The 144,179-nt window shown below is 35.0% G+C and overlaps 1 protein-coding gene across 1 annotated transcript; it reads left to right on the top strand.

Moving 5' to 3' along the window:
• The first annotated feature begins 21,185 nt into the window (after positions 1-21,185).
• On the top strand, positions 21,186-116,484 carry LOC149795971 (uncharacterized). Its single transcript, XM_089963905.1, has 13 exons — positions 21,186-21,263; positions 22,296-22,305; positions 23,607-23,737; positions 28,942-29,149; positions 47,094-47,372; positions 60,022-60,300; positions 76,024-76,341; positions 81,772-81,900; positions 93,474-93,490; positions 104,728-104,848; positions 105,754-105,775; positions 106,093-106,208; positions 107,454-116,484. Exons 1-13 carry the CDS (start codon positions 21,186-21,188, stop codon positions 107,492-107,494), a joined length of 1,749 nt encoding a protein of 582 aa, XP_089820031.1. The 3' UTR covers positions 107,495-116,484.
• Positions 116,485-144,179: the final 27,695 nt, after the last annotated feature.

Below are 144,179 nucleotides of genomic sequence, written 5' to 3' on the forward strand. Positions count from 1 at the left end.
AAAATGATGTGAAGGAGAGATGAAGGATATGGAGTTATGATGAACAATATCTATTACCATCCAAAACCTAGATTGACGTGGTCAGTACTACACTTATAGAGTATACAGTATATTATCTCACAGTTATCTCACCTCTTACGCCACGGGAGGGGGATTTCATATATTTATATTCATTATTCAATATAGCATAACACATACCATCGCATTAGCACAAGGACAGAACGATTGTTTCTTTCTAGTTCTTATTGCTCTTGGGGAGTGGGGTTCTTTGCATTTCTTAAACACAAACATTGTCAATCGCGTACAGACATACACATGCATATATAAAATATAGCATTAGCAAGACCGGAGTAGCATCTGCTTTCTAAGAGATGTGTGTGGTCCTGAAAAGGGGCCGTTAGGTTGGGTAGGGTGGAAGGAGCGAAAACACAGACCTAGGTTGTTGATGTATTTTCAAATGTTTTGACAGGTTTTCCTCTCAAAGTTCTTATCCCCCGTGGTCCGTACTCCAAGCTCATTTTATGCAGCCTGGCCTTTCAACATTGATAATTCTCATCCATATGGCAGTACACGTAATCGTTTTGAATAACCTCTTAGATTACAAGTACACCGGGTACTCTGGACGAATAAGCATTGTAAAGATAATCTGTTATGATTTCCTCACTGACCCAGATTAAATTGTTAGAATTAAAATGGACGACGTGACGGGTGAAAAACCACCCTTTTGTACACGAGTTTGTACACGGAGTTTGGGCTCAGCCGATCATAACATACATACATTTCATTCACCGTGTGTTCTGCATCGGTCAGTGAGAAGATGTGTGACGCGATAAATTATATTTATACCACCCGAACGTGTGTAAAACTCGCAAAGTCAGAGTGCGTTATATTTACATTTCTGTACCCATCTTTGTCTTTTTCATTAAGCTCCACAGCAATTGCTATGAGCATGAAATGACAGACGTGTTTTTAAACTATCACGGCCTTTCATACAGATACGCCATTGTTTTTTGTTTATCCTCGTTGAGCTCTTTTTCAATCCGAAATTAATTAACTTTATGGTGTCAAGATCTTTTTCATGAGATCAGGACGGATTTAGAAAGAATAAAACAGATGCTACTTCTTGTTAACTCAAGACCGGTTGACTTCTATTCTCTAATAATTGCTGGTTCTATTGTTATGCATTTGTGTGTAAAACATCTTGATAATACTTTCATCTTTAATTGTAACCTTAGCGAAATGAGTTAGCAGGTTGTTTTAATGTTAATTAAAAGGCTAAAGTGTTGACCTCTCCAAGGTACATATCTGTTTGTGGTATACTGTGCAATGTTAGTTTAAATTGTTTTAAATTGATAATATAAGAGGCACATTGAACGTTTGCTAATGCAGTCTATAATTCAATAAAATCACCCGTATGTTCAAATAATATAATACAAATCTTGGTGGCAGTCGATGTGAAGGCCCTGATGCGTCGCTATGCGAAAGCAGGCTGGTCATTCTCGCAAGTGGCCTGTTCACTCCTACCAGAGCCATCACTCGGGACGAACTGGCGAAGTAAGGACTTACTCTCCAATTTCCGGGATGATGCCTGTATTACAGGCGGTCGTGTTTATGCTTGCAAACTCAGACATCTTATAGCCTCTGGGTTATTCCTGACATTCTCCTGGATCGCAGCTGACGTAGGCTTTCAGCCACCTTGTTCACTCCCTATGCTGACTGCCATTTCCTTGGCGGAGTCGCATGAGTGGGTGTCCCTGCTTAAATACATGATAAGTTGCCGATGATTCTTTTGGATCTTGTTGTACCAACCGTCTGCTATTATGAACTGGTGCAAGAGCTTGGGGTCCCGTGTTTCACCGTCCCCACACCAATGACTCGTATCTATCGGATTCACATGAAGAAACTCTAGTTAACAGCGATGCTTTCAAGAGGGTATTGTATACATTGCTAGAAGTGTTTTATCTTTAATGGAATAGGATGTTTGAATTGCCAATATTCATTAATTACCTGACCACAATGAGCAAGATGTGAAAGAAAGAGAATAATAAAATAGAATATAAAATCCTTATAAATAAAGCTACCTACTCCATCCTCCATACTAGCTTGTGATATCCTGATAACTAAAATAATAACATTACTGTTCTCATAGACAAAACTACTCTGCCATTAATTTCCTCGTAGCTCATACAACCCCTGCAATAATAACAATCAGTAAGTGAAAGAAAACAAAAGACACTATGTCAATACCACCAAGCATGTACACGTAAGGACATGGTATTGACTTGCATTTCAAAAATCCCAGATGAAAACATATATCTAAAATGGACCTTAATCGTGTATGAAGTTGGGGTTTAATCTTTTGAATATACTAAATTGAATGCACTTGCTAAAAAATTGCTAGCTAAACTATTACAAACTGTAATTTATGTTTCCAGAAAAAGTCAGTATCAAGCGATCAATATTGGATTTTCTGTTTGTGTGACAAGTTTGCCAACCTAACCTTTAGCCATTTATGTAGATTTCAAGCCAATATTGATCATGCACCCAAGCAGTATGAATGAGCCTTTACTTAATCATACACCCTGGCAGCATGAATGGGCCTTTAAATAATCATACACCCTGGCAGCATGAATGGGCCTTTAATTAATCATATACCTTGGCAGCATGAATGGGCCTTTAATTAATCATATACCTTGGCAGCATGAATGGGCCTTTAAATAATCATACACACTGGCAGCATGAATGAGCCTTTACTTAATCATACACCCTGGCAGCATGAATGGGCCTTTAGATTTATACACCCAGGAAGTATGAATGAGCCTTTAGATTTGGTCGTTTAAACATATGAGTTTCTTTTAAACATTTTGTATGTTTTTTAGTTGCCCCTGAATAACATTAGTGGCAATCACACCTACAACATGAAGACCACCTCAAAAATTGAGTTATTGCTATTTTTCCTGAATGGATACTCATTTCAATATATGATTTCACAAAAATATTCCATATGCTATTTTGGTCTTGAATTATAATGGTAGTGATTAGATTTCAAATCTGGTTGACATTACAATGTTTTATTGTTACTTTTCTTAACATAAGTCATGGTGACATGGGTTTTCACTAAAACACTATTAACTGTAGTTTTCCTTAATTAAGATAATGCCAGACTGACCTCCAAAATGGCAGCCATTTAAGACATCTTCAGTGTCTTGTTACAGCTCTTCTCCAGACGAGATAGTGACAGATCTAAGGGTTTTTACTGAAAGAAATAACAAATTTATTATTTTGTCTTAAATTAAACTGACCTTCAACATGAGGTTCATAGTGGTCATTTTGATGATTTTCTAATCACTACACTTGAAAGTATGGACATACTGAGAAGGGCTTTTCATACAAATGCTTCTAATTACATGTAGTTTGTTCTGAGTGAAAATGATGCAGATGTGACCTCCCAAAAATGTAGAAGTGTGTGGAGTTTTTTTTTAAAAAGAATTTTCTTTCATGCAGTATATAGCTGTCCCTGTATTACAGTGATGCTGACCAGTCTACCAACTGGGTGTCATAACTTTTATCCCAAACATCTTATTTGCTGCTTCTCCTGGACAGAGGAAAATATGTGTATGGTATTTTTACCAAATTACTAAAGGTACATGAAAATGGTTTTAAATGAAAATGACCTACAATGTGGCAATATAGCCACCATCATAAAAATGTCAGTGTTCCTCTTGTATGAATGGTAACATTACCATTGTCTTTTACTAAAATACTCACAATATATAAAATATATAATTGCTTCTAAATTATAATAATAATAATAATAATAATAATAATAATAAATTCTTTTTTGAGGAGGGTAACATAGTTAAGTGCTAATGTCCCTTTAGGCTGTCTACTATATAAAACTGTATGAAGTATTATCATTCTGATAAAAGCAATTATCCTCATCTCTCTCTCCCTCTCTCTCTCCCTCTCTCTCTCTCTCTCTGTCATGTAAAATAAGTATTTGCAAGTTAGTAAAGTTTATATCATTGCTGTACTTTACTATAAAATATATACTCTGTACAAAAGCATGCAAGGGTTTGGCCATTTTTACTTCCTTAACATTTTATATATACATGACATACATCTGACTTAAGATTTATATGTACAGGACATGTATATACATTCTGACTTACATTCTATATATGAATGACATATATACATACACATTGACTTAACATTATATACATGACATAGATACAGGGACCCCAGGTGACTGAGTGGTCTAAGGCACTTGTTGTGTCTATGTGGATTTGAGTCCTTGGCTTAGCCAATATGTGGGTATTCGAGAAAGCTTGTTATTAGCTCCCCTTGGCTCGATGGTTCTTTACAGGGTTTTACCAGCTTCTTCCTCCACCAGATAAAATGGACCCCATGTAAAGCCTATCATATGTACTGAAAAATGGCATTAAGACCATAACAAACACAAAATTATATATATAGTGAATTCACATTGCATGTATATATGATTTATATACATACTTATAAATATATATTAAATCAAGAAAATAATACATTTCTAACAGTAGTATTACGGATCTCATTTTATTCAGCTGGATACCAGTCTCAAAGTCAGCAATTAATAACCAGATTTAATGCTTTGAGATTTATCTTTTTAATTTTCTGAAGAAGGTTTTAATCAGCATTTTAAAATCTAAATAGATTCTCTCAGTGCATACATACAATTTTGATTTTTTTCTCTGGTAGGTGAGAATCACCATGTGCTTACGCAATATGAGGCTGTTGATTAAGGTATCTTTTTTGGTACCCTATTTTAGGGACCATTATCATAAAAAATAGCCATAAAGCTTTTTATATTGATTGTTCAAAACATCTACTGACAATCAAGTAGTGGTCTGAGTCTTGCCAAGAATGTACTCATCATATATCATATCCCAGATATAATAAACCCAATATAATACAATGGCTGTTAAACTCATTCAAAATTGCAAAATGAATTCTTCTTAAAAGACCATGTACAGAATTTGATAGAAAGCATACAAGCATGGGGACTTATCAGGTTTGTAATGCTTATTGGATATCAGATATGTTTGCATTTGTCCTTGAAGCTTTCACAGAGGATGTAAATTTGCCATCAAATATGGCTGCAGTTGGTACATATCAATGAACTATGTACAGACAATGTCTAATCAAATTTGACAGAAAGCATTCAGGCCTTTCAGATTTATGCAAAATGATGTTGATTTGTGTTTAAATATATCTACCATTATAAATGCAGTAACATTATGTATTCAGAAGTGAAACAAAAAAAACCCTGGCTCAACAAAATTAAAGGTCTTAAAAATAATACAGATGTCTACCTACCATCAAATATGTAAGAAAACAATTTATGCTCCAAAACCTACTGAACAAAATTCAGTTGAATTTGACTTAAAACATCCTGGAGGCCTTTTACATTTAGCATAAACGATGCCAATATGCCATAAAATATTGCACCTGTTGCAAGCATGAGAAAACTTTAAAATGACTTTTATCAAAACCAATGAGCAAACCAATTTTCCTCAATTTGACAGAGTATTCTGGTATGGAAACATTTCACATTTTCACAATTATGCTGATATGCTGCAAAGACTGGCTACTGGACTACTGTTACATGCATTTGAAAACACTGCAAACATTTTTCTGAACTGCTGAATTGAATTTGACCAATATAAAAAGCCTTCTTCTTGTTTTCTCAGGTATATATAAATTATTATGTTTAGTCATTTAAACAATGATTTATTATGTACACTTTTCTAAGAAAAATTTTTGAAAAGGATTTAAATTAGTGCGTGTTCCAATATATTATTTGAAAAATGACAGTTCTGTAATAGAAAATAGGTTCATATACCTGGATTCAGTTATAACAATGTGCAAAAAGATTAAAATAGATTTGTGCTTAAAGTTGCAGCAATAACATGGTATACAGTTTAAATAAGATTTCTGGATATTCTCCTTATTTCACATTAGGATCTTTCCATCTTTTCCATGGTAATACAGCTGAATCAGTATGTGTTGCTACTTATTAGAGAACAAATTTGAAAAATAATAACAGTCTTCACAATAATCTTTATGTAGAATCCCAGAATGTTGCATGGCTTTACAAATGGAGTGGTGTTTAGCTTCCTGAAATAAAACTGATTCAAGGTCTGAAAGCATGACCTCCTTTTTAGCAGCTCTTTACCCATGTGCATTATAAGACATATCTTACCAAGGTTTTTTTTAACAAGTCGTTAGATTAGGAAAACTCACATTATATGACAGAGAAAAAGCTGAAAGTTACTTGTTAATAACACCAACACAGAACTTCATGCATCATTCTTTGTTTTGTAAGTAATTAATACATGGTTAACAGTGGTTAAAATCTAGTTCTGTTTATTATATCTAGAGATTCATTGTTATTTTTATAACTCCTTGTAGTTATAAGAACTAAACAACATATTTTAAAGGATTCATGAAGTTCTGAACAGATATTTCTGCTTACCCATTTAACCCTATGGGTTTGGGGATATGAGAATCTCATTAGTATAGAAGAAGTCACCAAGTCATGTTTGGTTATTATTGTGTTTAGATGTCTCACCACTTTGCTTAGATTCTCTTATTTTGCCATCTCTCCTCTTTATTTTGTATCACTCTGTACATACCACCTGACATACCAGCACCCACTTCCCTTATATACAGAATATGATTGGCAAACTCTTACTTAATGAAGGAGGGCCAATAAAACCACCCAGTAACTATAATGCTGATCCAGCATTTTAGAAGAATATAACCTCAGTCCCAAGATTGCCATTGATTTCCTCTCTCACACAACCTTATATTTTCAGCTGTCCCTGATAATGTTTTCTAAATTTCTCCTCCCTGCTTGTTGCCAATTCATTCATCCCTATCTAACTTTGTAACAACATCTTTAATGTTTTCTTACACTAAAATCTCTTTGGTCATAAGGTCAAAGGTCATGAAAATCAAGTAGACGTTATGCACTAATATTCATCACTTTGCTTTGGATATTGGTGAAGTGTAATTGATTTTCAGGATTTATGTAAAATATGATGTTCGGTTCATAATTCTTGGTAATCTGGTTGCTTTTCTATTTGGAAACAATCAACAATATATAATAAAGATAAAAACAAATCAAAATGTCACAAATCTTTGGAGCTACCGCACAACCCTTTCAAATCTGGACAAATGATGCAAATTTACCTGCAACTAAGACCATCTACAGAATTTGACAGAAAATATTTAAGCATGGAGACATTTCAGGTTGGTACAAATAATGCTGATCAGCCATCAAGTATGTCTGTGGTTGCAAAATATATAAAAAAATCTTTAGACAACTTCAAGTCCAAAACTGCCAAGCAGAATTTGACCAAATATGACAGAAAGTGTTATGGTTTGGAGGACTTTAAAATTTGGTGAAATGATGACAATCCACTGTCAAAAAATATGGCTGCTTGTTTTAAATTTAGATACACCTTTATATGGCTTACCTGTAAATGAAGAACATAGTTTAATTGGATTTTTAATGGAAATCGTCTTCAGATGGAGACCTGTCAGATTTATGTACTAAAAGTATATTTGATTTCAAATATGGCCAGTGTTATTAAAACAGAAGAACAATTAACTTCAAACACCTTTTTTTAAAAACTTCTGAAGAGAATTGACCAAATATTTGTTTGAAAGCATTCTTTCATGAATGCCTTTCTAGGTTTTACAAATGATGCAAATTTGCAATCAAATATGGCTGCTGTTGCTTAATATATAAAAATTATACAAATTAAATTTCCAAAACCTCGTAACAGAATTGGACCAAATTTGGCAGAAAGAATTTGGGCATCATTCATGCAGAATGGTGCTGGCTCACCTTCAGATATTAATTCCATTATAAAACATAGACAAATTATAAAAATGGCATCTTCTGAAAGAAAAACATTAGCATGAACAGAATTCACTCATATTTGATGGGAGGTCTAACAAATCATGCAAATGATGGCTACCGACCATCATGCATGATTATAGTTTATTAAAGTTGAAAAACAAATTTGCTCTTAAAAACTGTTGAGCAAACTTCAACTAAATTTGACACAAAATATAATGGCATAAAGGCATGAAATATAATGGCATAAAGGGCCAATTTGCCATAAGTTACAGCATATGTTTCTAGCATGAGAAACAACTTTAAAGGACTCCATCTTAAATGTTAATGAATAGAATTATAATAAATGTGTTGGAAATCATTCTGGCATGAAAATCTTTTAAAGTTTTACAATTTATGCTGATTTGTTAAACAATAAAGCTGCTAGGCTGCTGTTACTGACAATATAAAAACTTGTCAAGAACTTCTTGAAAACTGCTAATCAGAATTTGACCAATATGAAAGCTTTCATTCATTGATTCATCAGGTTTATATAAACTATGCTCTCTAGTTATCTAATATGGCTGCTGTTATTCAAAATAGAAACACTTTGAATGTAAGTAATATAATAACCCAGACTTCTTGCCTTTGGATTGGGCTTTGAAATAGATGTAAGCCAGGTGAGCGATCTCAGGTCCACTTGGGCCTCTCACTTAGAATTTAGAATATTTTACTTGTCCAGGAATAAACCTTTATTGCTGGAAAATTGGATCTTATTAGTATTATAAATACTTAGGAGTTCACATGGTTTAAAAGCTAAACAATAATTAATGAAAGATGTTATATTCAGTAACTCATAAGGGTTATGTTTGCATGCACTGTACATATTGCTTTAACTACAGAATTCTTTGTTTTCGTAACTCTTTTCCAGGACAGTTAATGTACCAGATGCATATGAAAAATGCTTTTTGTACTGAAGGAAAGATGACCGGGGTCATTTTTATTTTGACTGTACTTAATGCTGGAATATCTTCTGGTAAGATAATGTTGCCAAATAGAGAGTGTGTTTGTACACTTGACAATTATTTATTATTTTAGTTAAAAAAAAGAAAATAATTTTGTGAGTTTATAATGTCAGCAAATGTAATTGCTTGCAAAAAATAACTAGTTGTAGAACATGTTGTTTGATCACACTTTGTGGATTGCTGACCAAACTATACTGATGGTGTTTTCCAAAAAATATATAGCCAGCTATAGGTTAAAAGTGTCATTAAAACCAGCATAGCAAAACAAATTTCTGTTTGCTTAAGAAAATCATTTAATTTTTAAGTCAGAGGTCAGGGCACAGTATTATAAAGAGATCTTTTCATACAGTCAAGGGTGGACATATTTCCAAGAATATTGGTCGTAAATTATATGTTAGACCAACAGAGTGACCTGGTTACCCCAAATTGCAATAGTTTCAATTAAATGATAATTCAGATTTTCTCATGCTGCTTGTGTTTCTTGAAGATTTAAAACCATTATCAAATGAAGAGAGACAAGGTTCAGACTGTATCAAAGTACCTTCTAATATGAAATAAAATGCATTTGTATTAATCTGGAGTTTGCTTTGTGTAATTGGAACCTTGCAAGAGCAATAGAAGAAGTCAAAATGTACCATATATTAGCAAAGATGTCATCTACACTGTATATAAAATATATAATTTATTAAGCCACATAACATTTTGGCAAGAAAAGAAAAGAAGTCCCATTTGACAGCCTTTACCAGTTACCTTCCATCATCTAACTTACATTAAAAATATAATATGTTGATCAGTCAAGTGCTTGTTTACATTTTAAATTTATCAAATATTTACCTGAAAAGAAATCCCATTGGACAGCCTTTACCAGTTACCCTCAGTCATCTCTCTTACATTAAAAATATATGTTGATCAGTCAAGTGCTTGTTTACATTTTACATTTATCAAATATTTAACTGAATGAAAATTGAAGAGCAAATGTTTTGAATTTTTTTGGAAACTCTGACCAAAGAGAATTTACTTTGTTGATTAAAATAAACAAATGTATATGCTAATACGGTGATGCTTTTGCTGACTGGATCAGTCAGGATTTGGATCAGTCAAGACTTGGATCAGTCAAGACTTGAATCAGTCAAGACTTGAATCAGTCAAGACTTGGATCAGTCAAGACTTGAATCAGTCAAGACTTGGATCAGTCAAGATTTGGATCAGTCAAGTCTGGCTGCAGTTACCTATTTTGTATTACATAATAACTCTTTGAGGATGACCACTTATTATGCACTGGTAACACCTGACATTATGATTCTCAGCATTTGCAAGAAGAAGAAACACTTCATAATCCACTGTTATTCAATGTACATTAAAGTGGGCACACTGTTAATACAATGCTAGTTGCCAGAATCTGGCTATCTGGTCAGGCATGAAAATGATTGCCAAATCTAAACTTTGGTTGTCAAGAGATATCAGGTGCTGTATTTTTCTACTGCTTAACAGTAAATTCAGTTCCATGCCATGTACATTGACCAAATAATTCACTGAAAGCTTGTTAATAGAAGAAAGAAGTCAATTGATTGCAATGGTGTGCATTTTATGAAGGTTGGTGGAATCAGCAGGGACATTGATGCTTGATCTATCTGATTGGGATCACAGTGTTTACCTCTGTAATAAATATATATAGCACATGATGTTGAGACAGCAGCTGATTGGACATAATTTAATTGGGTCATCATGTCATAACTTTCCAAATGTTTTGTCCAATCAGGAAGCTTACCTTTCATAGGCATCTTTGAGAAGTTCACAAGAAATGGAGGTTTGAATGAAATGGATTACTTAGTGAAAACTGTTGATATGCAGGGATTGCTTGTGTTTCATATGTAAATTAGGGAAAATACTTATCTTTAAATAGCATATTTACAGAAATATATACTATCACAGTTTAGAAAATACTGGTGACCTGGGGTAAACATAGTACTGTTTGACCAACTTGTGATATGGCTAACTCATAAAGCTGTGTTACAGCATGCTTAAAACAAAGCTTCTTCAACTGAAATGACACCAAGATCACTGAAAAGTATCACTTTAAATGTAAAAAGCATTAAGAAAGAAAGGGCTGGCTGAAACAGCAATTTCTTGAGTTACAAACCTAGTATCTTATACTGTATATTTATCATGATTGTTACATTATCTGTTGCAACTCACTCAGAGAGGAGTCCTTGGAAAAACGTCTTCCCTGGTTTGGAAACAATGAGTTCAAGGTCTAAATGGCCAGAATAAAGACCATTAGTTCTACATGATAAAAGGTGTTTCTTGCAACATATTTTTTTTCTTCCTTAGGCATAGGAAAGAACCTGTTGCTAATAGTTGTAATTGTAATGTTCTTTTGCAAACTAGGAAACTAGCAGTGTTCAAGCTAGGATCTGAAAAGGACGGTACTAGATGTCAGCAGTGTGGCAGTTTATAGTGATGCATAGCACTGGGGCATCATGCCGCAGACATATAGCATAATATCCTACGAAGTCACACTATCCTGACACCAGGCTGACCAGTCCTAACACTAACCCTTTAATGGTGAGGGTCTAGTGAGGCATCTGTTAGTACCATTTTTATGTCTTTGGTATAGTTTGACAGAGGTTCAAACCTGCAACCTCCTGCATCCAAGGCAGATGCTTTAATCACTAGACCATTGGAGCAGTCTTCATTGTGTGCTAATTAGAACAGATTCTTCCCTGCAATTAATGACAACTAAACAAACAAAACTCATTTACCTTTTATTCAACTTCATACCAAGAGGATGATATCATTTGATTAATCCATGCATCTCAAATTTGTAATTGTTACTGGTTATGGAATTGATTAGCATTTAGTTGTCAACTATAGTAGCATTACTCTTAGAAATAAATATATTATTTCCAAACAAAAGATTGACAGGCACAAAGAAGTAGGAAACTGAAAAAGATCTTATAAAACATTAACGGCTCTGCTACCTTTCAGATCCAAAACAGGCCAAGTGAGCAATATCAAGTGAGTTCATGACCACTGGGTCCACTTGTTAAAGTGTTCTTTTCTCAGTTAGTGTGCTCCTTTGTGTATTGAATGCTGGACTAAAGATGAATATCGAATGCTGGACTAAAGATGAATACTGAATGCTGAACTAAAGATGAATAGTGAATGCTGAACTAAAGATGAATATTGAATTCTAAACTAATGATGAATATTGAATGCTGGACTATTGATGAATATTGAATGCTAGACTACTGATGAATATTGTATGCCTTTGAATATTGAATGCTGGACTAAAGATGAATAGTGAATGCTGAACTAAAGATGAATATTGAATGCTGAACTAAAGATGAATATTGAATGCTGAACTATTGATGAATATTGTATGCCTTTGAATATTGAATGCTGGACTAAAGATGAATATTGAATGCTGAACTAAAGATGAATATTGAATGCTGAACTAAAGATGAATATTGAATGCTGGACTATTGATGAATATTGAATGCTGGACTAAAGATGAATATTGTATGCCTTTGAATATTGAATGCTTGGCTAATGATGAGTACTGAATGGTTGACCATGATGAGTACTGAATTCTTGACTAATCATGAATATTGAATCCTGAACTAATGATGAATATTGAATCCTGAACTAAAGATGAATATAGAATGCTAGACTAAAGATGAATATTGAATGCTGAACTAATCATGAATATTGAATGCTGAACTAATCAAAAATATTGAATGCTGAACTAATCATGAATATTGAATCCTGAACTAATGATGAATATTGAATCCTGAACTAATGATGAATATTGAATCCTGAACTAATGATGAATATTGAATCCTGAACTAATGATGAATATTGAATGCTGGACTAAAGATGAATATGAATGTCTTTAAATATTGAATGCTTGGCTAATGATGAGTACTGAATGCTTGACCATGATGAGTACTGAATGCATGACTAATGATGACTAATGATGAATATTGAATGGTTTTCAGATGCACAGTCCATAACTTTGGTGAAGGACACAGATTTGCCTGTGAAGGGTTCTAGCTTTGGAATGTCATGCATATTGTCAGTGCCATTCACCTCCAATGGAATTGCTTTGCTTAGAAATGGCATTTCTCTGGTCATTTGTACAACAAGGGGTTGTAACTTCATCGAAGGGTACACATTTAAGGTAAACCAGACTGGTGTCTTTATGACCATCAGCAGCCTAGACAGAGACAGTCATGAAGGAAGTTGGACTTGTACCTATGCTACAGGAACCACAAGCATTACTAGCAATAATGTAAATCTTTATGTGTACAGTAAGTAAATCCTTGTATCTTGAAATTATATTTTTATGCTCATCCATATAATTGAAACAAGCATTTTTGTTTCTGGTGACGATGTGGTATGGCACACCTGGCAATTTCAAAATAACTTCAATGATTTCTTGAAGTAATGAAAACTCTTAATTATTTGTCAAGATGTTTTGTATTCCTGAAGAAAGCAAAATATTAATTTTTTTATACAAATAAAGATACATGTATTAAAAGCTTCTATTCATGAATATTTGTTTAAAATGATTGTTGGTTAATGACTACTTTTATCTCAGTTTATTTCGGAGAGATATCAGCTTTTATAAATAGACAGATACTTATCAATATATTGTTGAACCATAAATAGTAAGAACATTAAATTTTCTTTGTGTTTGTTGCCAATGCATACTGTGTAAAATCACCGATTAGCCCTTTGTAAAACAATAGCCACTACTTTGCTCAACCAACCCTGGTACACAGTCTAGCACCAAGCAATGTAGTGGTCAAGAATGATTTCTCACCCAAAATTATTATTAGCAATTGACCTGCATACATAAAGTCATTGATAATCATCAACTTCATAAAAATCATCAACCTTCTTTTAAACTTATCAAATGCTGCTTTATCAAAGACATAAAATCCCACTTTGACTCGCACATGTCACATAGTTGTATAGTCATGCAATCCTCATGCAGTCAGTCAACCAGCACATGTCACATAGCTGTATAGTCATGCAATCTTCATGCAGTCAACCAGCACATGTCACATAGTTGTATAGTCATGCAATCTTCATGCAGTCAACCAGCACTTGTCACATAGCTGTATAGTCATGCAATCCTCATGCAATCAGTCAACCAGCACATGTCGCATAGATGTGTAGTCATGCAATCCTCATGCAATCAATCAACCAGCACATGTCACATAGCTGTATAGTCATGCAGTCTTCATGCAGTCAACCAGCACATGTCACATAGCTGTATAGTCATGCAATCTTCATGCAATCAACCAGCACTTGTCACATAGCTGTATAGTCATGCAATCCTCATGCAATCAGTCAACCAGCACATGTCGCATAGATGTGTAGTCATGCAATCCTCATGCAATCAATCAACCAGCACATGTCACATAGCTGTGTAGTCATGCAATCCTCATGCAATCAGTCAACCAGCACATGTCACATAGCTGTATAGTCATGCAATCCTCATGCAATCAGTCAACCAGCACATGTCACATAGCTGTATAGTCATGCAATCCTCATGCAATCAATCAACCAGCACATGTCACATAGCTGTATAGTCATGCAATCCTCATGCAATCAGTCAACCAGCACATGTCACATAGCTGTATAGTCATGCAATCCTCATGTAATCAGTCAACCAGCACATGTCACATAGCTGTGTAGTCATGCAATCCTCATGCAATCAGTCAACCAGCACATGTCACATAGCTGTATAGTCATGCAATCCTCATGTAATCAGTCAACCAGCACATGTCACAAAGCTGTAGTCATGCAATCGGTCAACCAATGAATCTCATCATCCATTCCCCTGTCCACAGCAAAAAAATATCTTACTGAATTTCTTCATTAACAATTATTTTTGTTGTATTTAAATGAAGTACATGCACAATTCCAAGTCTTTTGAAATCTAGCAGTGAAAATGCAAGCAGGTTTTGAAATTTTCATCACTGGACACTCACTTCTTACTGATGAAATGACTTACACATATACATCCACATGCATTATTGTTGATGGAATCATTATTATGTAATGACAGTTATGGATACAGTGGTTTAGTATGTGAGTACATGTATTATTGCTTTAACTATTGACATTACAAGTTATAAAGCAAAGTTTGAATATCTGGATGCGCATGGCCCCTCTAAATATGGATAAGGCCCATCCCGTATTATAATCTATATGGCTGTCTGGCTTGTCACAATAAAACAGTGTCATCATCTATTTTGTATGACAGTACCTTTATCATGCTAAGGAAATGTGACTGAGAACCATGCATTGGGTATTAATTGCAAGCCTGTTCTTAAAATCAAATACTAAATATGCAATCACTGTATATCATTTAATGTGCATTGATTTATGAATGTGACTGTGCCATGGAAACACAAACCTTACACCCACATCCATACTTTAGGAACCAGAGTTTACACATGCATCATTTTGTTTGGTTGACTGACTTGTCACATGCACCATTACATGATACGCTGCATACACTATGTAGACCCTGGCCATCATGCTATAGTAGAATCCCACTCAAACGTACCTTTAATGCATAATTGACAATACGATGCTTAAAATATACAAAACTGTAACTCCTTGTGGTCTTAGATTCTGTAGTGTTCCAATTCAATTCTTCATTAAAACTGAGTAAATACATCCTCTCTACCAGGCCAGACCAAGGTATCATCGAAAGCAACAGTGACAGAAGTAAACTTTAAGAGGGTACAAAGACAGGAATATCAAGTGAAATTCTTGATGGTGAAATTTTAACCTTGATGTTATGTATATCTATGTTTTGTGGTTGACCTTCATCAGTAATTGAGGGTAGAGGCCTACCTGACTACTTGCATCTTGTTTTGTTGATAATATATTTCATAGCTAGTACTTGTTTATGATTTTAGTTTATATATTAAGATAATTATTACCTTGAGATAAACATGTTTACAGATGTTCTGTTCAAGGTCTATTTTTTATGAATTAGGAATGTTCTAGAACCAGGTTGTTTTGAATTTGATGGGAAAATGATATCCTGGTTTTGTTATTGTGTCTTTGTCTTTTATATCATGTTGTTTACTTAGATACATTCCTTCCATCTCTTAACAGCAGTCTCATGCTGTAGTTGTGTTCAGTTGTAATTTGAGAGGATTTATTTATTTATATTATATTTTGGAATTACACATGTTCTTTTACATCAAGACTAAATTGCTATTTTATTTTGGAATTAATTGAATTATATTATTGTGATACATCAAGGCTATTAATAATATCATCATGTTTAAGTTTGGAATTCATTAGAAACACTGTTGGAATTCATTTGGAATACTCTATACCATTGGACTTGTAACAGAACTTTTATGAGTAGTTTTGGGATTTAAAATTTGAGTCAGTTCCTTTGTAAATTTACACTTTGTTTTCTAGGGAAATAAACTGTATTGTGCACTTTACAAACCATGTTAGTTTTCCTTCTTTTCTATTACTTAGTTTAAGACCATAGGGCTGTAATAAGCCACTTCTCCTAAATAGACATTTGAATTGTTGTCATCACTGTAATAAGCCACATCTCCTAAATAGACATTTGTATTGTCATCATCATTGTAATAAGCCACATCTCCTAAATAGACATTTGTATTGTTGTCATCATTGTAATAAGCCACTTCTTCTAAATAGACATTTGTATTGTCATCATCATTGTAATAAGCCACTTCTTCTAAATAGACATTTGTATTGTCATCATCATTGTAATAAGCCACTTCTCCTAAATAGACATTTGTATTGTCATCATCATTGTAATAAGCCACATCTCCTAAATAGACATTTGTATTGTTGTCATCATTGTAATAAGCCACTTCTTCTAAATAGACATTTGTATTGTCATCATCATTGTAATAAGCCACTTCTTCTAAATAGACATTTGTATTGTCATCATCATTGTAATAAGCCACTTCTCCTAAATAGACATTTGTATTGTCATCATCATTGTAATAAGCCACATCTCCTAAATAGACATTTGTATTGTCATCATCATTGTAATAAGCCACATCTCCTAAATAGACATTTGTATTGTCATCATCATTGTAATAAGCCACTTCTTCTAAATAGACATTTGTATTGTCATCATCATTGTAATAAGCCACTTCTTCTACATAGACATTTGTATTGTCATCATCATTGTAATAAGCCACATCTCCTAAATAGACATTTGTATTGTCATCATCATTGTACTAAGCCACTTCTTCTAAATAGACATTTGTATTGTCATCATCATTGTAATAAGCCACTTCTCCTAAATAGACATTTGTATTGTCATCATCATTGTAATAAGCCACTTCTCCTAAATAGACATTTGTATTGTCATCATCATTGTAATAAGCCACTTCTCCTAAATAGACATTTGTATTGTCATCATCATTGTAATAAGCCACTTCTCCTAAATAGACATGTGTATTGTCATCATCATTGTAATAAGCCACTTCTTCTAAATAGACATTTGTATTGTCATCATCATTGTAATAAACCACTTCTCCTAATAGACATGTGTATTGTTATCATCATTGTAATAAACCACTTCTCCTAAATAGACATTTGTATTGTCATCATCATTGTAATAAGCCACTTCTCCTAAATAGACATTTGTATTGTCATCATCATTGTAATAAGCCACTTCTCCTAAATAGACATTTGTATTGTCATCATCATTGTAATAAACCACTTCTCCTAAATAGACATGTGTATTGTCATCATCATTGTAATAAGCCACTTCTCCTAAATAGACATTTGTATTGTCATCATCATTGTAATAAGCCACATCTCCTAAATAGACATTTGTATTGTCATCATCATTGTAATAAGCCACTTCTCCTAAATAGACATTTGTATTGTCATCATCATTGTAATAAGCCACTTCTCCTAAAAAGACATTTGTATTGTCATCATCATTGTAATAAGCCACTTCTTCTAAATAGACATTTGTATTGTCATCATCATTGTAATAAGCCACATCTCCTAAATAGACATTTGTATTGTCATCATCATTGTACTAAGCCACTTCTCCTAAATAGACATTTGTATTGTCATCATCATTGTAATAAGCCACTTCTCCTAAATAGACATTTGTATTGTCATCATCATTGTAATAAGCCACTTCTCCTAAATAGACATTTGTATTGTCATCATCATTGTAATAAGCCACTTCTCCTAAAAAGACATTTGTATTGTCATCATCATTGTAATAAGCCACTTCTTCTAAATAGACATTTGTATTGTCATCATCATTGTAATAAGCCACATCTCCTAAATAGACATTTGTATTGTCATCATCATTGTACTAAGCCACTTCTCCTAAATAGACATTTGTATTGTCATCATCATTGTAATAAGCCAGATCTCCTAAATAGACATTTGTATTGTCATCATCATTGTAATAAGCCACTTCTCCTAAATAGACATTTGTATTGTCATCATCATTGTAATAAGCCACTTCTCCTAAATAGACATTTGTATTGTCATCATCATTGTAATAAGCCACTTCTCCTAAATAGACATGTGTATTGTCATCATCATTGTAATAAGCCACTTCTTCTAAATAGACATTTGTATTGTCATCATCATTGTAATAAACCACTTCTCCTAATAGACATTTGTATTGTCATCATCATTGTAATAAGCCACTTCTTCTAAATAGACATTTGTATTGTCATCATCATTGTAATAAGCCACTTCTCCTAAATAGACATTTGTATTGTCATCATCATTGTAATAAGCCACTTCTTCTAAATAGACATTTGTATTGTCATCATCATTGTAATAAGCCACTTCTCCTAAATAGACATTTGTATTGTCATCATCATTGTAATAAGCCACTTCTTCTAAATAGACATTTGTATTGTCATCATCATTGTACTAAGCCACTTCTCCTAAATAGACATTTGTATTGTCATCATCATTGTAATAAGCCACTTCTTCTAAATAGACATTTGTATTGTCATCATCATTGTAATAAGCCACTTCTCCTAAATAGACATTTGTATTGTCATCATCATTGTAATAAGCCACTTCTCCTAAATAGACATTTGTATTGTCATCATCATTGTAATAAGCCACTTCTCCTAAATAGACATGTGTATTGTCATCATCATTGTAATAAGCCACTTCTTCTAAATAGACATGTGTATTGTCATCATCATTGTACTAAGCCACATCTCCTAAATAGACATTTGTATTGTCATCATCATTGTAATAAGCCACTTCTCCTAAATAGACATTTGTATTGTCATCATCATTGTACTAAGCCACTTCTCCTAAATAGACATTTGTATTGTCATCATCATTGTACTAAGCCACTTCTCCTAAATAGACATTTGTATTGTCATCATCATTGTAATAAGCCACATCTCCTAAATAGACATTTGTATTGTCATCATCATTGTACTAAGCCACTTCTCCTAAATAGACATTTGTATTGTCATCATCATTGTAATAAGCCACTTCTCCTAAATAGACATTTGTATTGTCATCATCATTGTACTAAGCCACATCTCCTAAATAGACATTTGTATTGTCATCATCATTGTAATAAGCCACTTCTACTAAATAGACCGTTATATGAAGATAGCAATAATTATTGTTTATTTTAACATGTTTAGTATTAAAATACTAAATTCCATTCTGTTAGAAACACATACATGCTCATGATATCTCTTCTTAAATACTCTAATATTTTCAGCAGATTTTACATGTAGTGGAAGCTTGTTCTACAGAACTGTACCAGAGTATTGGAAACTCTTTTTAAATTGCTCTGTTCTTGGTTTTGGTATCTAGAAGGTTTCCATGTGATATTGATCTCAACTGGTATTGTGTTGAAAAAGGCCTGAATAAGTCCTGAAGATACTCTGGTGCAGTTCCATGTAGACATTTATATAAAAGAACTGCCTTGTGAAAATCTATCCTGTCATATATTGTGAACCATTTGAGTTCTGTAAATAATGCTCTTGAGAGATGATCAACAGATGCATCTAAAATTACACGTTCTGCTCATTTCTGAAGTTTATAAATCCTGTCAGGCTCAGATTTAGCACAGTTTCCCCATACATTTTAACAATACTCCATTGTTGGAAGAATGTATGACTTGTGGTATAGATTGCAAGTTTCCATAGGTAAATATTTCTTGATTCTGCTGAGTAGGGCAATTTTGGATGACAGTGTTTTACAAAGCTTATAAATATGGTCATTCCATAATAAATTATTATCTGCAGACACACCTACAAGCCTTTCATGTTTGACATTTTCTAATGGATGATTATTTATTGCAAGAGATAGTTTTGGGTTCCCTGACTTGTGTAGCTTTCTTGATGTCCCCAAAATCATACATTTTGTTTTACCTACCTTCATTAATTACCGTCCTATTTTGTTGTGCCCAGTTTTGGACTCTGATAAGGTCTGAGTTTAATCTTGTTTGAATAACTTCAGTATCAGAACTAGGTGTATACAAGGTTGCATCATCTGCAAACAAATCTGTATTTGTGGATTCATTATCTAGATCATTGATATAGATAAGGAAGAGATAAGGGCCCAAAACTGAACCTTGACCCCTGATTGAATAGTGCGAGTCTGAGAGCTAATATTGCCATTGCTTACTAATTGTTGAGACCTTTGGTTTAGGTATGATCTAAACCAGTTTAAAAAAGGATTGTTGAATCTGTAACAGTTCAACTTTTGCAGCAGAATTTCATGATCAACAAGATCAAAGGCTTTCTTGAAGTCAAGGAAAACAATTCCAGTCATATGTCCATTATCCATTTCCTTCAGTCAAAGATCAATTAATTTGGTAAGTTCTGTTTGGCATGAGTGGTACTTTCTAAATCCTGATTGCACTTTAAGAAATAGAGAGTATGTTTTAAAATATTTATAGACCTGAATGGCTACATGCTTTTCAAATAGTTTTGACAATACAGGTAGACTTGATATTGGTCTGTAATTCCCTGGATTCTCCTTTCTTAAAGATAGGTGTAACCATTGCACATTTCAGTGTTTCTGGAAAATTACCACTCATTATACCCAAGTTTATGATATGTGTTAGTGACTTTATTATTACTCGTGCAGAAGTTTTAAGAATTCATGGACCACAAAGTTTATGCTTCATGTTTACATTTTTTGGCCAAAGTAATTTTATTGCTTAAATTTGCATATCCTTGTTATGTATGCTGATTGGCTTCTAACTGTCTGCATCCATGTACTATGAGCTGTATAGACCTTTTGGGCCAATCCACAAAACTGCTTTAAAACTAATATTTGTGGTCAGAATGAGGGTAATTTGAAAAACTTTGTGCGTAAATATCAGTAAAATGCATGTATCTTCTATGGTCATTATAGCAACTGAAACAGCATGAATAAAAGCAAATATCTAGTTTTCCAACAAAAATAAATATTCAAAATGTATATATGCATAGTTACATTTTTATGCATATCACTTATATCCTTAGTGCATGATTTCTAGGTCTCAGCTGCTTATATCCTTAGTGCACAATTTCTAGGTCTCATCTGCTTATATCCTTAGTGCATGATTTCTAGGTCTCAGCTGCATATATCCTTAGTGCATGATTTCTAAGTCTCAGCTGGCTGATTAACATTTTGCTTTCTTACATGCCCAAGATTAGATGATAGTATGGAAGAGACCTATTTATGGCTTTGGTGTCAAAATGTCAAATGTCAATGTATTATGTATATTTAATTTGCATGGTTTGTTAGTTATTTTCAAAAAATTTATTTCATGATGTGAAGTGGGTTATGTAAAATTGCATAGCTGACCTTGTCCAAAATCAGTGACAGTTTTGTAAAAACATTGTTTACCCTTTTTTGAACTGAAGGATAAATATTACAATTATCATCTTGGTATGATTCAAGACATTCTGTTTTCCATTTTTTTAATTATTTATTTTATTATAATTTTAGTAACAGACCTTCTAATTATTTCTAAATTTTTATCTTGCAAACATTCGGAACCTTCTAGAATGAAATTTTGAATTAGGTAATAGTTTCATTTAGAAAATGCTAATTGTGACCTAGGTCAGTTAAAGAAGTATAAAAACTTGTTTACAGGACACATTTATTCCTGCAAAAACATCTGAAACAGAAATCGGTCTATTTTGTAGTGCCCAGTATTTCATTTGGGCTGGAATTAATTTATTCAAATTATTTATTCACTGGAAGTACCAAGTGCCAATCCAAAATAGTATTGGCAATGGAGATTTGGATTTATAATGAATTTCAAGCAAGGATATATTCTTCATTGATATTATTGTGATTCAGCAAAAGGCTGACAGCATGTCATTACTATTCAGGCCATCACAGGTAAATCAACACTTCCAGCATTGGATTTATTTTTGGAATATCACTTACGTTGTCTTCAGAATTTTAATCATTAGGACCTGTGTTCAAAATTCTAGGATCATTTGGGATTTAAATTGAAATACTGTACTTTACTTTGTCATATTTTCACCTTGCATTTTATGGAAATAAATTGTTGAATTTTACAAAACTTATCAGTTTTCGTTCTCTTCTGTTACTTTGTTTAAGACCATAGAGTCATACTACATGGTTCAGTAGCAACTTCGTTGACCAATTACATTGGAATGGCTTAATTGTACTTAGGATAATAAGGACACCTTCAGATCATCTGGTCTAAAGGACAATCATTACCCCAAGTACTGCAGATATTGTGGCAATGATTTCTAGACTTACGTTTCTTAAAAGACCAATTGCCAAGGTCATTGAGACTGTGAATAATCTTGAGAAAAACCACAACTTACTAGAGGACTAGTAAGTCAACTAGAGGAATATTAAACACGGTCAGGATACATAGTGTGCTGTTTGCAGTACTGTCGTTGCACTGCAGGTAATAAGGCAGCTTTTGGATTCAGAGATCTAAAGGACAGAGAGGTCATTGTAATTTTTCTTGAGTTATGCTAAGTACAAGACCAAAATTAAAGATCACTGAATAATGTTTCAGTTAGTCATACCAAATTAGTACCTACATATTAAACATATGTATGATGTATAATGTGCCAATCACAGTTGTTGTTGTTGTTGTGGGGTTTAATGCCATTTTTCTGCACACAATAGGCTATACATGGCGGCCAGTAATAATGGTGGAGGAAGAACCTGGTAAAACCCCGGAAAGAACCACCGACCCACGAGAAGCTACAGGCAAGCTTTCTCACATACCCACATTGGCTGAATCTGAGACTCGAACCGGTGCGGACAGAGGTGAGATGGCAGTGATCTGTAATGGAGAGCACTTTAGACCACTCGGCCACTCGGGGCCCCCGCCAATTACAGTATTGTTGTGATTACATGGTGACACAGAAAAACACACAAATGTTTTAGCAGCTATGCAATGGTTTACTTGTGTTGTTTGGTACAAAAAACAAACTTTTGTATGAAGCACAAATGACATCTTTTTGTAACCAATACATTCCTAAAGCCTTTAATTAAATGACAGATAACAAAAGTAATACTTTCTGGTTTGTTATTAAAAATGAATAAGTCTTTTCTCATTTTAAAGAAAAAATCTGAAGTTTTGTATGTATGGTATCCTAGGCTTGCTTTACTCGCTTATACCATAGGCTTGAATACACTTTTCTATTATTCAGCTGTGCCCTCGGGAATCCACTTTGCACAGGAGCCAAGTGAAAATGTTGATCTGAGCATTACATCAGCTACATTCCAGTGCAGAACAATGGGTTGTAGTTATCCAGATCCTGTCATACTGTGGATGTATGAGGTACGCTATGACACTAATATCTCTCTGTTAATTGTATTGCTATTGGTTTTGCATTTTCTCTCCATAACTCCCTACTGCTATTAGTTGCATCATGCCATGCAACCTAAATCTTCTAGCAGAGGTTTTCAATCAAATTAGTTAGAATGCTTGCCTACCTATATCATGTATGATCAATAAATTTGTTGCCAAAAGGCAGAGGATAGTTCACATGTCCATTTATTTGGTGATTTCCATCTACACTGCTATCCATCAGTCTGTCCCAATTCTGTGCTCACCTGACCATAGGGTCATGTAAAATTATGGCTTGTCTAGCGTCCTTTGTCTGGCTGTCACTCATCTGTCAGTAATTTATATTACCACACTGGAGACCATACATCTGATCTATTTTAAAATTTTGGAATTTTGATTTTACTTACATCACATTGATATGATGAAATATAACAGTGGGAGTCGTTTGACATAGATACAGCAGTGATACCACTTTTATCACCCAAGGGGCCATATCACTTTTATCACCAAAGGGGCCATATCACTTCTATCACCAAAGGGGCTGTATCAATTTTATCAACAAAGGGAACATACCAATTTTATCACCAAAGGGGCCATATCACTTTTATCACCAAAGGGGCCATATCACTTTTATCACCAAAGGGGCCATATCACTTCTATCACCAAAGGGGCCATACCACTTTTAACACCAAAGGGGCCATACCACTGTTATCACCGAAGGAGCAATATCACTTTAATCACCAAAGGGTCCATTTCACTTTTTTCACCAAAGGGACCATACCACTTTTATCACCAAAGGGCCATACCACTTTTATACCAAAGGGGCCATACCACTTTTATCAAAAACGTGGCTGTACCACTTTTATCACCAAAGGGTTCATACCTCTTTTATCACCAAAGGGGCCATACCACTGTTATGACTGAAGGAGCAATATCACTTTTATCACCAAAGGGGCCATATCACTATTATCACAATGGGACCATACCACTTTTGTACGCATTTGAATATTCACTTGCACATTTAGGCCTATGTAATGTTTGTCTACTTCCCTCATTTTGTCTCTCCATCCCTCCCATTTTACGTCTCTGTTTCTCCATCATGATTAACACGCTAAATTATTCAATACATTGTATGTATTAATCAGTGTAGGTGCCTATTATAAATGTCTATATGAAACTCCAAACAAAAAAAACTAGACTTCAGTAATGAAGTTTTAAAAAAATAGATTTCCACCTGAATCATGCAAAGTGTCAGTGACTGAACTTATGTGTCCTGTTCCAATTCCTTAGTCAGCATCACTGATCAGTACTGTTAGACTAATTAAAAACAATTCATGATTGAATGGAGTACCGTAATGAAATTGGTTACATAGTGATCTTAACTCTCATCACAGTCATAATAATGTCTGAATATGGTGGAGAAAGTGAAGATAGATGAGTGCAAACCAAAATTAACACTGCCAAAGAGCAGCATCATAAATGCTAATTCATGTCACCTGGATCTACACGCTTTAACAATCTGACACTAGTGGGGCATGCTGCCTACAGTGACCTAGTAAGATCGGTGAAAGCCCAAAATACAGCCTGGTAAAAATAATTCACTGGGTAACATTAGTAGACAAAGTATCCTTAAATCTTTGTATGCCTAGACTAAAAGAGAACATGTCACATGCATTCGAACATAATATGACATAATACCAATTCATGCCTTGTAGCACTTTCTTCATAACAACTTTGAAAAAATAAACAAGAGATTTGCCATACATTACCCTGAAGCAACATGTTGATGGGCTTTCAACATCGCTGAAGGTTGAGTACCTTAGAGATGCACCCATTTTTAACACCTCTTTGGTGAGTTTCTTACAGCCACTCAAGAAAGCATTCACTTTTAATAGAACTGATGTGTTTGTCACATAACATTGTGACTTGTCAGCCCAAGCAGTACATTATATGTGAATTATCATGCAAAAGTATATTATATATTTTTTTACCATGAGATTTTCAATGTATTCACTGTGTTTGAGAATAACACTTTACTTGAAAATGTAAATGACATGACACAGCTTGGTAATAATCATGTAGACATTTTTATCACTCAATACAGTCATCCAATAGTGAACAGTGACACAGTTAATGAATTAAAGAATGAGTTAGGAATTCTTAGATACACAACAATTATCTAGCACTATCAACAGCTGAATTAATTTTAGTAAATAGACATTATCCAAATGTTATTCCTTTGATGGAAATTTCATTTACGTTCATTGTCTAGCCTGGACTGGGAGGAAAGTATTGCATGCTTAGATTTGATCAAAACAATACTGCAGTTAAGATAAGTGTTGTCACTTGTTATTAACACATGAAAACAAATCTTGTCTGCATTGGTATAGAAGATTTTGATCCTTGTTGTGGGCAGTATGGAAATGGAAGGTAAATCAAAACAAATTTGTATGAATAATACAAAGAGAATACTTGCAACAGATGGATGTAATTTAATCAAATGGATTTACTATACGCAAATATGGCAACATCATGATCATTGATAGGAAAACTGTGCGAATACATTTGGTTTTTTTTAATAAATTTAACTGGGGAGGACTGATATCAAATGCAGATGTAAAAAATGAGATAATAGGTACAATAATTGAACACTCATGAGGCTAAATTTAAATGGCTAATCTTCCCAATGCATTGTTATCAAAACTGTAGCCAGTCATCAATTTATTAGACATATGATGTGATGTGATGTGATTTGGATTTTTAACGTAGCTTTAACAATTTTTCAGTCATATCGCTACGATGTCTGCAATGTGGCAGTTTATAGTGATGTCTAGCACTGGGGCATCATGCTGCAGACATGTAGCGTGATGTCCCACCCAGTCACATTATCCTGACACCAGTCCAACCAGTCCTAACACTAACCTCTTAATGCTGAACGCCAAGCGAGGCAGCTGTTAGTACCGTTTTTGTAAGTTTTTGGTATGACTCGGCCGGGGATCGAACCCACGACCTCCCACATCCGATTAGACATATGAAGTATCTGCAATAATATTCACCCAAGTAAATAGTCTATTACTCTTTATGTGTATTATTAATAAATATTATTATTATTAGTTGTTTTATTATTATTATTATTATTATTATTATTATTATTATTGTACATTATCCAGCTACTTACTGCTCCAGTGGCCTATGGTTAGAGTGTCCGCCTCGGATGCGGGAGGTCATGGGTTCGATCCCTGGCCGAGTCATACCAGAGACTTAAAAAATGGTACAGACAGCTGCCTTGCTTGGCATTCAGCATCAAGAGGTTAGTGTTAGGACTGGTCGGCCTGGTGTCAGGATAATGTGACTGGGTGGGACATCATGCTACATGTCTGCGTCATGATGCCCCAGTGCTAGACATCACTATAAACTGCCACATTGCAGACATCTTAGCGATATGACTGAAAAATTGTTAAAGCTACGTTAAAAATCAAAATCACATCACATCACATCACATCCAGCAACTTAGGCCGACAAAAAGCAACCTTACATGTGTAATGTTATTGGATGGTTTTATAGTGGCTGAGATCATCAATTCATAAAAACTTTAAAAATCAGCAGGAAATCTTGCATACACACATCGATGTTCATTTGATATACTTACTGGTATTTCTCGCTGTTGTTGAGCTACCATCAGCTGAAGGGTTCTTTTGGCAATATGTATGTAACATTTCCATATAAAATCCGGTGTTTGGTGATATGTACATAATATTTCCAGATCAAATCCAATGTTTGGTGATATGTACATAATATTTCCAGATCAAATCCTATGTTTGGCAATATGTACTTATTATTTCTAGATCAAATTTTATGTTTGGCGATGTGTACCTAATATTTCCAGATCAAATCCTAAGTTTGGCGATGTGTATGTAATATTTCCAGATCAAATCCTATGTTTGGTGATGTGTACGTAATATTTCCAGATCAAATCCTATGTTTGGCGATGTGTACGTAATATTTCCAGATCAAATCCTATGTTTGGCGATGTGTACGTAATATTTCCAGATCAAATCCTATGTTTGGCGATGTGTACGTAATATTTCCAGATCAAATCCTATGTTTGGCGATGTGTACATAATATTTCCAGATCAAATCCTATGTTTGGCGATATGTAAATCCACATTGAATAGCACAGCACTCTGTCCTGTGTCCGTTTTGAATTTTGCACTAGATATGACAGTTACCAAATACCAGTAAGTGTCAAAACTCTACACAGTTGTGTTTCAAACAGATTTCCTTGCAGGAAAATTGCACATTTTAATAAACAGGTGACATCAGACCAACATATCATCCATCCGTATCAACACGGATATTGATTTTTCAGACTACTAGCTACAACATTCCCTTGACATACATCCTTTATCAAGTCCAAGCATAACTATACCAGGATACAATTTATATTGTAAATTGTGTCTATGGCATTGATATTCTCACCAAGCATGCTTTCTATCCTTTGTTGTTGTTCTGGAGTTAGGTGAAATGTTTATTTTTTAATCCTTTTGCTTCTCTTTAACATTTCCATCAAGTTTTGTTCATCTGAAATCATAGAAACAGGTATGTATTGTAGTTTAACTGAATTAAGATCGTTTTTACCATATTTGTTATGTCTTGTTTGTAGATTTTGCTTTGTATATCTATATTGTGCATTTAATTTTGTCCATGATTGTAGATTGTATGGGTCATTTTGTAAACAACATATTACAGAGCCAACTTTTGTCCATGATTGTAGACTGTATGGGTCATTTTGAAAACAACATATTACTGAGCTAACTTTTGTCCATGATTGTAGATTGTATGGGTCATTTTGAAAACAACATATTACAAAGCTAACTTTTGTCCATGATCATAGATTGTATGGGTCATTTTGTAAACAACATATTACTGAGCTAACTTTTGTCCATGATTGTAGTATGTATGGGTCATTTTGAAAACAACATATTATAAAATTAACTTTTGACCATTGATTGTAAGTTTAACTTTAAGATACCAAAATGTTTATTTGGATCTTATTTCAAGACATTGATTAACATGTTACTGATTCATCATGGCAGCCTCTTTTGTTTGAAAACATTGACTTTGTGAATATCAACATAAACAAGCAAAAAAACATTCTCTTTGAACTTAGTTTATTTATGTTTGCAATATTTCAGAATCAAGTCATTGCAACTGGTGTCCAGACATCGACATCAGATGGTTGCACATCACCAGAAAAGATCTATACCAGCACCCTGTTTTTTCAAATAAACAGCACACTGAGTGACAACAGTGATAAGACAGTTATCTTTTCCTGTAGGACTGACTATCCTGATCCCTTTGTAAACATCAGAGCAAATGCAACAAAGTCTGTCAGGTTTGCTGGTAAGGATAGATATTGTCATCATGCCACAAATTATTGATTTACATAACCTGATGGTAGATGCACTTTAGTATAATGTTTTTGCTTTTTACTAAGTTCTTGTTGCACTTCATTGACTGATTGCCATTTATGTGAACTGCATGACATTTAATTCATTGACTGATTGCCATTTATGTGAACTGCATGACATTTATGTGAACTGCATGACATTTAATTCATTGACTGATTGCCATTTATGTGAACTGCATGACATTTATGTGAACTGCATGACATTTAATTCATTGACTGATTGCATTTATGTGAACTGCATGACATTTAATTCATTGACTGATTGCCATTTATGTAAACTGCATGACATTTAATTCATTGACTGATTGCCATTTATGTGAACTGCATGACATAATCTATTGACTGATTGCCATTTATGTGAACTGCATGACATAATTCATTGACTGATTGCCATTTATGTAAACTGCATGACATTTAATTCATTGACTGATTGCCATTTATGTGAACTGCATGACATAATCTATTGACTGATTGCCATTTATGTGAACTGCATGACATAATTCATTTACTGATTGCCATTTATGTAAACTGCATGACATTTAATTCATTGACTGATTGCCATTTATGTGAACTGCATGACATAATCTATTGACTGATTGCCATTTATGTAAACTGCATGACATTTAATTCATTGACTGATTGACATTTATGTGAACTGCATGACATTTAATTGTATGTGAGCAGGCAGAGCAGGGTCTGCTGTAAATCATGTTGAAAAATTTCAGTCTATGCTGTGACTTAATGCACAGGTAAATACTCATAACATTAGGCTTCATAAAAGTCAATTTTATTTTTTGGTGACAATTTACATAAGGAAAAGAAGAATCTATGTAGGATTTTCATGTTTTTGTAGGAAAAACTAAATAAAAATTTAACAATTATATCTAGGCAGTATCTTTAACCTTTAACTTTTTAGCTATCTCTAATGAAAATGCACCTTCTATATATTCTGGGATGATCCAGTACTGCAAAAGAAAATTGTATAAATAAAAAGTTGGAGGGCTTATGTAACTTAGAAAACATTATGTATCAAAATGGGGTTCCAGAAAAAGAAGTCGTCAACATTATTTATGCCTTATACAATGACACTAAGTACACAATTTGTATACATAATGCACTTTCAGAATGGTTTATTGCTGACAATGGGGACAGTGATAGCTTGGATCAAAAAATGCACACATCTGGACTATTATTGATAGACAACTTGGTACTCTAGGACCTAGACTTTGCACACATCTGGACTATTATTGATAGACAACTTGGTACTCTTGGACCTAGACTTTTTGGACTCATCTGGACTATTATTGATAGACAACCTGGTACTCTAGGGCCTAGACTTTGGACACATCTGGACTATTATTGATAGACAACCTGGTACTCTAGGGCCTAGACTTTGCACACATCTGGACTATTATTGATAGACAACCTGGTACTCTAGGGCCTAGACTTTGCACACATCTGGACTATTATTGATAGACAACTTGGTACTCTTGGACCTAGACTTTTTGGACTCATCTGGACTATTATTGATAGACAACTTGGTACTCTAGGACATGGACTTTGCATACATCTGGACTATTATTGATAGACAACTTGGTACTCTACGACCTACACTTTGGACACATCTGGACTATTATTGATAGACAACCTGGTACTCTAGGACCTAGACTTTGGACACATCTGGACTATTATTGATAGACAACTTGGTACTCTAGGACCTAGACTTTGCACACATCTGGACTATTATTGATAGACAACATGGTACTCTAGGACCTAGACTTTGGACACATCCGGACTATTATTGATAGACAACTTGGTACTCTAGGACCTAGACTTTGCACGCATCTGGACTATTATTGATAGACAACATGGTACTCTAGGACCTAGACTTTGGACACATCTGGACTATTATTGATAGACAACCTGGTACTCTAGGACATGGACAATTATTGATAGACAACTTGGTACTCTAGGACCTAGACTTTGGACACATCTGGACTATTATTGATAGACAACTTGGTACTCTAGGACCTAGACTTTGGACACATCTGGAGTATTATTTATAGACAACCTGGTACTCTAGGACCTAGACTTTGGACACATCTGGACTATTATTGATAGACAACTTGGTACTCTAGGACCTAAACTTTGGACACATCCGGACTATTATTTATAGACAACCTGGTACTCTAGGACCTAGACTTTGCACACATCTGGACTATTATTGATAGACAACTTGGTACTCTAGGGCATAGACTTTGCACACATCTGGACTGTTATTGATAGACAACCTGGTACTCTATACATGTGGCTTTTAGGATGGTGCAGAGCTGGGTTTTGATGCAATAGCATTGATTACAGGCATTCTCAAATTGATGGTCAGCTTGCTACTAGTAGTGCATAATTTCTTAACTTTCCTCAATAATACTCTCAATTAAAAGTATTATGTGGGGTATACCTTGAAGCAGCAGGGAAGTTGTACAGACCAGACGTTCCAGACCAAATAAAGCTTCCTACGAGAACTTTCTCCGTAGAAGCCTCAGATTTCAAAAATAAGCCTTCCTACGAAAATTAATTTGCGTAAATTCACTCCCGACTGCAATTTTTTGTGTGCAAATTCAATGATTCTAGACAAGTAAAAAAGGGGGGGGGGGAATTTATTCTGGTGTCGATGAAGTTTGCAAGGTTTGGCTGCGGATCCTAATTTTACCTCGCATTAAAACAATATAGTTGAAAATAATATGAGTCGGAAAGCTAGTAGAGTTGGAGAGCCTCATTCTGCAAGATTAGCGCGAGAACAATTAGCGGCAGTAAAGAAACTTATCCCGGCTAAACAATTATTTAAGAAAAAAGTTCGTGATTACGAAGACTCGCAATATGGAATTACTGAGATATCGTCAAAGTTGTTGAGTCCAGTCACTGGAGCGATCGAACAGGTTGCATACGGCGACAAAAAGGAAGATAAGGAACTTAGGAAGAAGGGGCTTATTCCCATGACGAGAGACATTGAGCAACACACTCGATTATTACCGGAGCGAATAGTACAAACACAAACACGAGCACAAGCACAAGCACAAGCACGAGCACGAGCACAAGCACAAGCACAAGCACAAGCACAACAAGAACAAGCACAAACACGAGCGCAACGAGAACAAGAGCAAGCGCTACGAGAACAATTACAGAAAACACAAGCAGAATTGAGGATGAGTCAACTTATTGAAAAATTAGATGAAGATAAAAAATTACAACAAGAACAAGCGCAACAAGAAGATGAGAAGGAGCGGTATGTGGAGAAATTAAGGGAAGAACAACAAAGGAGACGGGCACAACGAGAACGAATAAAAGAGGAGGAAGAAGAACAAGCGCAAGAAGAAGAAGAACTAGAAGAAGAAGAAGGACAAGAAGAAACACCAAAGGAAGAAAAAAAAGAAAAGAAGGAAAAAAGAACCGATCCTGTTGCAAATATAAAGGATAAATTTAAAGAAGATGGTATTATCAAAATGAATTTGGAATTAGACAAAATTAATCCTAATAATCTTGATGAGCTCGGATATTTTGCGAGGCGCAGCTTTGATGATCGACATCAATATTTAACGGATGTGGGATCAAATTTTTATAGTTCACGACTTTCTTGGTATAAGGCAATATACCGATTAAAATTTGGCAAATCCCAGGCCAGGGTGGATGATGTGAATTTTGTTCATTTTGAGAAATTTGCATCTACTCAAATTACTGGACCGATGGAATTTTCTAATATCACTGGAAGAAGACCCGAGGAAGATTTTACGAATGTTGGAATTCAAAAATTAAATGAAGGCGACCTGGTCAAAATTGCAAAATACGGTTACAACGAAAAAAGCAAATATTTACGTCCCGCAGCCTTTGAAAAATATACCCCCGAGGAATGGGTTCCCGCTGTGTATTTTGCCTCATGGAGAGAGAAAATCGATCCTGATAAACCTGGATTCAAAAAATTTCAAAAGGCTGTGAGAGAATTTAGCGAAGAAGAAGAGGAATTCGAGGATGCGCCATCGTCATTTTCAAAACCAAAGATAGGAAGCGGATATACTGTTTGCCCTGACAGTGTTGTCAACGACGTATCTCGCCTCGAAGTATTAATCGGAGGAAAACGAGCTGGAAATAACTCCCGTGAAATAATCAACGAAGCCTCGGATATTTGTCAGCGATTATTCCGCGGTGGTGTCATCGACTCTCACATTTACAAGGAACTTATCGATGAGCTCATCGATTAAAATAACACAATTGAAATAACATGATTGTTCACAAATATCAACGCAGACCTAGACAGGTCCGCGTAGTAAACTCTAGATTACCCGTATATAGATATATCCACGGTAACGGACTCGGCGATATTGTTGGAAGTCTCGTTACGCGAATAATACCTAAAATTGGACCAATAATTAAGCAGATTGGCTTAAAAGCAATAGGAAATATCGGCAAGAGTGCTGCCATTTCTGGTATCAAAAAAATAGCTAGTAAAGGCTACGATTTTGTCAGAGAGAAAATATCAAATTTAATACGAAAAAGAGAGCCAGTTAAATTGCCTATCACCAGTGAAATGCCACCCGAAATCGGCAAGGTCATAAACGAAGCAGCAAATAAAAAAATAAATGACCTAGCGCAGGAAGTTGCTGACACAAACCTCGCACAGGAAGTTGCAAAGAAAATTACTAACACAAATCTTGCAAAGAAAATTACTAAGGTAAATCTAGCAAATGAAATTGCTAAGACAAATCTAGCAAATGAAATTGCAAATACAAGCTTCGTTTCAGGTAGCGGTCTTCGTTTTAGATGATATTCTTAATAATAAATGTTCGCACAAGTGTCAAATGAAGTGTTCGACATGGACGAGCCTGTGGGCAGAGACACATCCGTGCGAGATTTCCAGTATTTCTCATACGATGCGGTTGAACCAAATACGCCTAATCGCTTGGAAATTCAAGTTCACGATACAACAAGGTATTTTCTTCCATCCGAGGCATATATCGAGGTTGTTGGGAGAATTGCAAAAGAAGATAATACCAATTTTGGAGCAGATTTTAAAATTGGATTCGTCAATAATGGCATTATGGCATTATTCAAGAGCGCCACTTATATGATCGATGGAAGAGAGATCGAATCAATTACCGATAATGTTGATATAGCAACAACGATAATAGGACTAGCGAGATACTCGGATGATTTTACCAGATCGGCTGGTCCTAGCATGATGTTCGCCAAAGATAATTCTAATAACGCTGATCATAATCCGTATATCGTCAGACAACCGAATACTAACGCTGTCCCCCCCCCCCCCCCCCCCCGTTGCTGCTGCCATCGAAGATATGATAATTAACATCAATCCCAATTATAATCTTGGATTTGCCACGAGAAGATCTATGCTGACTGGGAATGAACGAAGATTTTCCTGTGCAATTCCGCTATCTCACATTTTTGGATTTTGCAGGCATTTCAGGAAAGTTATTTACGGAGCAAAACACACGATAACATTCGTTCGAGACGCTACTGGCAGTGACAAAGCCATCTGGCGAGTAGCAGGCGATGCAGGCAAGGTAATCCTAACTAAATTTACCTTGTGGATGCCAGCGATAACCCCATCGATACTTGAGGAAGAAAAATTATTATCATTCATGAATCAAGGCGGAAAATCCGTCATGTCTTGGTTGACAACGATGACTGACTCCTGCGATGTTAATATTAACGGAATATTTACCTGGCGAATTGCGTCACAACAGGGCGTTTCCGCACCTAGGCATATCTTCGTTGCTCTTCAAAACGCAGACAGATACGATCAACTTCACAGTCATATGATATTCGACAAATTCGCGGCAACAAACGTCTCACTGAGAATAAACGGCCAACAAGAACCATCAGAGGAAATAGCCATCGATTTTGAAAATTTCTCAACTGCCCGCGCGTATCATCGATTGTTAAGTTTCATGGGTCGCGATCAAAATATCGATACCGGATTGCAAATATCACAGTTGGATTTTAATAAACTTTATCCCATCTATTACTTTTCCTTGGAGCATCTCGATTTGGTAAAACAATCTGTTGTTGATATTCATTTCAAGGCCAGAATTAACACAGCCGGAGCAGCAAGAGCCATCGCGGTAATCCTCAGCGATAGAACAATGATCCTAGAAGGCATTAGCGGTAGAATGAGAGTCATCGATGCTCCTGTCGAAAGAATGTAACAAATTCTAAATTTAGATTAAGCGATTATTAATATGCCATACGAACACGTCAGTGTAACTCTGACCCCGGGTCAGATGAAAAAACTCCAAACAGCGATATCAAAGCGATGCGGTATGAAATTAACACTGAAAAACGATCAGATTCACGGTGGACCTAACAAACTATCGCTAACTAGAAGTCAACGTGAGCGATTTACCAAGGCCAAATCAGCAAATTCCGGTGTTCATGTGAATCTCTCAATAGGCGCAATCAAAGACATGGTCAAAATAGGCGGATTTCTTCCTTTTCTTCTTCCTTTACTGGCTCCGTTAATAACAGGCGCAGTATCGGCCTTAGGTGGATTCGGGGCTAAAAAAATAATAGAAAAAGTTACAGGAGGACGATACGGTAAAAAAAAATATCATCGCGGATCCGGCCTAAGACTAGGACGACCCCCTTTGTACGGATCCGGCCTAAGATTAACACGCCCCTATCAAATTTAGATCTAATCAGCGAAGTAAAGAAAAAAAAAATAAAATTTTTCAGAGGCGTATTTATGCGAGATCAACTACCAGACAAACCAAACTCTACCGAGACAGGAATAATTAATCTCGATAAAAATACCGGCCCTGGCACACACTGGGTTGCCTACGCGATTAATCCTCGCGAAGTCGTTTATTTTGATTCGTACGGATTAGCACCGCCAAATGAATTTATCAACTATGTGTCTTCGCTGAATATTCCGATTTGGTAGTCGACTCTTCCAACACAAACATTAGCGGATCCACCAATATGCGGCCCAGAGTCAATTAACGTCCTCGACGCAATTTCAAAATCATCCGGTCCGTATCACAAAATTGTATTTGAATACGCCGTAGATAAATATCATGGTTGATATTTACGGTAGATTTATCTACAGTAAGGAAAAAGCAGAAGTGACTGACGTCGATCTATCAAAGTTCGCAACCAAGAGCGATATTAACAATCTTCTATCGCTGTCAGAGGTGGATCCTGGTGAAGTTGCTGTTTTTCAAAATACCGAAGGGCGATTACAAACCAGCAACGTCAAAATAACTGATATAATCAAGCGAGACGAATACCGCGATCATATCAGTCAGTTTACTCGCCAATCGGAGATGGTATTAAAATCTATTGCTGATATTACCGATATTATCGCGGTATTACCACTAAAGGCCAATATCGCGGATGTAGAAAAATCCGACAAAGAGCTATCAGCGGCGATGCTTCTAAAGGCCGATAAAGCATCACACGACGATCTTCAGGATAGAGTGACAAAAAGATTTACCAAGCTAACTAACGATCTTAAAAAACTAGACGATACATCAAAAAATCTCAGTAAAAAACTCGATGAGGATATAAAAAAATTCATCGATACCTCTTCAACTACACATAACGACCTCAACGAGAAAACAAGAAAAATAAACGAAGATATCGCACAAATCAACAAAGATATTGAATCGGCACGTGCATTAATATTTCAAAAAGCCGATAGAACATCACATAACGATCTTACCGAGAAAACAAAGAAAATAAACGAAGATATCGCCCAAATCAACAAAGATATTGAAGCGGCACGTGCACTAATATTTCAAAAAGCCGATAGAACATCACATAACGATCTCAGCGAGAAAACAAGAAAAATCGACGAGGATATTACTAAAATTAACGATGATATTAACGCGGTACACCAAATCGTAAACGAAAAAGTCGATAAAACATCACACGACGAGAAAACAAAATCCATCAACGATGATATTAACGCGGTACGCCAAATCGTAAACGAAAAAGTCGATAAAACATCACACGATGATCTCCACGAGAAAACAAAAAAAATCAGCGAAGATGTTACTAAAATATCCGAGGAAATTAACGTGGTACGAGAATTAGCAAATGAGAAAGTCGATACATCAGTGAACGACGGAGAAATTCAAGAAATCAACGCGAAACTTCTCGACGCAACTACAAAAATTAACGAAATCAACTTAGAAATATCATCGTTGGATATTCCTGCGTTGATGCATATTTCGATACCAGATCAGGTAAAATCAAAATATCTTTCCTGCAATGTATCATTTGTGCTGAGGACACAAAATATTACCTGGACACCTGATAATGATTCTTTTAACTTTACCGCGCCAATTCAGGGTGTATATCGAGTATATATTATTTCGAAGTCAATAAAATTTAACGTGACGGCCGATAATCATGAAATTTATGAATACTATCCTGGATTTTTCGTTATTTCCATAGATGAAAATAACATCGTAAATTTCACACTAGAACCACAAGACAGAACCACCATGGGACCAGTGTATTATTTTGTAATTTTCGAATATTTATCGGTTTGGGCCGTAATTGGTCAACCCAAGCAGGTTGTAGTTGTCGAGATAGGGAAACCCCCAACCATTTGAAAACGGAAAACTGACTTACCAAGAATTAGTCAGGTAAATTAACTAATAAATGACCGCATCGGATTACCGTTATAATCAGGCGCGATCATGGCAGGATTCGTTAAAAAAACTCCTAGACGAGTATCAAACAAAAATAAAAAAATACCAGCGTAGATTAGTTATCATTGACGTCGCCGTGTACGCGGTATCCGCTGTAGTCGCTGGTGCGGGAATAATTTTATCCGCGGTAACAACGATAGCGCCGATCGTAGCAACGATAATAATCTCGTCAACAACAACAATCGCTGGTGTTCTCAATATCGTAGCGAAAAAGATATCCTCGTGCACGAGTGAGAAATTATCGTTGTACAAAAACAAATTATCCAAAGTCAACGACGCGTATTCGAAATTATCATCGCTGCTTTCGGAGAGTCTCAACGACGGCGTTATCTCCGATCCAGAATTTTCTTCGATGATCAGTATTTACTCGGAGATTGAACAAATGAATATTAATAATGTCCGAACTAGCCCAGATCGTGACAAACACGACACCGCCGACAACAACACTAATATCGTTAAGTTCAACCAAGCCAGAATTTAGCATTAATTTTCCAACGCCAATTAGCGTCAAGGAAATTGCGTTAACACAATTGCGTGTCTACAATAGCTGGCCTAATATCAGATCAAAATCATTTGGTAAATTATTGTCAAACAATTCACTTGTTATCGCTAATAAAAAACGCGCCGATGGATCTCCCGATTGGTTCACTGTTAGTATACCAACAGGCAGTTACGAAATTGAGCAGCTGGATAAGGAATTTACCAGCAGGATATCAAATATAACCGGCGATGCTACTCCAGGAATAAAGATATCTTCGCATGAACCAACATTATCATCGATCATCGAGGTATCATCACCTTACATGGTAGATATTTATCATTCGTCGATTAGGACCGTATTGGGTTGGCCTGAAATTCCACCCGGGGAGATAATAACGCCAGAACCAAAAAAAGAAGATTTTATCAGCAATGAAAAAAACTATCACGGAATCAACTTGGACTACATCGATAAATATGAAAAAATGAAAGAAAGCCTCGATTTTTCTTCAGGTTCTGTGTATATGCTGGATTTGTTCGAGGATGGTATCAAATTATTGTTTGGTGAAATTATTAACGAATACGAGAAACAAAAAAAATTATTAGATCATTTTTTCCAGGAGTGCATATTTAACGTGCAAACTTCATGTACCGAAATTATCATAACAGTAGAGCGAATAAACAAATTAGCCGCTGATATGGAACTCATTAACAACCTAGCGACGGAAAATATACAAAACAGCGCTGTTTTTGGTATTGGTTATATTATTACGGCATTCATGCAAAGACATAACTTAACCGAGAGGACACTGCTAAGTTACAAATTTCCTGGTTATAACGTTAATGAAATGAGAAAATTTGTCACTGATACCACTGATAAGTTATTTCCTAAATTACACGATGCGTGGGCCAAGAAAAAATTACAAGCAGAATCGATTTTGCAGCATAACAACGATGGAGTGGGGCAAGGACGGCATATTTCACCTGGTATCGTTAATATAACAGAAGTTATCGCGATTTATCTTCACGCGGATGTTGTCGAGGGCAGCTACAACGTTGATTCGTCAGAGTCAAATCAGGCGCAGCAGGGATTTATCTTGTATTCGTTTTCACCTAACGTCTCTCCTGGATATTTGATAATAAAAGAGCCAGTAAATCCGTTTTACCTGCGATGCCACAATCGATTATTATCAAGGATAAATTTCAAACTAACGAATCAAGACGGAAATTTGCTTGATATCCGCGGAGAAACATTAAGTATCAATCTGCTGGTAAGATCGTAAAAATCTTCGATTCTGTCTGCCAGGGAAAAATGGGCCAAAAAAATAAATAAAATCCAGGGAAATTTTCAAAATTAATATATTTTTTTAATTTTTGTTTTTTTGTGGAATTTCTTCAGGAAGATATTTCCTTGGCCTTGCTCTCTTCGACCAGTTTTTTCAACTGCCTGACGCGTGAACTTGTAATTTTTCTTGATTCGTATGCGTCTGATAAAATCAACCTAGCTTTTTCTACCAGCGTCGATAATTTAACAAAATCCTCGATGCGATCATCGCTGACTGTAGCTAGTGATTGATACATCGCAATCTGGATTTTCTTTATTAATTTGTATTCGGATGGTAGCGTGTATTTGTATTCAAGTTTCCCTTGAACAATCGTCTCGAATTCGGATCGAATTTTATTCGTGTCCAACTCCGATGGAAGATTTATATTTTTTCTCAGGTCATCGATGGCTTCGATGATATTGCTTATGGTTTGTTCATTCATGTTATATAATTCTGTAAATATTCAATTATTCTTCGTCGCTTTCCGAATCAAATATTATTGGGATATAGGAAAATTCGATCCAAGTGCCAAGATTATAGGAAAATGTTGCTTTATATTTTTTTTCTGCCGCTCGCCGCACTGAGATTGAATTAATATCATAATATTTCGCAGCTGCAGTCATCGACGTGAATATCATCTCCTCGCCTGTTTCTTTATTTATCGATTTGACCGCCTTCGCATACTTCGGATATTTACCAGAATTACCAAAGATGCAATTTTCCTTCTGAGATACTGCGCGTAGATTGGATAGTTTATTATTGAGTTTGTTTCCGTCGATATGGTCAATAACAAGACCATTCCTGATAGGTCCTTTGTGACATTCGAACACGAATCTGTGACATGAATAATTTGTTTTTCTTCTTTTTTTATTCTCGCTGACAGTAAATAACAGATAACCCGAATTATTAACAAAACCAACAGGATTCTTCGTTTTGATATTTCTGACGGTACCATCCGATGACGCCTCGTATCCCTCGATAGTTGGATGAGATCTATACTCGTGTGTGATTGTCATTGCAGGAATCGTCGATTTCATTTCCATATACAATATTCCATTTGTTTAAATCATAATTTGCCTTGAATCGATTAATATAATCTTCTTCGCATGTTATCACCGACGAGGATTTCTTTTTGTAATATCTGAGCAATTCCCGATAATTTTTCCCTCCACAGGACAAACACAATCGAGTTTTTCCTCACGTGCCAACTTGGCAAACTAAACACCGTTGTGGTTCTTTACTGCCTCGTCGAATTGCATATATGTGAGCGCCACAATATTCGCCTCTGCAGGATTTGTCGCATGATTTTGTTGATCCGATTGGTATCCACGAACATTTATTCATTATAATTTAGATATTTGTCTAAAATATAATAATGGATACATTTGATCTTGATGAGGCAGAATATATCATTCCTGAGGTCGATCGCGCCAAAAAAGAATTCTTCGATGATGGGGGGGTTCATGTTTGGTCGACATGGAAAACTAACGCTGTTGATGCTACGATGAATCTGGAACGGGCCAAGAAGATAATCGAGCACATAAAATTCGAACACAAGGAAGAGCGATTTATCTTTGGGATAAAATTCATCGCACAAATGCCTGACGACACTTGGATTATTCGCGATAAACGAGATCCCGTGCGTGGTGGAAAGAAAAACGTCGTTCTTGATAAAAATTCGAAGCCAGGATTATTATTGGGAATCGATGGTCCTTATTATGCTAGGGCGTATCCATCTAGCGCTGTTGTTTATGGAATTTATCGGTTGAATAATAATCCGGACATGAAAAATCTACCTGTGATGAAAGAATCTCCGATGATAAATTGCGTTGCCGAGCGCGTTATCGAGCATATGAAAAATGCTCGTCGTGGATCCGGATTGACTCAGCTGAGGTTGAATAAAATTAACTCATGGGCGAAGACAGTTGTTGATGGCGCATCGATTGACGATGTTGCTGTGTTGAGCAAGAAACTTAAATTTCCTATCACGGTGAAAACGCTATCGGGAGAAATATTATATTCGTCGCCGTATAGATCTCGAGGAGTACCAATCGAAATTGTTGATCATAATTCACATGCGTGGTCGCAATCGGTAATGATATTCCCGCGAGATCGGGTTGTTAAATTTTATCCCGTGGAAGGCGCTGATGCCATGTTCCGATATATCAAAATATTAGCCGCGTCTGATCCGATATCGGTTTGGTTATTCTCGAGCGAAGAAAGGTATGATCAGTTTATCTTGCCTCGAGGAGATATTTACCGTGATGAAAAATTGCATGAATCGATGAAAAATATCGCGGTGAAATATTCGTCAAATCCTGATCAGTTATTAACCAACTGCTTTACTGTTCCGTCTGTTGCTGCTCACGCTGCCAGAGAAAGAAATTCATGGAAACCTACGAGAAACGAATTTCTCGCTGATATTCAACTTAGCTGTATCGAATACGGCCATGGCGGATTGTGGAATACCAAATACAATTTCGAAGATATGATCTCCGTTGACATGAGCGCGTGTTATCCTGGAAGTTTCCTCGGATACGGCGATTGTGCGGATTATTTTGCTAAATTTGGCCATCCCACCAGCGAGATGACTAGAGTGGCAATTAACGGACCGTTACCTGATTTTGTCATGACCGGATTCGCTTATGTAACTTCATTCGAGCTTGCTGAAAATTTACATAAAATTTGTTATATTTGGTTTGGTCGACATTTATCTCAACGCAGATGGGTCCCTATAGTGTTGTTGAGATATATGCTGGATTCGTCAATGTTAGTATCGTTGACGGTTAGTGAGGCGATTATATCATACAGGAAACAAACTGAAGTGTGGTTGCCGACGGATTGTGAAAACGCGAAAGATATCGGAAGAAAAATAATTGGTAAATTTACTCAGGGAGGATCCGTTGATCATAAACACCGACACGCTAGGTTATTTATCAACGACGCCGAGATGGATTTTATTATAGCCGATACGGTATCGCGAGGAATATTCTGCAACAGAGAGAATATTATCATTGACGGAGAAAAATTAGGTACCGTAATTAGCTATCTTGATGGAGAATCAGCGCAGTATACGCATTTGAGATCATCGATGCTCGCTTATGTGAGTATAAATTTGCTATCGATGATAAATAAATTTTCTGATATCGCGGTAAGGGTCGCAACGGACTCGTTTTATATCGATAAGAAATATCAGTATAGGCTAGAAAATTTAATCGCTGATGGTTCTTGGGGAACTTGGAGAATAAAAAACGAGGATATCCTAGATTACTGTGAGGACGCCGATGTCGAAGATTGCGATAAATTTCATCGAGATAAATTTGAGGAAATATCGACGGCTGCATCCGCATTTGACCCGATTTCACAAAACAAATTCGTTTACCTAAATGGACCTGGCGGTAGCGGTAAAACAACGCGAGCGATAAATTTATTTGCGAAATCTGATATGATAGTGTTGACTCCAACTCACAGATTAGCGCGAGAAATAAGGCAACGCGGCGTTGATTCTGGTACGTATCATAGTTATTTCAAATACAGCAGTGGATTATGGGATTCGGCTCGTATGGGAAATAAATATATCAACAAAATTATAATATTTGATGAAATTTGCACAGTAAATTTAGTTGTATTAAAATCTTTCCTGATCTGGCTGGAGGAGAAAAATACAGCCGTGATAATGTGCGGAGATCATGGCCAGCCTGATCCGATTGATGGTGAATCTCCTCATGAGTGGCTTAGGAATTTCGTTGACTATTATGAGGAAATCGACGCTGATTATAGATCCGATGATATTTTACTGACTGAATTCAAAAAATTAATTCGATTACAACCGAATAAAATTCAATGCGATGTGATGAGAAAAATAATCGACGAGACTCCGATGGATATTTTTCTAAATTTGTGGCGTCCCGATCATCTGATTGTTGCTAGTAGGAAAATTGTTCGTGATGTTATTCAGGAAATGTTATTTAAGCTGCATTGCGAGAAATTTCCAACATTACAGGTGCCATTATGTTACAGGCCCGCTGATACCAGAAAACAAAATATCAGTGTTACCTTACCCTGCGGAGAGGAAAAGATTTTGGTACTGAACGATATTATTCTTGTTGATATTAATCTTGTTAATGACGCGATAAACGAAGAAAGATCACCATGGAAATTAGGCTACGCAACAACGATACACTCATCGCAGGGATTAACCGTGGATGGCCAAGTTTGGATCGTCGATGATAGAATTTCCTGGTCAAATTTAGTGTATTTAGCCGTGTCGAGAGTAAGAAAATTATCTCAGTTAGGTAGAATTCGGTTTCACATTAATGACGCCGGCGGTAGTTGAGTATCTTTCGGTATTATTTGTAATTCCTCCTTGGTAAATCCGCGTTGTGGCGCTAGCGAATCTAGAAAATAAATTGCTGGTCTTCCCGATGATCTTGTTACGGCTGATATTTTGTGTGTTGTAACGCTCCAATTTGGATCAGTTGCTCTTTTTCTTCCTCCTTCGGCCTCGCCTTCCTTATATAAATACCTGACCGTGACGCTACCTAGCACAGGTGGAATAGTAGAATCTCGCTTTAGGGGTATATTTGTTTTTGTAATTGCAATTGCGGGTTTCATTGCTATTGTTCTCGTTGTCTCGTTATTTAGTGCGTTAATCACATGAGGCAATCTTGATACCCAATCATGAGATCGATTATCTTGAATAAATTCACGCGCGTACTGATATCCGAATAATCGTTCTGCGAGAGTTTTATTGAATCTCTCAACGATAGCTTGATTGTGATGAACACCTACAATACCGCGACGGATTTTAACATTATTCTTTTTCATCAGTGAAGTAACCGCGCCAAGAAATTCTCGACCTGGATCAACCTGAAGAAGCTTCGGCCATGTTAATGGAGATCGTGAATAAATTTCGCTAAACGCCTTAGCGATCTCCGTTGCTGTTTTATTCGATAACGGTTCCGCTTCCTTGTATCTGCTAGCGATATCAACAACCGTCAACACATACTTGTATGTGACTCCGTCGACGGTATCGTAAGGAAGAAACATTAAATCAGCCTGATGGACTTCATTAGGGACGCTGACAGAGAAACTCGCATATGATATTTTCTTAGGTGGAGGAAGATAAATTTGCCAGACTGCCTGTTTCGATAGCCACGATTCAGCAACGGACTGTTTTACTTTAGCGGCTTTGGCGAGTTTGGCTATTGCTGATTTTCCTCGCCAAAAACCTCGCGGAGAATAATATATTTGCTCCATTATTATTTACCAGCGCCGAATACTAATTTACCTTTCATCGCGCCTTTTATCAACCAAGTTGCCAATTTTTCTTTGAAACTTTTGTCAGGAATCGCGTCTATTGCATGAATTAGCCTAATATCAGCGAGATGTCTTTGTTGTAAATCCCCGCTACGATACGCAAGATCGTGATAGTAACACGCGTTATCGATGGCGTTTACTGGATCTTCGCCGGGATTTGGTTGATTATTATCGTTGAGTCTTATATCGAGCCTTGTGCCGGGTCCGCAGTAATTGTATCCTGGCAGATGTTTTTCTCCGGGATATTTCGCCCAGGGAGTTCCGGGTAATTTTGACAAGAGGGATGCGATGTCTCCTCCGATTTTTCTACCTTTTTTTTTACAAATCTGAATTTGCGTGTATTACAAACTTCGCATTCTCCTGCAATTGCGTTTCTGTTGTTGCGTGTGACGATTTCAGTTGGATTTATCGTAGCTGTGCGAGTGCGACACTTAACACAATATAGATCCATAATATTCTAGTAACATGAATGTAATTGATTTTTCCGCCACGAAGAAACGCGAACAAGCGAAACACAACGCGGTGTTACCGAATTCGATAAGGATGATAATTATTGGCCCATCGGGATCTGGAAAGACGCAATTGCTGCTAAATTTGATAATGCGATGGCTAAAATGGGATAAATTGTATTTGGTTGCACCGTCGGTTGATGATCAGCGTTGTTATCAAGTACTAAAGGAATTTAGCGACAATACCGACGAAGGCACGATAGAATTCATCACAGACATCAATGAAACCCCATCCGTGGAAAATTTAGATGGCGATGTTAATAATCTTGTTGTTTTCGATGATGTTATGCTGGATAAGCAAACTAATCCGGCTAGGATATTCTCGCGTGGCCGACACAAAAACACCGATGTTATTTACGTAACGCAGCGATATACGCAAATTCCGAAAGTAATTAGGGACAATTGTAACATTTTGTCGGTTTTCAATGGCGTCGATACTCACACGCTGAGAAATATTCATCAGACTTGGTGCAACGGCGATATGGACATAAACAAATTTAAAAATTTCTTCAGCCGCGCCCAGGCAACACCACATGGTTTTATCACGATTAATCTTCATGATCCACGTAGTAGATATCGAATCGGTCTTGATCAATTTTATTCATGAGACTTGGCAGCCAAATCTTCGCAAACTTCATCGACACCAGAATAAATTCCCCCCCCCCTTTTTTACTTGTCTAGAATCATTGAATTTGCACACAAAAAATTGCAGTCGGGAGTGAATTTACGCAAATTAATTTTCGTAGGAAGGCTTATTTTTGAAATCTGAGGCTTCTACGGAGAAAGTTCTCGTAGGAAGCTTTATTTGGTCTGGAACGTCTGGTCTGTACAACTTCCCTGCTGCTACCTTGATGAGAATACTATTGTTCATATGTGACATGCCCATAAAGCTCCAGAAATTGGCATTTGATATAAAAAACACAAATGACACCACTTTCAGCTATTACCATCACTGTTGGTGTTTACTATGCATAATTTTCATGCACTTGTATACGTGTCAATGATTAGTTTATTTCTGATATTTCTGCTACTACACATCAATGTACAGTGTTGTTTTCTACTTTGTAATCAGTAAAGGCTGAAAATTTGCAATATTTCTTAATTTTATTCATTATATTTGGGTGATGGAAAAACATTGTAATAAAAGAAAGGACTTCAACACATACACAGTCATATCAGATGTTTAATTTTCAGGGGGACTCTTGTCAGTAGCCGTGAAACTGTTCACATGAATGATTAATGAGAGTCATCAGCTACAAAATAGTGTGAAATAAAGGAACCATTCCCTCAGAATAGTTAAACAGGAAAACATTGATATCATAGTACTAAGAGAAAAATTTAAACTATTCAAGAGTTAAAAAGGAATTGAGCAAATCTGAATGTTAACAGTGAGTCTGGTCCACTCTCCAATTTTAGAAAAGGCCTAATATGATGTGAAGCATGTGCCAGTTGAATTTAAATTGTCATGCATCATAATTTTCTTAATGTGGTTTATTAATGCCAATTTTTACTTTTCAGTAAGAGTTACAGAAGCACTGTTACAACAGAATAACCAAAACGTTACAGAAACACTGATAGTGACTTCAGCAGAACCAGTGACCTTGACTTGTGTGACAGGAACCAGTAGACCTGCTCCCACCATAGACTGGTATTTAGGGTCTCAAACGAGAGGCAGTGGATCCAGTTTTACAGTTACTCCTAGCAATATGGACCACAATGAGACAATCTACTGCCAGGCATACAACACTGTTTTAAATAGTCCAGCTTCTTCAAAAAAACCAAGACTCTTTGTAAAGGGTAAAATAATTAAGTTTTAATCTTTACTTGTTGACGTCCAGAATAGCCTATGTGATGATGGTCCTGCATCTTTTGTCCAACCACAACCAGTTAGCAATTGTTTATCATCACTACATCTCCAAAATTGTTGAGAGGACAGCATGGTTTCCTCTTAAGCTCTGGTTGCTCTTAAATTAAATTGGTGCTACATAGACAGTTGATGTGGCTGTCATGGCAACTTGAAAATCTTATTACTGCTCTTTCTCTGACAGAAAGCACCCTGGCATAAAGGGATTTAAGGCACAAATGATCTGTCATCAAAATTAAATACTAAAAGAAAACTTTTCAAAAACTTCATATAAAGAACTGCTGCACACAAATGTTATCAAATATGACAGAAAGTACCCTGGAAAAACAGTAAACTTGTTATGAGCAGCCTCTACTATGAGCAAGCACCTTCATTTACAACCAAAAGTGTAATGCTCAGATCAATTTTTTATATAAACACTCTGTCATGAGAAATTACCTGCAGAATGCTGCCAGCAATCATGATAATTTGACAAAATATGTTTCAACACTGCTAATTGAACAACCACATCATAAAAACAGAGCACCACTAACCTTGACTTAATCCTTTGTGAACATGACAAATTAGGATACATGTACTATGTATGCAATTTTTGTACAGATTAAATAACACTGCAGTTGAACAACCACATCATGAGAACAGATATAAACACCAGTAACCATCTTAATTCTTTGTAACAGTGACTGCATAAATAGTAAAGACTGTTCTAATAATTAAAAACAAACATTGGCTGGTTACTGGTTTTCTAAAATTTTACAAGTCAAACATATAGTGTCATTTGTAAAATGATGTAAACCAGACTAAAGTACATGTCATTGCCCACCATTGCAGTGCCAAAGTCATGTGAATACCCAGTATAATTAATCATTTTTTCATCAAATGGAATAATCATGGATATAGGTATTAAGCAATTTAAATTTTTGTAGTTTTTTTCTTTTTCTTTTACAAAACCCCACACAATGCCAGTAATGTCCTAGTGATAAATCTTCATTGTAATGTTTGAGTACATCGTTTGTCTTTTGAGTTAATCTGTAATGCCTGGGGTGAATGAACTCTTTGTCTTTAATATCAGTAAGTGAAAATCTTTGCAGGATTTGATTGTTATTGCTAAAGGGTTATGTTGATCTTTTTTATTTATTTCTTTTTTAAGGGTTGGATTTGGTAGGAAATAGGGTTTATGTTCTTTACGTTAATGTGATTGGGTTAGTATTCTTGGAATAGCATAATTTACTAAAAATGTTCTGTTTTAAAAATGTGATTACATGGATAACTTTTAAGAATTTAATATCAAATCATAAGTCAAATGAAAATTCTTTACTTGATTCCAATATAGGTTTTAATATCAATTTTAATAGCAGCAATCTCTTATCTTGCCGCTATTGCGTAGCTAACCTATTTTCATGCCAAAAACTTACTGTCCGTTTGATGTGAATACCATCTTCCACAGAGTGGAGAAAAGTCAGAATGACCTTTTGTACTCCACTCTTTTATTTACACACCACTCTGTATGTCACGTGGTTATATGCAGAAGGTAGATAATATTTGTCATGTTTTTCATGGATGCCATACTGTGGAGACATCTGACCAAAAACTGTCACTAGAGAAATTATATCTGTAACAGCATACCACAAACAGCGGTCTTCTTCTGCAGTTTTTAATTAGTCTCATTGTTACAACTGTCTGTTCCCTTTTCTGACAAAAATGTAGCGTAGCCTTTTTCCTGTTTGAACTTAGTTCTTTTTAGGGCTTCAGAGGCTACCTCTTCTTCCATCTTTTCGGTGAACACATGTTTGTTGAGGACCTTGGGTCTAGACATTTGAGAAGTTTATCAACTTCACAATATGCAGAGATGACAAATATTTCTCATGTGTCAGTCAGCATGCATGCCTCAGGTTACAGACTCCTCCCTCTGACTGGGGACTCCGAGGTACAGCACTGCCACTGTGTGTTGCACTGGCTCCCATTTGGGAGGTTGAGCACTGTGATAGCAGGTTGCACCCTTCCTTTAGGGAGGTAGATCACTCCATTATCAGGTTGCTTTCTTCCATCAAGGAAGTAGAGCACCACAATACATAATGTGCTTATGGCAGTGTGTTGCCCTGCTTCTGTTCAGGAGGCAAAACACTGCACCCATGATGCACACAGAGATAAATCAGTTAAAGACGAGGTCTTCCCCATCAGTCACTCATTGGACTCTCAGTACTGGGACAGGATAAGGACTAAGCTTCCACCTTTTCCCCCTTTTAACACCACACCCTGTGCTGGATTTGCAATCTGTACATGGGATTTAGGCTAGGGATGGGGACCTCATCAGTGTTCCCCTGTTCCCAATTATACCTATGAACCCATATGAGATGTTGGGCCTTTCACCACAGGGCCCTTGGTCCATTATGCACCCATGGGCTAGTGGACCTTGCCCTCACAGTTGAAGTGATGCTGTGGCTCATGTCCCACCATCTGCTCATCACCAGGTGGTTTCCTTTTGGAAGGCTTAAGGTGATGCATCATCAAGGGTAGACAGATGTTCTTGTCTCCCCTCTGTAACTCCTGACAAAGCAGGGACCATGGCACAGAGTGCCTCTATAGTCCTTCATCATAGGACATGGTGATGCCCAGCCATTCTTCAACTTAGAGTGTCCTTGACTATGATGATGATGATGCACTCTCTCCTCATTGCCTCGAGCAAATTCTAGATAGACGCTGTGGCAATGACACCTTCTCTCAGGCCCACTCTTTATCTCAGATGGATGAGGAAGAGGAGGTCTGGTCCTTTGATAATATAAACGAGGTTTACCATATGTTACCCCCGGACTTGTCCCCCCAACCACCAGGCACACAGTCCATAAAGATCCTTTCCATTTTTGGGAAAGATCTCTGGGATACCAGCTCAACCAGACCTCTTTCTTCTCCCACATTCATCCATGGTTGAGGAAATATTGAGGTATTCACAAGACCAATGTAGGTCAACAACATCAAGGATGGTTTGTTCCTCCTTCAACATTAAGACCCCATATCTCTTCTTCCAGCTCCCAGGTACTTTCCCTGAAGTGGCCTATCAAACATCCTCCTTTGTATGCCAATGTGGCCAAAGTGGGTATTTCTGTGAGAGCCTGGGCATGCCTTCCCATCAAAACAATTGATGCCATAGAGCAGAAAACAATTTCCTTGTAACCATGGCTTTGCATACCACCCCATTCTCAGACTACTTACTTTAGTATGCTGAGAGAGATCACTTTGAATCCAGCCACATTATTATGTGTACAGGATGTTGTGGCCAGCCATCTTGGCATGAACTTTGTTGCCATGGCATTGTCGGCAAATTTTCGGCACATCTGCTGTGATGCTGCATTGGACTCCTTGAAGGTCTTGCTTAACCACAGTAAAGACCTTCTAAGGGCTGCTCCTCTAGAAGCTGAGACCCTCTTAGGGGCATCATTTCTACCCTGGCTTCTCAAACCTTGCTGGATCACCAACAATGATTTTTCTCCACTCCTGGTCCATTGCAATCAGCTAGGAAATGACATCAGGCAAATCGCCCTCACTGGCAATCTGCAAATTTTTCAAGCCAGTGCATGCCTAGTCCAATTCCCAAATACTGCCAGACCACTTCCTTGTCAGGTCCATGGCGCCCAGATCACCTCAGATCTATAAGGCAGTTCTGTGACTCTCCATCCTTTTCTACCAGCGGGGGGGGGCACAGCCCTAGCAAATTAACCCCTCCATGCCTCCTCTTCATGCACATTCTAGTAGATGCTTGCCCAGGCCTCTTAGGGGCTTGGTCAAGCATTATGGACATTGGGTGGTCCTATCCATTGTAAATAAGGGTCATTGTCTCCAGTGTTGGGAACACCCCCCATCGTCAAGGACCCCATTTTCTTTCCCGAGTCCAGTCTGGTGAAATTGAGGGAAGAGGTGCACACCCTTTGGCAGAAAGAGCAGTTGAGATTGTCTTGAGCAATCAGTGTCCCTCCATCTACTCCAGAATCTTCCTGGTCACCTAGAAAAGCGGGAAATTTCAAACTTTAACTCTTTACCTTCTGCTAACACATATTTGTGATGCTAAAAATAGCCTTGCATCCCCAGAGATGCATATACAAGTTACTAACAATACTCTTTCTTTCCCTGTTGGCTCATACATGTGTTTCTGGCCAAGGGTTGGGAAACCCCAGAGACGCATATAAACGTTTCATATTAAGGCTTTGCATTGGGTGAAATTTCAAACATCCAGGCTTTTTAACAATATTTAGCCAATGAAAGTAGTCCTTATATAAGATGATGAAAGTATTCTATTAGTAGTTCTACAGCCTATAAGTTGGAATTTCCACTGAAAACGAGGTCAGTTGTGACAGTCAAACAAAATGGCAACATTCATCTATTCAGACGATTCCGACTAAAGTTTTGATGGATTTTAAAGTGATGACATTGTAACTTTAATGATCAGATTCAAAACAAAGGTTCCTGTTTTGACACCTGACATTTCCAATTTTATCTGAATCAGAGGATAAAACATGCGGAGACCTTATATCATTAAAACACGTGGGGCTGGTACATATGGACAATTGTACAACAAATTCAGGGTGAACATTTCACTTCAATGTATATGCAAGGGAGATATTCTTTTTACAATCTTTTCACAGCATAATAATAATAATAATAATAATAATAATAATAATAATAATAATGAGGACTTTGTATAGCGCCTAATCTTTAGAAGCTCTAAGCACTTTACATCATTAAACACCTATAACATAAAGAAAACATATAATGATATGATTACAAAAACAAACACCATAAAATTAGAAAACATAAAAACATACTGAAAATATTTAAGGGAGGAAACATTATTAGGTCTTTAAGTTTGTTCTTGCAGTTGAAATAAGTGAGTTTTAAGAGCACTCTTGAATGGGATTACTGTGTCTGTTTGTCTAAGTTCAGTGGGCAATTATTCCACATTGCTGGGCCCTGGTATGCAAAAGAACGTTGTCCATATGACTTCTCTTCATAATGGGAATAATGAGTATATGATTGTCAGAAGAGGAGCATAAGTATCTTGCTGGTGTGTACACATGGGTGATGTCAGACATGTATGATGGACTGGAGTCCATCAGTGAAACATAGCACAGAGAACAAATTTTGTGTTTGATTCTGGATCGAATGGATAGCCAGTGTAGGTACAGAGCAGCGGGGAGGTGTGCTCTGATATTAATAAAGGACCCATGTGTCATAGCGTCCTCAGACAACAAGGAGGTACACATGCCCATTCTCTTTGCATGGACATCTTGGACCTCATCATTTGGGCAGCTTCAGAGAATGTCAAAATCCTAGTTTTCCACATTCCAGGCAAGATAAATGTATTAGCAGAATAGACCATGCCTTCCTCACAGTATGGTCTCTTCACCACTCAGTAACATAGTCCCTGTTTTCCCACTGGGGAAAACCTCTAGCAGACCTCTTTGTGACCAAGCTCAGCATACTTCCCTTTTACATGTCTGTCCCAGATCAGATAGTATGGGCAGTCATTGCATTCAACTTCCTATGGGATAAATTATTCATGTGTGCCTTCCCACCCTTCTGATTGCTACCACAAGTTCTGCAATAAGTCTGAACTTCTCTGCTTGGATCATTCTTATTGCCTCATTGTGGCCCCAGCAATCATGTCCATTGATCTTCTGAATCTGTTTATCAATTAACTCAGGTATCTACCTCACAGGAGGGATCTCTGTCACTACACCAGGTATCCCTCCTCCACAACAGTCACACATTCTCCACCTCCTTGCCTGGCTCATCTCTGCATTATCTCTGCCAGAACAGATGTTTAGGCCAAGTTGACAGTGGTGTCATTCAGGCCAAGAGAGCTTCTTCTGCCAAGGTCTATGATACCTGGTGGAGAATCTAATCTGTGTTTGGTGCTGTAGGAGCATGTTGATCCTCTCTGCCCCCTCAACTTCATTGCTGATTTCCTTTTGTTCCTTTTTAAAACCAAAAGTATCTACTCTCAAGGGCTATCCAGCTTTTGTCACCTTGATGAACTTGTCTAGTGTTCTGGGTTCCAGAGACCTCTCTCCCTCTTTCTTATGCGCAGATGGAATCCTGCTTCTTATGGTCATTAACCAAGCCCTGTGTGAACCATTGAGTGAAGCTTCCTTTCCAAACCTTGCACCTTACTGTGTTCCTACTCACTCTAACTACTGCAAGACAAAGAAGCAAGATTCATGCCTTGTTTATTGACACTGGCTGCCTCTGTTTTTTTGTGGGTTGTACCCTCCCATTAGGTAGGTTGCGCACAGAAATGGCAGGTTTCACCCTTCTGTTAGAACAGTTTGACAGCGGGCTGCGCCCTCCCATTAGGGCGGTGGAGCACTGCTACCATGGGTTGTGCCTTCCCATTAGGGAGGTTGATCTCCACATCAGTGGGATACTCCCTCCCATTAGGTAGGTAGAGCACTACAACACATTTCACATTTGTGTTTCTCTCTGGGGCCCATTGCTATGACACAATATGGAGAAACGTAGAAACAGCAACCTTCTGTATATGGATCTCTCCCTCTATGGTTAGTGCAATTCAATTTCTCTGATTTTGATCAGTTTGACTAGAGCATCAGACTACCCAACTAACTGAACAATTCAGTTACACAATAGCTGCAAGATAAGTAATGGCTGCCATTAAAATGTAGTTTTTTGTGGTAAACGTAACTTTAATTATGCAATACTTACTTTCTGCTATTGCCGAATGCATTTCTCCCATCCCACTGTTGTCTTGTGTAATTGTCACCTGCGAAAAGATGACAAATACTATTTACTTTCTGCATATAACCCCACGTGATATATAGAGTGGTGTGGAAAATAAGAGAGTGGAGTGCAAAAGGTCATTGTGACTTTTTCCACTCTGTGGGAGGATGTATTCACAACAAACAGAGAGTGAGTTTTCAGCATGAAAATTGGTTAGTTATGCAATAGTGGCAAGTATTACATTTTCTTTTATTTCAGTACAGGTTTAAGACCATATGCTCAGCAGATCGTGTAAAAATTTCATTGGACCACATTTTTTGTGTATAATAATGGAAGTTGCTAGCTGTTTTGTTTTAAGCTAGTACCATATGGTGGATCAAATATTGCTGGCCTTGTATCTAATTGATTAGATGATAAAAAATACCTGTCAATAGGCAATTGTTTACAAGATATTTTGTTTAAAATTCTATATTTTTAGCTCCACTGTTGATAGACCCAAGAAGCTTTTGGGATGGGTCTGTTGTTGTCTGTCATTTGCCTGTATGTATTTACAAGTTTGTCGTTGATACTCCCACTTAAGTACTTAGAGGATTGCCTTAAAACTTTCCTCACATAATCATTCCATTTACTATTTGGTCCTAAATGAAAATGGTGCCACTTGGACATCCAGTACCACTACCACAATGGCCATCTCGAAAATTTTGTTATAGCTACTGCATGGATGGTCATATCAATATAGGGTTTTTACATAATGACTTATTATTGGTCCTATATTAAAATGGGAGTTATTTGATGCCCAATATGGCTTCCATAATGGCCATATTTAAAACCTTGTTATTGATACTTCTCAATGAAGAGTAATTACCGAGGGATTTTGACCAGAAGACTTTTTTATTATGTCTGGTTGGTCCTAAATGAAAAGGCTGCTGCTGGCACATCCAGCATGAAAATCCTTTTTGATACTCCTGAATGGATTGCAGTATTTACGTAGGTTTTTCTAATGACTTCCTATTGTTGTTTATTTGGTCCTAAACATAGATGCTGCTGGGACATCCATTATTGCTACCAAAGTGACCTACTGGAAAATATTGATATCACTACTCCTGAATGAATGGTCATATCAGCATGAAATTTTCACTGAAAGACATTTTATGTTTAGTTGGTCATGAATGAAAATGGTGCTGATCTGATTTCTAATATGGCCGTCACAATGGCCATCTTGAAACTTTTGTTGTTCTTACTTCTCTTAGATGGCTGAGATTTCTTATTATATTTAGTCTATCATAAATGAAAATGGTGCCAATCTGATATGACCAACATGGCAGCCATCTTTAAACTTTTTATTATTGTTACTCCTCGAAAAGAGAAAGTCATAAAAGAAGTGGGTTTCCACAAGAAGACTTTTGTGATGTCTAGTTGGTCCAAAATTTGAATGTGCTAATAAGAATTATAATATGTCAACTACAGTAGCATGGTTGTTAAAACATGGCTACCTGTTCGGAGAGTTCCTCTTTTCTTATGTCTGTCCTAGAATGGGAACAAAAAGTTAAAAAAACAAACTCATATGGTTGCCTTGGTGACTATCCTTAAACTCCTTGTATGGCTAGATATATCTACATGGGTTTTTCATTCAAGCAGTATGCAGCTGCTTCTGAATGAAAATTGCGGTCATCTGATCTCAAATGTGTACATCTGACTGCCAACATACCCAATAACCTCGCTTATAAGTCAACCCTTTTACAAAAAGTGTTATTCATGCAGAGTAAGGGTCATCTTATAAGCGTAACATAAAAAATGTGATTAATCTAGGAGTAATGTTAGAAATACTTATTATTTGCAGTACACAGGCATACTGTGAATTTAAAATATTTTTACGTTTTTATTCCACTATTCTCATTTAAATAGGTGTATATTGCACATACTCTTTAACCGTTGCATGACTATTCACTACACAATAACTGTATCTACAGTTATTTGGATTTTAAAATATTACAGGTAAATTAAATATTACCCACCGCAAAGTGAAGAGTCCATCTATGTTCTTTACTGTGGGTGTTTACTAGCAGGTATATTGCTACCATTTTCGTGAAAGTCCAAACAGCATGTATTTGTATTACTATTTGTGTTTTGCTCTATAAACACTGTGTTTGATGCAAAATCTGTTTTGATTTAAGTTTATTTTCCTTTTTCATAAGTTTGATTTTTAATTTCAAAGTGATATTTCCCAAGTTTTCTGCCAGTGCCCATGTCCTGATAAGCCCTTGGCATTTAATCACATGGTTTCAAGTTGACAACCTTTTGATCCAACCACAAATTTAGTAACTGTACTTGTTCAGTGACAAATAGAGCTCTACATCTTCCAGTGAATGTTTGACCTTAATCCCTTTTAGCTTGTACAGGCAGCACCCTCTTTATTTTCCCACATGCTAACCCTTGGATGAACCTGCAAGTTTCATCTTGTTCAGTGTCAAACAACAGGAGGTGGTTATTTGAATTCCCTGTCATCTTGCCACACAGTTGACACATGTTCAGTTGCAACCTTTAATACATTCCACAGACTATATGATCAAAGTGTTACTTACAGAGGCCATGCTCAGTCCCTAAATAAGTACCAGCATATGACAGTGAAGCCAAGGAAATGGAATCTGACAAGATTTACACTGACTAGTCCATGATGATTTACGATGACTATACAAAAATGGAGGATTTCAGAACTTATCAGATAATGAGAAAGAATTCTTGAGGTTTGTACCAGGTAACATTAAATAGTGACATTTATAGGATACTGTAAATAACAAAAATCTGGACTTAACTTTCATTGTTTGTTTTTTAAGACTTGTAGGAGAGTCAAAGAGAAATTGGCTTTTTGTAGTCCTTAAAAGTGGTTGGGTTCACCCTAGTGTTGAGTTGACTTATAAGTATATATGGTATACTTTTTCATGTAAATTTAATTTGCATTGTTTGTTTGTTTTTCCTATTTTTGATTTCATTATATGCTATTGTAATGTAACATTGCAAGTTGGACTCAACTAGGGCTGTATCGAATGTTCGCTTCATGGCTGAATAGTGGGCCAAATAGATATTCGGTATTCGGCCGAATAGTAGCGGTCGGACTGAATATAAATAGTGGTTATGTGACATCTGTTTCTGCATATGTGGCTGCTACAGTGAGTGGACTAAAGCATGTGTGTTTGTGATTAAGATTTTTAATGTAGCTTTAACAATTTTTCAGTCATATCGCTACGATGTCTGCAATGTGGCAGTTTATAGTGATGTCTAGCACTGGGGCATCATGCCACAGACACATAGCATGATTTCCCACCCAGTCACATTATCTTGACACCAGGCTGACCAGTCCTAACACTAACCTCTTAATGCTGAGCACCAAGCGAGGCAGCTGTTAGCGCCATTTTTGTAAGTCTTTGGTATGACTTGGCTGGAGTTCTAACCCACGACCTCCCACTTTCGAGGCGGACGCTTTAACCACTAGGCCACCAGAGCGGTCAGGACTGAAGTAAATCTCTCATTAACATAATATATGCTGTGGTTGCAGCCAGGCGTTGCCTACCACCTGGACCAGGGTATCGCAGTGTCACTAGTCTCATTCTTTGTATACAGTGACTGAATGTTAAGGTTCAGCATTTGAAGCTTGAGCTGGTCAATTCCTAGTTCACACAGACTGGCAGAAGGATGCAAAAATTACATGCAGTTAACTGTTTACTTTTAGTTTATGTATTAAATTTACTGAACTGAAACTTTTGCTTACATTTGAAATTTTGAATGTTGTTGGTCGTCCTATTTTGTACACTATTCATATTCCTATTCAGCCAAATAGTTGGTCCAATTATTTTATTCAGATGAATAGTGATGATCACCTATTCAGCACAGTCCTAGACTCAACCTTGTCCAAAATCAAGTTTATTTTCTACTTGACCTGAATTATTAATTTTTAATTCTGTAAACAACTAATACATAGCTACAATATTCTCTACATGTATGGGTTTAATATCAGGATCATTATTAATTGTTGATGTTGTAGTAGGGTTTAATGCCATTTTTCAGCACATGATAGGCTATAAATGGCGGCCAGTATTAATGGTGGAGGAAGAACCCAGGAAAACCCCGGAAAGAACCACTGACCCACAAGAAGCTACTGGCAAGCTTTCTCACATACACACATTGGCTGAATCCAAGACTTGAACCCACACAGACAGAGGTGAGATGGCAGTGATCTGTAATGGAGAGCGCGTTAGACCACTTGGCCACTCCGGGCCCTGGATCATTATTAATAGAAGCGAATATTTTATTTGGGTCTAGGTCTAGGTTATTGGAATTCCCCTACAATTTACCTGGTGTACCTGACATAGTCCAGGTTATATATTATAATTTTAGTAACAGGCTTTCTAATAAGAACTAACATTTTATTTTGTAAACATTAAGAACTTTCTACAGAGTTATTTTCCATTAGGTAAAGTCTTTGTTTAGAAACTGTTAATTGTGACCTGAGGCCAAGTAGTTGACTATATTACTGGAAATTTTATTCATTTGTGCTTTAAGATCTAGCAAAATCAATTTTGTATTATTGTTGTGTCCTGAAGTTCATTTGGAATGGAATTTATTTCTTGTGTAGCATGCAACCCGGTCTAGATCTTACAATGGACTCTCTTAGACTAACTTAACTTCCAGATTTTCTCAGATTTTTCCATCCTCCCTATAACTGTTCATGACAGTGACATTACAATCTTTCCCAAGATCACAAGGTCATTAACCTTACATCTGAAGCCTATAACAGTATCACTGCCTAGAGAACACACACTAGTCAGCCTCTGTCCTTATCAGATCATCTCTCCATTTTACAGCACCATTAGACAAACACACTGACCTAGTGTGACCTCTATCACTTAACAGGCTAGCTTTGGGAACTATTTACAAAGTCAGCAAAGATGCCTTGCTACACTTCAGATTATTTAATTCAGTGATTATTTGCTCTGGAAATGCAGAATGCTCATAAAGCATAATATTCTTGGACAGAGACATCACTGGTACTTATAGTGAATTCAAACTTGGAAATTATATTGCTGTGTTTCAACTAAAGACTGTTGGCAAATCAGAATTATATAGGTTATAACAGGCACATCACCATTTTCAGTGTTGGACTTAATTTGGATTTCTGCTAAAGTTTATTCAGAACTTATATTATTAGGACTTGTGTCTGTAATTCTATGATTATTTTAGGATTTAATTTGCAATACCATAAATTCGTTTTTTCAGGTTCACTTTGCATTCTTGAGCAATAAATTATTTGTTGAACTTTACAAAGCTTGTTGCTTTTCACTCTTTTCTGTTACATATTTTAAGAGCATAGACTCCTGACACTTTTTAGAATGATTTCTGAAAACCAGACCTGTCAGATGGTGAGTGATATAAGGCCCACTTGAGCCTCTTTACAAATATAATGATGATAAACAAAAGTAAAGAAACCTTAAGTAAATGTGTTCATAAATGCACAGGTTTTGAAGAAATATTTAAGGTATCCAATAAACCCATAATTCTTGGACACATAGTCTTGCATGTGTTTGCAAGGTCTTTCCCTCTAGTATCTGTTACTGGTTGTTCATTTTCTGTGGTCATTCTATTGTAAAAGGTATGCATCCAACAGTGAAGAGTTGAAAATGCTGGATGTGAGATTTAATTGTCAAGCTGACATTGGTGGGAAGCGATGCATATATACGCTTGACTGCAGCATTGTTCTTGTATACAGTGTGTTAAGATTTTGATTAAATGTTTTAGAAGTGACTTTATTGTGGGCATCTTATTGTAGTTACAGTTGTTTTTTTTATATGCCTTTTTCAGTAAGAGTAACAGAAGCAGTGTTGCAACAGAATAACCATAACATCACAGAAACACTGATAGTGACCTCAGCAGAGCCAGTGACCTTGACCTGTGTAACAGGAACCAGTAGACCCGCTCCCACCATAGACTGGTATTTAGGGTCTCAAAAGAGAGGCAATGGAGCCAGTCTGACCATTAACTTTACTAACATCGACCACAATGAGATGATCTACTGCCAGGCATACAACACTGACCCTATTATACCAGTTTCTTCTACTAAACCAAGACTCGTTGTGCAAGGTAAAGCAAACATGCAAATCTTCCAGGTTTTGGGGAGGGTTCTTGGCTATTTTATCTATGTATTAGAATAAACGTTATCAAGCTAAATTGAGTATAGATAAGGATTCATTATGGACTAACATTTTAGAAAATAAGAATCTCATATTTTCCTGATTACACAAAAATGCAGTAAAACTTTGTTAACTCAGTATGGTTGGAATTATTTTTCTGAGTCCTTGGATGGAGTTTTATTTTATTGCTTGTGACCTAATAAACCAGGGTTATTTAGGGGAAAAATCCTCTCTACCCCAATTAAAAAACAAGGAGGTGTGTCAGAATATAGGAGAGATTTAATGAAGAAATAAAAATAGGGTTTAATAATACCGTGCATAAATTTTCGCACTGTTAATTTTTGGATGCATTGTTTAAAGAAATTAATTTGAATCCCACAAAAACATATCCTAGAATAAACCCTGTAAAATTGAAGCTGTTATGTTGTACAGTTGTATATTTAAACAATATACATTGTTCCTTCATTATAATACTGTTTATGGGAGCATAAAGTATCATGCAGAGCTATAAAAGTACCAATCATAAAAAATGAAGCCAGATTTTACCAAGGTATGTTCCATCTAGGCTGTGATATACCACAGTAGATTGCAGATTAACCAGTCATACAGACATATATAATCCCTAGTTGATTTAAAACTAATTATCCAGATGACAGATTTGAAATGTCGTTGTCTCCTTATGGTTCCAAAAGGTGTGTTGCTTGAAGACTGAATTTAAGACTGATCAGTTGCAGCATATGAATTATGATTGGTCAATTTGATGAAATTTAAGACTGGTCAGTTGCAGCATATGAATTATGATTGGTCAAGTTGATGAAATTAAAGACTGGTCAGTTGCAGCATATGAATTATGATTGGTCAAGTTGATGAAATTAAAGACTGGTCAGTTGCAGCATATGAATTATGATTGGTCAAGTTCATGAAATTAAAGACTGGTCAGTTGCAGCATATGAATTATGATTGGTCAAGTTGATGAAATTTAAGACTGGTCAGTTGCAGCATATGAATTATGATTGGTCAAGTTGATGAAATTAAAGACTGGTCAGTTGCAGCATATGAATTATGATTGGTCAAGTTGATGAAATTAAAGACTGGTCAGTTGCAGCATATGAATTATGATTGGTCAAGTTCATGAAATTAAAGACTGGTCAGTTGCAGCATATGAATTATGATTGGTCAAGTTGATGAAAGTAAAGACTGGTCAGTTGCAGCATATTATGGTTGGTCAAGTAGATGGGACTATGTTATTACTATTGAAGAGTGCAAGTGAGGTGTATATAAGTTTCATGTAAGTAGTCTGTAAGTAGAAAGAATAGACTTTGACTGAACAAATCTACCTTTCATGTTTTGGAGAAAGTGATTGAAAAATTCACTCAACCACCAGAACTTTCAGTCTATGGCACTTTATGTCAATTTTTTCTTAAGGCTGTTCCGGTAAAACATATATTCCCCTGGGGATGGCATTTAAAAGGAAATTTCTGTAAGAGATTGTGTTTGAAACTATTTTGATTCTGTCAGTGGAGAGGTTTTTTTAGGAAAATCACTTCTTGTTTGGGCTGTAACAATAAAATTAGAAATCACAGGTGGGATTGTCAGAAAAAATGAAGATGTAATTAAAATTACATATGACCCCTCTTTGTGGTCTTACTTGTGGCCAATCAACATACAGAGGCCAGAAATGCTGCCAGGGCCAACAAGTCTACAAATCGTGCCAAAATTAGTACAAATTTACACACTTGGAATGTTGTGATCCATGAGAACTCCAACAAATTAGGAAAAAGTTGAGCATATAAAAATGATCTCTACATAGTACACAATTTTTATTTGACTGTTAACCTTAAAGTGCTTTCCACAACGTAAGTAACGCTGTTGCAAGAGTTTTGTGCCACTTATCACGAAATCATTTTTTACGTAGGCAACTGTTTGCACCTGAATACTTCAACTTGACATAAATGGACGCTAAACTAAATTTGATTGGGACATTGGGTCCAGGAACACTCATTCTGTAAGAGTTTTAACCTTGCATCAATCAAGGAAGTGCTTGTTTAAGATACTTACTATGTTGATGGATGAGTCCCAAAATAGTTCATCTTCAAATGATTATTTCATTTGGCAAATACTGGCTGATGATGACAATGATTTTAAAATTTTGAAATATATCAGCTTTTTGGGAGCTTAAGAAAGTGCTACTGGAAATACCAATGTATGACTCTGAGGCCAAAAATGATCTTGAATATTTCTTTTCTCTGTGTGGTGTTTGTGCTGCAAAGTTGTATAGCACTTAAAGGTTAAGATAAATTGCATAAATAAGAATCTAGAAATTAAAAAGTAAGCATATGTATTTGTTTAAAATACCTTTGTCTGAACAAGCATATTTTGACATTGATGGACTTTAAATTCTAATATGCATTGTGGAAGAATAAAAAATCTGGCATAGTAGAAAGAAAAGCACTGATTTAAGAAAGTGAAACTTTGGCAGAGTTCATGTTAGTAAAAACTCTTATTTTGCAACAGAGATATGAAAGAGACAAGAAGTATGAGATGTGGAAAATTGCACATAAGAGCCATAAAGAACAGTTTTCCAACTTTTTCCATCCAGCTAAGCTAGCTATGCATATGTCACTTCAGATAGCAGACTGTGAAAGTTGGTTCCCAACATAGAAATATTTTCATATACTGATAAAGACCATATGATATTTAGAAGCCAAAGATTCATGCTTATAGGGGTCATCAGGGAATCCCCATATGATGCCACAAGTAAGTGTATAGCTCTGGTTGGCAGAAACACTATGGCAGTAAAGGAACAAGACAAATTCTCATATGCAGAATGTATTATCAAATTAATAATGTGCTCAATACATGTAAAAGTTAAATGAAGTTAAACATTATATATTATGCAGATATATTGCCAGATGAAACAAATGCTCACTATATTAGCAGCATTTGAACCTGTCTCTATGGATTTTGTTCGTACAATCGTGATCAAGAGTGCACCAAAGTCATGTGAACTTGATCCAATACCAACATCACTGCTGCTTGAGTGCTTAGATCAAGTATTGCCTTCACTACCTGATGTTATTAATACCTCTCTCTCATCCAGGGAATTCCCATCATTTTTCAAAACTGCCATTGTAAAGCCTCTGCTGAAGAAACCAACACATGACCATAACGATTTTAAGAATCACCGCCCAGTTTCTAATCTCCCATTCATGTCAAAAATCTTAGAAAAGGTTGTTCTATCCCACCTTGTATCTCATCTAAATTCAAACAGTCTTTTTTAGCAATGTACAATCTGCATATCACCCTTGCCACAGTACTGAAACTACTATTCTAAAAGTAGTTAAGGACATTCTCTCTACGTTGGATAGAGGAAGGATTACAGTCCTCACCCTCCTTGATTTGTCTGCAGCATTTGACACAATAGACCATGATATATTACTTCCCCGTCTCCAGCATGTATTTGGCATTCATGATGCAGCCTTACTGTGGTTCAAGTCCTACTTGGTCAACAGGACACAAATTGTATCTGCAAATGGAATATACTCCAGCCCAGTTGATCTATGTTGTGGTGTTCCACAGGGTCTGTTCTTGGACCTGTTCTCTTCATTATATACACTCAGTCGCTCTCAAGTGTCATACATCATCATCCAGTGTCTCACCAATTGTACGCTGATGACACCCAAATATAAAAATCTAGCCACCCAACTGAAGTTGATGCTACCATCCAAGGTGTAGAGAGGTGCATTTCTGATATAAAATCATGGATGATATGTAACAAGCTGCAGATGAATAATGATTAAACTGAGGCCATGCTGATCACAATACAGAGACTTTCTCATTCACATCCTTTACCTCAAACAATAAATATCAGCAAAACAAACATTAAATTCACACAATCAGTACAAAATCTAGGTGTTACTCTGGACAGTACTCTCACATTGCACCAACATGTCATGTGGGTATGTGAGAAAGCTTTCCAGTAGCTTCTCGTGGGTCAGTAGTTCTTCCCGGGTTCTTCCTCCACCATTAATACTGGCCGCCATGTATAGCCTATCATGTGCTGAAAAATGACGTTAAACCCCACAACAACAACATCAGCAACCAACATGTCATGAACATATGCAAGGCTGCTTATCTTGAGCTGACACGCATCAGCTCAATTCACAAATATTTTTCAGTTGATGCCACTAAAACACTTGTGTGTTCATTAGTACTCTCAAGATGACTGGACTATTGTAACTCAGATCTGTCTGGTTCATCTCAATATCAACTCCAGAAACTTCAGAAAGTTCAAAACACAGCTGCTTGGATCATACTTAAAGTATCATGATCAGACCATGCCTCCCCGCTGTTCTGTACCCTACACTGGCTATCCATTTAATCCAGAATCAACCACAAAATTTGTTCTCTGTGCTACATTTCACTGTTGGACTTTAGTCTAACATACCTATCCAACCTCACCCGTGTGTACACACCAGCAAGATACCTACACTCCTCTTCTGACAATCATATACTCATTATTCCCACTATGTAAACAAAGTCATATGGACAGCGTTCTTTTGCATACCAGGGCCCAGCAACATGGAATGAATTGCCCGCTGAACTTAGACACAAAGACACATTGATCTCATTCAAGAGTGGTCTCAGACTCACTTATTTCGACTGTGAGAACAAATTTAAAGACCTAATAATGTTTCCTACCTTAAATATTCTCAGCATGGTTTTTTATGTTTTCTGATTTGATGGTATTTGTTTTTGTAATCATATCAATATATGTTTTATCTTATAGGTGTTGTCTAATGTTGTAAAGCACTTAGAGCTCTAAAGATTAGGCACTATACAAAGTCCTCATTATTATTATTATTATTATTATTATTATTTTGATAAATAAATATCTTTACATTTTGATTTCATTTTTAGATTCTTATTTATTAGATTTATTGTAACTTTTTGTTAGGGTTAAATGGTTTTGTAGCCCCTGATCTTGTAGGGCTAAATTATTACCAGAAAAGAAAAGTGCACTCATCTTTTAAATTGTCTGTATTATAATTTGGCTTGTTGATCTGCCTTTTCTATATTTAATTTCAAAATACCACTGAAATGAGGAGTTGACCAGCATGCTGTCTCTTTTTGTAAAAGTATGTACATCAGATTCATATTTAACGTCACTGTTTGGTTCATAATCACTCACTGGTATCTCCATTAACACTTTCCTGTAATCTGATACACTTCCAAACTTTTGCTCAGCCAGTATTTGTTAGACTAAATCATCATATCAAGATGAACCACACTGGGAATCAGCCATTTTGGGTCTTCTAAATAACCTGTATTATAAACGTGCATTTGTAAAATTTACTTAATGCAAGGTTGATACTTCTAAATAATATGGAGCCGAATGTACCAGTCAAATTTAGTTTAACTATTTATGTCAAACCAAAGAAACCAGATGTATCAACAGTTACCAAAAAATACACATCGCAACAAGCACTACAATACTTATACCATTTCTACAAGCACTTTAAGGGTGAACAGCTGAATAAAGTTGTATACTGTGCTGGTTTTTAAGTCTAACATCAAGCAATATTAAATTTTAAGGCTAATTTAAAGTTTGATTTTTTTAGGCTAACAGCTAAACTGAATGCTTTTTGATGTTTTGGCCATAAACTCCTTATAATGTACTAAGTGCTTTTAGTACTGGGTTAAACCAGCTCAATTATATGCACCAATCAGTTTGGGGATTTTTTAAAATTATTTATTTATTTTATTTTTTTCTGTGGAATAAATGCAAATGCTTGGTTTGATAATGAAAAACAGGGATGGTTGGTTGACTGGAAATGCATTTTATGGGATGTGGGGCGGCTCACTTCCACAAGGATTAATATTTGTTGGAGTATTTTTGACAAATCATGTAACATGTGACGTTTGCACGCACTGGGGTGGGGTTCTTCCAATATAATTTAATTAAATTATGATGAAAGTTCTACCCTGGCTCATTAGGTTAGAAAGTTAAATTAGTGACGATGTAGATTTACAGCTCTGAGCCCCCAGTCAGCAATGCCGACGGTTAAATTATAGAGAACACGAAGATGAAAATTCAATCAATAACAATTTAATAAATTCGATTAATTAAAACGATAACTTCCAATCATTCGTCTTTCCCTCGACCAAGTGACAGCCTAATTCATCCCGTGATTTACAGTGTGAGTTCAATTTTCCCCCTGTCCTTGCATCTACTCATCTATTTCTTTCCCGCTGATTCCTTCCTTCTTTCCGTTCCTCTAACTCCTCCTTTGTCTCTGTTTCCCTCTCTACTATCTCCTCCTCTAATTTTGCTCCCAGACTTAAACTTCTCCTTTCTTCTCCTTTCCCTCTCTACTATCTCCTCCTCCAATTTCGCTCCCAGACTTCAACTTCACCTTCTTCTCCTTTCCTCCATCTCTCTATCTGAGACTACGGGACCAAACTGTAACTGGTCTGTCCCTCAAAGCTTCCTTATCTGAAGCTTTCTGTACTTAGAATTTCCCGCTCTAAGATTTTCCCGCCAATAATGAATGGCTATTTGGAGTTACGCTAACCTCTTCTCTGGGTAATTTCTCTCAGCGAACTAACTCTTGCCGGAAGACGCGGGGATATCATTCTACCCAAATCAAGGTCTCTCCCCTATCTCGATTCTGATTGGGTGGCACTGTGACCCTGTCCAATCGTCTTAGCGGCCAGTTCAACCTGTCTGTCCATCTGCATGGAAAAGAAGTTAAGACACTCCCACTTCTTCAGGCAACTTCTTTTGATCTTGGAAAACATTTCGACACCTAGGTGATAATTGGCTGTCTGTGACTTCGCAACTCCGATGTCTGGCTCTCCCCGTCTAGCTACAGCAATCTTACGTAACGGATTAGTGCTAGCCTTCGGCAATGTTTGACATCAAACAATGGCCTGTCAGAATTACCTTGATTATACATGTTTCAACTGGGCTACTCTGGGTCAGGGTAAACATGACATAATATCTATTTACAACAAAAAAATTACTGAAAAAGAATACAGGTAAATCACAGTGTCTGACTGTACATTTAAAACAGTGCAAGATGTAACAATCATGCAAATTAAAAGCAGCATGCCTGAGAGCAAAACAAATTGAGCAAAACATAGCGATCTCTGAAATAGGCATGCATACAGTCATAATTTAGTTTAGTAAGGATATATGAGTTTTGTATTATTATAGAAATCCATATTATGTAATTAACATTCATGGACAATAAATTATTAGGTATCCAGGGACTGAACCACAACTAGAAAATTTGTGATTTCATAGTATCAGAAATGTATGTGGCTGACAGGTGCAAAAACAAAAGAATAAATGATTATTGATTGTTAAGAATAATTACAAAAATATATATATATGGATGAAAATGTCATTAACTAAATGACTCATATAAAACTGTTATTATTTAATAATATATGTGATATAGATATACCCAACACCTCCCCTCATAAAGAAAAAGATTTATGCCATAAAACTTTCTTTAGCATTTTTATGAAACATGTATAAGTAATATAAATGAATGATAAACTGTGTATCCAGAATAATGCAATGTGGTTCTTTTATGCAATGAAAGTGCATATGCATATTTCTATCCATGTAAAAGTGCATCTGCAATCAAATTTTCCTTTCCCTTGTTGTGCCTAACATCATTAGTGTATGACTGTAACATCAGACTCCATCTTAACAGTCTTTGATGCTTGTTTTTCATTTTACTAATGAAAGGAAGCGGATTGTGATCATTGAACACAACAATTGGAGAAGGAGCTGCTCAATCATACACTTCAAAGTATTGTAAGGCCAACATCAACCACTTCTTCTCAGTCATGGAATAACTTCTTGGATGCCAATTCAGATTTTCTTGAAAAATAGCATACTGAATGATCTAAGTAGGCTACATGGACACATTCTTGTTGTTGTAGGGTTTAATGCCATTTTTCAGCACAAGATAGGTTATACATGGCGACCAATATAACCGGTGGAGGAAGCACCCTGGAAAACCCTGGGAAGAACTACCGACCCACGGGAAGCTACTGGCAAGCTTTCTCACATCACAACATTCTCCGAGCCTGAGACTCAAACCAATGCAGACAGCAGTGAGATAACAGTGATCCAGAATGGTGAGCACTTTAGACCATTCAGTCACTTGGGGCCCTGAAGAAAACTATTGTTGGAAAGACATTCTATGACAAGTATGAATCATTCTTGATTGTCAAATTCTGACTATTTCTAAGCCTGTGTGTTTTTATGAACTGCAGCTGCAAATAATTAATAAATATACTGTCAGAATTACTAATAATTGATTTTAGTCCAAGCTTTCAAAAGGAAGATGTTCCTGTTCAATACAAGACTAGTGCAGTTTGGAATACCGAACTTTTTAAATACATGTTTTCCAACTTGACAATAATAGTACACAATATTTTGCTACACCTTACTGAAAAGTCATCAAATGTACGGGGAAAAAAATCAACTGACTTACCTAGATGATCTTAATATGGTTGGTAGATCTGCAGTTGCAGGGTCACATTGACATTTTCTCCAGCAAAATTACTTGGGAGTGTCTCTGTATGGTTGACTCAAACACATCTCAGTGACACTCAGTTTAATGTGGGTAAACATAATATGACCTCATTAACATTAAAATTTTCCAAGTCAGAGGTAACACAAATGCAAAAGACTCGTTGAATGTTTCCATTCCTTGCACCAAATCCAGCATTGTTTTCAGCAGCAGTTCCATTGGTTCAGAAATTGCAGCATTAGGGGCTGCCAGAACTGCATCAGGACAGGCTTTGAAAAAGGCAGTGGAAAGCCGTATAAAAAAAGGAAAAGGCCATTGAATACCAGGCATGAGTCATTGAATACCCTAAGGCAAAGGTCTTTAGTTACTAGGTTACAGAAGACCATGTTGCTGACCAGTCGACTGACTTATTTTGATCTATTCAAATATTTTCATGGTGTTTTTATGAGAGATGAACTTGCTTCTATGTGAACTGGCATTGTCAATCTGGATTTGATAACTAGCCCTGGACATGTAACTTACTGGGTCGCGTACATGATAATAGCTCAACATAGTTTGTATATTGACTCATATTGACTTACACCACCAGTTGAAGTTGTTACTTAGTTAACAAAACATGGACAACAACGATTGTTTCATTCAACTATGCTAGTACAAACTCGGTTGGATGGTCCCATATGTGGCCATCTTGTTATTAAAGCATTGTGTGCATGGAGTGCTCACCAACACCGCAAATACTTATTGATTTCACATTAAAGTACATGTACTATTATACAACAATGTATATTAACATTGATTCACCTTTCATTTTTGGCCAATAGAAGTGATTCAGGATCTTGTGATAAGTTTTATTAATCCCTAAATGACCAGCCAAAGGAGTTTCATGGGCCAGACTATCGGGTATGTATTTCCTATCTGTAAGATTTTGGAACTACAATTTGATAGTTCCCTAACCACTCATCACCAGCAGGTACCTCGGGAGGTCTCCATTTTCTCATAAGAATCCCATTTTTTATGAAATAACAAACAGGTACTTCAGTGGCTTCAGTTTCATTAATGGCCCTTTGAAACAACCAAGAGATCTCAGGATCTTTTTCCTGTTTGATGATTGTCATTTATCACCATTATTAGAATAAAGAAAGTGAGTAGTTAGAAGAGGATCACTGTGATCAATACCTTCTGATTGATCCAAACAAGAAATAAAAGTGACTTCTTCAAAAGCCTGACCAATACATGTGTCAGCTAAAGGAATACTTTCCTGATAAACATCAATCTCAAGAGCTTTCTTTGCCATAGCGCTAGTAACTGCATAAGCTGGGTATAAATCAGGGACTTCTTTTTCAATAGGATTGACTTTCTGATCCAAACAAGGCTTGTCAGTTACAAGTGGTTTAACCACATCCTAATCTCCAGCTAGGTCATTGCCTAGTAATAAATGAATGCCCTCAACAGGTAAAGCATACACTTTTCTGACTGTCACGGGTCCTGAGACTAAGTCTGATGACAAATTTACACAGTGGAGAGGAACATTAACAAAGCCGTACTCTACTCACTGAATAAGAACACTCTTATTAGAAGAAGACTTCTCAGCAAAAGGCAGAGTACCTGATAATAAAAGAACTGAGATGCTCCTGTGTCCCTTAAAATTTTAATAGGGATAGGATTAGCCAAATCACCCAAGAGTGATATTCAAACCTACGATATGAATGGTTCATAATTATCCATAATACAACCAGACTGGGGTTTATGAGACCCAACAAATGTATTGCTTTCAATACATGACCATGACCTTGACCTCTTAGAAATAAGAGCATTTGGAATAGGTCTGTCTTGATTCTGATGCATATTTTTCAATTTGTAGCAATCAGAACTAATGTATCCTTTCTTCTTGCAATAGGTACACATAGGAAGAAACAAGGATTTTTGATCAAGCTTATCAGAAGCTTGATTTCTAGAAGTTGTTCCAGTTTGAAATTTAGAAGGGCTTGTATTAGGCTGAAAAAAAATTATACCAGAAGACTGCTGAGTGGAAGTCTTATTTACAAAAGAAACTTTGTGAGCTAAGGAATTCTCGTCAGCAGCACGAGCAGCATTTTCCAAGATTTTGACACTGTACTCATCAAGATAAGTTTATATGTCATTATGGACACAGTCCTTGAACTCTTCAAGTAATAAAAGTTGTCTAAGACTTTCATAATCTTGATAAACTTTCTTGGCTAAACACCATCTATCAAATAACTGCTCTTTATCTCTTGCAAATTTGACATGGGTTTGTCCAGGTTCTTTTTTATAGTTTCTGAATCTTTGCTGAATGTTTGTCGATAAGCCTCAGGGACTAACTCATAACCCTTTAAGATGTATTCCTTAACCATATCATAGTCACCACTTTGCTGTACTGACAGGGATGCATATATATGTCAGGCTTTGCCAAAAAGTGCACACTGTAATAATTGAGTCCAATGCTCCCTTGGTCATTTCAAAATTTTTGCAACTTCTTCAAAATAAGGAAAATATTTGTCTATATCTTTTTCTGTAAAAGAAGCACTAACCTAAAATTCTTTGTAATATCAAAACTTGAAATTGTATGTGAAGTGGGAACATGCATTTCACTTGCCAGTCTTATTTATTTTATTCTAAATTTATATTCCCTCTCTTCCTTCTCTCTTTGCATTTGCATCTCTCTCTCTCTCTCTCTCTCTCTCTTATCTAATTGCATTTGTTTCTCCTCTTTCTGTAACTGCATTTGTTCTTTCTATAACTGTATTTGTTTTTCTTCTTTATCTTTCTGAAGTTCCAGCTTCCTTAACTCTAATTCCATCTTGTATTTTAATTTTAATTCCTTTACTTTTCTGTCAGAATCTGATACAGATTTACTGATTGAAACCAAAGCACTTTTATCCAAAACATTCTTTTCCACCAAATATTTTTTGTCTTGCTTCTTTAAGGAAGCCTTTGCCTCAGAAAGATCATATTTTCTGGCAAGTTGAACAAATTTATCTTTATTCAATAGGTCTAATTGTTCTTGGTTATGATTTGAAAGAATGATCTACACTTTTGATGACACTGTATAAAAAAGTTGATTTCACTAAAGATTTCTAAAATGTAATTAATACTTGGGATTTTTAATTTTTTCAAAAACTAGAGGAATTTAAATTTCAAAAAAATATTTTATCTGAAATATTGTAGCCAAAATTCATATAGCCCGGATGAGCCCCCAGTTTTCATGTTACATGTTTATGCTCTTTCAAACAGTAACAAAAAATAGTAAAGACAACAAGTCTTTGTCCAAGAATTAATTTAGAGCACAAGTATTTCCAGGGAAAAATAATCTCTTGGAATCCGAATAATTTGATGAAAAAATAAAATAATTAGCCCAAAAACTGGTCACAACATAAAACACTTTGCCTTCTCAAGTGTTATGGCAAGAATGACTATTATTCTAAAATGCAAAACAGATGCCCAGATGTGGGGCAATCCTCTGGAAAACATAATTGATACATGTTACTTAACACATACTCCAGATATGGCCTTGATCCCACTTTATGAATATTACTCTGAGAAAATCCAAATAAAACAATAAATTAAAAAAGTTGTTTACTAGAAACCATTACTTTTTCTGAATCAAGGCCAGGAATTAGGTCAGCATTAGATACAAAGTTTCTATTATTAGTCGTTGACTTTGAAAATAAAAAAAAGAACTGAACTCTATTCCAGTAAAAAAAGTTACATTGCAATAGCATGTAATGGAATATAAAAAAAATTAAACTAACAAACAAACAAATTAAATCAAATATAAATTAAATCAAATAATACATAACAGCACCTGTTACGCTTACTATTAAAGTCATTTTTTATTTAGGTACTGGTAAGTCATTTATGCAAGGAATAACGACAGTGTGCTCACTAGACTGTACATGTTCTTCAGTTTAGATTGACACAGCAGGAACCATGTTGTATACAGTATTTATACTAGATATTTAATTCAATGTGTAACCGCTCTGGTGGCCTAGTGGTTAGAGTGTCCGCCTCGGATGCGGGAGGTCGTGGGTTAGATCCCCGGCCGAGTCATACCAAAGACTTACAAAAACGGTACTAACAGCTGCCTCGCTTGGCGCTCAGCATTAAGAAGTTAAGTGTTAGGACTGGTTGGCCCGGTGTCAGGATAATGTGACTGGGTGGGACATCATGCTACATGTCTGCGGCATGATGCCCCAGTGCTAGACATCACTATAAACTGCCACATTGCAGACATCATAGTGATATGACTGAAAAATTGTTAAAGCTACGTTACAAATACAAATCACATCACATCACATAATTCAATGTGTTGAATTTTTTTCACATTGTTATTGCATGCATGTATATTTCATTTTCTCAATAAAAATTGTGTAAAACACTGAAAACTTTCTTGCACAGGTAAGGACTGGTAAATTTATGCTATGGTTTACAACATCTATAGAGGACACAGTGTTGTACTTCATATGTGGTACATACCAACAAGGTGAGTTCTACGTGACATTACAAATATTTTAATTTATTTACTGTATTAGGGAGTAATACAAGCCCTTCTAAATTTCAAACTGGAACACAGTCTGTGGGAAAGTGTGGCCACAAAAAGTCTTCCTGGGACACTCATCCAGGCTGTATTAGATGTTCCAAATGTACATGGAAAAATCATTGTACAGTTTGTAAATCATGGTCAGCAGAAAGTTGGAATCTTGCAGATTCCAGCCATACTTATCAGAGAAAGAAGAAACTTCATTCTCCTTCTTCCATAGATTTTTCTGGCCTCTCTGTTACTGAAAATAAGGGGTCTTCTGACCAGAATACCCCTCACAGCAAGTCACTACATCCCATTTAGGAAATACAGCGACCATGTAGCAGCATGTCTCTGCCTCCCACGGAGGAGATGCACCACTCATCCCATTGCGTGTTGCTGCATTTCATTGAGGAGATGCAGCTCTCACCACTTAGCAAAGGAGATCACCCCTCATTTCATGGCGTATTGGTGCCTCCCATTGAGGAGATGCAGGTCACACCTCTTAGTGTTTCTTTGCCTCCCATTGAGGAGATGCACTGCATAGCTATACCATAACATGTCGCTTCCTCCCTTGGAGGAGGAGATGCACTGCCACCACCCTGTCAGAGGTAGTGTGTCACCCTTCCAATGGGAGGGATCAGCAACACACATTCTTCATGTTATGGGTTCGGACTGAGATCCCTCCTCTCCACCCTCTACCACCTCATTATAAATATGGGAGTCTAACCAGCGGGCTCAGACTAGGATAAGGGATCAAATCGGTTTTTCCCCTTTCCTATTATCCCAATCAATACCTATGGGGGAGAATTTCTTCACAATCCAGAACTTCGAGTTCCACTGAATTGGTTAGATTGAATCCTAGCCCTGTTAGAGATGCTATGAGGAATAACTTCTTTGTCTGCTTGACTGTACCTAACCCCTTCTGGTATCAGCCTCTTCAGTTCCTCTTTCTCACAAGTTGAAAACCTCACAAATATTCTCTATCAACAGTGATCTTTCTAGGACCATCATTTCATCACCATTCACAGTGGTGGATGAATCACAACAGATTCATGATTGGAGTCCCCATGAATGCACCCGAATCCCATTCCTGTCTGTTTGCTGATGTGTCAGATTCTGGTTGGGGCACTCATTTAGAGCCAGATAGCATAATTCTACAGAGACATTGGACCCCATCCGAATCATCCCTCTACATAAACAACCTAGGAATGAAGGCTGTATATCTAGCATTGCATGGGTGCATCGGGAGAACAAGGAGCCTATGTTTCATTGTCTCCTTCTCCTAACCCTAACCCTCCAACACCTTCCATCGTAGCTTATCTCCGATGTCATGGAGGCACACACGCCCCTTCTCTTTGTGTGTAAGTCTGGAACCTCCTGCACTGGGCCACCTCAGAGAACATAACACTCAGAGTTCAGGATAAGTTTTAGCCTAAAATCAATTACCTTCTATTGCTCCACTACCAACAGAAATCCCTCGTCTCATTTGAGTCCGTGCTGCGGATGATACAGGTAGGTTTTTATGTTCTGTGAGGACACTCTGTTTCTATCTTAAGGCATCCAAAGGAAAATGAAAGGGGAAGAAGCATCTTTTCCTCCCTCTCAAGGGTTCCATAGACATTTCAGCCACCACTATTTGATGATGGATTGTCACCACAATCAAATGAGCGTACCAATCTCTTACTGACTGAGACCTTTCCTTTATGAAACTTATAACAGATGAGGTTCAAGCTGTTGCTACTTCATGGGCCTACCTTAATCACTCCTACTCAGAGGACATCTTGGCATTCCCATACTACCTTTTCCTCCTTTTACCTCCGCTGGTTATCACAACAAAGTGCAGGCATATTTTCTCTGGGTCCTATCATTATGGCACAACATGTAGCCCTGAGAAATACCAACCTTCCATAACATGGACCTCTCCACCAATGGTGAGTGTTTTTGATTTTCTTCTTTTTTATATCAGTTTAACAGAGCATCAGCCAACCCTCCTCACTGACAAATTCAGCTAAACAATAGCCATGGGTAAGCTATTCCTGTTATTAAAATGTAGTTTTTTGGGGGGTAAAACTAATTTTAATTATGCAATATTTACCCATGTCAAATGCTTTCCTCCCACCTTGCTCTGATGTCCTGATGTAGCAGACATCTGTGAAAAAGATGAGCTAGTGTGCTTGTTTCACACATAACGTACCAGAGACAAACGAGATGCATGAGGAATTGCACCATACTGAAAATTCTTCGCTCTAAGGCAGGATGTACGCACATCAAATGGACAGTATGATTTTTCTGCATGAAAAAGAAAGCTAAGCAATAGCCATGGGTAAGTATTGCATAATTAAAATTACTTTTACCCACACAATAAAACTACATATTACCCCAAAGGGGACAAAAAAAGGCAAAATAAATAGTTTCACACTACTAAACAACAATAACAGATTTTTTCACCTACATATTTTGGTGATATTTTAGAATACCTTGCATGTTTAACTAAAAATATGTGATGATTGTGTAGATTCCTAGATGTTTTAGCTTAAATTTTAAGTGAATTTGGAGTTTAATTTTCTCACATTTCCAGGCCCTCCTCAGACGGTTAGCAAATTTTACTTCACACAATTTATTGAGAACCAGATTGAGCTGCAGTTTGAACCTGGATATAATGGATCTCATTTCCAGACATTTGTCATACAATACATGTCCACCACTGACCCTGACATGGCCTGGAAAAATTCAAGTGTTGCAGATCTAAAGGAAACACAGATTCGGCTTCGTAATGGAATCTGTTTTGTCAATGTCACCCAGCCTTCCCCAGGAAATTACAAGTACAGAATGTACTCCTGGAATGAGAAGGGCAGGAGTCCATTCTCAGCAGAGATTACTGTAATCTTTCCTGGAGGTAATATGTAAATTATTACTCTATTTATGCCTTATTTTGCAGTCAACATATCCACAGACAAATCTTCACATTGTCAGTTTACAATATAAACTCACACAATTGACTAATATGTATATATATCTTGAATAATCACAATCAGGCATATAGGTTTGATTTATCCCAGATCTATACAAGTCATAAACCCAGGAAATATGATGCTCTACTCTTTCAGTCTACTGTAAATAAACAAACTTGTCTGCTGTTTCTTTTAGGTTTTCTCCAGGATTCACACATTCACGAAAAGTGAATGAATTTTTGTAGTTACCTTGAAAAGAGATTGAATTTAATACTAGTTCCAAAAAGTAATGGAAAAGTGCTTGGCAATGCTAAGTAGTCCCTAAAAGTTTCTTGAATTTGAAACAAATGTTTTTCACTGAAAACATGAATTTACTGTTATTGTCATGTATATCTATATTGCGTGGTTGAGACTGGTCAGTAATTGAGGGTAGATGCCTATCTGACTAATCACATGGGTTTTTTTTGTTGTTGTAAAGAACATATTACGTAGCTAATAAATGTTCATGATTCATGATTTTAGTTTGCATATTAAGTAAATTATTACTTAGAGATAAACATCTTTGCTGATGTTGAGTTCAAGTTCTTTAGTTTTGTAGAAATTAGGAATGTTCTAGAAGCAACCTGTTAATGAATTTGATGGGAAAATAGATCTCATCCTGGTTCTGTTATTGTTTCTTAGCTTTCTTTATAAATGTTGTTTATTTCAGAATCTTAATTCCATACATTAAAATCAGTCTTAGTGGAATCAATTTGTGTTCAATTTAGAGGATTTTATTTATTTATTTGAATTATTCATTGTAATTACAAAGTGCTCTAAGACTTTAAGATTAAATTATGATCTTGGAATTATTGTGAATTCATTCAAGGAAATTTTGAATTATATCATTGTGATGCATCAAGACTGTTAACATTCTCTGCACTGACTGCTGCTTTTTGGCTTAAAACAATATCTTCTGCATTGCTGAAGACCCTTTCAGAAGGGACAGATGCTGCTGGTATGCAGAGCAACTCTCTTGCATAACTGAATAGCAGCAGAAACTGATGTTGAAGAACTTGCCACCATTATAATGGATTTTGCACAAGAGGAATGGATTCCTCATCCTTGTACCTATCACCTTCTTCATCTACTTTTTCAAGAACAGTTTTAGTATTTTTTACTTTCACAATATCTACAGCTCCAAAAATGGAAGCGAAAAAAGACATAAAGAGAAAATAAATCATGTTTCTATCGATTTCATGCAGGTATAAGTTGATATAACATAAGTTTAAATTTTCTAGGCCTGCTGGTAAGCGACTACCATATGTTACTACCGCAACATGGTGGTAAATTCCAAATTTTCATTTTGCAATTGCAACGACCCTACATCCCAACCTAAATGTCCCCAATATGAAAAATTGGGTGAGAATATTTGGAGAAAACCTGGATTAGAAAACGGACTGCTATTTGTTTTAATCCAAACTTGTAGTCTAAATTGTTGAATCTCAGAGCTGAAATGAGAAATTATTGTTCATTGTATCATATATTAAAAAACTATTCGAGCCCCTGTATCAATACAGGTTTGGGGACTGGTTTAATTAATTACAAGAAGACAAGTTGATTTTACAGAAAATTCTGTCTTTGTTTATACAACAGTATATAATTTTGAAGGTCTTTTGTCAAAATTTAAACCAACCCTTTTGAAAATGTTTTTTAAATGATGGATTTTTAACCAGATCTTCTTAAGAAGATTAGGGTGTTTGATAAATCTTGCTTGGGATTTTATTGGCACAGATAAATTCAGGGTTAAACTCTCTTTGTTACAAGAGAAGATTCTAATTATTTGCATTTATTGTTTTTTTTATACTGTAATAGGAAATGTTTACTTTCTATAAGATGCATATATATATATATATATATATATATATATATATATATATATATATAATTCTTTAAAGGTTTGAAAGGAAACAAAACTAATGTACATTCATTATGTTGTAGGTTTGAAAGGAAACAAAACTAATGTACGTTCATTATGTTGTTCCCACTCAGCAAAATAAAGATAGACTTTTTGTCTTGAAATGGCTTTACATGCCAATTTATCAGAATATAATCAAACTTGTTTCGTGTGATACATTTTGTGGTTTTGTACATGATCGTCTTTGCTGACTCAGATGTTTTAGAGAGTCTTGAGAGAGAACCATCTTTAGATTTAGAAAATGCACATTTTATGATTTAAAATACTCCTTAATTCTATTTTGTAATGGTCATATGTGAACCATGAAAAAATTAATTTCATCCTGGAAAAACCCTGGAAATAACTTGGAAATTTATCTTTAGAAAAGCATGGGAACCATATGTTCAACACAACACCATATGGGCGTAAGTGGTTGAATGATGAAACTAGCATGAGTGATTGATGTGGCTCTTGGCGATGAAGATTTGTATTTAGTCTGTGCAACTAACATGCCTAAAATTGTTGGTTGCTAGCTTGAAACATTCACTACATTTCTGCTGAAACCTTCAGCTGTTGTGCCACTTGTTGTCTCAGTTTGTTGCGCAGTGCTGATGGACTTAACTGATGGATAATGATGCCGTAAATGAGTCAAGAGGTTTATCATACCACCTGAGTATGTGATTTCAGTTTTACACATATTACACATAGCAACACTTTTGTAATGCGTATCAGTGCCAAACTCCCTTTATAGTAAAATTTTACTCTATGTAGAACTCTTTGTTCTTGGGTTCTTCACCAGCTCATATTTAGCAGCTGCCATGTTGGTAACGGTGATAAGCCGGTGATGGTGTGCTCAAAGCTAGTTCTGGATGTTCTAATGTTGGTGAAGAAAAAAAACAGCTGGTATGCCAGTATTTCTGCACTCATCTTGTGAAAATCAGTATATTGTTACACCATTATCAAGGATGCAAGATATTTGTGGTCTTGTGACTAGCAATGCAAATGGCAAGTTCCAGGTTAAATTTCATGATGGATGTAGTTTCGTCTCACTTGTCAGTGGATAAAATTTATTATACTCACAATTTCTGAAAAAGTAAATCATCTTGTTATTGATTTCATGCAGGTAGTTTAATGTAGGATCATTTAAGTTTGCTAACATTGTGGTGTGAATTCCAACTTTCTAATAGGCAACTGGCTCTGACCCTCCATCACAACAGAAATGTCAAAATGTCAAAAATGGAGTGGAAAGAATCAGAAGAAACTCGGACTAGTATAACAGTAGTGAGTAATATTGGGTATGTGTAGTGATAAAATAGTGTTGCTTGACTTAACATCCTGGCATCCATTTTTTTCTTGCTAGTCTTATTTCTTTTCAGTGTAGCCATTCTGTTTAACATGAACATTTTTGTATATTCATTATCACACAGTTATTACAAATTGTATTTGTATAAATTTAAGAATCAACTAATGACTACTGGCTGTGTAAAATAAGAACTGATATAGCCAGGCCAGCAAGATACCCTGCATGGGGGGTACGGGGTACATTAAATACTGCATAACCTGTGGGATACATGCAAGAAAATATGGTATGGAGAAATTTGAAACAATTTCTGATAATATCCAGCCATACCCAAACTATCGCATCAGTAGCTTTTTACTAACAGGCACCAAGGATTCATAGATAGCCTTGACCTCAACTTCTACAGATTTGACTTAATCTTATCCCACAATATATCTTAAAAATGTGATGCTGAACTCACATTAACCATCAGATATGCATCGCCGAGTCAATCAAAGGTTTAATATTTAGCCATCTTTCCAGGTGTCATTGAAGATAATGATGTCATAGATATTCATGTCATAATTATTTAGACCAGATGTTAACATGTTCATTTTACACTGGAATGTTGATGGAGAATTTTTCATAATACTTGAAAAAGTACACTTGGAGTTGTGAATATCAAAATTCTTTGTGCCCATTCCTTGAGTGGAATTTGCCAGAATATCACATTTCCAACTTCGTCCATGCAATCATTTTTTTACAAATCGTCAAGGAATGGCTAAATTTGTAATTTATGTGCAATATTGATGCACAACTGATTAAATACACAAGGAATATTCAAATTTGGTGATGTCATCAAAATGCACCCATTAACACATTAACCCCTGGAGGCTTTTGTCATTTTCGACTGAAAGTCGAGTAGGAAAAACATTTTGAAAGCTATTTCTGAATACATCCTAATACATCAACTTTGAGGTGATTTTCCAATAACCTAATGCCTAGTTGTGTTAGAAACATCATTTTTGATTGGCTATTTGGCTCATACATGAGCAGAAGGTTAACAGTTGGATTTTTTTCTTTTTCTTAATGGACACATTATTTTGTATGGAGACCACTCTTTATTCCAAATGCCCATCTTATCCTACTTTTTGCAGAGGTTCATCTGTCTGTTTGCAGTTCATAATGGTCTGCCTTTGATATGAGACCAAAAAGTCAAAAATCCGAACACAAAATTGGATTCTGACCACGGATGAATTTTGGGTGGAAAAAAATCGGGTCCAAAAAATGAGTTTTTTCCCTCTGTATTTTGTAGTGCAACTAGAACTTCCAGATTATTTGGTATCATTGTAGAGCTACATCTGCCTACCTTTCTATAATACAACCCATTTCAGTGTATCATGCATGACCTTGATGCTACAGAGCTCGGCAGTAGGCTACTACCTCCTGCCACGTAAACTCATTGTCAGGGGTTAATGTGCTAAGGGATAGTACACCTTGCATGATAAAGCAAATGCACGTTGGATCCATGCTTTCTTTTAAAGTTTAAAGGTTCAATGATGCCATTCAATTTATCATTTTAACTTGTTTCTGAAAAATATATATATATATATATATATATATATATATATATATATATATATATATATATATATATATACAGTAATTTTATAAATGTAGTTGTGAAAAATACTTTTGGACTCGTTACTATTTCAAACTACTTGTGCACTTGCCACTATGCTTTAAAAAATCCATTCTGCAAACAATCTGCAGTTTTTAGGCAGGCAGATATATATGGAAGCAAAAGAAGGTTGGTAGAGGCATATTGAGAAAGAGACATAATACTCATCCTTTTGAACTGTCATTTGAGAAAAATGGACACACTGATGGATACATATGTATATGCACTTAGAAAACACAGAAGGGTATTCAAGGGATGAAGTTAGTCATATCATCTCTAAAAAGGACCTGATATGGTGACAAACCTCTAACATAACTTTTTTTCTTGCAAACAATATAATATTTTCTTAACATGCTGAGCAGAAATAGTAATAGCTGATCATAATAACCTGATGTAATGCAAAATGTTAAAATTGATATAGTGATATTAGCTTATTTGAAAAGGAAATAAATGTAAAACCCTATCTGTTGTATATGCAGCAGAAGAGCAACAAGGGCAAGCTGGTCCCAGTATAGCAGGAATTGCTGGAGGAATAGGAGCAGCTGTGGTGGTCATAGCAGCCATTATAGTGGTCTTTGTTGTCATAAAAAGAAGAAATAAATCAAATGGTAAGTATGAATTTCCCTGAATGCTGGGAAAATGTAACTAACTACTCAATGTCTATTACTGGTGATTAGTTTGAGACTTTGTAGGATAGAAGGTACAACAGTGATAATATCAACCTACTTTGAAATTACTGTTATCAGTCATTGATCATTATTGACCGGTTTCATTATGGCAGGATGATCATGTCTTGGGAAAAAATATAAAGCAAAAACTGCAAATCCATTATTGTATTTATTTTTCATTTTATTGTTGAAAGGCAAAATCAGTAGTTCATTCAAAGTTTGAATCTAAGCATGGAAAGTCTTGTTTGATCTCCGAACTTTAAAATTTAATTATTGATTATTCACCACAATTAATCATTGCCACATGGATAGAAAAATTGAAACTGAACATGAGGTCAAAGTTATTGTGAGGGGATAATTCAACACAGACTATTTAGGTTGTAAGAATGCACAATGGCTAAGCATGATTCAGTCTTGTGGGTTGTCTCAACTTGTTACCTCACCTACAATAGACACTGAAACATCAAGAACATACATGCCAACCATTACAATTTTGGTGTCATCATTATGCCTTTTTCAATACAGATTAAACTACCACAGGTCCATTTTACCGCTAATGCTCAAATTGAAGAATGAACTTTGTCGACAATATTTGAATGATATGTTTAAGTCAGAAGAACCTTACCAAGGACCTAAATTGAGATCAATTACAAATGATCATTGCAAAACACCTTTTCAAAAACAAATAATTTTTAAAACATTATTTGCTTAGTCTAGCGCTATTCTATGGAATGAATTCCCCAAAGCAGTTGGATCAAAAAAAATCTTTATTTGTTCAAAACAACCACTTCCTTCTACAGTAAAACCTGTTATGAGTGACCTCTGCTATGAGTGACCACCTGTCATTTATGACCACAGTTGCAATGCATGGCATGATTTTATTATATATATATGCACTCTTGTGAGTGACCAGCTGCTGAACATGACCACTGACCACGATGTCTTGGCAAAATTTGCAGTTAAATACTGCTATGAATGACCGCATCACAGAAATGATGATAAACGCCAATAATCCTTTATTTAATCCCTTGTAATAATGACCACTTACACTGTTCTAACAAAAATAGGCTGGCTATTGATTTCTGACATTTTGTGGGTCATGCATGTAGTGTTATATATTGTAGGCTATACACCAGACTAAAGTACCCGCAGATTTTTCAGCACTTCACCTGCTTCCTGATCCTTATGTAGTTACTGCCCATATGTATTACTAGGACAGAGGACCAGTCTATCCAGCACTATGAATGAATGTATTGCGAGAACAGAGGCAAAGACCACTGACCTTTATGTAATTTTTTGTAACAATGACCACTTGAATAGTAAAGACTGTTCTGGTAAAAAAAAAAAAAAAAAAAAAAAGGAACAAATATAATAAGAAGTCTGACTACTGGTTTGTAAATTTGGCTAGTCAAGCATACAGTGACTTTGTTACAGATTGTAAACTAGACTAATATGTTGTGAATTGCCAATGTCATGCCAAAATCAAGTTAATGGTTGCAAACATTGTCTTTGGAGTTAATCCATATTGTCTGGGAGTGAATGAGGTCATATCTTTTAAACCAGCAAGTGGGAATTGTGTCCTGGATTTAACTGAATGTCTTAAAGACTTATATTGTTTGCTGCATTTTTTCTGATGTTACAGTGATTATATCTCACACACCAAGTCATCATCTTTTCAGGAGGGTCCAACTGGTTTCACCCTTTGTTAATCCCTTTATGTCATATGTGAATTAAGCCAGTGATAATTGTTTCTTTTTATTTAATTCATTGGTAGATATACAGTGTACATGTATAGATTTTTAATTTCCCAAAGCCTTTGTTACAGTCAATCTTAAAACTGTTACTGAGAACTGATATGATAACACCTAGCAACTTAATAACAATTGCGGAACCTCCAACCAAAATGAGAGATATTTTAACAGTGGAAAAAAAAATATTTTAATTGAAAGAAGGGAAAAAGATGAGATCACTAACAAATTAGAAGTTAAACATTTGTAAAACAAAGTTAGGATGCTATAAAGGACAAGGAGTAAATTAGAAATGATTTCATATGCTAATACATGTACATATGATCTTCAGATGTCAGTGTGATTCACATTTACTGTTTGAAGTGGCTCTTTTTTGCCATATAATATTGTTTTCAAATGAATGCATACAATTTTTTTATCAAGAACAATTAATAAAGAATAGATTACAGTGATTGTGGTTATTTTCTTTAAATAGTGCTGAAATTTAACCTTGGAAACTGGTCTTTTTCTACAGATTTGTTATGAGAGACCACCTGTCTTGAGAGATTGTTTTTTGTTGGCAGAAGGGGCAGTCTTGCAAGATGGGTTTTACTGTATCTCAAAAACCAGTTTTTGTTGTAAATATTGAAATACATGCACACCAACTTATTTCATATACCCGTACACTTTGTACTTTTATATTTAATGTATTTATACTGGGTTACCCATATCAAATAAAGTATTATTATTATCATTATTATTATTATTATTATTATTATTATTATTATTATTTGTAGTAGTAGCAGTTGCTATTAAAAGCAGGGGCTGGTCAGGAAGCAACAAGTATGATTTTCCACATGATAATTTCAGGAGCATATAATGCGAGTACAGTATACCTCTCCATGCTGCATGCATAGATTGCTTGAGATGTTATTCAGTTCATTGGCACTTGTCATTTCCTTGAGGCAAGGGTACAAACCAATAGTGGTAACACCAAATGTCAAGAGGCAATAGTCTCAATGTCAGGGTAGAAGGGTCATATGTTATATATTTACCACAGATTTGAGTCTGTGTAGTCAAGATTTGTCTTCCACATCATCTCTCCATGTGTCATCTTTCACATGATCAAAATATGAGAGCTCATCATCATCACTGACATCTGCCTTTATTGTGACATTGTTGAACTGCAGAGCATTTGATTTTTTTATTTAATATGAATATGGGTTTAATATGGTCCACCATAATCACATTGTAAAAGAGGCACCCAACAGTTGGTTTTGTTATATATCAAAGGTCATTTGTCCTAAACCAACAGCACCTGGTACACTTTCTCAACCTGGATGTACAAGATGCCATCAGTCCCAGGATTGCCCCTCTGGCCTTCACAATTATACTAAAATCAACTGGCCCCAGCCAGCCAATCATCAGAAGTTATGCCACACAATCACGAAGAAGACAGCAGTCATGATCTCCTGCACTGAGTTGATGTCCATCAACCACTCTGAAGTCCACAGCTGCTATAGCAAACTCTGAAAGGTGTCCCACCAAAGAAATGTTGATAATAATGTGACAGAAAATAATGCTATTGCAGACACCTGTAGTAACATATTCTCCCTGCTACCAATTAGGCCTTGGTGACAGTCTGGAGCATGGGTCACCTTTAGCACATACACCTGTGTAATCAAGGCATAGGATACCTGATGGCCAGCTACATCACTGATGACACCTCACTGAAATTCAACATGGCAATGAACCCTGAGCTTAGAAACATAATCTGGGACTAATACAGGTGACTGGTCATCCTGCATGGCCATGTTTTCTGTATTATGATGCTTTGGTCTTAAACTAAGTAATAGAAAAAAGCAAAAATGAGCAAGTTTTGTAAAATTCAATATCTAATTTTTTTCCCAAGGATACAGAGTGAAAATTTAAAAAGAACTTACAGTAACACAAATTAAATCCCAAATAGTCCAACACATTTTATAACCAGTCCTAATGAATAAAAATCTAATTAAATTCCAGTGGTATTGCAAATAGGCTCCAACAATGCAGATATCGCTGTGCATGTAGTCTAAAATGGACTAATGTACCAATGGCCTGAAGTGTGATGATGTGCCAACAGTCTTTTGATGATCAGATCAATTATAATTTCAAATTAAAATTTCTGTATAAAAATATTGTTGAGCACTATGTAATTCAAGAGAATAATAATTTGAATAAGCAATTATAGCCAAACACAACAAGACTATTCTGCTTCAAGATCTTACAGCTCAAATTAATAAGTTCTAGATAAACTTGCCCTCTACTTGACCTGGTCACAATCAGCATTTTCAGGAAATAATGTTTTAATGGAAACTTTGATTCCAGAACAATCTGTTACTAAAATTATAATATAGAATGTGGTAAACGTCAGGTAGACTAAGTATTTATATGGGGAAATTCCAATAGCCATGACCCAGACTCTAATAAATACATTTACTTGGATTGATAATGATCCTAATATTTAACCCACACTCACAGGTAAATATGAACTATGTATTATTTGTTTACAAAATAAAAACAACATTAGAGTCATTGGTCAGGAATGCAGTGAATTTGATTTTGGACAAGTGCAAAATTATCCATAGCATATAATGAATTAAAAAGAAACTAACAAACAATGCAGATTAAATATAAATAACATCTGGCACAGAAAAGTCACACTTGACTAGAGCCAAACCTTGTGTAAAATCGTTTTCAATGTCCCCATGAAGATCGTCATGATTTTGTTTGATAAAGCTTACTACCACAGTTTTCAAGGATACTAAAAAATTGTGTGACCAAAAATGCAGTTGCACAGTCAGACCCTACCAACAGTAGGAAAAGGTTAGGAAATACGTTACCAGTGACAAGCTCTGGGTGCTCACACAGAAGTCAGATTTGGTGCTCATGGAGCAGGTTTAGAGGGTTTAGAACAATGACCATGAAAATGCTATCGCATCACTTGCAGAATGGGTATACTTTTGACATATATTGTGTTAGTACTTCATGCTTTTGGAAAGTCTGATCAACAACTGTCTATGAACTCTTCAAAGAGCTAAAGTTTGCTCCTCATTATTGCCAGACATTAGTAAAGAAACTATTTATAACTAACAAACAAGACATTAGTAAAGAAATGCTCATATTTCTAAGAGATCAAGATAACGGTCATGTATTGAAAGCAATACATTTGTTGGGTCTCATAAACCCCAGTCTGATTTTATTATGGAGAATTATGAGCCATTCATATCAAAGGGTTCTATATCACTCTTGGGTGATTTGGCCAATCTTATCCCTATTAATATTTTAAGGGACACGGGAGCTTCTCAGAGACTTTTAATGTCAGGTACTTTTTCTTTTTCTGAGAAGTCTTGTTCTGATGAGAGTGTTAATATTCAGGGAGTAGAGTGCAGCTTTGTTAATGTTCATCTCCATTGTGTAAATTTGTCATCAGACTTAGTCTCAGGACCCATGACAGTCAGAACAGTCTCTGTTTTACCCGTTGAGGGCATTCATTTATATCTAGGCAGTGACCTAGCTGGAGATAAGGTTGTGGTTAATCCACTTGTAACTGACAAGCCTTTCATGGATCAGAGAGTATTGATCAGGTTTTGATGTAGTCACTTTTACTCCTTGTTTGGATCAATCAGAAGGTATTGATCACGGTGATCCTCTTTCAACAACTCATTCTCTTTATTCTAATCAGGGTGATAAATGACAATCACTTGTCATTAAACAGGAAAAAGATCATGAGATCTGAGATCTCCTGTTTGTTTCAAAGGGTCATTAGTGAAACTGAAGCTACTGAAGCTCCTGTTTGTTATTTCATTACAAATGGAATTCTTACGAGAAAATGGACACCTCCTGAGGTCCTTGCTGATGACGAATGGTCAGTGAACTATCAAATTGTAGTTTGAAAACATTACAGACAGGAAATACTTAGTTTGGCCCATGAAACTCCATTGGCTAGTCATTTAGGGATCAATAAAACTTTTCACAAGATATTAACTCACTTCTATTGGCCAAATATCAAAAGTGACGTTAGTAAATCCTGTAGATCTTGTCATACCTGTCAAATGGTATGAAAACCAAATCAGATAATTTCCAAGGCTCATCTACAACCTATTCCTGCCTTGATGAACCATTTAGTAGACTTATGGTAGATTGTATAGACATGGGAAGGCCATATTTTGCTGTTAGGGAATCAGTTCAAGAATCCTTAGGTTTTAGTCCCACTGAATTGGTTTTTGCACACTGTGTGGTCCATTGAAGTTATTGAAAGATAAACTTCTTTCTAATGAAGATTCTAAAATTAATCTTCTTGATTATGTTTCTAATTTTAAGTACAAGTCGTCAAAGGCTTGTGAGGTCAAAAGAGCAAATCTGCACTCTACTCAATCCAAAAATGAAGTTAAGATATGATAAAAACTCAAAGGAAAGGAACTTTCAGCCTGGTGATAGAGCCCTGGCTCTCTTGCCCATACCACAAAATCCTCTTCAGACCAAGTATTATGGTCCCTACACAGTTGACAAGAAAATAAATGATTTAAATTATATCATAAATTCTCCTTGAAGGAGTAAACAAAAGCAACTCTGTCACATAAACATGCTAAAAGAGTATATTGAAAGAGATAGCCATGTTCAACATGCAGTTAATTTAGTTGTACCTGTCCCACTCAGTGTAGATTTAAGTGAAGGGATATCATCAGGTTCTACTGATATTGGAGTGACAAATCTTTGGAATTCAGAAATTATGAAAGCTCTGGACCAGAAACTTTCACATTTGCAAGAGCAAGAAAGCAATGAACTTAAGCAGTTATTATTTGAATATGAGCACTTATTTCCAGATGTTCCTACAAGAACGAACAAAATTATTCTCGATGTTAAAATTCTAAATTCCAAACCTGTAAAACAACACCCATACAAGATGAACCCTCTCAAACAGGAATACTTGGAAAAGGAAATTCAATATTTGCTGGAGAATGATTTTATAGAGCCCAGTAAAAGTGACTGGAGTTCACCATACATACTTGTTCCAAAACCAGATAAAACTTTCCGTATGTGTACTGATTATAGGAAGGTGAATAGTGTGACAAAAACAGATTGATTCCCATTACCAAGAATCGATGATTGTAATGAAAAGAACGGGTATGCCAAGCATGTCACCGAATTTGACCTTCAAAAAGGATTTTGGCAGATTCCTTTAAGGGAAAGAGCAATGGAAATTTCAGCATTCTTGACTCCAGATGGACTTTACCAATATAAAGTAATGCCATTTGGGATGAAAGGGTCGCTAAGTACTTTTCAACATCTCATGAATATGATTACGTCTGGTCTAGACAATTGTGTTGCTTACATCGATGATGTCATCATCTACAATGATACCTCGAAAGAACATTTAGCAGCAATTAGGAAATTCCTTGACAGACTCACAGATGTATGTTTTACAATTAATTTATCTAACAGTGAGTTCTGCCATGCTAGTATATCTTTTCTAGGACATATCGTGGGCCATGGACGAGTTAAACCTATAGATGCTAAGGTCAAGGCCATCTCTGAATTTCCTGTGCCTGTTAATAAAAACCAACTGATGTGATTTTTGGATATTAAATTATCTTTTTTGTTCCAATTTTTCTATAATTGCTGAACCCCTGACAAATTTATTGAATAAGAAAAACAAGTTCCTTTGGACTGAAAAATGTCAGGAAGCTTTTGATAAGTTAAAAGCCACTGATAAAAGCATGCCAGTTCTTACAGCTCCAAAACTTCAGCCAATCATTGAACTGTCCGTTGATGCAAGTGATGTTGGGGTTGAAGCAGTTTTGATTCAAGAAGATGAAAATGGTATTGATCATCCAGTGTGCTATTTTTCTAAGAAATTAAATAAGCATCAAAGAAATTATTCAACAATCGAGAAGGAATGTTTGGCTATGATATTGGCATTACAATATTTTGAAGTTTACCTTAATTCAGCTCCTTCTTCAATTATTGTGTTTAGTGACCACAACCCCTTACTTTCATCAGCAAGATGAAAAATAAAAATCAAAGACTTGTAAGGTGGCATTTGTTGTTACAGGAATGTAATCTTGACATCAGGGACATCATGGGAAAAGATAATTTAATGTGCACCACTATGAAAACTACTGCTAGCTCCACTTGTTGATTACTTCCTGGACAATGAGGTAAATTGTAAAACAAAAAGGGCAGATAACTTTTATTTACTTTTTATATATCATGTAATTCATTCATTACACTTTCAGAAGCTGGTATTGACTAGTCTGGAAAATTCCTTTTTCCACTTTTAATAACTACTTTAGACTTAATGAGGCTGATTTTTCAAGCACATAGGAACAGTCATTTTGTTTTTCTGTGCTCACAGATCATGTACAAGTTCCACACGCATAATATCCAAGGAAATTTCAGCCACAGTACATGAAAGTAACAGAGGTATGCCAACATAGCAGATAACTTGTACAAAGGGTTGAAAAGACATTATTGATTTTCATGGTTCAAAATTGAAAGGTCCAGGTGATGTTTAATGAAAAAGAAAAAAACTATTTTATACAGCAAAATGGTTTCTGCAGAGTAGTTCTTGACCACATACAGTGAAATATCTTTGTGGACTGCATTTCTCCAGAAAGACGTGATTGACATTTAAAACAAAAGGCTTGAGGTTCAAGATCACTTTGTTACAAGCAAGAGACAATATTTCTATGAAATAATCTTAATTATGCACCGCACAATGGCTGGAAACATTTTTGATGGCTCTTTGACATGGAAAGAAATTAAGCTAAATATATTGGACTTGATGACTGGAACGTTAAGGTCTCAGAAGCCAGAATAAATGTAGCGGTTTCTTGGTAAGATAAGATAATATAAGATTAATTTAACATTGGCATGGTTTAAAGCAACATTTCAACACAAGCTCAAATGAGCTTTTTACTGACAATGCACATAAAACAAATAAAGAAATTCAACAAACATTGTTAGCAAGACATCCAAACACATCATAACACATAAACACAGAACTGGAAAAAACACATTGCATGATTTAAGACGTAAAAGTGAATTTAGTATCTAGGATAAATTAAAACACAAAATGTAGGATTATTATTTTAAAAAATTAAATTATTGGTCAGAAGCACCAAATTAGGACTAAAAATGCATGCTGCTTACACCTTAGTTGAAAAGGATTAGTTTATGGCAAATGCAGAGATTGTTTACATTTGGTCCATGTAGTCAGAATTGGCCATACACTGCTATTGTCTAGGGAACTTTTACAGAGTTAGCCAAGCACTATGTATGCCTAGAGAATCATTAAACAGAATTGGTCATGTACTGCTAATAACTGGGGATATATTACAAAAAATTGGTCATGCACTATTAATGCCTAGGGAATCATTAAACAGAATTTGTCATGCACTGCCAATGTCTACATAGGAAACTATTAAGCTTTATAAAAGAATCTATTACTTTTTTATTTTATCATCACTAATGCTCAGAATTTGTTGATTATTTTCATCTTTTAAACTATGGATATGAAACATTTTTAATTCATGTTAAGGGCTACAGATTAACATTATTGTATAATGTCCATTTGGAAATCAAAGAGATGGTAAAGAAACAACTCAAATGTTATAACTCCAGACAACTAGATCCTTTTTATTCTCCTTTCCCTCTCCAGTGGGATGTTCCAGTGTGATATGATTTCAATACTAACATCATGTTTTGACTCCTCAAGTGATTACTGAAGTGTTTTGGCTCTGGATAGCAGTTTTTTGTCTCCTTTTATAGCAGTTTTGTCATAGCTTTTCAGTGTGTTTGCCTGCAATACTTCATATTTACTCCATCAACCCTGTATTAATCTATCGTTGCATTTACAGTTTCTTTCCTTGTAAATAAAAGCAAAAAGCATACAAGTTTAGTAATTGGAATTCTCTTAATTAATCAAAGATGTGCACATACATTGCAGTGAGGAAAATCATTTTGATTAAAATGTTTCAAATTGGTGAGCATTAATTTTATAAATTTTTTCACAGATTCAAACTGTAGAGTACAGCTTCAGATGGCCATTTAATATTATTATAATTATGTTAGTGATGTATTATTATTAGTTTTTTTTTATATAAGGGAGTAATGTAGCATTACTCCAAGCACTGGCCTAAGGAGAATTACTCTAAAGACTATATACTTATAAATATATATATTTTATTACGAGGATGTATATTAAAATCCCTATGGTTGATGAATGTAAGGACATTAATTACTACAAATATTACAAAAAATATTGAAATCCTAGCGCTAAACAAGCAATTTCATTAATTCACTCTTTACTTGGTTTCTACTTGGTATTGAACTTGGGACCTCTTTATGTGAGATAAAACAACTATCACCTGCCTACAGGTTCCAGTGCCCATTCTACCACGGCCACCTCCACATCACCAAATAAATGATGTTTTGGTATCCATTCATATACAGCACTAGAACGTGCAAACACTTTCAAAACTTAGATATATATACATTATTTGTCCCAAGAAACCTAGGCACTGGCTAGGTTATGTTTTATTTATATAAAGGAGTGTTAGTGATTTATTATTATTATGGTCATACTTTGTTAAAGGAGGCAACATCTGATGCTGATACTTAGAGTTCATTCTCTGTTCTTCATAAAATACAAATATTTCAAGATAAATCTGGACCAGAAATCAATTGAGAGCCTGTTAAGTGCAAAACTTAATAACCACCGTGAATGTCAGTAGTGGACCAGAAATCAATTGAGAGCCTGTTAAGTCCAAAACTTAATAACCACTGTGAATGTCAGTAGTGGACCAGAAATCAATTGAGAGCCTGTTAAGTGCAAAACTTAATAACCACTGTGAATGTCAGTAGTGGTAACCAGTCCAAGATCTTGGTGTAACCAGTCCAAGATCATGTGAGAGACACCAAAAATGCTTTCAGATTTTATGAAACATTTTTGCAGTGAGCTACAAGATACATAACTCTTCTGTTTCCTGTAATTGGCAATACACTAAATGGCTACTATTCATTAATTATTATCGCAACATCATCCATTAGAATCTGATTTATGTTGAAAGTGTGTTTTATGGAGAAGGGAATGCATAATTTGTACAAAAATCACTTGTTTTCTTTATGATCACCTTGAAACACATAAATTGTATGTCAGCAAAAAATCTACTGGTTAAGAAGCCAGTATTCTGATCTCCTGGTTTGATGTCCTGTTTCTGTCACATGTATGATTGATTTTACTGAACTCTTTCACACATTCAGACTGTAACAATTAATTAGGAGTTTTATTAAATTTTATCCACACAGTAATCCTGAGGGATTAAGTGGAATCTAAATGAAATGGTATCTCATATATATTCAGTATGGCACTACTGTCTTGGAAATCATGATAGACTATTTTGGAGGATTGTCAAAAAACTGACACACATTCAGCCTGAAATCCAGTAAGTCTTTGTTTATACTTATTATTTATCATATTCTGTGATTAAAACTTTCACATTTTACTATATTTTAATTAATAATAGGGAACAAATATTAATAATAATAATAATTGTTATTATTATTATTATTTAACTAGGGTAGCTCAGTTAGAATACAGATTTATCTAGTCTCCCTTGAGGCCCTTTGCAATTTTCTAACAGTCTACATGCATGAATCTTACTAACAAAATATGTAGGATAAGTAAAGTCACAATATTTAAAATAATAACAGATATTCAGAAAGACCTCTATTTTATTACAGAAAACGTCGAGAGAGTGGTGAGTATTGCCTTTTTCTTAGTTTATTCGGTCCAAATCAAGTTTGTTGACATTTCTTAATGAATCCTTTTCACATGTTAGATTACTAAATTATTGTAATTCATATATTTTATGAAGGCATTAACAAATAATACTTATAATGAGCAAATGTAAGATACACAGTTCTCATATTTCTTGTCTCATGACTCAAAATATCATGTAACATACACTATTCTCATATTGACCGCTCAAGTGACCTAGTCGTTAGAGTGTCCGCCTTGGATGTGGGAGGTCATGGGTTTGATCCCTGGCCAAGTCATACCAAAGACTTACAGAAATATTACTAACAGCTGCCTCGCTTGGTGCTCAGCATTAAGAAGTTAGTGTTAGGACTGGTTGGCCTGGTGTCAGGATAATGTGACTGGGTGGGAAATCATGCTACATGTCTGCGGCATGATGCCCCAGTGCTAGACATCACTATAAACTGCCAAAATTGCAGACATCATAGCAATATGACTGACAAATTGTTCAAGCTACATTAAAAATCCAAATCATATCACATCACTATTCTCATATTCTAGTCTCGTGACTCAAAATATCATGTAACACACTCTATTCTGATATTCTTGTATCATGACTCAAAATATCATGTAACACACACTATTCTGATATTCTTGTATCATGACTCAAAATATCATGTAGCACACTCTATTCTGATATTCTTGTATCATGACTCAAAATATCATGTAACACACTCTATTCTGATATTCTTGTATCATGACTCAAAATATCATGTAACACACTCTATTCTGATATTCTTGTATCATGACTCAAAATATCATGTAACACACTCTATTCTGATATTCATGTATCATGACTCAAAATATCATGATGCAGCCCATCACAAGCATAAAAATATTCGTGCAATGAAACATAAATGACATGTACTAATTTAGTAATGTTTGTCCCCCTAGCATGTTATTATTCACCTGTTGTACTTAGTGGACTTGATTTTAATGAGAACATTATTCCGAATACACAAGTCAAAGACTGAGAATGCAATAGAAAGTGACAGCTTGCATTTTGACTCTGTACAGGATGCAATAGAAAGTGACAGCTTGCATTTTGACTCTGTACAGGACAGTTGACTGAAGTCTATGGAGGTAATATAAGTAAATACATTTGACCAACTTCTATGATATATTTCTGATGGTTATTTTCACTGATTTTGGAGTGACTTTCTATTGAGGATTATTGTAATTTGAAGTAATGCTGGGCATATTATTGCGATATGGTAGTTTTAATATGCCAGTCTCTATGTTCATAATTACAAGCCATCATACAAAATATTTGGAGTATTCAGTTTTTAATTTATAACAACCGAAAATAAATATCTTCCAGAATTTAAAATAAATTTAGAAAAACAGAAATTTAGCTCATGATGTAAAATACAAGAAATTAAAAAGAAATGAAGAAAAACAATTCAGACTAAATCATTCTGAGTGTAGAATTTTTCCAAACTGTTTCCTTTGGTGTGGATATTAGTTTGCCTAGAGGTTGTATAGAATTATCACATATTGGGATGCAAGAACAAACAAATGTTGATAAGGATTTGTGTGTTATTATTTCTTGGTTCAAAATTGAAAATGTTATATAAAATAAAGAACTGACATTAAAATTTACACACCCAAAAAATAAAGAATAAATCATTGTTCCAAAAAAGTCTCAAACAATTCATTTCAAATTAATATGTAGTATTCTCTTCATGCCTCAAACAAGGCATTTCAAATTAATTTGTAGTATTCTCTTCATGTCTCAAACAAAGCATTTCAAATTAATATGTAGTATTCTCTTCATGTCTCAAACGAGGCATTTCAAATTAATATGTAGTATTCTCTTCATGTCTCAAACAATGCATTTCAGATTAATTTGTAGTATTCTCTTCATGTCTCAAACAAAGCATTTCAAATTAATATGTAGTATTCTCTTCATGCCTCAAACAATTCATTCCAAATTAATATGTAGTATTCTCTTCATGTCTCAAACAAAGCATTTCAGATTAATTTGTAGTATTCTCTTCATGTCTCAAACAAAGCATTTCAAATTAATATGTAGTATTCTCTTCATGTCTCAAACAAGGCATTTCAAATTAATATGTAGTATTCTCTTCATGTCTCAAACAAACCATTTCAAATTAATATGTAGTATTCTCTTCACGTCTCAGACAAAGCATTTCAAATTAATATGTGGTATTCTCTTCATGTCTCAAACGAGGCATTTAAAATTAATATGTAGTATTCTCTTCATGTCTCAAACAAAGCATTTCAAATTAATGTGTAGTATTCTCTTCATGTCTCAAACGAGGCATTTCAAATTAATATGTAGTATTCTCTTCATGTCTCAAACAAAGCATTTCAAATTAATATGTAGTATTCTCTTCATGTCTCAAACGAGGCATTTCAAATTAATATTTAGTATTCTCTTCACGTCTCAAACAAAGCATTTCAAATTAATATGTAGTATTCTCTTCATACCTCAGACAAGGCATTTCAAATTAATATGTAGTATTCTCTTCACATCTCAAACAAAGCATTTCAAATTAATATGTAGTATTCTCTTCATGCCTCAAACAAGGCATTACAAATTAATATGTAGTAGTCTCTTCATGTCTCAAACAAAGCATTTCAAATTAATATGTAGTAGTCTCTTCATGTCTCAAACAAGGCATTTCAAATTAATATGTAGTATTCTCTTCACATCTCAAGCAAAGCATTTCAAATTAATATGTAGTATTCTCTTCATGCCTCAAACAAGGCATTACAAATTAATATGTAGTAGTCTCTTCATGTCTCAAACAAAGCATTTCAAATTAATATGTAGTATTCTCTTCACATCTCAAACAAGGCATTTCAAATTAATATGTAGTAGTCTCTTCATCTCTCAAACAATTCATTTCAAATTAATATGCAGTATTCTCTTCACATCTCAAACAAGGCATTTCAAATTAATATGTAGTATTCTCTTCATGTCTCAAACAAGGCATTTCAAATTAATATGTAGTATTCTCTTCATGCCTCAAACAAGGCATTTCAAATTAATATGTAGTATTCTCTTCATGTCTCAAACAAGGCATTTCAGATTAATATGTAGTATTCTCTTTATGTCTCAAACAATTCATTTCAAATTAATATGTAGTATTCTCTTCACGTCTCAAACAAAGCATTTCAAATTAATATGTAGTATTCTCTTCATGCCTCAGACAAGGCATTACAAATTAATATGTAGTATTCTCTTCATGTCTCAAACACGGCATTTCAAATTAATATGTAGTATTCCCTTCACATCTTAAACAAGGCATTACAAATTAATATGCAGTAGTCTCTTCATGTCTCAAACAAAGCATTTCAAATTAATATGTAGTATTCTCTTCATGTCTCAAATGAGGCATTTCAAATTAATATGTAGTATTCTCTTCACATCTCAAACAAGGCATTAAAAATTAATATGCAGCAGTCTCTTCATGTCTCAAACAAAGCATTTCAAATTAATATGTAGTATTCTCTTCACATCTCAAACAAAGCATTTCAAATTAATATGTAGTATTCTTCATGCCTCAAACAAGGCATTACAAATTAATATGTAGTAGTCTCTTCATGTCTCAAACAAAGCATTTCAAATTAATATGTAGTATTCTCTTCATGCCTCAAACAAGGCATTTCAAATTAATATGTAGTATTCTCTTCATGTCTCAAACAAAGCATTTCAAATTAATATGTAGTATTCTCTTCATGCCTCAAACAAGGCATTTCAAATTAATATGTAGTATTCTCTTCATGTCTCAAACAATTCATTTCAAATTAATATGTAGTTTTCTCTTCATGCCTCAAACAAGGCATTTCAAATTAATATGTAGTTTTCTCTTCACGTCTCAAACAAAGCATTTCAAATTAATATGTAGTATTCTCTTCACGTCTCAAACAAAGCATTTCAAATTAATATGTAGTATTCTCTTCATGCCTCAAACAATTCATTTCAAATTAATATGTAGTTTTCTCTTCATGCCTCAAGCAAGGCATTTCAAATTAATATGTAGTATTCTCTTCATGTCTCAAACGAAGCATTTCAAATTAATATGTAGTTTTCTCTTCATGCCTCAAACAAGGCATTTCAAATTAATATGTAGTTTTCTCTTCACGTCTCAAACAAAGCATTTCAAATTAATATGTAGTATTCTCTTCATGTCTCAAACGAGGCATTTCAAATTAATATGTAGTATTCTCTTCACGTCTCAAACAAAGCATTCAAATTAATATGTAGTATTCTCTTCATGCCTCAAACAAGGCATTTCAAATTAATTTGTAGTATTCTCTTCACATCTCAAACAAAGCATTTCAAATTAATATGTAGTATTCTCTTCATGCCTCAAACAAGGCACTACAAATTAATATGTAGTAGTCTCTTCATGTCTCAAACAAGGCATTTCAAATTAATATGTAGTATTCTCTTCATGCCTCAAACAAGGCATTTCAAATTAATATGTAGTATTCTCTTCATGTCTCAAACAAAGCATTTCAAATTAATATGTAGTATTCTCTTCATGCCTCAAACAAGGCATTTCAAATTAATATGTAGTATTCTCTTCATGTCTCAAACAATTCATTTCAAATTAATATGTAGTTTTCTCTTCATGCCTCAAACAAGGCATTTCAAATTAATATGTAGTTTTCTCTTCACGTCTCAAACAAAGCATTTCAAATTAATATGTAGTATTCTCTTCACGTCTCAAACAAAGCATTTCAAATTAATATGTAGTATTCTCTTCATGCCTCAAACAATTCATTTCAAATTAATATGTAGTTTTCTCTTCATGCCTCAAACAAGGCATTTCAAATTAATATGTAGTATTCTCTTCATGTCTCAAACAAAGCATTTCAAATTAATATGTAGTTTTCTCTTCATGCCTCAAACAAGGCATTTCAAATTAATATGTAGTTTTCTCTTCATGTCTCAAACGAGGCATTTCAAATTAATATGTAGTATTCTCTTCACGTCTCAAACAAGGCATTTCAAATTAATATGTAGTATTCTCTTCATGCCTCAAACAAGGCATTTCAAATTAATTTGTAGTATTCTCTTCATGTCTCAAATGAGGCATTTCAAATTAATATGTAGTATTCTCTTCATGTCTCAAACAAGGCATTACAAATTAATATGTAGTATTCTCTTCGTGTCTCAAACAAGGCATTTCAAATTAATATGTAGTATTCTCTTCACGTCTAAAACAAAGCATTTCAAATTAATATGTAGTATTCTCTTCATGCCTCAAACAAGGCATTTCAAATTAATTTGTAGTATTCTCTTCATGTCTCAAACAAGGCATTTCAAATTAATATGTAGTATTCTGTTAATAATGTTATTATGAGAATGTTTACATAATAATACCACAGTGAACTTTTTTGCACATTTTGACCACATTTTGTGGTGATGCATATGGATTAGTTAACTGATCATCAAAGCTGCTAAAATGTACTTGCGCTAAGACCATTGACTCATGTCAGGCAATGCAGAACATAACTGAGTTAGTCATCTCTTGTCTCCTGGTTTCTTGATAGACTTGTGTCATCATTTCATAATGGTTATTTTAATTTCAACTATTTGGTTTTGATATCGCTTGTCAATATCAGACTATTTACAATTTTTAAACGATTATACATATAACATTTTGTATGGCACTAAATAGCCTATCAGTGTTGGTGTGCCATTAAAATACAATCAATCAATGTTTTGTTTGTAAAGGTGGGGTTTTTTTTAATTATTTTTTTTAAAGCTGCAATGCCCCTTCTATCCATATGATCAGTTTTAATGACAGTACTTTTTCCTTTATTTGTTAAATCATTCATTTTTTATTCATTCACTAATATGTATTTATAGTTTTCCTCTAAAATATTATGTGGTGATTATGCAGAAGCTATTATAATCTTACAATGTATGATTGCTTCCTGTTTAAGAAAAGAAAAGTAATGTAACTCTCACATACCAAAAATACAAAAAATATTATGTCAAATTTATAATAATTTTGCAGCTTTGCATTGACAACATTTTTTCTGCCTTTAACTGTAAGGGCTAGTGACAAAGAATGACAGACCTTCAAGAATGTGTCCGGAGCATAAAAGTGGGTGTTGGTTTGTAAGAAAGAGTGTCTGTCTGCAAGAGTGAGTTACTTTCTGTCTTTAGATGTTTAATTGGCTGTATATCCATATCATTGTTTCATATCACGATTTTCAATGTTATCTATAGTGATCAGTCTTGTTCAGTTTCCACAGGGTCCCAGAGTGCCATCCGCTGGGATAAATTCCCATGGATGGCTGACGTGACAGACGATGCCAAAATTCTCATTGAGGGCAATACCAGCCAATCATTCTTGATTTCCATAAAGAGCAATACTCACATACATAATATTAAATTACCATTACCTGTAATTATAGTAGCACTGAGTGTTAAAGATTATTATACCAGCCCATCATTTGAATTCCCATAGAAAGCTATAGTCACATATGTAATGTTAAATTCCTATAGGAACTATAGTATCCCACAATGCTCAAGTTTCATAGTTGTCATAGAACACTAGGGGAACAACTCTGTAACCTTAGGGAGCTTTTCTGGCCCAGCATATCCAAAGTTCCTTGTTGTTGGCTTTTTCAATGACTATATGTTAGGTATATCTGTATTTGTAATTGAATTTTGTCCAAAAGCAAGCTTATTCTCTACCTGATCAGTGACATTTATTTTGTAATCAACATAATGCACAGACAATATTTCTCTCTGAATATAGATTAAATATTCAGATCACTATTAACAGATATAATAAACATGTTTTATTGTAACATTTGTCTAGGACAGAGGTGGGCAAACTTTCCAGTGCAAGTGCCGCATGCACAAATTTACACCTTGTCACGGGCCACATAGTTCATTAAGTAAAATAGTTAGCATTTGAAATAGCAAAAAAAAAAATAACATCATAATTAATTTTCAGTTGTTAATATGTTGTTAATATTTAAAAACTTCAACTTAAACTTCAAAAGAAGCACATTTTTTGATAAACAGAGTAACATAAACAGAGTCAATGCGAATGATGACTTGTTCCTAGGCTGCATGAAAACCCTTGGCAGGCCGCATGAAAGCCCTTGGTGGGCTGCATGCGGCCCACGGGCCATAGTTTGCCCACCCCTGGTTTAGGGCATCAGTTTTCTGCTTGGAAATTCCTAAACTTGTGGACAATTTTTAATATTTTAGAGAGGAGACTGACCTACATACTGGCTTTATTATTGTGTCTTAGCTATTTATAAAATGTTGTTTACTTGAAAAAATTATTTATTTTGCATTAGCATCTGTTTTAGAGTTAGTCTTACAATTGTGATCAGTTTTAAAATTTGGGTGAATGAATTTATTAAAATTATTATTCATTGGAATTATAAGGTTCTCAATAACATTGTTGGACTAAAACGTTAATTTGGAATTTTAGTGAATTAAGACAAGGACATTTTGGATTATATTAATGTGATACATCAGAAGACCTCACAAATCGCCACATTCCAGAACATTGGCACATTAGGACATTTGAGAATACAAGCACATTAACACAGTCAGTATTGGTGTTTATTTAGAACACCATGGGAATTCTATTGCAACTTAATACATTTGGATTTGTGATAAAAAATTTAGGGATATTTGGGATTTAATTCACAATACTGTAAGTTCTGTTTAAATTTTCACTTTGCACTTTATGGAAATAAATTATTTGTTGAATTTTAAAAGCTTCTTAGTTTTCCCTCTTTTCTGTTACTTAGTTTAAGACCTTAGTCATTAGAGTAAGATGGAAACTTCACTGTGTCTCAGTTGTGTATGGATCAGCTTGTGAATCTTACTTGTAGAAGCTTTGTTCAATACACAGTCAGGAACTTTGACTCTGTTTGCATCAGAACTTCCCACTCAGAAATGCCTCTGTGTTGAGGCCAGTGAACAATTGCTCTATCTCCGACAAATACAATTGACTTTTTGATATGATACCATCCTGTTTTCTAGTCCATCTCAATCTGCCAATGATGTAATGTTTAGGCACAAATACTAAAAACGTCTACATTTAAAAAACAAACACCATTTCACCTTTTGGCATGCAAATTCATCCCCACTTAGAAACAGCTTAAATCAGTGTTTCAAATAAAGCACTTGAATTTTGTATTCCTGAACCACAGCATGGTTATCAGTTCTCCCCTGTGGTCAATTTAAGATTATAGAGTACTAACACTTTGTATTTATGTACATTTTATAGAACTATCACATTTGTTACATTTTACATTTTATAATCATGTCTGCTTCATGTTTACATATTTGTCATAATATTTATTTTCCTGGGGGTTTACATGCAATCCATTTTTAAATTTTATTACCATCCAATTTTGTGATAAAAAGCACCACTACTACTACTATTACTACTGCCACTGCTATATATTCTTTAAATTCCTGGGGTTTGTTAACCATTTCTTGCGTGAGTTCTTTTGTGTTGCATCTGTTAAATTTTACAATGGCAAGTATCATTAATTTGCCTAGCTGAATTTAAATTACTGCAATCATATGATTTTAAAATCTATTGTGAAAAGTGGGTTTGTTTTTATATCACCTAATTGGTATTAACAAACATCAACTGATTATGGTTACAACCAGCAATGGGCTTAGCAAACGTGGGTTCTGATTTGGATCATTTTGGCAGGGCTCCGTGGATTTACGGATTGGGCCCCTGGTGAACACAGCAACTGGAAATAAACTTTTAAATAAGTTTTATAAGATATTGAACTTAACATTTTCTTCCATGGCTTTAAAATTACTTTCTCATTATAGATATATTTTTAACAATTTCTAACGCATGAGGCATTTTTGTGAGTGCAGGGCCCAATTAGGCCAAAACAGTCCAATCTGCCTAAGGCCAGCTCTGGTTACAACATAATCATACATAAAGCATGTATCTGAGTGATCATGTGTTATGTTAGATGTATGGAGTATTATATAAGAACTCTACAGAAAATGAGAGTAGATTAATGCAAGCAATTTGTAGTGTAACAGATGTCAGACACTTAGTTAGCATTAGTGAAACATCAACCCATTTCCTGGTTTTCATTTCGAGTGAAAAACTTCCACTTTATTGTATTAGGGTTCATTTAAACCTTTTCATTTTGATGTCTCCACTATGAGGCTTTTTGTTATGGTTGAAAAGTTAAAATTTATTTAACTTTCCTTCTGCATAATTTTCCTCAAATTGAATCCTGACTTGCTTAATTTCTCACTTTGAAAAGTCAAAAGTGATTTAACTTTCTTTTTGTATAATTTTCATCAAATTGAATCCTCACTGGCTTAATTTCTCACTTTGAAAAGTCAAAAGTGATTTAACTTTCTTTTTGTATAATTTTCATCAAATTGAATCCTCACTGGCTTAATTTCTCACTTTGAAAAGTCAAAAGTGATTTAACTTTCTTTTTGTAAAATTTTCATCAAATTCAATCCTGACTTGCTTAATTTCTCACTTTGAAAAGTCAAAAGTGATTTAACTTTCTTTTTGTATAATTTTCATCAAATTGAATCCTCACTGGCTTAATTTCTCACTTTGAAAAGTCAAAAGTGATTTAACTTTCTTTTTGTAAAATTTTCATCAAATTCAATCCTGACTTGCTTAATTTCTCACTTTGAAAAGTCAAAAGTGATTTAACTTTCTTTTTGTATAATTTTCATCAAATTTAATCATGACTTGCTTAATTTCTCACTTTGAAAAGTCAAAAGTGATTTAACTTTCTTTTTGTATAATTTTCATCAAATTGAATCCTCACTGGCTTAATTTCTCACTTTGAAAAGCCAAAAGTGATTTAACTTTCTTTTTGTATAACTTTCATCAAATTGAATCCTCACTGGCTTAATTTCTCACTTTAAAAAGTTAACAAAAACCATTGTGTCTATCTATCAGAATATATCTCGTCTTTATCGTATTTTTCATATGGTTGCATGTCTACAGTTTTGGTCACCGGCGCTACTCAACCACGTGATTTTCATAGATCTTTCTGTATATAAATCTTTTTCTAGCTTGCTTGTGTATTGTACTGGTAGATAGTTTTGTTAACCAGTCTTTCAGTTTTTCTTAATTTTTTTGTTTTATTCAGTTTAATTTGTCGCCATGGTTGACATTGTTGTAAGCAAATGTACTTTGAATATCATGTTTAAAATACTGTAATACAGTTCTTTTTGCCAGCCAAAATGATATAAAAACATCCAGAAAATATGCTTGAGAAACTATCTTTAGGTGTTTTCAACAAATCAACTGGAAATACAACAAAAAGGAAATATTATTTAAGTAATCTTTTAATCCTTTCATGCATATGAATGTTTACATATTGATGTAAAATTTTATCAGATCTTCAAGATGTACTCTGTAAATATAGCTGCTTATAAATTTCTTTATTTATTCACTTCAGATATATAATTTATTCCTTCTTTTTTTCGTACTATTTTATCACTCTTGCTATCAAGATTGATGATGTTTACCATTATTATTATTATTGACTGTAATCCGAACAAATGAAAATTTTTCATGTTTTCTTTGTTATGCTTGGATTTGACAAACTTGCATGTTATTCCCTTGATTTTTATTTTGCAATACGACTAACGTTCACTATGCTTTTGTTCCATCCAAACCTGTTATCTCTTGATACTGAAATTGTTAAAACCATGAAATATTTATGGCATCTGGCAGAACACTCAAAATTATTGTTATTTATGCTCTGCAGAGTATTTTAAATTATTTTGTCTTTTCATCAGACAAAATTTGCTTGATTGGTCCTGAGCTGGTTTTAGTTTTACCCATCAGTATGGAAAACACTCACCCATCAAATGTGGTAGTTTTTGATAATGTGGTTGAAAGATGCATATCCCATGTGGCTAAGAAACCCACTTTTTTGTGCACTTAATTATTAAATATATAATTTCCTTTAATCAGCTATAAAAGACATGCACATCAAAATTGATAAAAAATTTTAGTGAGCTAGTAAAGAACTGCACGTCAAAATAGAATATACTTCTGAATAGTAACAAGTGAACTAGCTCCAGCCATACTTCATACTTGTCTACTTAGGACATGTCCATGTCCCATGTCATTATATTTTATTAATAGTAAAAAGTTGTGTGAATTTTTGTCGAATTCTGGTCTTTTATGTATTTAGGCCCATGGCAGCAAAGACCCTGAGTACATCAATGCTGCCTTCAGAAGTGATATCAACACCACAGAATATGAAGCTCTTCAATCTGGTCAGATAGGGTCAAGTCAGTATGAAGCACTTAATGGTAATGCCTATTTTTTAATTATTACATTAATATGACTGTACAGTACATGTATCATATTTCACATAGTGTCTTGGATTATTACATTACTGTGACTGTACAGAGACATACTTGGCTAAGTGTCTTGGATTATTACATTAAAATGACGAGTAACAAATTTAGCTCAGTGACTTTGACTATTACATTAATATGAGTGTACAGAGACATCCGGCTAAATGTCTTGGATTATTACATTAAAATGACTGTACAGTGCAATATTTGACTCAGTGTCTTTGATTATTACATTAATTGACTGTACAGAGACATATTTAGCTAAATGTCTTTATTGCATTAAAATTACTAGAATGCTGTTGTAAAGAATTTTTTTTTTTAAATCTGCCTGCTTTTCTGTAATTTTGCATCATTTTCATAGCGAAATTTTTCAATGCAGGATGATATTTTATGTTTTATATATATTTATGTTTTCACTGATGCCTGTGCATGTGTTCCAGGCTTGATACTTTGAATTTTAAAATTAATTATTTAGTGTCAAGCCAGACTCTTCAAATCATGTTGTATATACTGTATATATTGTACATAACAGATAGAAGGCCTCAAGGTAGATTAGTTCTGTAAATAATTGAGTTACCTTCTCTAAATAAAGTCTTTATTATTATTATTATTATTATTATTATTATTACTCCTTGTCTCTGATTTTACATGAACACAACTGTACAGAGACATATTTGGCTCAGAAAACATAGATATGTATAACTTATTATGAGATTTCTGTGTTTATTCTGGTGTGAATAATGTTATGATGTAGTCAAACAAAGAATAAAGGAAATTCAATTAAAAAAAACCCTAAAAATTCTAATAAAGTTAATATATAATTTTGTCTCACATTTGAAATCCCACCATTTTTTCAGATTTGAAATCTACTGATGTCAGGTGATGAAAAGCATATCTATCTATCTATCTATCTATCTATCTATCTATCTATCTATCTATCTATCTGTCTGTCTGTCTGTCTGTTCACCTACTCACCCACCCACCCATTCATCCACTCATCCATCTATCCATCCATCCATCTCTCTATCTATCTATCCATCTAGTGCTATTACATTTGTGGTATATCTCATAATTAAAATTTATTACACAATTAACACATCCATTCATGCATGCATACACAAACTTATCTTTGTACAGAAATGACAAAAATTTAAACCTATTTCAGAAATGTTTAGTTGGATTATTCTCAATTTCAGAATTTCATCTGGTCCAAAACCATTAACTGGTCAAATGTTGTATGACAAACTTCAGCCATGTGAGACTAATGAAGTCCATATGTACAGCTCTCTGAGTTCACCAGGACTTGATGAGGGTAAAACCAAATTAATTCTCAGAATTATGTTTAACAATTATCTCAAGTCCATATGTACAGCTCTCTGAGTTCACCAGGACTTAATGAGGGTAAAACCAAATTAATTCTCAGAATTATGTTAGGCATTTTTGCTGTGATAAGGAATACCAAATGATAAGTGTTTTATTGACTGAAATTTAATTAAGCTTTAACAAAATCCAGTTACCACTCTGGTGGCCTAAATGATTAGAGTGTCCACCTTGGATATGGGAGGTTGCGGGTTCAAGCCCCAGCCGAGTCATACCAAAGACTTAAAAAAATTGTACTAGCAGCTTCCTTACTTGGCACTCTGACATTAAGAGGTTAGTGTTAGGGCTTGTTGGCCTATGTCAGGATAATGTGACTGGGTGGGACATGATGCTACATGTCTGTGGCATGATGCCCGCAGACATTTTAGTGATATGACTGGAAAATTATTAGGGCTGCCTTAAAAATCCAGATCACACACACACGTGCATACTGAAAATCCAGGATATGATTGCACTAAGAATCAAACTTTAAACAAAAAAATTAATTATGGTGAGTCATTCAAGAAAAATGAAACCAATAAGATTATACTAATTAGCCATGTGACTGGTTAGACTTGAGCTATTCAGTTTCATATTGAATGTATGCATTGTTAGAGCTATAATGGCGGTACTTCTTACATGTATATTGTAATTCCATCATTTCATTTTTTATCTATTCTTGATTGAAAATTGAATTCTAACAATGTTCTTTTTACTGTATAGGTTGAATAATTAAATGTTGTTTTCTAATATATATCCATAAGTATAACACCATAATAGATGAACAAACTGTAAGAACCCAGAAAAAGCCACTCAAGAATTAACAAGATATATAGGTTTCAGATATTTACACACACACATGCGTGCACATACACACACAAACACACACATATATATATTATACACACATATGCATGCACATAAACACACATGTATTTATTATACACAAACACACCTGTACATACGCATGTATATATTATACACATACAGTTTAGCAATACTTGTAATAATTATCAATGTCTATAGGATTTATTGATAAAACTGGAAGAAACAAATACAATAAACCTAAACCATTTCTTTTTACATTTAATACTGTATGAAAGGGAGAGAATTCAGAGCTTGATATCTAAATGGGTTTTCATTGTAAATCACTCATGTGCTACTAAATGTAATGTGCGTTGTGTATTTTCTTTTGCAGGCGAAAACAAACTCTATGAAAATACAGTGAAAGTCAACTAAATGTAGCAATAACAACACCAGCAGCCAGTTTTGTAATCAGACACACACACACACACACACACACACACACACACACACACACACACACACACACACATATATATAGTGTTATGAGTCTATGCTCTTAAAATAAGTAACAGTAAAGAGTGAAGACAACAGGCTTTGTAAAATTTGACAAATGATTTATTTCCCTAGAATAAAAAGTGAAAAATGAGGAAAATGAACTTACAGTTTTACAAATTAAATCCAAAACTAATCCAAGAATTAAAAATCACAAGTCTTATCAGTGAAAAGTTCTGAGTGAATCTCAGTTCAAATCCCAATGAAAATCAAGATGGAAGGCGATGACGTCTATAATAGCCAGCATTGGACTAATGTGTCAACAGTCTCTTGTTGAAACACAGAAAATATTATTCCAGTTCTGAGTTCCTAATAAATTCCAATGAATGTCTTTGTCCAAGAATTATATCAGAGCACTTTTGTATTTCCAGAGAAAATAATCACTTGAATTCACTAATTTGAAGAAAAATATAATTCAGCCCAAACTGGTCACAGCATAATACAACTTAACGTGTCAGATGTTAAAGCAGACTGATATCACTTTTATCAGAACATCAGTTATACACCTAATTAGGATGCAAAACAGATTCTTGGATGAGGGTCAAAAGTTCATCCTTCTGGAAAATAGAAGTTTGTTTAACAATTGACACATGCTTATTGATATGTAGTCCAGGTATGAACTTGACTCAATTTACTGATTCTTACTCTGAGAAAGACAATTATAAAAAAAAGTTGTTTACCAAAATTGTCACTGATTTTGGAACAAGGTCAGCAACTAGATACATTGTTTCTTTATTAGTTGTTTGTATTGAAAATTAAAAAAATGTGAAAAAAATCAATTCTGGAAAATATCAAATCCAGTAAACAATGTTACATTACAATAGCAAGTAATAGAAGAAAAAAACAATTTAAACCAAACAAACAACTAAATTAAGTATACGTAACAAGAGAGAGAGGATCATTTCATTTGCTGCTGAAATTCCATGATATTTTAGGAATTGTTGTTTTATATTCTTCATGCAGAAAACTGTTTACATGCATTTCACTGCATTGCTGATAGTTTCATTTACCATCTGTCTTTTATTGACACATCGCAGAACTTATTTTTCTCAGTCCATGACAAGAACATGATAGCATACAAGTGTAAAGTGAACTATAGCAACACTGGAGTAGTGTGAATGTGATAGCATTGCAGAGTGAAGTATAATAACAGTAATGCTACAGTAGCGAACTCTAGCAGGATTCATGATGTGAACATGATAGCATATCAGTGGAGAGTGAACAATAGCAATGGTAGGGTTATTAATGATGTGACAGTGACAGTATACATATATATTTCATATTTACACACAGCCTCTAATTCATGTACAGGATAATTAAGCTGACTGTGCAATTCTTATAATAAATTTGAAGTAAATCTCTAATTTATTTGCCATCTCAATTAACTTATGTAAAAATGTTGCTTACAGATGATCGTTGAATTTAAACATAATCTACAATCATGGACAAAAATTAGTTCTGTAAAATGTTGTTTACAAATGATCATTATCTTAAAATATAATCTACAAACAAGGAGAACATTTAAACACACAATATAGATATACATAATATAATCCATCTTTGCACTCATTAGAGGCTAGATGGTACTGTTGTTCAAACTTCCCCGAATGGCTTGTTGAATTTTTCTCAGAAATGGATCTTTCTGCACTTGCATTGATGTGAGGGAGTGTCAAACATGTAATGGCCTCCTTAGTTTGAGTATAAATTGTGGATATATGGAATATTCTGTTATTTTGTTTTCTTTTTAATCTTTTGAACAAATAGAATTTGTTAAGAAACAGTTGGAATTTACCAAAAGAGATAAAGCAATAAAAAAGAAATTGTGATAGAAATAAAAAGTTAATGAGAATGGGCATTTCATATTCTATTTCTAATAACATTTGATATTGTTACAGTGTAATATAAATGGAAATCAATATCATTTCCTCGCTTGAAAAACTACACAGTTCAAGAATAATGTGTGAAGTAAGTACAGCATCATGATATGGTCTTGTTGTGTCCACACCCTGAAGCTTATCAATGTCAATTGTACAAAAACCATTCAACATCAAATTAGATAATTGAAATTTTGACACACTTGTTTATTTTTGTATTTAAATGATATGGTTATATTTTACACAGTTGGGTGGGTTTCATATATCACTTTGTAATATTATTGTTATCAATATTTTCCCACTTGATTTATACTTTTCTTAATACAGATCTTCATACCAAGCAAACAACCCACTTAGCATAAAGAAACAAAATGCATTATACAGAGATGTGATAAATGTCAACATAGGCAAAGGTGATTGAACATGCAATAATATTTATATGCATGTGTTGTTGACCTTGTTAGAGGTTTATGTCACTTGAGTTTGTTCTTAATAGGGGGATGACTTGATGAGGTACATAAATATTTTCATATTTGTCTTCTGTTGAGGTATAATTTTTTCATATACTATATACTATATGTTATGCAATTTTAGATGCAAATAATTTTTAAAACATTCTCGAGGACTACTTTATAATTTATCTGTGACAGTGTTCATGTAACTGTGCTTCAGTATTATTATTGATTTCTTTTGTATTAGCATTTAGTTTAATTTTTTTGTTTGCAAATTTTACTTGTTAATTGAAATTACCAGTTAATTGAAAGTTCATTCAGATTACTAATATGTTAACCATTTAACCAGATAAATCTGTATGCTTATCCAGAGGGTTTATGCACCTGATTCAATTCATAGGACCCATAAATACATATAGTTTTGTTTATTTTTCTTGTACAGATTTTTTTGCATTTTGATTGTATGAAATTTGTGCAATATTTAACTATTTAAAACTTCTAGTAGGTTTTACATTAAAAGTTAAGTAGCTTTCATTCTGGTTCACATAACAGTTACCTTTCCTCCACCTCCCACACCTCCCACCCCCGACACTATTTGCAGTCTTCGGTTTGTAGAATAGATTCTATGTACCCTTCTGTATGTCACGAGATGATGCAATATTTTTACTGTAGGAGGCATCCTATGATGATATTCCAGATGAGAAGATCTTCGGACTTTTATTCAAAGAGTTTCCTTTATATCAAGAACTGACTTTGTGTTATTAGGATTTTACTCCATTTTTCTGTTGACATTGCTTTTCTAATACCTAAATTTACTTGACACTAGGTAGCCATGAATAGCTGTACTGATATGCCACAGATCCCAATGCATAGTCATTTTCTCTTGTTCTTAATCCTTTGACAAATATTTAATAATTATGCTTTCTTAGTGAGGATATTTGCTGGACATTGTTTTGGTTTTCATTAAGCCTCTCTTTTTAAAGTCACATATTGTATTTTTCAATTTGTCTTATGTTATATATTTATTATTATTAATATTTGAGCAAAGATTTTACAGAATATTGACTCCATTGCAAATTCAGATACTGAAGAGCAGAGTAGTGATGATGCTTTATATTGAAATGTAACGCTGATACTAAATTTACATAATAAATGCACCCAACTACTGAAGCAAAATGTATTACAGGAAGAAAAAAAACATTAAAAAATAGTTAACGAATATGCTCTTGCAAAAAACAGAAAGTAATAAAACAAATTGGACCAACATTGTACAGATGATTCTGGCTTTACACTGCAACCTGAAGATTGCAAGGCAGGCATTAGAGATAGTTTCAGACCGAATTCTACATGTAACCACTCCACCCCACCCCTGAGTTTTCTTATGTGCCAAAAACCAGCTAAATGCACTTTAACTAACCTATAATTTCTTGCAAACTTGGACAAGTCAAATGCTACAATCTGACAGTATTTTGTCCACATTTCTATGCCATCTTTCACTCATCTCAATGTTTATGCCTCCTAGCATGCATATTGCAAGGAGTTTCGATGTCTCAGAATTGATTTCCATCAGGCAGTCTGGCAGTGGATTCCTGTGAAGGAAATGTTGCAACTGTTTGGTTTACTATATGCGCATGCGGGCCTGCCTCACCTCGGCCACTTCTTCATACAACCACTGCAGATGACCCTTCTGTTGTTTCGATTATCAGGTTTCTATTCCAAATGAGAAAAATCAGTAGACGTTAGTGGCAGATCAATGAATGCTTTATGGCAGGAATGTTTCTAGAAATAAAAAGTTACATAAATTAGTTCATAAGGTTGAAGATCAATATGTTGCCTTGCTGCACAACTGTCAGGGATATCGGGGGTCAGAGGAGATTGCAGCAGATAATTATGGTAATGACCAGATTGATTCCTGGTCGGGCTCAATTTGCTCAATGATTTGTTGTCTTTAGTTGAAGGATCATCACAATCATCACATAATGGATCCTTTGTCAGTCAATCTTTAATTGGATTTGCACACTTTTAAGGTCTCTGATATACCTGTTTGATAATGCATAACCATAAACTGTCAACCTTTATTTTTCCAATCCAGGACCCTGAAAATGACTGATAAAATAATATAATTAATTACCTGATGCAGATGATGATTATTTTTATCAAAAGTTGCTTTAAGCACCATTTTTAAAAGCAAATAGTATAACACTGTCTATTGGTCATCCATTGAATTTTTTTATCAAAAGTTGCTTGAAATATCAATCTGAAAAGAAAAGAATATGTCACAGCCTATTTGTCATGCACAGAACTGTTCATTAAGTTGCACACTGTGGGGGGAAAAAATTGTGCATATTTGCCAACAATGTAGTCTTGAAAACATAAGGAGACAAACATTGTTTGACATGGATATTCTTAATGTTAGAACTTTTAGGAGTAGAACAAGATTTAACCTATCCAGTCCTTGTTGGCTTGACTTCACTTGCAAAGATTTAGGAAGGGAGATGTTCACATCTATTGCACATGTGCTGGTAGCTGATGAGCCCAATAAGTGACAGGCACGTCTGTACACAGATGCTGCCGGAGAATGTCTTGGTTATGGTGGGTGCTGCCGATGGTTCCCGGTTTTTTCTTCACCATCTTTTTTCCTCCCATCTGGCCCATCTGTTTTGTTCAAAAGTGGCAGTGACCCGGTGAACTGTACATCGCCAGCTTTCACTGTCAACAGCTTGTGTTACCCATAGGCAGTGGTCAATGCTACAGGTGGTGAGGGTCTTTTTCAAGGTCTTTCCAGTCTTAAACACTTGATATTTACCAATATTTCCCTAAGAACATGGAAAGCTCCAGCTGCAAAGAGCTCTTTGAGATTACTAACAAGCTAATGTCAAGGAACAAATGTACACCACTTCCAACTACTTTCTCTCCAGTAGACCTTCAGGACATGTTTGCAAATTTCTTCCATGACAAAGTACAAACCATTAGAGATAAGCTTGACAACACAATTCATCATCACCATTCCATTGCAATACAGAATTTCAGCAACAACCATTAGCATCATTTGAACCTGTCTCTATGGATTTAAGTATTGTCTTCACTAACTGATGTTATTAATACCTTTATGTCATCCGGGGAATTCGCATCATTTTTCAAAACTGCCATTGTAAAGCCTCTGCTGAAGAAACCAACACTCGACCATAACAATTTAAAGAACTACCGCCCAGTTTCTAATGTCCCGTTATAAAAAATCTTACCGCTCCGGTGGCCTAGTCATTAGAGCATCTGCCTTGGATGCAGGCGGTCTTGGGTTCGATCCCCGGTTGAGTCATACCAAAGACTTACAAAAATGGTACTAACAGCTGCCTCGCCTGGTGCTCAGCATTAAGAGGTTAGTGTTAGGACTGGTCGGCCCGATGTCATCATAATGTGACTGGGTGGGACATCATGCTACATGTCTGCAGCATGATGCCCCAGTGCTAGACATCACTATAAACTGCCACGTTGCAGACATCATAGTGATATGACTGAAAAATTGTTAAAGCTACGTTAAAAATCAAAATCACATCACGTCACATCACATACAAAATCTTAGAAAGGTTCTTCTATCCCAACATTTATCTCATCTGAATTCAAACAGTCTTTTTAGAAATGTACAATCTGCATATTGCCCTTGCCACAGTACTGAAACAACTCTTCTAAAAGTAGTTAATGACATTCTCTCTGCTTTGGATAGCGGAAAGATTACAGTCCTCACCCTCCTTGATTTGTCTGCAGCATGTGACACAATAGACCATGATATATTACTTCACCGTCTCCAGCATGTATTTGGCATACATGATTCAGCCTTACTGTGGTTCAAGTCCTACTTAGTCAACAGGACACAAATTTTGTCCTCAAATGGAAAACACTCCAGCCCAGTTGATCTATGTTGTGGTGTTCCATAGGGTCAGTCTTGGACCTGTTCTCTTCATTCTATACACTCAGCCGCTCTCAAGTGTCATAGATCATCATCCAGTGTCTCACCAACTGTACACTGATGACACCCAAATATACAAATCTAGCCACCCAACTGAAGTTGATGCTGCCATCCAAGGTGTAGAGAGGTGCATTTCTGATGTGAAATCATGGATGACATGTAACAAGCTGCAGATGAATGATGATAAAACTGAAGCCATTCTGATCAGAACACAAAGACTTTTTTATTTACATCCTTTTCCTCAAACAATAAATATCAGCAACACAAACATTAAATTCACACTGTAAGTACAAAACCTGGGTGTTACTCTGGACAGTACTCTCACATTGCACCAACATGTCATGAACATATGCAAGGCTGCATATATTGAGCTGAGAAGCATCAGCTACATTTGCAAATATCTTTCAGTTGATGCCACTAAAACATGTTTGTGTTCATTAGTACTTTCAAGAATAAACTAGTGTAACTCAATTCTGTCTTATTCATCTCAATATCAACTCCAGAAACTTAAAAAGTTCAAAACACAGCTGCGCTGATCATCCTTAGAGTACCATGATCAGACCACACCTCCCCGCTGCTTTGTACTGGGCTACACTGGCTATCCATTTGATGCAGAATCAAACACACAATTTGTTCTCTGTGCTATGTTTCACTGACAGACTCCAGTCCAACATACCTATCCGACCTCATCCATTTGTACACACCAACAAGATACTTAACGCTCATCTTCTGACAATCGTATACTCAGTATTTCCACTATGAAAACGAAGTTATATCATTGTAATCATATCATTATATATGTTTTTTTATGTTATATATATTGTCTAATATTGTAAAGCACTTATAGCTTCTAAAGATTAGGCACTATAAAAAGTCCTCATTATTATTATTATTAATATGGGTATCTTTTAGGAAGCCACCAGCTGTATAAGAAACATTTTACTGCTGCTTGGATGGTATCACTGTTTTCAAAACAAAGAGAAAAGTTATTTTCTTTAAAAATTTACATTTATTTAGTTTAAACAACTATTTCTCTGCCAAATGTAACTGAATCTGATGATCCAATTGATTTGTATTATCATGCCATTATGTTACCAAACAATACCCTAACCACCAATTACACATATAACAAATCTGGTTTGTGAAATCTTTTGATATCATTTATTTATGCGTCATAATCTTCCTGTCAAATAATTAAGTACCTGTGCACTCATTTTGCAAATTTAATAACCTTATGCTCTTAGTAATTCTAGCCTGATATAATTTGTATATATTCTGGTATATTGCTTAAAGAAGTATGTCCAGGCAATACATTATCTTTGCATATAGTTTATTTCATCAGCTATCACTGTTGCAAAATAATCAACAGTAGAGTCATATTTATTTTACATTTGCACACAGGTAACACAACAGTAGGAATATGCTGCCTGGAAATCCTGGTGTAAATTTTATGTTGTTCTGGATGATTAGCTATCATTTTTGTTTTCCTTTTTCCCTATTCATATATAATCCTCTAACTAGTTGAGGTAGCTCACATAATCCAAAGGTCAAGGGTATGATACCCAACCAGGCCAGGCCAGGCCAGGTCACCAGCCTCATGGTGTTCTTGGAAGAGGCATTTATATCTCATTTCCTCTACACTACAGCTAAGAAAATGCTAAAGGTGCTGTTAAATAAAACAGACATTATTTAATCTTTTTGTTACGACTCTATTGTCTTAAAATAAGTAATATAAGGAAGCAAAGCCAACATGTTTGCATCTAATTTAAAACAAAATTACTTCTTTCAGTTAGAAAGTGAAAATTTAAAAAACAGTTTTAAAATTAAATCCCAAATAATCCTTAATGTCCTATCACAAGTCCAAAATTATAGAATGATCAAATGAATTCTGATCATCTTAAATGTACTGATGAATAATGTTTCTGAATGTGCTGATGTACCAAGCTGATGTAATCCAAAATACCTTTGAATGAATTCACTACAAAACCCCCCAAAAAATTTAATCATTCACCGTGCATTTTAGGTAATTCCAAAGAGTTTTTTAATAATTTCTCTAGAATTATATCTGAATACAACTACAGCCTCTGGTCACAGATACCCAAAAACTGACATTAAACAGGAATGAAGACCTCGTTTACAAAACACCTATCTGTATACAAACTGTCACCTGACCTATGACATAACAGAATAACCTGGAATTCCTTAGATGTCAGTTCTGTTGGAAAATTTCATCAAATTTTCAACAAGTTTACTTCCAGAACAAAGCTTTGTAAGCAAGGCTATGCCTTGAACTCATATTTTAGTAAGTGTGTTCTTTACAAATGACTATTATCTTAAAGTACAGTATACAAATCTACAATGATTGACAAATGTTAAACATACAAAATAAGTATACATTGATTCCTCATTTTAATTATATCATTTCTCTACTTTACTGCTATTGTAAATTTTACACAATCTTTGTATTTCTTATGGTGCTTGTGATTTATAACAGTAGTTTTTCCTCTTTACCATTCAGAGTTTTTTTAAAGGTACTGTTCCATATATATATATATATATATATATATATATATATATATATATATATATATATATATATATATATATATATATATATATATATATATATAACCAAAGTGAGTGGGTCTAACACTCTCTGGTTACTCCATCAATTTGTTACCATGCCACTCCTCTGGATACAGAAATACTGTCATTGCAGAGAACTACATAATTCACCATCTTAACCCAACTAAAACTTTTGTTTCAAACATGCACCATTTAAACTGGTTGAAACCTGTCTCACAATGGAACAAATGTCAGTCCATATTTTCTGCCTCTACCACCCTTATCCTAGATGAAGAAAAAAAACCCAAGTTTACTGAATCTTTCTTGTTGGAGCAGTTTCTTAACCTCCTGGAGTATGAAAATTCGATAGGTGGCAGCCTGATTGTTCTTGGAGACTTCAACTTTCACTTTGACTGTCCTGGAAATCGATACATCAACATTCCTAGATTATATTCACATTTTCAACCTGAAACAGTAAGCCAACCCACTCATGAGCATGGTCACATTTGGACTGGATTATTCATAGACCTGATGATAATATTCAACATTCTTCATGGGTGTCACATGAACTTGCATCAGATCACCTCTGCATCAAATGCCTTCTCACTGTATCAGTTCCCAACCCTTCATCTCTGTTTGCTCCTGAGAAACCTCGGTATGATAAACAGAACCAAACTAAAGCATGACTTCCAGCCTAACCTAACATCTTCATTTTGTTTTGTAATTTCATGATGTTTGTTTTTGTAATCCTTTTAGTTGTATATTTTTTTATGTGTTATCTAATATCATAAAGCACTTAGAGCTTCTAGATATTACGTGCAGCAGTAAGTTCCCATTACTATTATTATTATCATTATTATTTTTAAGTGTTAATTCTAAGAAATATGCATCTTCACAATATGTGGAATTCACTTTTTTGTGATGCTGGTTCATTTTTTAAATCACTCTTTGTGAGAGAATTTGTATTGACGGATAATTCAATCATGCACATATTTCAGTATGTGATATTATGAAGCGATCTTTCTCTGTCAGTTGTTTGAATGGCACTATATCAGCTAGCCAACAACTGTTAAAATTCGATATTAATGTCAGCTAGCTAACAACTGTTAAAGATTTTACATTAATGTCAAGTAGTTAACAACTGTTAAAAGATTCGATATTAATGTCAGCTAGCTAACAACTAATAAAAGATTCAATATTAATGTCAGCCAGTTAACAACTGTTAAAATATTCGATATTAATGCCAGCTAGTTAACAACTGTTAAAGATTTGATATTAATGTCAACTAGTTAACAACTGTTAAAAGATTCGATATTAATGTCAGCTAGTTAACAACTGTCAAAAGATTCGATATTAATGTCAGCTAGCTAAGAACTGTTAAAGATTCGATATTAACGTCAGCTAGTTAACAACTGTCAAAATATTCGCTATTAATGTCAACTAGCTAACAACTAATAAAAGATTCAATATTAATTTCAGCCAGCAACAACTGTTAAAATATTTGATATTAACGTCAGCTAGTTAACAACTGTTAAAAGATTTGATATGAATGTCAACTAGTTAACAACTGTTAAAATTCGATATTAACGTCAGCTAGGTAACAACTGTAAAAGATTCGCTATTAATGTCAACTAGCTAACAACTGTTAAAGATTCAACATTAATGTCAGCTAGTTAACAACTGTTAAAAGATTTGATATTAATGTCAACTAGTTAACAACTGTTAAAGATTCGACCTTAATGTTAGCTAGTTAACAGCTGCTACAAGATTCGGTATTAATGTCAGCTAGCTAACAACTGTTAAAATTCGTTATTAATGTCAGCTAGCTAACAACTGTTAAAATTCGTTATTAATATCAGCTAGTTAGCAACTGTTAAAATTCGATATTAATGTCAGCTAGTTAACAACTGCTAAAAGATTCTATATTAATGTCTGCTAGCTAACAAGTGTTAAAGATTCGACATTAATGATAGCAAGTTGACAACTATTGGAAGTTTCGTTATTAATGTCAGCTAGTTAACAACTGCTAAAAGATTCTATATTATTGTCAGCTAGGTAACAATTGTTAAAAAATTCGATGTTAATGTCAGGTAGGTAATACCTGTTAAAAGATTCGATATTAATGTCATCTAGTTAAAACTGTTAAAAGATTCATCATTAATGTCAGCTAGTTAATAATTGTTAAAGATTCGACATTAATGTCTGCGAGCTAACAACTGTTAAAGATTCGATATTAATTTCAGCTAGCTAACAGCTGGCTGTTAAAGATTCGACATTAATGTCAGCTAGTTAGCAACTGTTAAAAGACTCAGTATTAATGGTAGATAGTTAGCAACTGTTGGAAGTTTCAATATTAATGTCAGCTAGCTAACAACGTTTTTAAGATTGCTCATAACCCTTCTATTTAAATTATATACATATATATATATATATATATATATATATATATATATATATATATATATATATATATATATATATGTATTTGCGTTTGTTTTGTTTTCAGAATATTTGAACCTTTCTTAAGTGTCAGTTTGCTTGTCATATGCAAATAGTTTTTCTCTGAAAATATACCCTCTGTATATACTTCCTTCAAGTATTCTAGTTTTAAACTACATGTATTGGATTGCCTAAATTACCTGCTTGATTTAAAATATTTAATGTGAAAAGTTATCCATTTGCCAAAATTGTTTTTTTTTTCTGATCGTTTCACCGATATTTAATTTAACCATTTCCATTGTTCCTATAGCCAGATAACGTAATAAAATTGATCTATTCACATTATTTGTTTCCGTTCTTGCATGCTTCAACTGGAGCCATACGTGCTTATTTAAGACAAGTGGTATTGCGACCTTCAGTCAGGTTTGGAAAAACATAAGCCAATTTTCTGGTTTAATTTTGAGCGAAATATTTCCAAATTCTTTAGCTTTTTTCTATCAAATCTGCATGAAACAAATGACATTTTGTCTGAGAAGTTGAAAGCTTGGCGCAGTACCTCCACCAGCAGACTGTGAGACTAGTCGTCCAACAGGGCACGGTTTCGAAACCCACCCAGTCCGGTCAGCTGGCTATGTGAATCTTTGAGAAGCTCACTGAGCTTCCATTACTTCCACATAACATAGTGATCAATGTGCTAAGAGTGCCATTCGAACCAAAATAAGCCAACAAAACAAAAGAAGAAAAACAATAGAAGAACTGTTAATTGAAGAGTATTCTATATTTTTCCCAACAAATCCTTGACATTCATGCTCCAGATTTATTTTCCCTTATGAAAGATACTTTTGCAGTTTTGAAAATTTCTTTCAAAACATTTTATTTTTTTATTTTTTTAACACATACACATCCCTGTCAACGTGTGAATTAATTTGTCTTGTATGTTTTATATATCTGCCACTTTTCACCCACACGACTGATATATGAACTGTTAAGTTGCCTATTATATATGTTTTTATTTTTTATTTTTTATTTAATGCCCTTTTATTAACTTTGGAAATGTTTAATTTGTTCCGATAAATGATTTCTATTTGGGTAAGCAGCATGGTTTTCATACATCAATTAATGTTCTTTGTCGATCATCTGAAGAGGTGTATGTTTTATACATCATTTCAAAGTTTACAACATCAAAGGAATACGTTATGCTGTATAAGTTGGCCTTAGGTGTAATCAGCAAGCTAACATTACACCCATCTGCAACACTTACTTCAGTTTTAAAAATTGCAAGTTTCTCCAAACATTTCTGTCAGTGATGTTAGGCTGATGTAAAATGTTGCTATTCCCGTGGATAAAACAGTTACTTTATTACCTGAGACACCACTAGTCGTTTAAGAACCAATATATTATTCTCAGTAAATTTTATATCTTTATTTTCCTCTCTGGAGACTGACATTGTAATGTTTACGTAATCCTGAAGCAATATTGTAAGCAAAGAGAAATCAAAATAATCGCACATGCCCATGTAAGTAACGTCATGTATTTCTTCGTCACTGCGCAGTGTTACGACTATCTTTGATAGTGCTAATCTAGATGATATCATCATTTAATTAATTATAAATCAGAACCATCAATCAACTGGTCTGGAATATGTTTTATTGATGGACATGTGTCTTGTTGACTAAGTAGGACTTAAGCCATAGTAAGGATGTATCGTCAATACCAAATACATGCTGGAGACAGTGAAGTGATGTATTATGATCTATTGTTTCAAATGCTGCAGATAAGTCAATGAGGGTGAGGACTGTAATATCATTCCACAATCCAAAGCAAAGATAAGCTTGAAACATTTGTTCTTGACAGCTTCATACATGTGCTTATGAATAGTAAGGTTAGTGGCAACCCAAATCCTTTCAGACATGGAGAGTTCTCTTTTAGAAGTGGGAAACTGGTCCCTAAAAGTACTATACCATTGAGAACACTTTTGAATTGATACCCTGCATTTGGTTGCTGAAGAATGTTTATCAAGCAATAAACACATGCACTTGTCAATTTTACTGCTGTAGGAGGTAATGAAGTGGTTAGGTTTGCTTACAATTTGTCCTGCAATATAACACTATGGTGAACAGGTGTGATTATAACCCGGCGTGTAATGAGGTTACTAGCATGCAACTACCAGCAACACAGCAAAATTAGAGACGTGGAGTCTATGATATCCTATCAGTAAGCGTGGTCTGACGAGGAACAAACAAGTCTACTTTGATGATCTGGGGACAGACAGTACGGTGCGGACTACAATGTACTGCTCTTGCCCATTGTCGTAGAGACGGGATCCGACTCTTGCCATGTTAGAAGTGCAGAGTAAGTACCATTGCCACGCACCGCATATGTAATGAATGTGAACGGAATATTAGGCCGACATGCTGCGATGCATAACAAAGCTAGAAAGCAATTTAGGAAGGTTGTTGTTATGGGGTTTAGCACCATTTTTCAGCACATGATAGGCTATACATGGCGGCCAGTATTAATGGTGGAGGAAGAACCCGGGAAAACCCCAGCACGAACCACCGACCCACGAGAAGCTACTGGCAAGCTTTCTCACATACCAATATTGGCCGAATCCTAGACTCGAACCCACTCAGACAGAGGTGAGATAGCAGTGATCCGTAACAGAGAGCGCTTTAGACCACTCGGTCACTTGGGGCCTCTAAGTTAGGAAGGTCCTTAGCAAATTGCATTGCAAAGTTCACCCCAGTCCTAGATGGGGCAATGCGACAATCTCCGCTAATAGAATATCGCTGGAGCCACATGATATGCCCAACTCAACCCCACTCATGGTCATAAGCTTACATTGAGAGAAAGGCAAAGTTAACATGGCATACATAGCAACACACAAAAATGTCTTCGGCAAGAGATGAACCAGTCAACAACGACCATTAACAATCTTCCATTTATAGTTTGCTTGTATTCTATTAAACGCCACAGTCCACGCTAATCTTTAAACATATCAAGCATTGGTAGAATGAGTGACCTTCTAAGGAGGCGGCTGATTACCGCAAGCGAATACGATGATTTGCTGGAGCAAGGCAGCATATCCCTTATAGGCATACAGCTGTGCGATCCATGCCAACACCCAGGCACCAACAACCTACACTGGCACCCATGTGCCAATCACCAGCATGGGTTCCAAGGCAGCAACTACCAACAACAGCATCAAGGTACCTACCTACAGTAGCTCCAACCCTGTGGATCTCAGTATGGTAAAATCCCCAAAGTAGAGATCGGAAAAAGGAGATAAAGTTTAACCTTGGCATAATAACAATGATAGAAAAAGTAATGAATGAGGTACCCATTAGTTAGCTCTATGAACGCCTACTTGTCAATCAGCTGAGCAGAAGTGGCACTGTTAGCCAACAACCTCAACGGACTAGTTGATGTTGCTGTATCTAAGATTGAGGAGTGATAGAAAAGATTATGACCAAAGGCTCAGGCTGGGGACAAAGTGAGTTGTGAGTCGACCATCAATTTCAATGCCAAGGGCATATCTCCACACCCAACTGGATCCTGAAAAGGGCCGTTATGAACATAGAAAACCAGGACATACTATCTGCCCTATATTCCTGTAAAAAAAACGCCCACCACGTCCGCAAATACAATATGTAACAAAGAACTCTACACTTTGGGGGAATCTTAAGTTTCCAATGAAGCATTTCTGGAAAGACAATGGATAAGACTCAACCTGCTATTACTTACCGAAGACGAAAAGCAGCACTACGTCTGGCTTAGAGCTCTGTAGCCAGTGATATAAAATTTGATAAGTATAAGAAGGAAACATGTTTGCTACAAATGCCTCTAAGTCTTCCACATGATATACATTCTTGAGGTGACATAAAGGAAGACTGTCAAGTTAGGCGAGGATGCAGAGGACTGTCCTACTAGAGCCTGGAAAGAGTAAGATATACTTTAAGCACCTCTTTCATCAGATGTCAATATCATACGTTATTTATGCTGACCTCAAGGCTGTTAATGTGACTACAAAAAGGGAAGAATTAGACTCTACTTATAGTTACACATATGAAAACACCACTGCAGCTTTTGCTGTACATGCAATCCACAGACATGATGGAAAATTAACATACCGTATACAGAGGAAAACACGCTGCAGATATCTAACGACTCTGTAAAACTGAGTAAAAAAAGAAGCAAAACCAATATCTTTGGTAAAACTTAACAAATAATTTAGCGATAAGAGTTATAAGTTGAAAATGTAAGAAATGTAAGAGGAACCAACAGTATTTTGAAGTGAATCCAAAATAATCCTAAAATAAGTTATTGTCAACTCTAAAGAATTTGAATATTCCGAATGAATTTCATATTCCAGAATACACTAGTCTTTTGACCACCAGTCCTGGTGTATCAATATGACAATGTCCAGAACTCCTCTGATTAATTTAAAATAGTCTCAGAATAATAGTTTAGTCCAATATGCACTTTGTAGTTCAAATTATATATAAACACAACATTAGAGAGTCTGAAAGATGCTACAACAAAGACATAAGTAAGAAGACTAACTAAAATTGTCCAGATCCACTCACTTATATAAGAGGTGGAAACGTGTTTAGCTACTACTGCTACATGACAAATTACAAATATCCAACACCATAAAAGAACCCACGTGATCTAACCCATCCAGTTGGAATTACTTAATTCTTCTAAGAACCCACCCAACGGACCTGGTCAATGTTAAACAACAACAAACTCGTCAGCATGTTTACTACTAATAATATCTGTAGTAATTTGATCATGTGCAATCCTGTCACTTTGAATATCTTAAAACAGAGTATATACACATGCACATACTATAGCAATAGATAATCACTAAAACATACAGTCATGAATACAATTTACAAAAATTATAGATATACATAACACTATGTTTATCAAAAGCTGGAGCTGGTAGGCATCCACACTGTCACCCTCTAGTTATGAGGACTAAGACGGTTAAAGAGGCAAGGCCTGTAACATAAACCGAAAGGATCTGTGCAAGGAGCATGCTAGAGAACGCTGTCACATCACCGGTCAGTACTAAGGAGCTGCCCATAACAAATGCAGCTATGACTAAGCCCGAAATAAAGGAAACCTAAAGTGCCAGATCTATTCCACAATCATCCAAAACTGCAATGGTCACCAGTTAATGGAAAATCTAGGGAACTGGCTCAGTGGCAGATATAAACAAAGATGGAAGAGTATACAACCTTAATCCTAAGCCACCTCCTGTTTATAGACAGCTATTAGTTCCTAACATTGTCTTGCGCGCTTCTGTCCTTTCTCTCGATAGCATCCGCATAATTCGCCTGTATATTGAACACAATGTGGCTCTTCTGACTGCCAGGGATGTACATCTGTAAGGACAGCTTTAACCGGTTGATGAAACGCAGCTACCGACATGGGGGCATTCTTCAGCAGCCTCAGCCATACGGGTATAATTTCCGAGGACTATCAGCACACTGCACATGTATGGGATACATTCGGCTGTAAGACCATGGGTGACTATCATGACCTGTACCACAAGAGACGTTCTTCTACTGGTTCGTGCCTTTGTAGCCTTATCAGTCACCTATTTTAAAGCTGATGGCATAGACATTCCCCACTATTTTAACACTCCTGAAATGAGCTTGGATGCCCTTCTGGAAACCATTTGTGTAAATCTTGAGCTGCTGTCAGGCACGGACAAGCAACTGTTTGTCAACAGAAGCCCCCGAGGTAGAACATTGATGGTTACGCTAATAAACCCACGTGTTCAGACAATGACCACTCCAAACCTACCAGTTGGACCGTCTACCTCATCTCCAAAAGCTTCTATGATTGGGTGATGAAGCAAAGCATTCCGACTGGAAGTTTTGGAAAGGTCGATCCCAAAGGGGTTAAAGCTCATTTAAGTAGCATACCTCAGATGCTCCCTCGGGCTACCTTCTCGATCTAGAGATAGAATGTCTGGAAGCGCTGGACGATGCCAAAAGTGACTATAAGCTACTGCAGAGTCAATGAACATCTTGTACAGTTAGTTAACAGCCTACCAGCAAGACTTTATTAACATCCTGTGAGGTTGCTATGTTGGCTGTACACAACTTGTACACTATCTGCTAAGAAATAGCGATACGTTGTTCTCGACAGGAACAGTCAGTTCTATATTAACCTTGGTATGCGAATTATCAAGTGCCAGAGGTTGACCAAGAATGCTAGTGTTTGACAGCTGGAATGAACCATATATCCCAAGGAATATGGACCTTAGGTCCAAAGCTGCAAACTAATTTAGCTAGAACTGCTTTAAACTTCTAAATAACAATGCATTTGGCAAAATAGATGAAAAACCAAGGAAGCACATTAGCGTTGATCTGGTCTTGAATGATTGTCAAGGTGATAAATTGTGATGCTTAATCGCAGACCCAGCCTTTCAATCTCACAAGATATTCAAGGCAGCCTTGTGGTGGTTCACTGGAAAAAATTCAGACTAAGCTTAATCGCCTGTCATTGACCTATCGAAATATTTCATGTATGACTCTTACTTCAAGCAGGTAATGGTGCATTACTTGGTCAGGGCCCAGCTACTATATGCCAATACAAACAGTCTGCTATTGGAGTGAAGACAGAGTATGTAGGGACATAGCCCCATCAGCTCCACAAAATGAGAGATTTTTGATCTGGTCCCCCACACGGAAGTGAGAAAGTTCAAAGATGACTGGCCAAGAGGACTGATTTACATCACTTTTGACCAGATGCATATATTATGTATAACAATCAGGTACAAGCCAAAAAAACTGGTTTACATCACTTTTGATGAGATGTATATATTATGGATAACAGTCAGGTACAGGCAAGACTGGTTTACATCACTTTTGATGAGATGTATATATTATGTATAGCAATCAGGTACAGGCCAAGAGGACTGGTTTAGATCTCTTTTGATGAGATGGGTAAATTATGTATAACAATCAGGGTACAGGCCAAGAGGACTGGTCAAGAGAGAGTTTGAAAAGATGGTTAAATTATGTATTAATCTTTTGTTCTTCAGCAAGAGGAAGACAGATGATGAACTGCATTCCTATTAAGATACTGAGATGAACCCACAGACTGTAAAACCAATATATGAGGAACTGAATAAAGTTAACACAGAACAGAGTGTGTATGATAAAATTTCACCTTTTTGGTGATGATGGGATGGATAGAGAAAAACACTGAAGAGTGCTACCTAATAGTTATAGCATACCATCTTTGGAGTGATTGAAAAAGGCAGGATATTACTTGGAATGCTTCACTTCAATACACAGTCAGTTTTACCCTTATAAATGCACATGCTCACATATTTTAAAATGGTTTGTCCATCGAGTCATATATATATATATATATATATATATATATATATATATATATATATATATATATATATATATATAATTAGGCAATTTGTTTAGAACTAAGTTCATAAATCATATAAAACACTTTACATTACTAGCATCACAGTAATTGATTTGAAGTGGAGACGCTAACTCTGTGTAAGCTTGTGTAAAGTGATTCATAATGAATATGCATACAAATGTGTTACAGCTCATTGCATACTCTACAGAAAGTGTAAAGTTAATTGATTCATAATGAATATGCATACAAATCTGTTACAGCTCATTGCATACTCTACATAAAGTGTAAAGTTAATTGATTCATAATGAATATGAATTGAAATGTGTTACAGCTCATTGCATATTCTACATAAAGTGTAAAGTTAATTGATTCATAATGAATATGCATTGAAATGTGTTACAGCTCATTGCATACTCTACAGAAAGTGTAAAGTTAATTGATTTATAATGAATATACATACAAATCTGTTACAACTCATTGCATACTCTACAGAAAGTGTAAAATTAATTGATTTATAAAGAATATGCATACAAATGTTACAGCTCATTGCATACTCTACAGAAAGTGTAAAGTTAATTGATCCATTACAAATATGCATACAAATGTGTTACAGCTCATTGCATACTCTACAGAAAGTGTAAAGTTAATTGATTCATTACAAATATGCATACAAATGTGTTACAGCTCATTGCATACTCTACAGAAAGTGTAGAGTTAATTGATCCATTACAAATATGCATACAAATGTTACAGCTCATTGCATACTCTACAAAAAGTGTAAAGTTAATTGATTCATTACAAATATGCATACAAATGTGTTACAGCTCATTGCATACTCTACAGAAAGTGTAAAGTTAATTGATCCATTACAAATATGCATACAAATGTGTTACAGCTCATTGCATACTCTACAGAAAGTGTAAAGTTAATTGATCCATTACAAATATGCATCCAAATGTGTTACAGCTCATTGCATACTCTACAGAAAGTGTAAAGTTAATTGATTCACTACGAATATGCATACAAATGTTACAGCTCATTGCATACTCTACAGAAAGTGTAAAGTTAATTGATCCATTACGAATATGCATACAGATGTTACAGCTCATTGCATACTCTACAGAAAGTGTAAAGTTAATTGATCCATTACGAATATGCATACAGATGTTACAGCTCATTGCATACTCTACAGAAAGTGTAAAGTTAATTGATCCATTACAAATATGCATACAAATGTGTTACAGCTCATTGCATACTCTACAGAAAGTGTAAAGTTAACTGATCCATTACAAATATGCATACAAATGTGTTACAGCTCATTGCATACTCTACAGAAAGTGTAAAGTTAATTGATCCATCTCAAATATGCATTGAAATGTGTTACAGCTCATTGCATGCTCTATAGAAAGTGTAAAGTTAATTGATTCATTACAAATATGCATTGAAATGTGTTACAGCTCATTGCATACTCTACAAAAAGTGTAAAGTTAATTGATTCATTACAAATATGCATACAAATGTTACAGCTCATTGCATACTGTACAAAAAGTGTAAAGTTAATTGATTCATTACAAATATGCATTGAAATGTATTACAGCTCATTGCATACTCTACAGAAAGTGTAAAGTTAACTGATCCATTACAAATATGCATACAAATGTGTTACAGCTCATTGCATACTCTACAGAAAGTGTAAAGTTAATTGATCCATCTCAAATATGCATTGAAATGTGTTACAGCTCATTGCATGCTCTATAGAAAGTGTAAAGTTAATTGATTCATTACAAATATGCATTGAAATGTGTTACAGCTCATTGCATACTCTACAAAAAGTGTAAAGTTAATTGATTCATTACAAATATGCATACAAATGTTACAGCTCATTGCATACTGTACAAAAAGTGTAAAGTTAATTGATTCATTACAAATATGCATTGAAATGTATTACAGCTCATTGCATACTCTACAGAAAGTGTAAAGTTAATTGATTCATTACAAATATGCATACAAATGTGTTACAGCTCATTGCATACTCTACAAAAAGTGTAAAGTTAATTGATTCATTACAAATATGCATTGAAATGTATTACAGCTCATTGCATACTCTACAGAAAGTGTAAAGTTAATTGATTCATTACAAATATGCACACAAATGTGTTACAGCTCATTGCATACTCTACTGAAAGTGTAAAGTTAATTGATTCATTACAAATATGCATCCAAATGTGTTACAGCTCATTGCATACTCTACAGAAAGCGTAAAGTTAATTGATTCACTACGAATATGCATACAAATGTTACAGCTCATTGCATACTCTACAGAAAGCGTAAAGTTAATTGATCCATTACGAATATGCATTGAAATGTGTTACAGCTCATTGCATACTCTACAGAAAGTGTAAAGTTAATTGATTCATTACAAATATGCATTGAAATGTGTTAAAGCTCATTGCATACTCTACAAAAAGTGTAAAGTTAATTGATTCATTACAAATATGCATACAAATGTTACAGCTCATTGCATACTCTACAAAAAGTGTAAAGTTAATTGATTCATTACAAATATACACACAAATGTGTTACAGCTCATTGCATACTCTACTGAAAGTGTAAAGTTAATTGATTCATTACAAATATGCATTGAAATGTGTTACAGCTCATTGCATACTCTACAAAAAGTGTAAAGTTAATTGATTCATTACAAATATGCATAGAAATGTTACAGCTCATTGCATACTCTACAAAAAGTGTAAAGTTAATTGATTCATTACAAATATGCACACAAATGTGTTACAGCTCATTGCATACTCTACAGAAAGTGTAAAGTTAATTGATTCATTACAAATATGCATACAAATGTGTTACAGCTCATTGCATACTCTACAGAAAGTGTAAAGTTAATTGATCCACTACAAATATGCATACAAATGTTACAGCTCATTGCATACTCTACAGAAAGTGTAAAGTTAATTGATCCATTACAAATATGCATACAAATGTTACAGCTCATTGCATACTCTACAGAAAGTGTAAAGTTAATTGATCCATTACAAATATGCATACAAATGTTACAGCTCATTGCATACTCTACAGAAAGTGTAAAGTTAATTGATTCATTACAAATATGCATACAAATGTGTTACAGCTCATTGCATACTCTACAGAAAGTGTAAAGTTAATTGATTCATTATGAATATGCATACAAATGTTACAGCTCATTGCATACTCTACAGAAAGTGTAAAGGTAATTGATCCATTACAAATATGCATACAAATGTTACAGCTCATTGCATACTCTACAGAAAGTGTAAAGTTAATTGATTCATTACAAATATGCATACAAATGTGTTACAGCTCATTGCAGACTCTACAGAAAGTGTAAAGTTAATTGATTCATTACAAATATGCATTGAAATGTGTTACAGCTCATTGCATTCTCTAGAAAAAGTGTAAAGTTAATTGATTCATATTGAATATGCATACAAATGTGTTACAGCTCATTGCATACTCAACAGAAAGTGTAAAGTTAAATATTTCTTTACAAATATGCAAATTTGTTACACCTCACTGCATAAGGTATTGAATGTAATTTTAAACAAATATTTGTGGCATTCACCATTTATGCTATGACATATTGGACAACACTTCTGACAAAATAATCTACAGACATCAATAACTGCCATGTATGCTCATATAAGCTTAATGTGGAATGTCATGCGTGGCTTGGCTCCCAGACACTTAAGCTGTTTAATGTGGAAGGTCATACATGGCTTGACACTCACACACTTAAATTGTTTAATGTGAAATGTCATGCATGGCTTGGCTCCCAGACACTTACCAGTAATAGACCAATTCACATTAAATAGTATTGTGATTTCACACCCTAACAGATCACTTTCAAAACTTGACATCTTAATGTCCAACATAATTGTGTTCTTAGCAATGGCAGACACATTCTGTACTTGTATGTGTTTTTATATTTACATATAAGATACCCATCGTCTTCTATGCTTACATTATAATCCTCTTGTCACATACATAGGGTATTCTGTTCTGTACATTATAATTGTCTTGTAACATAGGGTATTCTGTTCTGTACGTTATAATCGTCTTGTCACCTAGGTTATTCTGTACATTATAATCCTCTTGTCACGTAGGGTATTCTGTACATTATAATCTTCTTGTCTCCTTGGGTATCCTGTACATTATAATCGTCTTTTCACCTAGGGTATTCTGTACATTATAATCCTCTTGTCACCTAGGGTGTTCTGTACATTACAACCCTATTGTCACATAGGGTATTATGTTCTGTACATTATAATCATCTTGTCACATAGGGTATTCTGTTCTGTACATTATAATCGTCTTGTCACCTAGGGTATTCTGTACATTATTATCCTCTTGTCACATAGGGTATTCTGTTCTGTACATTATAATCATCTTGTCACCTAGGGTATTCTGTACATTATAATCATCTTGTCACCTAGGGTATTCTGTACATTATAATCATCTTGTCACATAGGGTATTCTGTTACATACATTATAATTGTCTTGTCACCTAGGGTATTCTGTACATTATAATCGTCTTGTCGCCTAGGGTGTTCTGTACATTATAATCCTCTTGTCACATAGGGTATTCTGTACATTATAATCCTCTTGTCACATAGGGTATTCTGTACGTTATAATCATCTTGTCACATAGGTATTCTGTTCTGCACATTATAATCGTTTTGTCACCTAGGGTATTCTGTACATTATAATCCTGTTGACACATAGGGTATTCTGTTACGTACATTATAATCCTCTTGTCACATAGGGTATTCTGTTATGTACATTATAATCCTCTTGTCACATAGGGTATTCTGTACATTATAATCCTCTTGTCACCTAGGATATTATGTACATTTTAATCCTCTTGACACCTAGGGTATTCTGTACATTTTAATCCTCTTGTCACCTAGGGTATTCTGTACATTATAATCCTCTTGACACCTAGGGTATTCTGTACATTATAATCCTCTTGTCACCTAGGGTATTCTGTTATGTATATTATAATCCTCTTGTCACATAAGGTATTCTGTACATTATAATCCTCTTGTCACATAGGGTATTCTGTACATTATAATCCTCGTGTCACCTAGGATATTATGTACATTTTAATCCTCTTGACACCTAGGGTATTCTGTACATTTTAATCCTCTTGTCACATAGGGTATTCTGTACATTATAATCCTCTTGACACCTAGGGTATTCTGTACATTTTAATCCTCTTGTCACCTAGGGTATTCTGTACATTATAATCATCTTGTCTCTTAGGCTGTTGTTTAAATTGCTATCATCTTGTCATCTTGGATATTGTGTACATTTCAATCATAGCTAGGGTATTCTGTATGTTATAATTATCTTGTCACCTAGGATATAATATACCTTGTAATAGTCTTGTCACCAACGATATCGTGTACATTAATCATCTTGTCACATTTTTCATGTGCATTAATGCATTGCTAACTGGTGATGTTTTGTATGTATCAATCGTTTCTACGTCTGGTGTTTCACATACTATTCACAGTTTAATTCCTTTATTCTTTCTTTTACATCTTTTCCTGTCGCATTCAGTAATGTTATTATCCTTCAAACCTTCAAAATCTAAAATGTCCTTGCTGATTCATACAACTATTTTGAAGAGTTCTTTCCTTACCATGTCTATTAATGACACAATAGAGTCAGCTGATTAAAAAATGTTAAATGATTTGTCCTAACCCTCCTATTTTATGATCACATACATTTTGTAATTCATTGTTCTGGTTTTCTATATATTTTCATATTTCTTACATGCCATCTTGCTTGTTGTATACAGATAATTCTTGCTATCAAAATGCCATCTATATACAGTTCCTTCAAGTCTTCCTTTTGTAAAGTATGGGAATTTCTAAAATTAACTCACTGATTTAACATATTAGCTCAGAATAGCTTTCTATTTTCCAAGATTGCTTTGTATTTGAATATTCTTACTGTTTCACCTATACTGTTGCCTGTAACCAAACAAATTTCTCTGTAATTTCAATCTAAATTGCTCCCTAGTTACTTAAACTGGATGCATACATATTGATAAAATATAAGTATTATTGTGCTCTCTTTGAATCAGCTCTGGGAAAATGTAAGCCAGATTTAAGTTTTTATGTTGAGTGAAGTACTGCTGCATTGTTTGATGCTCTTTTAAACCGGTATCAAGCAGGTGACTTTTTGTCAGAGTGAGTTGAAAGGTGCTGCGGTACCTCAGTACAGCTTGACACTATTCACCCTTGGATCTTGGATTCGATATCCAACCAGTCTATCTTCAACCTCGAAAAACTCACTTAGCTCCATTTCCTCAACATGATATAGACAATAATGTCCTAGAATTAGTTTTAAAGCCAGTATTAAAAGCAGTGAAAAAGCCAGAAAACACAGTTAAAAATTATCCAGTACTATCTTCTCAGCATGTCATTATCGTTCATGCTGTTAATATCATTTCCCTGTCAAATTGTGTCTGTTTATGCTTTGTCTCTTTAAGCGTTTACCTCAATACACCGCATCTATCATTTACGTTACTGTCGTTTTCAATTATTCTGCCCAAGACAGATTTGAAAGACATCTATCACTATCAGAATGTACATTAGCCATCTTGTACTCTTCATAGATTTGTATGTAATCTGCATCTGCCTACCACTAGTCATCCACCTGAATGACAAAATTTATTTATCTGAAAGTGTTTTTGGTAGGTTCTATTTTGTTATAAATTCAGCCCCAGCTAATTTAATTTGGTGGCATTTAATTTGTTTCCACAAAGGAATCATATTTTTATAGACAATTTGACTTTAAGGTCTTAAATAGTGTTATTTGTTGGTCATCTGAAGCAGTGTATGGTTTGTAAGTCATTTCAAATAATACAACACTGAAATAATACGTTATGCTGCATGCATTTCCTTAGACTATATCTTCAAGTCAACATTGTATCCATCTAAATTATGTACTTAATTGTCAACATTTGCAAGGTTACTTTATGTTTTTCAAATTTAGAAATGAATGTAATTTATATAAAATTTATTTTGTTGATCCTGACATAGATATTTAATACACTGAGTTATTAATGGTTGTTCATAATATTTGTTCTTAATAAATTACGTGTCTTTATTTTCCCCATTGGAGATTGTCACTGTACAGTTTAGGTAATTTTGAAGCAATATTCCAAATTCATGCAAATGAAAATATGTACATGTACTCACATCAAATACATCATTTATTTCCTCGTCACTCCACAGTGTGACGGCTACCTTTTGATCTGGATTGGTGATGCTTGCTCAGATTTATAATCATTTAATGTAGTATGCATGGCATAATATTTTCTAAAAAATCCAGGATATTTTTTATGTTCAAAACCAACAAATGAGCCTTTTTATTCTCTTACTGTTTTGTAACTGATATTGACAACATATTAATACAAACCATGTTTGTTAACAAATGCACGTCATCTCTCATCTTCATAATTCAACTCTTAATATTGGATTATTCTTCTTTAATCTGATTGACGTGACTTTCATATTCATATTAATGTGTAATAGACACTTTGGTCCAGGGATCGGAGAAAGCTTTTAAAAGATACGAGTGGTGCAGAAATGTTATCATTATTATTTAAAATTTAACACGGCAAAATCGTGATGATGAAGTCTCAATAGTTACACTATTGCCGTAAAATAATAAACAAAACAAAAAAGAAAAGCAAACCACAAACCGAATCAAGTCCTGACATCATTCCCATTAAATAATAACACAGCGAGAATAAAATCTTTACTTTACAATATTGCATGAAATCAAGGCTTGATTGTTTAATTGTTTGTTGAAACCAATTCAACTTTTTAAAACAATCTTTTCTTTTGCACATGTAACTTGATACTGATTTAATGGTCTGTGTTAAGAATGAACCAGCAGGACTGTATCACCTGCTTCTCCAATATCATAAGAACACAGTCCAAAATCATAGCATAGCTAGTGTATGGAAAACTGAGGACATTGTAACCACAAATCACTTTGTATAGGTGTAAACACAAGTGATACCGCTCAATGGTGCATCATGTATGGGTGTAACACAAGTGATACCGCTCAATGGTGCATCATGTATGGGTGTGAACACAAGTGATACCACTCAATGGCGCATCATGTATGGGTGTGAACACAAGTGATACCATTCAGTGGCACATCGTGTATGGGTGTGAACACAAGTGATACTCCTCAATGGTGCATCATGTATGGGTGTGACCACAAGTGATACCATTCAATGGTGCATCATGTATGGGTGTGAACGCAAGTGATAGCATTTAATGGTGTATCGTGTATGGGTGTAAGCACAAGTGATACCGTTCAATGGTGCATCATGTATGGGTGTGAACACAAGCTATACCGTTTAATGGAGCATCATGTATGGGTGTAAAGATGAGTGATGCCATTTAAAATTGTGCATCATATATGGGTGTAAAGATGAGTGATACTGTTTAATGGCGCATCATGTATGGGTGTAAACAGAAGTGATACAGTTTAATGGCGCACCACGTAAGGGTGTAATAATAATAATAATAATAATAATAATAAATAATGAGTTTATTTAAAAAGGGTAGCACAGTTAGCTAGAAACTAATTTACCTTGAGGCCCTCATACAAAGGAATTTATTTTAGCTGCATCTCTGAAGCCACTGGATATATTGGGTTGGAAGAAGGAAATAGAGTGGGCATTTATAATCTCAACTGGAATACTATTCCAGAGCAAAGTTCCAGAGTATTGTAAACTTTTTTAAATAATTCCTTATTTGGTTTGGGAATTTTATACTGTTTGGTAGATGTGGATCGCATGTGGGGAGTGTTGCCAGGTAGCCTATACTGGAATGGTGATTGTACATATTCAGGAGCACTATTATTGGATATCCTCTACATTAGTTTGGCTTTTCTCAGATGGATTCGGTTTTTAATAGGTAATATTTCTAATTTACCAGCGAAATTTTCCTTGTTTTCTTTCTGGATTGATATTAGCCCAAATGTTCTTTTTTGAAGATGTTCCAGCTTTGCTATGTTTTTATCATTTGAATTACCCCATACTGTACTACAGTAGTCCAAATAGGGTTGTATGTAACTGTTATAAAATAGTTTCCTGTGCCTTTCAGGGAGAAAATGTCTTATCCTACTGAGAAGCCATAAACTAATTGACTTTTTTTACTAATATGTGTGATATGTTCAGTCCATGATAGGTTATTATCTACCAAAACACCAATTAGCCTATCATGACAGACCATTTGCAAATTTGTATCCTTCCATGTCAGACATAGTTTTTCACTATTAACATTTGTTCATTTTTTTCACCTTGAGATAAGTAATATTTTATTTTTACCAGTATTTACCACCATGCCATTGCATGTTGTGCACCAGTTTTCCAGTTTCTTTAGGGCATTCTGTAAAGAAATTTCGAGTTCATGCCATGAGTTTTGGATGTCGGACAATGTTGTGTCATCTGCATAGAGATCTGTAGATGTAGATGGTATTGAGTTTCTTAGTAAAAGTGGTAGGTCTTTAATAAATAAAATAAATAGTAATGTACCTAGAATTGATCCTTGTGGTACTCCATATATAATTGTTCCAGGTTCAGGCAGAACATTAATTATATAACATGTTGTGTTCTCTCACTTAAGTATGAAGTAAACCAATCTAATTGTTCTTTCATCACATTGTCAGATTTTCAGTTTCTAAGTTCAAAAGGATTGCATGATCCACCATGTCAAAAGCTTTCCTGAAATCTACAAATACAGATCCTATTATTCTTCCTTGGTCAAGTGCTTGAAGCCATTTATCAGTTAGGGGGATCAAGGCAGCCGTATATGAATGTTTCTGTCTAAAGCCTGATTGATTAGGGTGTAACAGCAAGTGTTTGGTTAAATATGACATGAATGAGTCATGGACATGTTTTTCAATCAATTTTGACAAGTTTGATAGTATTGAGATTGGTCAGTAGTTATCAGCATCATCCTTAGAACCAGATTTGTGAATAGGAGTTACTTTTGCAGTTTTCCATATTTTGGGGACAGATGAGGTTGCAATACTTAAATTAATTATGAATGTTATGCTATCTAAAATAACAGAGGCAGGAGATTTAATGAGTCGAGGACCAATCTGATTCTGTCATGTAGCTTTCTTGGTATCAAGTTCAATGAGACATTTTTTAACAAAGTTTTTTATACTGGTGGAATAAGGAAACATACCTCCTTAGAGATTTTGGTACTGCAGAACTTTTTCAGTACATTACAGTTGTTTTCTATAACTGGTTCTTTTAATTTTGTGGTAATGTTGGTGAAAAATCATTGCAAACATTTACAATGTCAGTGTCATCAGTGACTATGGTGTCATTTACCAAAAGTGAATTAATTTTATTAGTCTGATCTTTGTGTGTTCCTCCAGTGAGTTCATTGAAGACTTTTCAAATGGAGTTTGTGTTGCTCTTTTTGTTTTAAAACAATCATTAATAACCGGTTTTTTTTAGCTTTCTTAATCATACTTGTTATTTCTCCATATTTTACCGCTCCGGTGGCCTAGTGGTTAGAGCGTCCGCTTCGGATGCGGGAGGTCGTGGGTTCGATCCCCGGCCGAGTCATACCAGAGACTTAAAAAATGGTACTAACAGCTGCCTCACTTGGCGTTCAGCATTAAGAGGTTAGTGTTAGGACTGGTCGGCCTGGTGTCAGGATAATGTGACTGGGTGGGACATCATGCTACATGTCTGCAACATGATGCCCCAGTGCCAGACATCACTATAATCTGCCACATTGCAGACATCGTAGTGATATGACTGAAAAATTGTTAAAGCTACGTTAAAAATCAAAATCACATCACATCACATCTCCATACTTTATATTGTGCCTGGTTTCCCATAGCCTTGAAATGGTCTCGTGTTTTCATAGCATCTAGGGTTTCAGTAGTAAGCCAGTTAGGTTAGATTTCATTCTTTACTTGATGTACTTTCAGTTGTGCATGCTTACAGACTACATCAATAAATAAGTCAGTCCATACCCTCAGAGCTTCATCTATGTCATCCAAATAGGTCATTGAGAAATTGTTCTTCATTAAAAATTTTGAACGATCTGTATATGATAGTTTTGTGTGTATTTTTCTTATTTCTCTTGCATTTAACCTTTCTTGTCAAAAAAGGAGGATAGTGATCTGTTTAATGTACATCACGTATGGGTGTAAACACAAGTGATACAGTTTAATGGCGCATCACGTATGGGTGTAAACACAAGTGATACAGTTTAATGGCGCATCAAATGTATATGCGGTCTCTCTAAACACCCCAAGACACCCAAATACTCTCCAAGAACACCGCTCCGGTGGCCTAGTGGTTAGAGCGTCAGCCGCGGATGCGGAGGTCGTGGGTTCGATCCCCGGCCGAGTCATACCAAAGACTTACAAATAAATGGTACTAACAGCTGCCTCGCTTGGCGTTCAGCATTAAGAGGTTAGTGTTAGGACTGGTCGGCCCGGTGTCAGGATAATGTGACTGGGTGGGACATCATGCTACATGTCTGTGGGATGATGCCCCAGTGCTAGACATCACTATAAACTGCCACATTGCAGACATCGTAGTGATATGACTGAAAAATTGTTAAAGCTACGTTAAAAGTCCAAATCACATCACATCACTCTCCAAGAACACCCCAATATTATATATATATTTATATATATTTGCACCAAAGCTCTCAAAAATGTAACAAGAAGCAGAAAAAATCACACATACAGACATCGTTTTTATCAATGATTAATAGTAGTGGTTGATGGTCCTATTTCCAATTAGCTACGGAAACTAACTCTTGGTGCATCAAAGATCTTTAATTTTATATTATTTTTAAAAACAACTTCCTCATTAAATGGCACTGCACCATACTTTTCTCATTTATTTTGTTATATACGCCCCTGGATGGGGTGATATGTAACTAGATGACGGACTACCTAATATATTAGAGAGAGAGAGAGAGAGATCAACCCTCTGCCATGTTGTAGCTCTTCTTATGTTGTATATAGAAAAATAAAATGTATCCCTTATCCTAAGACGTATTTACTGAAATAAATACAATTAGTAGTGTTATACGTGTTACGTTCTTTCTGTCAGTGTATGAATTATTCTGTCTCAATAGTTAATCGAGAGGACATGCAAAAATATGGCTCAAATTACAGACTGATTAAAAGAAGAAATACAAATGATGAAACACACATAACTGGTTTATTTTAGAAAGTTTATAATGTTTTTGCCAGCATAGTAATATAATATAAAAAGTAGATTTTCATCGTTTTAAATTTATCTAATATAGCAAGTTTCTAGATGAAATCAGAACAAAAGATATGAGCTAACGCATTTACATGTATTTTTACCAAAATAACTTTCCAATGTTTCCATAAAGAAAATATAAAATTAACTTTTCGTAAATCAGGTCATTATCAACACTATCAAACAGTAATGCATATATATTGATTATTGAGTTCTCCAGTAAATCATGCTTTCTTCGCATTATATTTACAAAACAAATTGCATAAAGAGTTATTGACGAGTAAAACGGTAGTGTAATGAGTCGTCGGAAACACCTCAGACGAACATCCGATATGTATTAATCCTGTCATTCTTTACACAGGTGCTTTTTACATAACTTACAAGAGCTTTCTGGAACATATTGCTACAGAGCTAGATAGAGTTGTTGAGTCCGTGGAAGTAAGAGTGCCTGAAATGATGGAATTTGGTAGTGATGATGAGAAGAGTATAAGCAAGGCAATAGAGCATGTATTCCCCTAGGCTACACGCTATCTTTGCACCAAACATCTGAAGAATAATGTCAGGCACTTCCTTCAAAACAAAATGTGGATGGAAAAGGGTGAACATGATATAATAATGACCCACATAGTTGGTATCGGTAGCGTCACAGACGCAAATACTACAATAGATTTTGAAAGTCGATCGGAACTTCTGGAAGCAATCACCAATGAGCAGCATTCGACATTGGCATCATACTTTATAAATAAATTGAAACCAAGATTACAGAATTATTTATTCAAAAACCTAGCTTCAAAAATACTGAACACGTGAATTTGACTAATGACAATGCAGAGTCCATCAATAACATTCTAAAACTTTACGTTGACTGGAAGCCACAACACTAGCAAGACCTAATACATAAACTTTTCAGCGTGACACAGCTCCATTTCATGGATGATAGAAGCGCCCTTCATGACAGCGGAAATTATCAGTTAACAAAAAACAAGAACACATTTGCTACATACATTACAGCGTGTGGAGGTGCACATCCGAAAAGCAAAAGACAGATTTTCGCAAACTTCCTCAAGGACATTAAACGTATACATCGATCAAAGTACATGAAATCACAAAATGAAAAAATACACCGTAATCAATAACGCTATTAATAGTATATACCGCTAATCATAAAAGATATATTGTGTTTTGGAAAGTTAAATATTATTAAGAATTTATATGTATCTGTAATTGTAGCATTGATTTATTGTACAGAAGATTTCGCTACTAACTTCATGCTCAGTAATAATTAATTTAGAAATAAAATACCTTTGAAACTACTGATATATTGGTATTTAAAGTCAAACATTTAATACTTCGCAATTACTGTAAATAATGTTCGAGTCAGTCTGAAATAGTGAAATTAATAAGATTTTTTGCTAATCTTTAATTAATTAAATATTTAATTACTTACATTATGTTCTAAACATAAAGAAAGTCTAGAACTGTATGAAGTTGGTAAGCATGAAGGAATAAAATAATATATATAAATATATATATATATACATACATAAAATGTATGAATATACAAACAACATCTATGCTACTTGGTATGTTCAGCTCAGAAATGAATGAATAAATAAATAAATAAATATTTAAGAGAGGAAGACTAACAGAATGAAAAATATAATGAATCGTTACACTAACCTGTATCGCAAATACGATGCTGCCATTTCCTGCATCGAAGCAAGTTGGCGAGGCCTGACATTACATTTTACACAAGGATAAAATGCCATTGTCACAATTAACACAATTCAGTTCATATTATACCAAACTATTTCCGATCGAAATGTCACAATATAAACTGTATTTACTATAAATTAATCCAAAATTTACACACAAGTATGCTAAACACCTTTATTAGGATACAAACAGGCATGTAATGAAAATTTTCGTCCCTTTTACAAATTTAAAGCGTGTGGTGCATTTAATTTTTAAACCCTTTTCTTTTCATTCAAGTTAGGTTGCATTGATTAACTTAATAAAAGTGACTTGAATTATAATTAACTGTTTACATCTTTTTTTATAATTGCAGACATCAATGAATAACCGTGTGATCAGTGGAAATGACCATTAGCGTTTTTCTAATTATTGTTTCTAAAAAATTGGATTTTTTATGCAAAATTAAAGTGTGCGGTAAATGTGACTTCTTTTCGTTCAGATTAGTGTGCATTCATTAACTTCATAAAAGTGAATTATGATTAACTGTTTACATCTTTTTCGGTGACTTAGAGATGCGTTGGTATCTTATTAAATTGCAGACGTCAATGTATAATGGTGTGATTAGTGAAAATTAATATTAGTGCTAATTATTGTTTTAAATATGCATGAATTGGGGGAGAATTGTCCCTTGAATGTGGTTGAAGTGTCTTGGGGTCGAAATGTCTTGGGAATTTTCTTGGGGTTGAACTGTTTCTCTCCCATGTGGTATTGATAATTATTTATAAATGTTGATAAATATTTGCGTTATTGTACCCGAACACTCTTGGTTTAACCTCGCTACTTTTCCCGTTACATAAACAATCGCTAAAAATGCACACTTTTTTATTCTTTTTTATTTATGTTGTGTAAATTTAGAGTAGGTATTTTATAAAGTCTTGATGTGTTCTTGGAGGGTCTTGGGGTGTTTAGTGGGACCCAATATATATGTATATCGTTTATGTCTACTGCTCTGTTTCCACTAGCCACGGTCGTAAGTGAATTTATTTCTGTATCGACGCTAGCCAAGGTTGTAAGTGAATTTATTTCTGTATCGACGTAGTTCCTCATCGAGTTAGATGTGGAACGATACGGATCAGTGGTCTTTAGTTTCAGAACATGTTTCTGCCTATCGTGACCTTTTTATAACTCAGTAAGATGGATCAGCTCTCAATTGGAATTTTGCTATTACAAGACAACTTAGATTTATTTGCTATCTACCCGCACAGTACAGAGTATTAGGTGTACTTTGCCAAATCAATTATAATTACTGGATATATCTAGCCGCAATATGCTGTACAAACTCTGCTTTCTTCACCTGTCACCATTTATTGGAGCAATGTTTAATATTGAAAATATCTTTAAGTCTATTTAGAGTCAACCCCACCCTCCCTAATGAGCCCTATAAAGTGTCCGATGCATTCGAGTAGACACTATACAACCCATGTCTATCTTTAGAAGGATGGCCAATAAGGAGATAAGATCAATATATTTGAAGGAATCTACTGCTATCTTCTTGCTCGAGTATGCACTTTGATTTAAAAACAACTGTTTTCATACATGATCACACACCCTCACCCCAACCCGTAAAATACAAGGCAGAAAGAGGAATTGATATCATCCGTTTATATATAATTATATACGTGTGTGTGTGTGTTCAAAGTTGGTCATCGTGACCTACTTGTACTGTGCATGCTTTTGGTAGTGGCAAGTAACCGGGATTCAATTCTGAATTCAGTTTGCAAGTTGGATCATTTGCTTCTCTACTTGTACTGTACGTTCACGACAGGCGCTTCAGAGTGCACATCCATGAGAGAAGCAGATCGTGGAGACGTGAGACTAATGAGCTCTCACAGGGGTCTGTTCTTTGGCCAAGTCTATTCAATGTTGATATCAATGACTTGCCTGAAACACAGTCAAGCAAGTTCATTTAGGCAGATGACATTGCTCTCGGGACCCACGGCTTATGGTCAATCCATACCCAAGTCGTTTCATACCTAGTAGAAATTGGTCGATTCGTATCCAAGGTGATTGTCGTTTCGTACCCAAGGTTCTGACCAAGTCATACCCATTATCATACACGGTCAAATATATTGTATTGTCACAATTACCGCTCCCTCTCTAATTACGAACCTACCTTTTGTCCAATAATTAAACTGTTCCTGCCAAACAAATTGCATGAGTAAAGCATATTCGGGCAAAATATTGTCCGAGCACTAATAAATATATATATATATATATATATATATATATATATATATATATATATATATATATATATATATATATATATATATATATACACATATATAGATATATATATACATATATATATACATAGATATACATATACATATATAGATAGATATATACATATACATAGATATACATATACATAGACATAGACATATACATATACATAGATATACACATGGACATAGAGATATACATATACATATACATAGAGATACACATGTACATAGAGATATACATAAACATAGAGATACACATGTACATAGAGATATACATATACAGAGATACACATGTACATAGAGATATACACATACATATACATAGAGATACACATGTACATAGAGATATACATACACATACATAGACATAGAGATACACATGTACATACACATACATAGACATGTACATACACATACATAGACATATGCATAGACATGTACATACACATACATAGACATATGCATAGACATGTACATACACATACATAGACATACACATACACAGACATAGACATATACATGTACATACACATACACAGACATAGACATACACATGTACATACACATACACAGACAGAGACATACACATACACAGACATATACATACACAGACATAGACATACACATGTACATACACATACACAGACATACACATACACATACACATACACAGACATACACATACACATACACAGACATACACATACACATAGACAGATATCCACATACAGACACACATACACAGACATACACATACACATACACAGACATACACATACACAGACATAGACATCCACATACACATACACAGACATAGACATACACATACATCCACATACACATACACATATACATACATATACATACACATACACATATATCCACATACACATACATCCACACACACATACACATACACACACATGTACATCCACACACACATACATATACATGTACATCCACACACACATACACATACATATACATGTACATACACACAAACACACACATACATATACATATACATACACATACAGACACACATACACATACATACACATACACACACATACACATACATACACATACACATATACATACACATAGACATACATATACATATACATACACATAGACATCCATATACATAGACATACATATACATAGACATATGCATACATATACATAGACATACATAGACATAGACATAGACATACATATACATAGACATACATAGACATAAACATAGACATAGACATACATAGACATAGACATAGACATACATAGACATAGACATACATAGACATACATAGACATAGACATACATAGACATACATAGACATAGACATAGACATACATAGACATAGACATACATAGACATAAACATAGACATAGACATACATATACATAGACATAGACATACATAGACATGCATATACATAGACATACATAGACATGCATATACATAGACATACACATACATAGACATGCATATACATAGACATACACATACATAGACATGCATATACATGCATATACATAGA

This window comes from Sinohyriopsis cumingii, chromosome 7 (assembly GCF_028554795.1).
Source record: "Sinohyriopsis cumingii isolate HCF-2022 chromosome 7, ASM2855479v2, whole genome shotgun sequence".
In the NCBI taxonomy this organism is placed as follows: Eukaryota; Metazoa; Mollusca; class Bivalvia; order Unionida; family Unionidae; genus Sinohyriopsis; species Sinohyriopsis cumingii.

Coding starts and splice junctions, on each gene's coding strand:
- LOC149795971 (XM_089963905.1), top strand. CDS start 21,186: ATGTACTATGAGCTGTATAGACCTTTTGGGCCAATCCACAAAACTGCT. Junction 23,738..28,941: donor TCATACTGTGGATGTATGAG/GTACGCTATGAC, acceptor GCAATATTTCAG/AATCAAGTCATTGCAACTGG. Junction 106,209..107,453: donor TTCACCAGGACTTGATGAGG/GTAAAACCAAAT, acceptor TTTCTTTTGCAG/GCGAAAACAAACTCTATGAA.